The sequence below is a fragment of the Fringilla coelebs genome (genome assembly GCF_963513975.1).
Source record: "Fringilla coelebs genome assembly, chromosome: 6".
Taxonomy (NCBI): domain Eukaryota; kingdom Metazoa; phylum Chordata; class Aves; order Passeriformes; family Fringillidae; genus Fringilla; species Fringilla coelebs.
The window spans coordinates 44,842,880-44,960,435 of NC_140034.1; the positions used below are offsets into that span (position 1 = coordinate 44,842,880).

The 117,556-nt window shown below is 44.1% G+C and overlaps 1 protein-coding gene across 1 annotated transcript; it reads left to right on the forward strand.

Annotated features, from left to right (window-relative positions):
* Positions 1 to 27,710: 27,710 nt before the first annotated feature.
* On the forward strand, positions 27,711 to 74,766 carry LRRC56 (leucine rich repeat containing 56; the record flags this gene model as incomplete). Its single annotated transcript, XM_084208082.1, has 12 exons — positions 27,711 to 27,872; positions 36,439 to 36,526; positions 43,392 to 43,452; positions 60,650 to 60,746; positions 61,136 to 61,333; positions 65,212 to 65,389; positions 67,491 to 67,694; positions 69,011 to 69,075; positions 70,181 to 70,311; positions 71,017 to 71,180; positions 73,493 to 73,853; positions 74,574 to 74,766. The coding sequence occupies exons 1-12, from the start codon at positions 27,717 to 27,719 to the stop codon at positions 74,764 to 74,766; spliced, it is 1,896 nt and encodes a 631-aa protein (XP_084064208.1). The 5' UTR covers positions 27,711 to 27,716.
* Between the last annotated feature and the right edge of the window lie 42,790 nt (positions 74,767 to 117,556).

Sequence of the window (117,556 nt, forward strand, 5' to 3'; positions counted from 1 at the left end):
GTCTTGTTGTAGCCGTTTCTAACGAGCAGGCAGGGTACTGGAGCATGCAGAAATCTTGTTTTTTGAAGCACCCTGAAAACAGGCTTGTATTTTTTGGTACCTAGGTGGCCCAGAAGAACTTGTCAGGAAGCAAGCACCAAATAGGTGGTAAATAGGCGCAGCTATGGGGGAATGTAAGTTTCATGCTCCCTGGCCTTCTCAGTGACCTCCAAGAAACACCAGAAGAGGAGACTGAAACTGCCTCTCTCTTGCTCATTCTTCAGTGCCAGATCACATCAGGCTGTAAGATACCTGAGGACTATTTGTTTGCAGACTGCTGGAAGACAGAGACGGATTCACCTATTGGTGAGTCATAACCACACTATCGCAGAGGGGTGATGGCACAGACTTGCAAAGACACAGAGAGTGATAATAGCTTGAAAGTGTCTTCTTTCCCCTTCTACTTTTTGATAAAAAAGCAAAACACTGGGACTAGATCCACAGCTGTGGCAAAGCAAAGTAACTCCATTGCTTTTGTCAGAGCACACATTTACACTTTCTAAGATCATAGCCCATTCTATTTGTAAAAAAGTTTTGTTCTTCCTGAGCAGATTATTCCTTCCTTTCTCTAAATTTGAGTTTAATTCTTAGAAAATGTCTGGCTTGCAGTGCTCTAACTGTTGTGAGCCTTGCTTGACAGGAAAGAAAGGCTAACCAAATACTGGGTCCACTGGCATGCAGAGCAATGAAAAGGAAAGTGAGAGTATCTTGGGTTCTTACTGCTACAGTAAAACTCCAAAAACAAAACGTGCAGTGGAGTTGAAGTGCCTTCAATTCACATAACTTCAATTTTTCATGATTGTGTTCACCAAACTGTATGCAGCTTGCAGTTGGAAGGCCATAACTCATCAACATCCTTATCCTGTCATGGCTTTTTGTACCAACACTCTAAATTCAGTCTTTAAAGGTACATTACTGGGGTTTTTTTTAGGTGCTGTGACCCAAAATTAACTCCTTGATATTTTCAGCCCCTCTAACTTCTTTACGAGGGGAATTGTAGACAAGACATAAACTTAGCTGTCCACTGTGTTACATACAGACATGCCAAGAGCTTCGTGAGCAACTGAACTTCCTCATCAGCTACAGATCAAGGCTACATTTTTAAAATTAGAGTCTTTTTTGGAGTGATTTTTACTAGAAACACCTAAGTTGAATTATACTTTCTTTCTCCCTAGTAAAAAACTCGAACATAAAAAGGTCTTCTTGTGATCATCAAAATCATCAGCAAAGTAGGTAACAGTAATTTTTTTAGCTTCACAAGGATACATTAAATGCATCCAGATATCCACCATATATTTTTGATATACTGGAGGGTTTATTAGTTCTTGGCAGACACAGAGAGTAGATTAGTGGTGTCAGTTGCTATTGTTGTTCTGGGTCTCCTGTTATCACCATATCTACTAGTTCACCTGACTTTTAATCATGCAGATTGCTTTCTGGTTCTTTCCATGGCTTTTGAGCTCACCCTAGTCTGTTTTCCTGGATGCACACTTTTTCTGTGTAACTGAAACTTTATTGGAAAGTGTTTGCAAGGAAGGCTGTGTCACTGTGCTCCCTCTGACAATGTCTCTGAGAGCATGCTGAGAAAAGCAGAGACCTCTGTGAGTTTTGCTTCCCCATTGCACCATATTCTTCATGATTTTTTAATTTAATCCTCCTGAAGATACACTAGACTCAAGAAACCTGCAAGTCCTTTTCTCATACTGGGATGTTTTCTTGTTCATCTCTCCCTGAGCTTAGAGGATGAATAGTGTCATGGCAGAAAGCAAACTGATAAGTAATAGACTTTTAAAAATTTCTATCTTTCTAGGGATGTAAATTATTTCCTTGTAGTATCTGACAAAATAACACAAGTAACTTGCCATGGCAACCAGCTTATGGAACAGAAAAAAAAAAAATCATTACCAGGTGCTTTGTTACTATAACAGGGAAAGAAGCTGAGACCCTATCAGTTTTGTTCACTTGTGTGTCATGCATCTTCTAGGTAGCAGAACCTGTCAGTAGAAGTTTGTGTTCGATTCAGTGCAAGTCATCTGCCTTGTGGGCCTATCTGATACTTGGATCAAAGCTGAAGTGCAGTCAGAAGGAAAGAAGGAAGTGTTCAGAAGAATTGAAACAAGGCTGGATTCTCAGAAACACAAAGACAAATCCCTTTTCCTCCAAGCTGATGCAACTCTGGAGATGCCAGTAAGGGATGAACCAATTCTGAAATTAATTTGGCTTGCATTCTCTGATGGTCTCCATTATTTTACTGTCCTCCTTTTTTCTTTTTTAAGTGAGGTAAGTCTGCAGATCTGTAAGTATTTTGGATTTACTTGGAACAAAGGATGGAATAGGCTTGCAAGGTCTGTGTTCAAACCCATTCTCTTCAGAGGGATGCTTCCGGGAAGGACAGACTCATTTCCACTCAGCTTGCTTGGGTTAGTGAGTGAATGTAGAAATGGCAAAGGGAATCAGCTGAGGACAGAGAGAGGAAACTGTCATAGTTACCACTTTGGCAGGAAATAAAAGCTGAGTTTATTTGCTCAGAGGAGGACAGTTTTGAAAACTGTTGTTTGTGCACAGAGGCCAGCAGAACTACCCTGGGCTGAGGGCAGGCTCATTTGTAGGTCTGGAGTGGGTCTAGGGTATGCTTTACTCTGGAGCTGGAAAGGATGTCTTCTGTGGGACAGATTTGAAAAGTGAAGGACAAGCTGAAAGTTTCTTAATCCCTTTACTACTGATTTGAGCCACAAGTAATACAGCTCCAACTGTGTGATGGACTGAAATGTATGTTCCCCCTTCTATTTTGGAAACACTCTCTCCCCGTTAAAATTTATGCTGTTCGTGCGCTAGTGCTAATGCTTGAGAAACAGTGGCCAGCTTTCTGAGCTGCCTGGGCCCTAGCTGAATTCACAGGTAAAATTCTCGTGACTCATGGACAATTCTCTTCTAGCTTCCTGGTGAGGTTGTAGAGAAAATGCTGCTAGATAACAAACCCTGACAACAGCATGACTTGGAAAGAAGCCTTTGAAAATGGACTCTTAATGTATCAGATAAATCCATGTGAGATGCAAAGCAAGAGTTCAGTCTTGACAATGAATTCTTGTATTGTGAGTGACTGACTATAAAAAGACTTGGGAAAAATCTGAGTCTCTTACAACACAAAGAAACCTTGAGATAAATGAAAGTCATCTCAAAGGAACCAAGCTAAAACTGTTCAACACTATAATTTAACAGTTTCCTAGAGACTGGGAAAAGTCAGTGGGCTTATCCTTACTGCAGGTTGTACCAAGAGAGAGCCACAAGAGACATCACAAGTGTTAAATGCCACAGGCGTGTACTGTCATCTCAAGGGCCTGGGTATCTTGGAGATACCAAAGATTTGGAAGCAGCAGTCCATTTGCAAAGAGTTTTTAAGACTGACACTGAACTGGAAAGAGCTCCTGGAATAATCAATTAACAAAAGAAAACACTGAATTAATTAATCAATCCTCAATAAATCAATAAAATCTTCCTCTATATAATCTCCAAAGGCATGGCATTGCTTCAGATGACTCAAGCAGTGAATGGGACCACTTTGTTTTTAATCCCCAAAATAATGACATTAATATTGGATTAAATTCTACTAAATAATTGTGCTCAGGCTTCTTTCAACCAAAGAATTTGAAATGCTGCAGAAGGTTCTTCTTGAGCAGAGCAAAGTTGTCACTTCTGGAGCATTATCTGATCCAGGACAAGATCTTTCTTATGATGGATTTCCTTTTTGAAATAAGCAAGGCAGCATCTTGCCAAGTGCCTGGCCCAAGCCCGACCAAAACTAGAGACAGAAGAGATTTCTGTTGACTGAAATAAATTTTGCTAACAGTTGGATTTGGTAAATTTTGAACTGAGAATAGAAGCTTGCAGAGATGATGCTCTGGAATCGCAGAAATGAAAGACTTTGTAATCAGAGCTTGGAAGTGGAAGGAGATTCATGTTCCATAGTTTAAAAATACAGACAGCTGCCGATTTCTTTTTTTGCTATTAAAAACCCCGCAACCCAAACACACACACACAAGACATAATTCAGAGACTGGTCATTTCCCAGTCAGACTCCTCCTAGAGACACTGTGGGAGTGTCTATTGCATCTCCCTAGATGTGGTATGCAATACTTGGTTACATGAGGCCCTCCCCTTAGTGGATAATGGGATGGTTGGACTTCAGATTTTGCTGTGTGGGGTAAGCAGGGGGGAGAGATGAGATAAGGGTTTGATCTCTGGGTATTGGCAAGCAGTGTGGCTTTCTACAGGTGCCCGCTAGTTTCAGGCTGATCTGAAGCGCACTGCCCTCTGCAGTGTCCCATTTGTTCCTGTGGGTGTTTGCTTAAGCCCCCAGCAAATGTCCTTTTTGGCTATTTGTGCTTTTTCCCGGGAGTTGTAGCTGATCATGTGCTGAATCTGGAGCCTGAGATACTTAGAAATGACATTGATTCTTTCAAGAAATACCCCCACCTCATCAAAAGTTGCCAGGGTTGGTGAGGTTCTGTTTCCTTCCACTCTCTGTTGCGCCTGCCAGTGTAGATCAGCAAGGGTCAACTACAGTAGGAGGCCTGGTAATGCAGAAATCTGCAAGTTGGGAGCAACACTGATTTTCCTGGCAGTGGCTTGCTGGCATATGCACAGGATCTTTTGTTAGCTGTCAGCCTGAATGGAATGTCAATCATTCCCTTGGAGCCTGATCTTCAGATCACTGCACTCTGAGAGCAGGCTTTTGCCTTCATCTTCATACAGCAATAACTCAGGTCTGTGGAAGCTGGAAGCCTTTTTTTTTTTTTTTTTTTAAGAAGCCCTTGTGATATTTAGTCCCCATGTGATTTTCTTTTTCAAACTCTGCAGAAAAGTTTGAGCCCTTTGCAACTGATATGCTACCAGGTTTTTTTATAGGACAGTTTGGATCACTTACCATGCTCTGGGTCATCTGTCGCTTTTGCTGGCAGGAGCCAGATTTCCAGAGTGGAAGTGGGATGAGTTGCTCAGGGATGTCTTGTGCTCTATATCATTTCTGCATTCACTGATGTGCAACAGATTTATCTGTGTAGTTCAAGGCCTCTCTGTACCAGATGAGTTTGTACTGAAATCTCAGACCATCCCACATGTTCTCCTGGAGAAGACACTAAGATAACTGGTATTCTTTTTAAAATAGTCTTCTTCTTCATCAGCTAATGCTGATTTTCTTCCCCTCAGCATCAAAGAACAATTGCTAACTACATCTCTTTCTTGCAGAAATTTCAAAGCAGTGTTGCACAGCATGATTCAGGCATGCACACATGGTAGAACTAGATAGAATTAAAGACATTTGTGTTTTTCCAGTTAAACTACTGGTTCCTTTTCCTTTGACTGTTTTTTAATATACTGGCCACACATTGTCTCTAACCCTACCATGCAGCCCTCCTTCTCATCATCATGCTCAGGCTGCTGAGCCTTTTCTTCTCTTCTCTTAATTCCCTCACTAAATTCTGGTTTTCCTTCTACTATAAGGAGATGCCCTGAGCCTTGGTTCTTGTCTATGCAAGCAAGTAAAGCTGATATGAAGCAGAAATACAATACAATACAATACAATACAATACAATACAATACAATACATAAAATAAAAAAACCAAAATCATACTGGAGAGGAGGATAGGATCCAGCCTTCCCAGCATCTCTCTGCTTCTTAGTGCTCTTAACACACCAGTGTATGCTCTATTCCTACCCAACCTTAGTAAAGCTTGTTAATCTGGTCCCTTTCTGGTCCCTGGACAGCTGTTTTCCTCTGTGGCAGCCTCTTCCTGATGCTCTTGTGCAGTGTTTCCAGCTCCCCCTCCATCCCTCTCTGTGATTTCCTCAAATACATGCTGCTGCAGTAACCAAGTCCATAGGTGACCTCAGCCTTGAGGTTATTTATAGCAGAGGTAGACCCTGTCCTGCAGTGCAGCTGCTCATTGTCAGAGCTAAAGATCCTGAGTTATGGAGCTCCCTGGGAGCTTATGGTGGTAGCAGTATTCCCACATAGTGGGATCCAGCTTAAATATTGAAAGGTTTCCTTGGCAGTGAGGCTCTGCTCTTGTGTCACTATCCTGTCTAGGCTATCCTGAGAGATCCCTAGTAAAGGTGAGGGCATAGTTCTCCCACACAAATGCCTTCAAGAGCAGCACAGGGCTAGAAATCATCCCTTCAATCAGAAACATAACATAGTTGACCTCTCCATGGTATTTCTACACCTATTTCACACAGATTCTCTTCTTGCTGGCAGTTATGCCTTTATTTATTACAGAACTTTCCCACACTGAAGCTATAAAGTTGACCACAGCATCTTGGGGTTTTTGTCTGCAGTTTAGTCATCCCCTTTCCTCTGCTGCTTTTCCATCAGGGAAGGTGAAAAGCAGAAGAGGACCTGCAGTCACTTGCATCTTGCAGGACTGGTGCAGGTCCATTGCATGTTTCTAGGTAACTTTTCAGGAAGATGTTCATAAGCTCAGCAGTGGTGTGACTCTGTGTGTGTGTGTGTGTGTGTGTGTGTGTGTGTGTGCATATCACTCAGATACTCTCTGAGGGTTTTCAGGGGGCCAGCGCTAAACACTTCATAAGTCAGACCTGAAAGATTCCTAAGCTGAGATGCCCAAAGCAACGTATTGCAAATTTCTTCTCTGGTTTCAGATTCACGACTTTGTGTTTCCTACTTTCAGTCAGCAGACTACACTTGGGGAAATACTGAGGTTAATGTACGAAAACACTGATCACAAATGTTACATGAATCCAAGTGATTGATGGAATTTCAGCCGTTGACTATCATAGCTTGTGTTAATCTCCAGATGTTGTATTAACACTGAGTGATTTCCCAGTTCTCATTAGCAATATGCTTTGATGGGGGTAGAAGGTGTTAGGTGTACTTTCCCTTCAGTGAGCTGTTTAATCATTGGAGCTTACTAGCAGTGGGATTTGGGGGACTTAGGTGATCACAAAGTGAATTTAGAGTAAAATTCTACAGTACCCTCCCTCTGGCTTCTCTGGGACGGTACACAGGGGAGGGAATGGGTTCAGAGCTGCTCCGTTTCCCCTTTTAAACAGCACTGGTGTGCTCCAGTGAGCACTAAGCAGGAAGCTGCTGCCTTCTTAGCAAGATCTTCCTGGTTTTCAGGAGCACACTCAGACCGGCTCTCCTGCAGATCAGCACATGCCAGTGAACTTGTTGTAGCATGTTTAGCTGCACGTTCTTGTTGGCTTACTGAGGTCTGATCCAAAGCTTACTGCAGATACAGGGAAGGTTCACTTACTTCTTCAGTGGCCTTTGGTCTACTCTGTGGAGGCGAAAATACAGCTGTGATAGATACATGGGTGAGTGAACCCTACATTACCACCACATTTCACTCTGAGGAGATGGCAAAAGGGATTCTGCAGCCCAACCTTGTGCATCCCAGAGCAGTAAAAGCAACATGAATCCTACTTAATAAGTAATTCAAAAGCACTTTCTGGTTTGCAAATCATCTGCATCCCAGACTTTCTGAGGCTCTTGAGTAATGAGAAAAGAACAGTGCAGCTTCTGTAGTCATTTCTACCTGCTCACTAGGCAGCTAGCCTGCTCTGGCCCTAATTTTGAGCTGTTCTTTTAAACTGCTCTCTGTCACTAAGCAATTCTCATCTAGAGATCTCAGACATGAAGTAATCCTCCCAGCTTTTCTATTAAAAAAGCCAACTACCATTAAACCTGTTTTACAGGTGGGTAGGCTGAGCTCCAGTCTGCCTGAGATCACAAGTGTTATTTAGGGCCAAACTGCCTGGTCTGACACATTCCTGCAGCAGGGATGGCCACTTTTCTTGGAGGAAAAGAGTGCCCAGGTGGAGGGAGGGCTGGCCTCTGTTTGTGTACGTGCTTTGCACATGGCTGTGAAGCACATAAACCTCACTGGCGGCATGGCTGGAGTCCAGGTGTCCCTCGGATGAAGATGCACGTGTAGGGTAAACTAAAATGCCGTGCTGGGCTCTGTGTGCTGAGCCATCCGGCAGGTGGGAATGCACAGCTCTGCCTGATTGCTTATGCCTGAGTCACCTCCTTCAGCATTTGCCACTGCCTAGCATGTTAGCATGCTGCCTGCTGGATAATAAATGACTTCATCTGCTGCAGCAGTGAGGATACTATTAAAAATTAACCCTGGGAAATGGTCCTGCATATTTTTTTCATTCAGACCCAGACAAGGGGGAAGAGGAGAGGAATGCTGTTGAAATGGGATTTGCAGAAAAGGCAAGTGGTGAGTTTTTAGTAATGGGGATGGTTCAGGCTTCAGTTTAATCACTGCAGTTGTTGGCAATCGATGATCAAAATTCAGAGGGCTTAAGGCACTTGATAAAGTTAAAAGCAGTGCAGGTAGAAAAGACTCAGTAGGCATATTGCAGAGGAGGTCAAAGAATGGGATAAATGGGGATTACTGTGCGGACATATAATTTATGACCTGTTTGCAGAAATAAATTAATTCATCACGTGGATGATATTACCACTTTTAAGGAATGACGCTATCTGATTTCATCTGTAGATGAAACACTCTCAGTTTTGGTTTATGTATCGCATGTTTTTCTCATAGTAGCACACTTAGAACCACACCTTACCTATTGCAGCATGCAGAGTATATTTACAGAAGTGAAGGATTTGTATTAAATATCTCAGGAAACAGTGCAACTGACAGACAGATATTTCATTTTCTTGGCTTCTCTTGCCTCCAGCACCCACACAGTATCCATCAAATTGTCTGGAGTCAAATCCTCACAGGCTGCATTTGAGGCTTGGGCAAGGAGCCAGCCTCATTTAGAGAGCAAAGTCCTGTCTGTCCGCACGCACTTCCCACTGTCTGTGTGCTGCAGTCTGGAGCAGGGGAGCTCAGCCTTAGGTTCAACAAAATATACCCCCTTAACTCCCTTTGCATTGTTCCAAGAAAGGGATTTGGTCTGAAGCCTGCAGATGCATGTGTTAATGATTCCATTGTTGACACAAAAATTGCACCTTGTTCTGAGATGTCATTCAGCTGGCTTTGGTACAGCAGCAAGCAGCATGTCCCATCCTGAGGGATGTCCCAGCTCCTTGAGCTGTTCCCTTCATAGATGGTTGGTACCTATAGATGGTCTGGATTGCAGCACAGGCTGTAATGCCAGGTACACTGACTGTGCAAGCAGATCTGCCCTCTGGCTAGCATGCTTTTATCCAGAAGCATATTGTGGCTGTAGATTTCGCAAATGTACTGTGATATGACAGCACCCGTCCAAGGACCAGGATGAGGTCTGCATGTTTGTCCTGAGTCACCTGCTCATCTCCACGTGGTAGAGGTATTTTAAAATGTTGAACTTAAGCAACATTTCCTGCTGCAGCAGGAAAAATGATATAAAGTTCCATCACAAGTGTTACAAATTTGCTGGATGAAAAGTACTCAGATATTGCTATGTCCAAATTGGAGACAATTCCTGCTGTAATATCTTTCCTTACCTATGATATTTACAGAACCATGGTTGAAATATTCTCTGGCTAATTCCTTTATTTATTGTCTCTCCTTTCTCTCTCCATTCACACAGAGCGTTGTCATTAGCCCTAGTCCCTGGTACCTACATACAGCTCTTGCTGCAGCCAAGCACACTGCTGGAATAAGGATTTTATTTTAATGATTACTGACCAGGAGTTATCACAATGGTTGTCATCAACACAACACCAATTTATATACTTGGTCTTTGTGGGGTTTTGGAAAGCCCAATAGATTAGGGTTAGTTTGGCGCCTCTTTGCAGAATAGATGGTTCATTTTGAAATCACTTCCTTTAACTTCAATAGATTTGAGATCACAGCCATGGTGGGGTTATTTATTTCCCTTCTCTTCATCCCCACATCCCCCAGGTCTCTGTATTTCACTCTCCAGGTTGCCAAGGGCTCTGTGTGTTACTCATGTGTTGTGAAGTGAGTATCTCAAAGAAGTGACCTGTGCAAACAGCTGTAGGCATATGTCCCACTGCCCAGTTCTCTGGAAAAGGAAACTGTGATCTATGCTGGGAAAATCTGCTTCCACAAGCCAGGAGTTAACTAGTAAACAATGAATATATAGTTGTGTCCTAGACACTTGTGTTTCCACTGGCTTTTAAGGAGAATGAGAAGGAAATGTATTTTTAACAGCAGCTCAACTTGCAACTTGATCTGCTACTGCCGGGAGAAATCATCTGATAACTTAGATTTTAGCCAGCTGCCAGTGTTTGGTACACAAGATTACTTGGAATGGTCTGTGTTAGTACAACCACAGCATGGCATAGGAAGTGGCCATTGTAGGGCAGGACGAGGGAAGCTTGTGTGTATTCCAAGGAAAATAGGTTCTGCCAGTGGTGATGTGTCAGGAGTTGTTGGGGGATACACATTTCACTTTGTCAAAAGTCCATCTGTTTCTAACAGTGGGAAAGTCTAGAAAGATCTTTGCTCAGACTGTGAAGGAAGTGAATGAAGGGGAGTCGCAGTACTGTAGGAGCTTCATGGCTCCTACAAATAACAGTAGTTTTTGGACATGGGAGGATTTCCATTCTGAATTTCTGTCTTCTTCTAAAAGGAAATGCTCAGCCATATGCCCACCACCCAGCTCAGAGACCAGGAGTTTCTGTTCAACCAAAATAAGGGTTAACCCAGGGTCTCTTCTAAGGTGTTTCAAGAAAAGAGGGTGGAGTGCTTAGCCAAAAGGGCAGGCATTCAGGCCAAAGAGCAGTGATAAAGTGCAGGTTTTCATGGCCAAAGAGCTGACTTACAAACACGACTGGAGTCCCCTGTGGAAGACAGCATGCCATGGTCACTGCCATGTACTGTCACCAGACAGTGGGGCTGCTGACAGGTCCAGCCTTGAAAAGGCTGTTAAGCAAGGCTTTTGAGGTAGGTGTGAGATTTCTGTTGACTGGGATGTGTTTTATGGTTTTCAATACTTGGAAACACTACCTGAACATCTGTCTGGGTCTCAGCCAGCATGCTGAGTTAGGTAATGAAGCTGATTTTTTACTGAAACTTTTAGACAGTGCATAAAACATACAGAAGCCTACCAATAATACATCTTTTCTCATCACTAATCTAACTTAGCTGCTGGAATGTAAGTACACAGTCCTTTTTCTAAGCGCACAATATGCAGAATCAGAGCCAAGGCTGTAAAGAGAGTGCCTGGAAATCAGGTCTCTCCTGTCATTTTGGGGACAGGGAAACATTCTTCATTCTCCATGAGTGTGGGATTCCTTCTAGTAGTCTAGAGGAAGTTATACATGGCAATGACCCAAATATAGATGAATCCCAAGGCTTTCCAAAAAGACTATCCATGGAAAAGGCGACCTGAGCTCATTAAATTCTAGGGAAAATGCCAGTATGGTATGGTGGTGTGTTGCATCACTTTTCATTCCTGTGTAGTATTTGCTGAACTTGACTCCAGGCTGCCTGCAGCAGAAGCAGATGTGTAGGGTCAAAGAGGCCTTACACAGACCCTACACAGATCCCTCTGCTTTGACAGAGCAGAGAGGACCATTTTTGCCTTTGCTCAGTTCATTCACTGATGCTGAGCCAGAAGGAAGCACAAATCGTCTCGCAGACTGTGGAGCTGAAACAGCCCTGGGGATGGGCAAGGCACTTGAGGCAAAAGGAGGACTTTGGCTCTTAAAATGTTAGGACAAGGAGCTGTGTCTTCCAGGCTACAGGTGCTGGCCCTAGGATTACATGCGTGAGCACAGGGATGCACAGGGTATACAGTGTTAGTTCCAGTCTGCAGAACTGCCTAGCCCCATTTATCTACCTGCCTCCTCCCTCCACATCTGCAGACTGCCCTCCAGTCACCTTATTTCCTGCCCTGCAGGACAGGGATTTGTTGAGGACTTTTGCCAGAGCTCTTGTCTGTAGCGTGGCTCACAGTGGTGCTGTTGCTGTGATGGCTGAAAGCCCCGGTGTACATGAGTTGCATTCAGAGTAAGCTTTGAACTGTGCAAAGTGCATGCAAACTAGTGGTGTAATGGCATGCAAACTGGTGCTTTGACCTGATTAAATTTTTTTAAAGCCCCAGTTTCTCCACTCCTTCACATGGTATGTTGTCACACTGATGGGAAGTGAAAATAACAACGCCTTTCTGATTCGGTAACATTTTATGGTGGCTTTGCATCGGCACAAAAAGCAAGTACACATTGGAAAGCTGCTGTTTCCCCTGTCTGAAGACAGCTAGATGAATTTCACAGCTAAATCCTGCTTGGAAAAACAAGGCTAAAAAGTGCAGCGAGGCCACAGGCTCCTTTACACTGCAGCAAGTGATGAAAAAGAACAAATGTTGCTCCTGAAAAACTGTGCAGAAAGAGTCGCTGACCATAACTCCTTTCCAACATCAATTCATTTTCCCCTTACTTTAATGTTGAAAACAAAGTTGTAACTCAATCATTGACCATGGAATTCATCCCAGAAGAAATGCAAGGACCACCAACAATGTGGTCCAGGTGTGGATTATAAATACCATCAGGAAGAGACATTCTGTGTCCCAGGGGCATTAATCCTGCAGCCAGTGCTCTTCCTTTTGTATTTTGATTTTAAGTCTGCCATTTTTAAGGCTTCTCAGGAAGACTCTCTTGCAGAGGATTCCTACAGCAACAAACACAGTGATACACCTAAACTGAATGAAGCCCTGTAGTGGTACTACAGTTGTAACAACATTGGGGTTTATACCTACCAATGTTTGATAAAAATTACCATTTGGTAATTGCAGAGAAGCTTTGGACTTGTCCCATACTGTGGAAGAGGATACCATACACTGGAAAAGCACATGTGTGCAGACAGCATCCTTGAGCTTTCCAAAACCATATAATAGTTTGACCCAGAAGAAACTGAGAAAGGTAGAGGGCCTTAAACAGAGGCACAAAATAATAATAATTTATGCACCGGCATTTCAAGTTACCATTTATTCACTTGGAGTCAGGAATTATATAAACAAGGGGGTATAAGCATACTTTTCTGTCTCTCTGTATTTTTTTTTCAGATAAGAAGCTTTTGTTTCCTTTTTCCTGTAAAAATGTAAAGGGAGAAAAATATTATGTTTACTAATTTATTTATTTACGACTTTTCATTATAATTAAGGCAGAAATAGGAAATAAGCCCTTCTGGAATTAGGCAGTCCTGGCTCAGTGGCTCAAACATTAATACATTGCCGTATCTCACTTTTGCTACCCATGTTTTCATCCCAATCAATCATCTTGACTGCACAGTAATGCAACCACTTCTGTGTGGAATCTCTGATCCAGACTGAGTGGAGTCATGATCCAGACTCTGCTCTTCTAAGGCAACAGTACCAAGGAAGGAAAGATCCCTCTGGTGTGGCATCTGCACTGGGTATTGCTTTAAAGTAAGTGGGATTCTGCCAGAGTTCTTCCCTGCCAGCAGAGCTAAGTGAGGATTTTAGCTAAAGAGATGTCCCAACACAATTGAAGCCTGTCTTAAGCTCGCCTTTTCCCTAAGAGACCCTACACCATGACAAGGTACCATTTGGTGTTTGTATTGCCTTCTAATACCCAAAAAATTTACCAAGCCAAGGAGGGTGTTCACTTTCCTTGAGCAAGCATGCAGCAGTGAGAGGAGACAGGTCTGTCACTCAGCACTGGCTCAGGACCTCAGAAGTGTGTGGTCACCTTCAAAGGCCACACACTGTTTCTGTGTGACTTTGGTGACATCAGTGATTTGGTTTACTTGTTTATAGAAGCAAGGACAACATAAAACTATGAATGCCCATCTTTCACTATGAGTTAAAATACTCTATAAAAACTGTTACCAAAAGTTTTTCCAGGTCTAGTTCAGTTTGAAAAGATACAGCTTTGTACAAAATACCAAATGTTTCCTGACGAAGCTTTCCTTTCTGATTGCAGTTTATGAATTCACATAAGCCTGTGAAAAGGAGCAAAAACAAATGCCCAGATTCATTGAATCAGAGAAGATGTTTTATTAACTGGATTCTCTCATTGCCCTTTCTTTTCATGCCAGGTGCAGTAACAGAAAAATAAATTCAATTTGCAGACTCCTGTCATCCTCCGGATTTTTGGATCAGTCTCTCAGCCTCATTCATTGCTTCTGAGGATGAACTTCTAAACACCTGCTGTGGTCGAAACTGTTCTTACATCATCTCCTGAGCACAGTGACTTCAATCACATGAAATCATGAGGTTAATGCCACAGTTGAGACTTCAAAGCTGTTTCTGCTGACCTGAGCTGATTTTTTTTTTAAAATGCTACTCTAGCTGCTAGTTCTTAACCAACAGAAGCATTACCAAAATTGTCAGTGTTCTGCTTATCATGCAATACAAGAAGATGGGATCATTTTCTAGCAGAACTGCAGTCTGGGTGGGGGTGGCAGTACCGTGGGATGAGTTCTACTCTTAATCTCAGATTAGTTTTGATTTTTGTCTTTTTGTATAAAATGGAGATGAATATCCTTGTTCTGTATTACCTACTTGAACCAGATGACCTTTAAAAGATCCCTTCCAACTCAAACTATTCTATGATTCTATTAAATTGTTAGTTGTGCTAGAAAAGGGATTATCACAAGAAAAAAGGTGATTACAGGGCTTACTAATGAGGGTAAGAGATCAGGCTGCAAGGGGAACTATCTTCAGAGAGACATTTTGAGCAATCTTTCAGAAGGGGGGAGACACTGATACATATCTAAATGAGTCTGGTAGGTTATGTGCAAGAGCAGAAAACTTTCCTCTGACCAGAAAGTTCCCTATGGTTCTGTGTTTCTGAGTTGTAGGACAATGAAATTCTTAAATGTTATGCAAGTAGCAACAGCGATTATCTGTTGATCAATAATATTAATTATAGACTGGATTCATTGGATGTTGCTTGTGACTGAATAAAACCAGAAGAACAGACAAATCTCTTCTTGTAAAATAAGACTCCCAAAGGAAAAGCAAGTTTATCTAGGCTTGGCTTTCAGAGGAGGCTTCACCCAATTCCTGTTCATTTGGGTAGCACCAATAGAATTAATCCACACATTTTGTGGAGTTCCTGTGAAGGTGAGATCAGAATCATGTCCACTGTATCCAGGTAGGTCCAAAGTACGCTAATTGTCAATACTAAGATTCTAAAACTTTCTTGGATAAACTGAAACATAACTTTTCTTTCCTATAAAGCTTCATGAATGTACAACATGGTTAGACATCACAGCAGCTCCACAGTTATTAATTTACGGATTTCTCACTGACCTTAGCTCAGCTCTGGGAACAGTGCCAGCACAATTACAGTAACTCTGAATAAAGAGAAATAAAGCTTCTGGATCTACCCTGAAATTGTGCCAGAATTTTCTCTTCCTCAGTGATGGAAAGATGCATTTCTTCGATTGGTTTCAAATAGTTCAGACTGCGTTAGCCATAAGTAGATCATTTCCAGCAAAATAAGGAAAATAAGAAAATTGCCATGCAGATGTGTGCCTACACAATACAATACATGTGATCCACAGATAATCTTTGGGAAGTGTGTCCCAAGAAGGTGTATGTTGGGAAACTGAGTCAAGGTGATTTGAGCTAGTTACCTGGAACAAAAAAGTGGCAGAGTTGGAAATAAAATTCCAGGGGCAGATGCTTGATTCAGTATTGTTTTCACTGAATCACACTGCCTTCCTGGAGCACGTCAAGGCCCATTGCCTTCCTTCCTGGGAAGATGGGCAGCTGGATTGCAATGACAGCAGGTGGAGCTGAGTGTGCTCATCACCTTGGAAAATCAGGCCCCTGGTGATTCTCCCTGGTGTTAATTGACCGTCAGACCCTGCAAGAGGGGAGTCAACACATTTCCTGACCCATGGTCTAAGTGTTTTCCAAACCCTAGAGTAAATTGAATGTAGCTATAGAGGAAATGCTGATGCAATCCACCAGCAGCTGCTGCCCTCCCACATCCTCACAAAGAAGGTGTGAGGGGGTGAGCTGCATGCAAGCAGTGTAGTCAAAACCCCAGCAGCTACTACGTAGCAGGCAGGGCTCTGTGCCTTCCCTCCAGACCTCTTGCCTTCCTGCCTCTGAGAGAAACACTGCTAAGGGCTCTTCCCTAGAAAATGCTAGGTACCATCCTGAAGGTAAACCCCTGAAAAAGCAGGCTTTTTATGTGGGACCACTGGGCACCTAGGAGGATGTGATAGGAGTCACATCTTCCTAGGTGCCTGATTTACAAATCCTATATTGAAATGTGGAAATGTAGATTTCCACATTTCAAGTGTGCGTGAGAGTGGTATGAGCTGCACTCTTGCACTGTTTGATGATGTCACCAACAAAAGTTGAACCACATCTGTTGGATGCAAATTATTACAAACTTCATTCTTATGTGTCTAATTGTTTGACAATTCTGGTCTGGAAATTTATTATTTTAATCTATTTGGTTTTTAGTTGGTTGTTTAGGGGTTTTTCTTTGTTTTTTGGGGGGGGGGGGTTTGGTGTTTTTTTAACACAAAACCATTTGGTGAAACCAGCCTTGTTATCTGCCACAAGCTGCATTTTTTGCACACGCTGCAGGTGTGTGGGATCACTTTTGTGCATGATGATGTGGTTGGTTTTTCATCGGCCGGCAAAGGTTTTGGATGTTGTGTGGAACAGATATGTCCCCAACCCCTCCTTCAGCCGTGTGATCGCCTGTCACCCAAATCCCACACATGTCCTGCTCCTCTCCCGTCCCGTTCCTGCTCTCAATTCCCTGCTCCCCCCATTTTGCTCCAGCTGTTTGCCTTGCCGCTTTTCCCACTGCAAGCACGCTGCTCTGCTACTCCTAGCCCTGAACCCTTTCCGCCTCGGGAGGCTCTCCAGACTCTCCTCCTCCTCCCGGCGCCGGCAGCGGGCGGGGTCGGTGCGATGGGAGGATGGCTGGATGGACGGACGGACGGACGGACGGACGGACGGACGGATGGGCGGGCCCGGGGGCCGCTCCAGGTGCCGGGGCCGCGGCGTTGCCGGGCGACGGGCGGCCGCTGTCGCTCCCTCGCCGCTGCTCTCCCGTTCTCCCCGCGGCCCCGGCACGGCCGGCAGGTAGGAACCGGCCCGTGGGGAGAGAGGGTGAGAGCCCGGAGGTGTCTGCGTGTGTGGGGGGTGGGCGTGGGGCTGGGTCCCCCTCCTTTCCCAGGGCTTGTGCTCCGGGGTTCAGGGGCGTTGGGAAAGGGCCGTTGTGGGGGCCACGGCGTCCGTGTGGGACGCACGGCCCGGGGTGGGACACCTCCAGTGCTTCCCAGAGTTTGAAAACCCCTCCAAAGCATGTGCATCACTGCAGCAATCCGGCCTACGTGCAGGTGGAAAGCACCTGAGGTCTGAGACTGAAAGTCTCTGTTTATGTTCTGGTAGATGTAACTGCGTGTTTAAATTTTATGTTGTGGTGGAGCTCTGAGGAGAATGAAGTTAACGAATCAATAATCCTTGGCAGGTGTGAGTTGTAGAAGTATGCCCAGGTGTTTCACACTGAGAGGACGTGTTCCTCCGCGGTGCCCCTCAGCTTGTCTTGAAGGGCTGAAGAGACTCGCCGGTGCCAAACTTAGGGCTTTAAGGGTCCTTCAGCTTCTTGCAGAAGGGGCTCAGGTGTGGTCCCTGCCCTGCTCATGACCCTCTGTGGGATGGAAAATGGTTTCTGTCAGCAAGAAACTCTCTTTACCCCTCATAGTTTTTAGCAGTCAGTAATTAGTTAATTGGATACCTTCAGCTCTCCCTTTTCATGTCTGTGAGGCCTGTGCTCTTCTGGCTCTGCACCTATCTTCTATAGCTATTGATTCCTCATAGAAATGTTCCTGCTCAACTATTATTTTCCATTTTGACTACTTTTACATGGCGACGTTTTCTGACAACTGGTACAGTGAAAGTATGCTAAATATTGACATTAACCTTTTATCCCACTCTACGCCAATGGCCATGTTTTCTCTAACACAGAATCAACTTACATCTACCAGAGAATCAGTGTTCCTTTTGTTCAGTAATAAGCTTCTTTTTCCTCAACTATGTAGATGCTTCTCTGTCAAGTCCTTCACCTTCTCATGGTCTCTTGGGGAACTCTAATGAGTTACACTTTCATTAAGCTCTTCTAGGCTCTACTGCTTCGTGTCCTGTTCCACTTTTAAGCCCCTCTTGATCATGGACTTCTGCTGCTAGAGTGAATAAAGTACTTTATTAATTGCTAAGTGCTCAGACTCTCTTGGGTTTGTTTTGTTGTTTTGTTTTTTGTTCTCTTGAAGACTGTGTTCTTACTGTTGTTTTAGCAGGACATGGTACAATTAAATAACACTATGAGCACCTGTCAGTCAAGATAAATGAAGATAAACAGCTGTGACTACTAAATTAAAAGCTCTGTAGGAGAGGAATGGGAAATGATGCAGAACAGCAGTGGCATTGGAAGAAAAGGTAAAGTAATTTAAAATGTACAAATTACTGAAAATGTTTCAGAACCTTTTAAAATTACTCTCCCATTTAATGGTATTACTTTTCTTCATGTTATTTTGTCTGGTTTTGACTTGCCTAAAATTGTGGATTAAATGTACAGTGTTCGGGCATGTCAGATCTCAGAGTTGCTGGCATTAACAGGTTTTGTTGTGGAGGCTTTTTTATTGTGGTGATTTTTTTTCTGGACTTTGTGATCTCTCTCTTGGCTTTGACACTGAGAATGACTATGTTTCTGTAGGTCTGACCTCTCAAGTGATTGATAGATGGATACCATCTACCTGTGGGCAGCTCAGTTTGTTAGTTGTACGCTGCTGTCAGTAAAAGAACAGGCTCTGCCCATGGCCTGGGATGCCACCAGCCTGTTCTTCCACAATTCAAGGGACCTGATCCCATATAAAGCAGGATGCAGATTCCATGTGAAACCAGATGTGAGTTTAGCCTTGGACTGGAATGATATTATTGATGATGACGCAGGTGCTTTTCTAACTGAAGTTACTTAGGGGCCACCATTAAAGAAATCACGTTTATCCTCAATGTTTGAAGTAGTATAAAAGTGCTGCAAAATAGTAACATTATGTAACATATCATAAATTTGGGATTGCTACATTTGTCACTAATGGGAATGGATTAATATTTATTTGTGAGGAACTTTAAAGAGGTTGCTTTTCTAAATAGGCAAATTAATGAGCTTTTCACTGAAATTATTTAGAGATATCTGCATGATTTTCGTTTACTATTCTAATGGTTAGTGTTTTTATACCTTCTATGGAGTCACATGTGGGCTTGAAAAAATTGGAAGCAAAACCTATTTTATATCAGTAGGGTCACAAGTACTTGCTATAATACAAATCAGAAGACCAGATTTGTCATGGCAGATGCAATGAATACTAGCATGTCTGTATTAAAAGGAAAAGATTGTGGACTCTGGCTAGTTCACAGAAACATCTGATATTAAAAAAAAAAAAATAGAGAGCACACCTTTCTTTGACTACAGCGTCTCACATCTGGAAGCAATATTCAAAGTCTAGCAAGCTGGCTCTTTATCTTGCATATTTTACATCTTTAGTTTTAAATTCCTTTTTAGAATGAAGGGGCTTAAATAAATTATTGATAATTTGGAAAGAGCATTTAGCTATTGTGTTTGTCATCTGAAGATATAATCTTGCAGCTGGTCAAACAGACAAATAGTGTTAAAAATTCTGAGATTAGGGGTTGAAAACAGTGGAGGTTCATGTACTGTCTCTGTGGCCGTATCTTGAATTTTGTGTGCAAAGCTGATCATCCAGGAAGGTAAATGGCAGAACTGAAATTCTTTCCATGAAATGCTTTGGAGAGAAGAGGAAATGAAATGAGGAGATGCGAAAGAAAGCTATAATTTAATGAATGGCATGGACAGTTGGATATATCCTCCATAGTTCTAACTGCTGTTGACCTAATTTCTAATTTTGCCTCCAAGCAACCTATGCCTGTCTTCCACAATTTAAATAAATACAATGCAAAAATACACTTTCTCAGTTTTAAAAACTGCTTCCTGATGAAATTTCTGTGTCTTCTTTAGTCATTGGATGGCTATTTGTCATGTCCTGAGACATGACAAATAATTGCGTTCCCATACATTTCCCCAGCCATTGAACACAACTCGCCTTTTCGACTGGGAAGATACTGATTGCCAGAGGTTACAGCAGCATGCCAGGGAAAGGACCACTTTGGACTATTTCTGCTTCTGATAGTGTTTTTAAAGGATCTGTTTCTGACTACAGTAGTTGCCTTGGCCCAGCAGGACAGTTATAATGCCACCTCGTCAGTAGCCCAGACTGATTTCTCAAGGTTCCTTTTCACTGTGAGTCTTCTGCTCTTGCTAAAATTTTGGCAATGTCTGTTACTAAATAAGCTCCTGTGGCATCACCCACTGTTCAGTGTTTCTCTACAAGTTCATCTAGAATCTATCCCTTTTTATGCAATCTGTCCCATGTGAGCAACACATTGGAAATCAGAACCTTCCCAGCCACTCTTCATACAGCTTTGCAGGCTGGGAAGGAATCTCTTGCTTTAAATAGTTTAATTACCAAACAAAATTGACTGCAAATTGTTTGAGGACAACCAGAGTATGTTGAAACTTAGAGATGCCATATATGATGCATTTTCATCCTGCACAAAAGTTTTGTGTTTCAAAAGGCTCATAAAAGCAATGCAGTAGTAGCTGGGGGGAAAAAAGGTCTTTTTTATTGTCCTTTTCTCAGCTGGAATCTGGAAATTCTTACAAATGGTGGATACTTAAAACTGCCATGAAGACCAAAATCAAAGAGTTTTTCTTCTCTGCAGCTTTGGACTGTCACTCAGTTCTGAGTCCATGGGTTAGAATATATTTGTTCATCTTGCAAAGGTACAGATTTGCAAAACCTTGCTTTGCTTATGTCCGTTTTTAGTAGGTCTGACAACATGCCTAGCATCTGAATTTTTAAGTAATTGCTGTATTATGCCTTTTAAATGCAAGGAAGGCAAATACATCTTACAGTGACATCTACATTTAGGGCAGGATCTGTGTGTGTGACAAGCACAGATATGTTGACTCCTGTGCACCTTGTCATTAGCTATCCATGATAGGATCCCTTCATAAGGATGAGAAGATTTTAGCTAGACCAGCCTCATTTCTGCCTTATTTAATGTCTGGACACTGTTGGATAAAAGCTTGTGGCCATGAAGGGTCAAATTTGGTTTCCAGATCCCTGGCTACCTTCATAAAATGGTGAGGGACTTACTGTTATCTAGTCCACTGAAACAATTTAAGTGCATTTGGCAACCTTCTGAGAGTGAAGGCGTTGGTACCTTGGAGCTCTGTTTTTCCATAACCCTTGTTGTTTGCCAGCTATCCCCACATCCTGCTGTCTGCTTTGCTTTTCCAGGGCTCATTGTGGGGACAGATAGCAGAAGAGTGTCTTGAGACATTTTCTTACAACAGGAAGTTCACCTATATATGAAGAAAACCCTCAATCTGTAGTATCTTGCAGTATCTAAGATTTAGATAATCCATATTCATCCATAGCCACTGTCTGGAGACTTGCAGTGCAGAGAGAATCAATGAACATATGTAACCAGCCAGAAATTACCACTGACAACCTTCCACTACAGGACCCAAAAAATTAAAACCAATTGATTGGACTTCAGGTTAACTTTTTCTTTGAAATGTAATAGAACATATAATAGAAAGTGATCTGCTTTTATATTCTGCTATGAGGATGCTTTGTTGAGGAATATACTTAGAGCAGGTAGCCAGGTGTGCAGCTGCAGTGGGAGCTGCAGGTTGTGTCCTGGCTGAGGGACACAGTGCTTTGCACAGCAAAAGGCACAGGGACCCGTGGCAGTGGCCAGGTGACCAGACACTAGGACACAGCAGGAGCTCAACAGAAAGACCCCAGACTATCAAAGGCATGGAGGGTACAAAACCTGGGGGTTCCTTTGTTGGGGGTCCCTCCCCAGAGGCACCAGCTCAAGCTGTTTGTGTTACTGCGCCACAATTAAATTGCTTTAGGGCTCCAGACATCTGGGACTCTGCCATGGGAAACCCAGGGCTGAGCCAAACCCTGTCTGACTGGGTGAGTGTGGGGTGTGCAGGGAGCCAAGAGGGACACCCCTGGGGTCACTGGAGCCATCTGCTGTGAAGGGACTTTGGTCCCAGCAGTGAAACTGTGGGCTGGTGGGAACGTGAATGTCAGAGTGGTCTTACAGGGAAGTTTCCTTAAAAATTTGGCAATCTTGCTCCATAATTATGTCATATGGGGGCATTGCCAGCTCATGTGATAAAACATTTCTCATCACCCTGCTCAGCAGGATCTCAGGGGAAAAGTATTATATATGCAATTGTAATTATGAAATTATTATTTTATGTATCTACATGGAATCTGTAGATATATAATGGAAAAATCGGTGACATTTAAAGGCATTGCCTTTTTATTATTACTCACGTTTTTAAAGAATATTAGACATCTTTTATCTCACCTGTGTCTGGGTTGTAGCATGCATTTTCTTCTCTGGGATCACTGCTGCTTTGAGTGACAGCACAGTTTGAACTCAGTTCCATGCATGGGGGTGTTAAAATGTTCACAAAGCTCCTAAGAGCTCTCCCTGAAGAGTCTGTGGGACATAGATCCCAAGGCTTACCTGCCATGGTTGTGGTAGTTGTAGAGCAGGATTTTTATTTAATAGCAAAGAACTGTCAGAACACTCTTATAGCTTTTAAAACCATAAATAAGGAAGGTAAACAAATGAGATAACTCAGTACACTTGCTTTATATGCACGTTTGGATGCTTGAACCAAGGCCTCAAATTGACTGAACAGTTACACAAAAATATCATTGTGAGCATTCAAGTCATTCAGTATCATTAAAGTCAGTGAATTTTTAATTATATTAAATGAGATATTGTTATCTTAATATTTCAGCTTTCCCTTAAAAGCTTTTTTTCTTTAGTGGGACACAGAAGGGGAATATTTATGAATGCTCTTTATAGTGTTTGCATGATCCCTTGGTATTAAAGTAGCATTACTGAAGTAGTTGTTACTGTGTTCTGCTTAACAAAACCAGAAGATTTAAATCAGATTGTTTAGTCATACACACACACACAAAAAAAAAGTCATATTAATAACAGGACTGATGTCTTATTTTTCAGCTTTTTAGAAGCTGGACCTGCTAAAATAGACTGATGTGTTGCAGGATGCTTTATATTACATGAATGTTGCAGGAACTGTTTTTGCCATTATGGGTGGATTATTGTAACAGTAGTTTCCTGATGACATCATAGTAAATTCCAGCTGCCCAAACAGTTATTTTCCAGAAGAGGTTATCTGCAGTGCACTTGTGCAAAATTACACTTAGAAAGGGAACTCATAGTTCTCTTGGGACTTGTAAACCAAACGTTTTGTCAAATCCATAGTAAATACAGAATTCTTTGTTTTCATTCTGTGTCAGTGGTAACAGTATGGGCACTACTGTAATTTGTGGTTCTGAATTAAACAGACAAAAATTATATTATGCAAGACAAGAGAAATGGAAGTCTGTAGTGCAAGCTTCCTGTCATGAAGAGATAGATAGCACAATGGTTCTCAAATTAGTTTTTTTCCTAGAGAATGTTTGGGCTGGTGACCAAAATATATAGGTAAGGGCCCAGAGACTGCAGTGCCCCCACTGAAATGGCACACTTTGTGTCCAGTGAAAGCATGAGTAGCCACAGAGCAGTAGAGGATGCTGGCTGAGAAGCTGGCCCAAGGCAGTAGAGATTCCTTTTTGTATGGCATTTTATATAGAGACATATGCCTTTCCTAGAGTGAAATTCGATTAATTACTGTTGTTTGGGGGTGTTGTTTTGTTTTTAAATGGTAACTTAATTGCTTGGACAAGCTGTTTAGGTGATGTCACGAAGGCTCCATTAGAAATTATCATGCCTAGTCACGCAGTTCAGAGGTTCTTTCCCAGTGTAAAGAAGCTGTAATTAATATTGAGTCAAACATTTCTGGCAATTGCTGAATTTGAAATGAGTATTAATATATATTTAATGAAGAATACACCATCCTGTCGGTGACTCTTCGATAAATCTTGTAGCAGGAAAATAAAATCTTGGAGTCTTACCAGATTGTCAGACCCTAAGAACATCAAATAATTATTCTCTGCCAATTTCTTCCTAGCAAATTACAGTATTCTGAAGGGATTTTAAATAACATGTTGTTCCAAGGATCATTTAATTTTAATAATGGTTTTTATTACTGGTATTTATATATGTTGAAAGTGTCCTGCAGTTTTTAATGAACTGTCACAACATGTCTGTGAATTGAATAACTTACCATGATTACACACACTCACTTGGGTAAGGAGAGTGGCAGCATTGGAGGAGGTTGGCAGATTAACTCTTTGTAGAATTCAAAATCTTCCATCTCACTGCTCTGGTCATTGATTTCTCCTGCACTCAATGACTGTTTGCTTCTAGTTATCCACACAAGTAACAGCCTACCAAGTTAAGACTTTTGCAGGATGCAAATCCTACAAAAACTAATTTATTGTTTTCTTTCCATCTTTTATTCTTCTCAGTGTTCACAAGTGGTATAAAACCCCATTACCTTCCAGCCATTTTCTCATCCCCTGACACACTCATGTGCTTACCAATACTGCTGTGCTGTCCCACTGGATTCACTGCAGGTTTGTGTAGTTGCAGTTAGCTTCCATCCTTGTGTGTCCCACAAAGCACTGTGGGAATGGTTCTGTTCAGCACATGGATCCAACATGCATCCAGTGCAACCACCTTGTTCGTGAAGGAAATCTTCAGGTTCGTGGCTTTTCAGACCTCCTTAGTGACAGCAGAAGGCTTTGCAGTCCCTGTAAGCTGTCCCTCTGAGGCTAACACTCGTTTGGGTCAGTGATGGCTTGTCCTGTGCATTTGGCAGAGCTGTAGTTCATCAGATGGACCTGATGAAAATGAGCAATATGACTCCTGTGTCTCTAGGAGGATAAATGTGCCAGGCCCCCTTCTTGCTCCTACACTGTGCTGGAGATTTCAGAGGTTCATGGATTTTATTAAATGTTGGCACCTCACCACTAGGATTCCTGCACTCTTAATTTTTCTACAATCTCATTTTGAACATGTTATTTTGATCCATGTTCAGGAGATTCTTTAGTCTCTGGAGAAAGCTTTGAAGCGATAGAAACATGTAAAAAAATAGTTTTGCTTGCTGACAATAATTCAACTTGATCCCAAACAATTTGTAATGAAAATGCTTTTCTCCTCACTAATCCAATGTTACAATAATTACAAGAGCAGATCAATAGCAGGAAGTATAAAACAAAGTATTACTTCAGATATTAAGCCACAAATTGATCTCCTTCTTGTCAAGCCTAAAGTAAATGCTGTATCAACATGTTTCAAAGATTTGAGGATGTTCTGAAATGTGATGGTGATGGCCCAACAGGGAGAGAAGAGTAATTTGTTTTATGTGAGTGTGTTAACTCTTTGCAGCCTGCATCTCCAAGATCCTGCTATTATCTCATTTTGCGCTCGCACATTACCTCAGTGTTCTCTGACTACTGCTCCACTTGGCTCTGATCATGTACAAGATTATCTCTGGATAATAACAATCCTCATTTGAATTAGAAAGAACCACCAGTACTTGCACCAGGATTGCACAATCCAACACAAGTCTTGTGCAATTGGCAAGAGTCCAGAATTTATGGGACAGGAATATTCTACTCCAAATCTGTTATTGACCAAAATAATTCCTTCTTAGGAAAATAATGACAACACCAGAAGGTCTTCATGTCACAGAAAAGTGTTTAATTTTCTTGGACAACTGATGAATCTTGCAAATCTATACTGACTAAATCATACTGACCTGTTCTAAACAAAGTAGAGGAAAAAAAGTCTGAGAAATTCTAGAATTCTTTAGAAAAAGAAACAGGTAATAGAAATTTATGTATTGTAACTTTTCTTTTAAAATGCGAGACACAGTATTTTTGCGGACTCTTTTCCCTCCTAATCAGCTGAAGTATGAAAGTTGTCCTTACACTACTGTAGGCATACTGAGGTTTTAGAAGCTGCAAGTATCACTACTCAATTCGCTTTATGGTGGTTATTTTATAAGCCAGTAAGAAAGATGGAAAGGAGTTCTGAGACTCTGAAGAATTTGTTCCTTAACATGTTTTTTAGGCATTGAATATTGCTGTGGCTTAGGTGTAGCACATTTGAGCAGTCAGCTTCTCCTGTAGGAGTGCTTGCCAGGTAGGTGCAGTGTTCTGGAAAAGTAGGGTTTGCTTTCTGTGGGCTTCTTCTGCCCTGATGAGTGTACAGAAGGAGCACTTAGGAATCTGAGGGTTTGGTTCCTCCCGTAGTAGGTGCTGCAGGGTGAGGTTTGGTGTATCATCAGGGGTTTTTTGCTGGTTTTGTTTGGATAACGGCTGCTGGGTTTTTTCCGACAGTACAGAGTCCTCTGAATTTCTTTTTCTTGTGCAAGTGAAGAATTTTGACTGGACTTGAGCAGTCAAAAGAAGAAGTCTTTTTGATCCAAACTTCTTTCACCTTGTACCGAGTCAGTCCTCTTAAGTAGAGATGACCAGCTGAGCAGTCAGAATTCCTATTTGTCCTAACATAAGTTACTCCTGTGTTTAACTGTTTATTAGTCTGAGGAGGAAGGAAAGTGGTAATTCTCAGGCCTTGGCCACCGCTGATGCTTTGTCAGCCAGTTATGATTAGCTTGATCATTTAATTACTTTTCCAGCACTAAGAATAAATATTGCTTCACAGTGGAGAATAGAGCAAAACTGCAGGTGTCCCTTCAGCAGAGCAAGACAGCTTTTCTCTAGTCTAGTCTTTTGTTGTTACAGCAGTGTTTCCAGCTGTGATACTTCCTTGTTGCCAAGTAGTAGTAAATAGCTGTATAAATCACGGTAATGCTTGTACCATTTGGGTACAGCTGATTGCTTTTTTACTCTTACGGGTGTACATATGCTTACTGTCATATTTCAAAGTTAATTGCTAATATTTCTGTGAAAGTGATATCTTTGGGAATTGAAGAATGACCACATCTGAAGTGTTTAATCTTCAAACTTTGTATTTCATTCCTCAATTGAAGGAAACACAATTTTATTTAAATTTTATTTTTAATTTATTTTCTCCAAGACTGTCTTTGGAACTAGAAGTCAGTAGCCATTGCCTGCCTAACCTAGAGACAGTAATGCTGCTGGGATGTTTGATTTAGGACAGCAAACACAGACAGGCAGAGCTCAAAATGCTTGAGAGGTGGTGTTGCACTTGGTACTGGCACTTGCAGTCTGGAGTCCAGCAGAGTCTTGCTGGGTGTTGTTCATGTTTCTCAAGAGGAAATGGATAGGCAGGGAGCCTGTATGGATGGGAAGCTCACTAACACTGGAGAAGGATGAGTGGAGTAGTGAGAAGGCTAGAAAGGTGTCCTGCTTTGTTTGTTCTTAGCTTTCTTCTTTGTACAGAGCTGTAGGCATGCTCAGCTTCTTGTGTACCTGCAAACATAGTTTGCTATGAAAGCTCACACTCAAAGCTGAATGAGGTGTGAGACTTGGGTAACTCTTGAGGGTGAAGAAAAGGGAGAGCTTGTTATGTAATGCATAGCTTTGGGTTTGTGCTGATTAAAGAAACCTGTATCTCCACAGGCATTTTCTGTCTTGCAATAGAAGTCAAAATAGATTTTGCTGACAGGAAAATAATAAATACAGGTAGAAAAATCCGACTGCTTGTTATCCTTTTGTCCAAAGCATGTTGAGATGGACCTGAAGTGGAATCCTGACAGAGTTTCTCATCCAGGCACATCTGAAGACCAGGAAACTGATTTGAATTGGCAAGGCAACCCAAATCCCAGTCTGCTGATTAAAGATGATGGAGAGCTGCTTATGGAGGAACATCTTTCCCCCAGGAAACTGGTGAGTAGACATCCAACTTTTTAATGAAGTGGAAGAGGCAAACTGGCATATACAGAGCTTTATTAACCTTCCAACTGCTATTGTACTGATTGTGGATTGCTGCCTCTCTGACATTTAGATTTCTGTGTAAAGTAGATTCTGTCTTATGAAAGTATATCAAATGTTTGTCCTCCTTTCACCTTGTTTCCTATCAAAAGTATTCTCAGCATGATTGTGGCTGTGTTTATTGCTAGGAATCTTGAAGCAGCATGAAGAAAAGTACAGGTAGCATAATTAAAGTCTACACAGATCTCATTAATGCCATCTGGAGTACCTTGATTCTTAGCATTAGATAAAGAATTTACATTAATCTTGTTCTAAAGATTGGAAATGTTACTTTAAAAGCACAAGTTTTTTTCCTCTGAGTTAGTGAAATCCTCTGTACTGCTAAGAAGCCAATTAAAATATTCTGCAAATGATAGAAGTGCTTTCTATACATGTCAAAGTGGGAGGAATTTCAAAGCATATTTGAAAGCCATGTTCCTTTTAGACTGGGGAAAATTATTTTGCTATGCAGCCTGTTGAAAGAGAGTCACATGCTGAAATCTTCATGAAGGAATTCACTTTGTGAAATATTTGTGAAAGAATACTTGGTTGCACACTGTATTGTACTTGTTTAGGACTAATTAAGGGTGAAATCCTGTGGGATGTGTACAAGCTGACCAAACACTTTTCCACACTAAGGGAAGGGAGAGTTGAGAGCAGAACTTTAGGTGAGAGGCTTTCTGTGTTGCAGACCTACAGAAGAATCTCTCCTGCTGGGGAGCCTTTGTGAAAGACAGATGGGGCTGCCAAGGCTGTTGTTCAGGTGCTCCCAACAGCCAGGGTGGTGACTGCAAGCATCTGTAATCCCCTGTGTATCTACTGCACCAGTGGAGAGACACAAGCTTCCACAGGAGCATATTCCAGCTGCAGGTTTACACCACTCCCTAGCCACTCCCCAGCCACATTCCAGACATCATTTGGACCATGTGCTGTAGGTTAGACAGAACTATTGTTCCCTAATTAGGCAAGCCTTTTAGTGTTTATAAAATGGTTGAAGGTGCAAAAACCCCTTTCTGCAGTGAATATTTTAAGCATTCTGGACAAAAATACTGCATGGTTGTATGGTCTGTGCCATTCACTTTCCTTGGGCTCGTGAGAACTTCTGACCGCTTCTTGGTCTTTTTTTTTAAACCTGGCATAGAATTGGACCAGTCTAATGTGTTTGTGGCCTACAGCAACCTGTATAAATCCGATGGGAATCTCTCAGATTAGTCTGTATTGTTAGGGCACGAACCAAAGCCCATGAGAGTAACCAAAACAGCTGCCCTCTGATTCAATCAACTCTGAATGAAACCCTTAGGAAGTTCTTTCATTGGCATGAAGTTCCCTTTCTGAAGCTCTGCTGCTTTTAGTTCACAGCAAACTGTAAGCAGAAATGTATATGTAAGGCAATATTACCTACATCCCATGAAGTTGCTGTTTATTACTCTGTAACTATTTTAAAAATGCAGGTAAGAAGTTAAATAGTTGAGTTTTGCCTTTTTTGAGATTATGGGTTTTAACACTTGTAAGGAGTCTCATTTCAAAGATTCTTTTAAATGAAGTACACTGTCCTGCTAATTTTGCTGGCCAAACTTATTTCTTGTCCTGGAACCCAGCATTTGTGTTGGCATAGCTGGGATACTTCCTGCTCAGAGGAAAAACTACATGGCATTGTCAAGGAAACATTTGTAGTGTTTATAGCTTGTTTTAATAACATACCCCATCTATCTATTCTCTGACCTTTGTGTTGTTCAAATGGAAACCACTGCTGCCATAAATTTGCTTCCTCTGGATTTGCAAATGTTCAGAATGTTCAAACATTTAATACAAAACAAGTTTTCACATGCATGATTCCTTAAGGACCCACATGCCATTGACAGTCAAATGGTTTGAAAGGTTGTCTTGCTTAAATCAATACAATTGCAGTATCTTTTTGATTGTTTTATTGATGTGAATATTTTAGGAGTTATTGATTGTATCCACTGAAGTGCTCTGAGAAGGAAACTAATAGACTTTTAAAATCAGGCTCATTAAAGTAAAATTGTTTGACATTCAAATAAAGGCATGGGCCACACTTCTGTAGTGTCGTGTAGGCGAATTTTTGGACACCTTATGGATGTTCCTGAGGAAGGGTTTTTTTTTTTCCTGAGACCCATATTCAGCTTTACTCCTTGTCCTCACAATGGTCTGTCTGGCCCCAGTTTGGTTTGAGTTTGGGGAAGCTGCAAAGTCTAATTGTGCAGATTCTGTGTAGATTTGGCACCTTGAACTGCAGCCTGATTTCTGCCTGCACATTTGATTCATTTTGCCCTTCTTCCAGAGGGATGGCTGTCTGTTTTGTAGGGAAACATTATCAGTCTGCATTATTAAGAACTCTCTAAAACTTGTGACACTTTTGTTTCTTCACTTTTTTTCCACTTGATGCATTGTTTTCCTCCAAAGAGAGGAAAGTTTGGCTTAGATTTATTCCCCCCCCCCCCCTTTCCTTTTTTTTGCCTTCTTGGACCATGTAGAACAAAAGACAACTTCTACAAAACCATTGGACTGTTGGCCATTTTCTTCCTCTCCATTGTGGATCCCCTCATTTAGACTTTATGCTCATTCACCACAGAGTTTGTGGTCTTCTGTAGTCTTGTTTCAGCATGATGTTCACTTCAAATCCTGTATTATTCCAACTTCTATTATGTTAACCATATTTTCTAGTTTCTTCTTGCTGCCAGCTCTCTTGCTGCACTGTTGTGTAACATCTTTTTATATTTGAATGTCCTTCATCCAAGATACAGGTCAATAGCTTTTGATGCAAGGGTTGGTATCATTAGATGTCATTTTTATTCTTTCTGCTAGTATCAATATCAATTTTCTGGTGTACTCTTTAATCTTCCTCTATATGAACAGGCATTCTTGCTTTTCCATTTGTACCTGTCCTGTTAATATTTTCACCTCTATATTTTCCTAGTTATTTTCCTATTAATATTTCCCTACTCTGCCCATCCTTATGTGTGGTTGTCAGATATTGTAGAATACCAGGGTGAGCAAATTCTCACTTTGTTCTGAAAACTGGCTAACAATGGGCAATTAATTTTGAACTCTATTAGGGCTGCGACACTGATTTTTCATTAAATGTGGAGAAACTGAAATTGAGGGTGCCACCTGTCTTTAATCACGTTTTTATCTTATTCTATCAACCCCAGTCTTCTCTCTGCTGTTTGCAAAGGATCTTTTCCTGACTTCCACTAAAAGCATTCCACTTCTCAGAAGAAACTCATTTTACAAGGTCAAATGATCTTCCAGACATTGTCACATTATAAAACCCAATCACGTTTGTGTGTGATCTTTAGAGAAGAAAGGAAGTATTCTCTAATTTTGCTTTTTATTGATCCTCCTCCAGCTAATCATGTTTTCCAAACTTAGGAACACATGTTCGGATGTGGTGTTTAGTTTTGTTGCACAGGAGGTTAGGGTGTATTTCATATGGTATGCACTCATCCTCACAGGAAAAAGAAAATGCTGGAGGGTCTTGGAACAACAGATGGGATTCTTGCTGAAGTGGCTCAATTGTTCCCTTTTTTCCTTTTGCAGAAAGTTTTCCTCACAGCTGTAATATAAATGGATTTGAGGAAAATAACTGGACATCAAGAAAGTGCAGAATCTTGATTAAATTAGGTAGAGTAAGGGAATGGAAGGAACTGAATTTTACTGAATTTGGATCTGCTGAATCCTTCATTATGGATGAATCTCTTCATCTGAGCTGAGAGAAGAATATACTTATATGTATATGCCGAAAGTAGTGAAATACAACTAAATATTTTAGTTATGGGCATCTGCAGCATTTATCCCTTTTGAAAGGAAGTTTGCATGTGGGGCCATAGAGAAGTTCTGTTCCCTTTTATTGCATCACTTAAGGCCTATTAATTTTTCAATATTTTTCTTCTTAGAAGAAATATTTTGTCATACTTTTATCAACTTTTTGGGTTGGTTTTTTTTTGTGAAGGAGAAATTAAACTTTGACAGAAAAAAAAGGCAATAAACACATGAATGGACATGAATTTAGAATTTGCATACAGGTGTAGTGCTCAAAGAGAACAAGCTCACCACTCTGGAATTCCTGTCTTAGCCAAATTAACCAGGATCAGCAAAATAAATGCACAGCTGGAAATATTTCTCTGACAGCTGCATGCAACTTGTTCTTCAGCAACATGCCTACTTTTCTTAGAGTATGTGAAAAATCTAGGGAAGAGAGAAGACATCAGTTGTGTGTGCCAGTTTTGACTGAACAGATATTATTTGTCAATTAAGGAATTTACAGATAGCTGCAAGTGGGATTTGAACTGAATTTCCTAGCATCCCCAGGTGACTGCTCTGCCAGTTGGAAAGCCCTGCAAGCACAGAAGTATTTCTCACTTGCAATTTTCTGCAGAATACTTACTGGCTTTTCTTGTCAGTCAGAAAAGAAGCTTTCCAAGCCAGTGCACAGTTCCCAGTTGTCCAGACATTTTGCATGGTGGGAATGGTTTGTGAAACATCATCGACTTGCTTCTTAAAATACTGGCTAAATTATTTACCAGGAGCTTCTTCATGAAAAATAGTTTTACTCTTGTTTTGAAGAAGATGAAAAAATGTAAAGTGAGCTTTATTAGTCTTTGTTTTACTTACCTTGTACTCAAAGTATCTTCAAAGACTTGTGCAGTGTTTACCATGGAAATGTGTCCTTTCAAATAAACCAATTTACAGTGGAGTGTCAAACTGCTGCTCAGGATCAACCTTTCAGGCCACCTTCTTGAACACAATGTGCCAGAAAGATTTTGATGTTTGATTTTTTTCAGAAAACATCTCTCTAACTAATACCTACCTTGCAGGGCTGCAGACGGGTGGCAAGCAGAGTCCTCACTGAATACCAACACTCAGCTTAAAATGATATTGTTTTTTTTTCAAGGAATCTTTTTGGTCTAAAATAGCTGTGAATATATCCCACTCTTTGCCTAAAACAGATCCTTGGTCCCTTTCTGTTTGCTCTACATGGAGGCTGAGCAGCTGAAAACAGCTCAAGAAACAGCTAGATGTACAGCACCTTCATGTCTGTACGCATTCCTGGGGCTCAGGCAGAGACATTCTGTCCCTGGCTGTCAGAACAGCCCATTTAAGCTATGGCCAGGCAGTCATTGCCTGAAACCACCGTGGGACACCTCTGAATTAGGGCAGGAGCCTGTCCTAGACCTGGGATGGCCCTAGGAATGAAGAGAGACAGAGCATTGAGCATCATTTCTATCCACATGACGTCAGACATCTCTCTGTCCAAGCTGATGACCCCTTCAGTGTGTTGGGTTGTAATTTTCTTATTTTCTCTTGCAGCAAAATTCATCCAAAATATCCTTTCTTTTAAGTTTTGATGGAGGTTCCCATGCTTTGACATTAAAGAACAGCATAAATAGAAGATCCTGCTAAATAGGTTTCATCTTTGCTTAAATGTTTCCACTCCCTTCCCTAAATGTGCCCGATTCTTGGTGTCAGAATTTTAGCTGTGACATGAGAAGTATCACACTTGCAGGTACACCGGCATGCCAAGAATGGTGTCTGGAGAGTAGCAATGTCTAACAATCTTCCACAGGAACCATTCCGCATGTATCCTCCTCTTGAACTGCTGCTCTGTCCTTTGCTTGCTGACTCTCTTGCAGTCAACATATGGGGTCTCACTGCCTTAGTGCCTTTAAATGAGCTCATATCCTCCACCCAAGAGCATTTCCCCTTTCCTTCATGTACTACACTATCTTGTGCATCCCACAGCAAATTGGTTTCAAGCTGTCCCAGCATCTCCTCACCATCAGCAGATGGAAGGACAGTGATTGTCATAGAGACTCTTGGACGCACAGAACAGGGAGGTGGGCACTGAGAATATGTGGAGTTTGTCTCATCTGGTTAGCACATGCTTCAAGGCAGCTATCTATAGTTCAAAGAGCTGGTACTGAAAGCCAATAACCCTTTCCAGTACTGGAGTCACAGTTCTGTCTATTGCAGTACAAAATACAGGTGCACTAAGCAGCTTATCTCTCAAACAATGGGAAGGGTACAAATAGTGGATCAGGAAGAGGAAAAGGAGGGCAAGGAATGATACTGGTAATCCCTGGTATGAGAAAAAGGAATAGGGAACCCTAGACAAGGAGAGACTATAACTTCATGCAGGTTTTATACTTGAATTTTGAAAAGAAGATCAGGGAGCAGAACTGTGGAGGGAGGCTGTCTGGAATACAGCAGAGGAAGGACAGCATGCAGGGAGGTTGCAGATAGCAAAGGAGAAAAGGACAAAAAGGGAGCAAAGACTTATTACATGTTCTGAGACTTCTTCCTGTTCTGATGTGGGCTCTTAAAACTATTTTGATGGCAAGCAGGGAGGTATTTTTCAGAAGCTTCTTCCTTTAATGACAGTGAGCTTGCATCCAAATCCAGCAATCTGAGTGCATGGTTCTATGCCAGGACATCAGCTAGCTCTCGTTTCACACATAATCTCGTGCTACATGACAGACAGTGTCATCTGCTGAAAAGGGTTACTGCAAAATGTGTCTTGCCATGAGGGATCTTGTGTTCACTTGGAGGGAGAAAGCTGTCTGTAGCTGTTAAGTTTGCTGCCTTTGCAAAAGCAAAACACATTTTGTGGTGGCTGCATGTGGGGATAGAGTCTTAGAAGCTTTCTTATGTTCTGCCTGTTTAAAATCACAGCTAAAAAAATTAAAAATAAGATTAAAAAATAATTTTAAACATAATGTTTTAAAAATAGTTCAAAAGCAGTTGAAAGTATTGTATAATTCTGTTTCTTAGGATTACAAGTCAAGACCTTATAAAGGGGGACAGCTTTTCAAGAAGGAATGCTCAGCATTTTCTGGAAACCATGTACTTTTGAACTGCCATCTCAGTTACATTCAAACTGGTTTTAGTCCTTTGTAAGATGTGGAACATCAGCGGAAGTTGCAGCCACTTGTGCACAATAAAAATGTTACCTAATGAGCAGGAATGTTGCAACCACCGTTTTTTCCTTGCAAAATTAACTGGATATTCTTGTGGGGTTTTTTTTCTTCCCAAAACTCATAAGCAGATGTCATCCTACACATTCCCTTCTAATGAATAAGTTCTCCCTTATTAAAAAAACCTAAAGAATGTTGTAGCTTTTTAATAATGAGAAAATTTGTCTTCCCTATGTGGTGGTTACTGAATGACTTTCTGCCTTCACCTTAAGTAAAGACCCAAAGGTTGGTTACAATACTTTCAACACCTGCTCTTGGTTGTATCATTGAGGAGGAAACTCTGATGCCAGGATCAGACATTTCTTTGAAGTGGATATGTTCAGCCCCACATCCTAACTCTTCTGACACAGAAAGGTGAAAATTTATAAATTTAATCACTATGTATGGCATCAACAATTTCAGGCAGTTAGTGTGACAAATAAACTTTGCTTCTCATTTCTTAAGAATTGTTCCAGACTCCTCTGTGAACCACTAACGCACAAGGAACAAAGGATATGGTTCTTCTGGTGTGCTTTGTTGAATTGATGCAACTAGGCTGATTCTAAGGAGGTGGTGGGATATGCACTCTGAATGAGGAAAACTGGGGAGAGAGAAGCTGGATCATAGCAGGAAGAAGTAGGGGATGAGAGCAGTGGTAATGTGAGATTGCTTCAGCTCCTTGTGGAGTTGCAGCCTGGCATCTTAGGATTTCACAGTCTTGCTGTGGTTTTCACTGGCAATCTTAGAGCTTCCCTCTCTCCTCTGTGTATAGTTTCTGCTTGTTTTGTCCCTCCTGCTTACCTCTGCCACAGCAAAATGTACATGTATGCACCAACACAGACTTTAGGATGTAGGAAAGATTAGGAAAGAGTCTGCATTCCCACACACATCCTTGCTTCAATGCAATGGTTCATCCAATTACTACAATTTTGTAAAAATAATGAAGGGTTTGGAAGGCCTCTATTTGCATTGCCCAGATACTTTCAAATAAATGAATAATTCTTGGAATTAGTGTAGTCTTCTGTCAGAAAAGTGAGCTGCTTGAGCTAAACTCATGTTTCTTTTTATCGTTTTGGGTTAAAAGGTAAACAGTGTGCTTTGTTGAGTTTTAACTACCATCAGCTGTTGAATTACAGGTGGTGTTTAAAGTTAACACTTTCTGTCTGCTGAGGATCAGTGCAAGACTTGTGCAAATCTTAAAGCATGGACATACTGTTTAAATGAAGCTAGGTGGCATGTATGTCTGTGGTTGTTTTGCAGCTTGAATGTAACCCTGAGCCTTGACTCTTTAGGCAATGTATAAGTTTTGGGAGACAAGAATATTTTGGGGCTACAAGGAAGAAAGGTCTTTGGACACTGCATTCATTTCAATGTGATTGCACAGCTAGCCATGTTGACCGGAAATATTTGTTGACAAAACACTGTTTGAAAACCTTTCTGCACCTTTTTGCTGCTGTGACATCTGATTTATTGCGTGAGAGTACACATATTTCTGCTTGTCTTTACAGAAAATTTTGGCAGGGGTAGATGATCTGCAGCAAGTGAAGGCCCTAGAGATGCGAGTAGACACCAGAGAGATGAGCTTGGGGAACTTTGGTAAGAAAACACTTTATTTTCTGTTCATCATCTTGAATTTTCCTTTATGGTGTCTTGACTGAGGATTCACTAACCAACAGCCAGTGAAAAGTACTGTCCTTCTCAAGTGTTCCTGAAACAGCATTTCCTCATACCTCACACTCTTTGATCTCTGTCTTGTGTGAGGCTCTGAATAGGACTGGAAACTCTGGGAGTGGGATGAGTGACGTACGTGACTGTCGTCTAAAGCAAATTAGTTTGGACAATTTTTTCTTGTACGATATGCTAGGCCCTAAATGAGCACTTGCTCTTGTCTTCAGTGAAACGGGAGCCAAAGGTCAGCTTCTCTCCACTGTGAGATTTCCCTGTGACTGAGGAATTGCCAGTGCTATCAGGTGGCTTATGCTTCCAGCAGCTTGTTTTTGCACCCAGCCTCACTGAGCTGGGCTGAAAAATGAGCTGGAGGCAGGTCCTGTAGATACATCATTTTGATGAGCCCCAAGCAGCCCTAACACTTGTCATTTGTTTTTATGTCATCATCACTGAACCGGGGAAGTGAGAAGTAACAAAGGAATTCCCTCTGTAGCACAGTTAATTTGAGAATATAAAGCCTTACTTCTTTTTTTTTTTCCCAGCACCAGCAGTCATTTTCTGTCATGTGGATTCCTACCACACCCAAGTCCGTCTTCTGCTACATTGAAGCTGAGTAACTAGTGCAGGGTAATATTTCCTGTGCTGAAAAGGAGCCACGTCCCCAAAAGTGTGCACTGGTGCTTTCAGACAAGCAGTTAATTTTTCATATGCAAATGACTAATGTAACAGCTGACCAGCTTTAATGGGTCTTTTGAAGTCTATTTGTCAAGAATGGTTGAGCAAGAACAGTGAAGGGGGCTTTTGTTGTGTATATATAGCCCCTTTGTATTGGTTATTCTGTTTATTTCATGAAGGTCTCTTTCTCATAGGCACTTGATAATTTAAGGTAAGTTGCATCCCTTTCTTTCAGAGATCATAATCTATTCAATCATGTTTCAACTAATCCAGTTGATAAGGAAATCTCATTATGCCATTTCTATTATGCTCAAAAGTGGTGCTCCCATTCCTATGCCATTTTACATTAGCTGTGACGGGCTAGCAAAATATTCCACCTTCATCATTCTTCCTTTTCCTTTTCCTTTTCCTTTTCCTTTTCCTTTTCCTTTTCCTTTTCCTTTTCCTTTTCCTTTTCCTTTTCCTTTTCCTTTTCCTTTTCCTTTTCCTTTTCCTTTTCCTTTTCCTTTTCCTTTTCCTTTTCCTTCATAAAACCTAATGGTTAGGCTTTTGCAACCTTTACAGAATACAAAATACGGAACACTATGTCCATGATGCAAATAATTTCCATCTTATCTCCTACTGTTCACACCAAGAGTTTGCCCTTGAGGGCCATAAAAACCTGCACCTGCAGGTCCCCACTGCTTTTGAGAATAACAGAACATCAAGACCATTCTGAATTTCCTTCTGGTTCCTTTTTTTAAGGTGCATGTCTGAGTTTTCTTCCTGTGAAAATCTCTTTGCAAATGTCAGCAGGTGGCTAGAGCAGAAAGTTTAGTTTCTTTCCTTTTTTTTCACATGGCAGATGATTTTTAGGCATATGGAGCAGGGCCTAAATGTTTAGGGGTTTTGCAGAGCAGTTTGCACCTCCACTGTGAATGCTGCTGTTGAAGATGTTGGGCTCATTGCTTACTCCCTGATGGCTGCCTGCCCCTGGAACTGTGCTGCTGACCTGGTGTGTGGTCACAGGGGTCTGGAGAAATAGCCTGAGGAAAAACAGGAGGGTAAGAAGCAGACCAGCTGGAATGACAAGCATTCTAGTGTAACAGGATGCAAAGTTTTCCCCCTATTAGGACAGTAAAGCAATAAGAGTATCCAGAGAGGTTGGGAGACTTCATCCTGGTAGGTTTTCAAGTGGGTGAAGACCTGAGCACCCTGATCTCACACACAACCTGGCTCTGAGCCGGATGCTAGGTTTGAGACCTCCAACTGTTCCTTCCAGCCTGGACTGCTCTGTAATTTGGTATTTCTTTTGAATTTCAAACCTGACTAAAAAGCTTTCTTTATACACCTATTAAACCACTTCACCTAGTTCTCACTGTGTTCCTTGGTTGTGGAAGGTAGGTAAGAGCATCTTTATCATCAGCAAATTTTTTAGATGATCAGTCCACACTCAATAAACAATATTGTTTTGACTGGTTTTATGATAAAGATAAAATAGGCCAGGCAAGGTCTTAAATGGCCAGGTGAAAGTGTTAAAAGCTACAAGACTGCACATAAGTCTGAGTCACCTGGAACCTTGTAGCACTCAAATCCCAAATTTATACCAGTTTTCACTTGAGAAACATTTCAAGGTTCACAGACTATGTTACAGACTGTAACACAAACACTAGGGGCCTAAAGATTTCCAGAGTGATTTAAAACTTGGTGCTTGATGTTTTTATTGAGACCATTCCACTTTGGGATGGGCTAAATTTTAAAGCACCATCCTGTTAACCTTGTCCAGTTTGTCAGGTCTGCCCCTACAAAATGGCATGCCATGGGGGGGAGGAAGAGTTACTTTTCTTAGGGACAAGGTGTAGACTATAACATGAAAAGACTGATATTAAATATTTTCACACAATCAGTTTTGAAATTAAGGAAAGGCTTCATGCCAGAGCTTAAATCTGAATCGTTGCAGGGCTTGGGGTAATTGCTGAATTCTCTAGCTGTTTTCAGTGCACCTTGCTGACTGACAGATGAAACTCTGAATGCCCTGGCAAGTCTTGTATCCAGCTTTGCATATCTTGGAGTTGATTTCTGTGCTCCTCAGCTGCATGTAGACCTCAGTTTATGTTCAGAGGGACTATTTCCTTTTCATTATCTTATCCCTTCAGTTTTGATTGCTGACAGGTATGGAATTGCATTTATGACCAGCTCATAGAAATTCCTGTTGAAAATAATGGTGGTATAGAGTCATTTAAGACACTGCATAGTCCTCTTATTTCTAAGTAATTTTAATAGCTCCAAATCAAGTTACCCACAGTGCTGTTCGCTGGTCCTTATTGAATTGTTGCCTGCTGGTGGCCAGACTAAGTTGATTATGTGTCTGGAGATTGCCACTTCTCTTGCAGGCATTTTATCAAGGCAAAGCTCTGCCAAGGATTCAGAAGTAGCCATGTGCTATTTCTCATGCAGGGTCATCATGTGTCTTTCCTCTTGCCCTGCCTGTTGGCACTCTGGGCGCAGGAGTGGGACACCTTTGCCAGCAGCCAGCACAACAACAGCAGGTGCTTGCGTGGCCAGGGAGCAACACAGAGGCTGGAGGAGCAAGTCTGTCATGGGTGTTCCTGCCCAGGATGGTCTTGGCTTAGCTGCTGCTGACAAACTCGCTGAGCAAGGCTTGGACAAGCCCCACAGCAGGGCTTGGGCAGGGTCTCCAGGAGTCACAAGCATGCGCTTGGGTCAGTGTGCTTATGTGAAGCCCTGCACTGGATGTGTTTTCTGTGAGATCCCCATCTCAGGGAGCTCGACTGCAGCTGCCTTGGGTTTGCCTGAAAGAGCTGTGGTCTTGCCTCCAGTTGTACTGCCCAGTTCATCCCAGAAATGTGCAAAAAAATGTGTGTGTAGAAATAGCATCAAAGTGATGTATCTTACTGTATCGAACGCAGCTCAAGTGAACTAAACAGACTCTAATTTGCATCGCAGGTTGCTCTTGCTAGAAGAGCACAGCCTGTTTTGATATGCCTGTTTTGTGTTGTAGGATCAACAAACAATGGTTGCTTGATGCCAATACAAGCATTTGTCAGTAATTTCTTTTGTTTGCTTTTCACTAGTCCATATTCCAAAAGACGCAAGTCAAGCCACGATGATTTTTTGTTAACAATAGAAAAACAAAGATATATGATGCTACTTAAAGAATACTTCATAATGTAAACAGCAAGTGTTAGAAGTGTTGTAACTTGTAGAATATCATAAAACCAGCATTTGGGCTGCTTTCTCTGTGCTCCTACTCATTTTTCTAAATGTCACCAGCTGTACCAAGGCACCTTGGAAAGATATCTACACTGCTACCTGCCTGTGAAATGCAGCACTTCAGGCTTTGTTGTTGAGTGTATGTGTCTGTCACTTTTATTCACCTAACTTGCACTTTGATTTCTTTCTGCCCTTTCATTTAGTTTTGTTCCATTGGTAGAGTAGAATAGTTTAACACTAGTACATTGTTGGTGGTTAGTAATTTCAGAGCCATGTAACAAAACCCGTCTTTAGTGAAAGGGAATTGTAGACAGATGAGATAACACTGCTCATCATTCTGAATTCTCAGCCTTGCCCTGCAATCATCAGCATTTCTGTGGCCCACTCTTGTTTTTAAAAATCAAAATTATACAAAGGAAGGAGTTTCAGGATAAGGAATCTAACATTTGTACTTCTAAAATTAATATAAGAAATTAATACTGTTGTATTTTGGAGTATTTTTATATGTTAGTATCATGTGTCCTTGCTCTGAGGAAAGATGCCGTGAGGGTTAAAATTAAGAAAATTAGAAATACACTGTTACATTGGGATAAGTATCTTGTCACCGTCATTTTGCAATTTTCTCTTCTTAATTTAAACTTCTGGCCTCTAATCTATTTTTAAGTATTTTGGACTCTAAAAACCAACAAAATCAATGGAGCAATGAATTCTTAGCATAAAAGAACAATTATATATTAATATTAAACTTAGAGGAGGGAAGAACCTGCAGACTTGCAGGAATACATTGCAGAATATCACTGGCAGAATTTTGCACCACCACACGTTGTATACTTCTATTTCAAGCTCGTAAACCACACATTAAAGTGTAACCCTGTACAACTTCCCAGGGATAGATTGCGCCCAAGTGCAAAATCTATCTGAGATAGAGGATCAAGTTACAATAATGAGCTAACCAGATGTGAAAATTGTATTATCAGCCTGTCACTCGGCCTCTTTGGATCCTTTAATAGTTGCTTCTTTCCTGAGCCAACCCTAAATGCATTCAGTGGAAAGCTTTTTCTTGAGCAAGTCTCTCCATTTGTCTTGATTCCTCATTCAAATTTTTTGCTTAACACTAGTCCATAAAACTCCTTTGCTTTGCAATGCTTTGCATCAGCCTTTACTTGGTAACCTTTTTACATCTCTGACTGAATCCAAGGCACCATTACTCAGTTTTGAGCTGGGACTGAAGGAGGCTACTGCATCCCTCTCATTTTTTCCTTTAACACTTCAGGGGATGAGATTTAATCTCTCCATCCTTGTCAGAAACAGGATAGAATTTTTTTAGAATCTTGATTTTTTTTTGGGGGGGGGGGAATTTCTTAGGCTCTGATTTATATCTGAGGGAGTCTTTGCTGAGTAGCTAGTATGACTGCTGTGAGTAATTAACTGAGATCCTAATATTTCCTCTGCCAGGACTCCGAATTATTTTGTTGCCATATATACATATAAACATATAAAACTTGTTTAACGTGAGAGAAAGCATACCCTGCAGGACGAGGATTGTGTGTTCTAATTTGTTCTTAATTTTTGTGAATTGTGGAAAATGCTTGAAAAACAAGGTTAGAAAATTGCAGTGTGTTTTGAATTTTTTGTATTTTCAAAAGTGCTTTGAAAATACATGAACTTAAATGCTTGCAGTACATCATGAAGATCAATATGTGCATTATGATCACTCCAAAATAACAAGAGATGTAGATAATGCTTCTATTAAAACATGATTTATTAAAATGTTTTTGACATAAATGCTCTTGTTCTCTTTGGGGAATGAACAGCATGACCTCCTTTCTTTACTTTTGAGATCCCACTCCCCTTTCTTTTTTTTTATCCTTTGCAGAGCACTCGACTGGTGTCCTTCTGGACACTGGTAAATCACCCTTGCCAGACAGTGATTACTCAGAGAACTCATAAAAATATTTGCTGAGAACACATTTTAATGTTTAAGCAATGATCCAATTTGTCTAAAATTGATATTACTTCTACATGGTTGTATGTTATACTGGAGGATGCTCACCAGCCTTGAGTAAACTCTGCTGGTGAGAATGGGTAAACATTTGCTACTGTCCATATGAAATGGTTTTTGAGACTTGAGCTTATGTCTAAGTTATTCTGCAGGTCGGAGGGATTTGGTGTATGATTTTGGTTCAGAGATACTGTTAAAATGAATCAAAAAGGCAAATGTCTCTCAGGGATACAAAAAAAAAAAGCACATTAATTAAAGTAATAACAAAAGAATACTGAGGGTTTTATAGGTGTGAAACTTGTACAATTCAATGGTAAACAACTGTATCTAGAAAATTAAAATAAGAAAGCTATGCTTTGCAAAATGTAGCATTTGGGGAACCTGTGAACTATAAAAGATGATGTTGTGACTATGAATCATTATGTGTTTGCTGTTTGATTCAAAGTTTTATTTTGAAGTGTTTCTTGGTTGTGTATCCAGTAAGTCCATCACTACTTGCCATTTAAATAGGTCATGGAATCTATACTCTAAAGTATCCCTTAGCTCTGCAGAGTATTACTCAGTTAAAAGTCAATCAGAATGGGGAATCAGACCAAAGAAAACAGTCACACATCAAGCCAGTTTCTTTTCTTGTCTGTCTGGCAAGGTGCCATATCAGAATTTCCAGTGAGGCAATCAAAAATTGTAATCATGCAGACAATACATATATGTTTCAAAAATGCAAAGGATGAAATAGTTTTTGAGTGAAATAATCTCATTGATTTTTCTCAGAAGTCCAGCACAGGCCTGCCAGAAACAGCTAAGGAATACTTGTAAAATTAGATGCTTCAACTTGTAATTGTCATAATTTTCCTTTACTCTAATCCCAGGTCCACAAAGTGATTCTTTATTTTGTTCCCACAGGTGTGCATCTGCCTAATCTGAGAGAACTGAAGTTGAACAATAGCTTGCTTGTATCTGTGAGGTAAGAAATGAATGATTCGATGAAATAAATATAAAGAATAACAGCCCGCAATTGTATTTAAGTGATAAAATCTTCATTTGTGCTGCTTTCATTCCTTCCATTTCTCCATGCTGTGATAATGGATTAGGTCATGAAGATATGCTCCACTACCACAGAAATTTAAGGACAGGACCTGATCTAGAATCAATCAGTGTAGCTGAAATGGTGCCAATGAATTAGCCCTAGTTTGCCACCAGGGAAGTTCCTGCTATGCTGAAGTCCATGGAAATTTGTTGCACATTTGAAAGGAGCTAAAAGTTCCCCTCTTATCTCTGTTGAGGTGCTTGGATTTCAGTGTTTCAGCCTTTGGGCTTTTACTATGCACAGTAGCCTGTTCTGTACAGGTCAGACCAGTTCCTCAGCTGATGAAAATCACTTTAGCTTTACTGAAGTCAATGCAATCAGGTTTATGAGAGCTGCTGTGAAGCCTGCATGTCCCTAGCTTGCTGAGCTGCATGAAAACATCATGTTTTCTCCCAGACAGCTGGGGGGAGTTGGTTGGTTGGTTGGTAGGTTGGTTGGTTGGAAGGGTAGAAGTGAAAACCCTCACAATGAGGAAGCAGATCTGTCTTCTCTCTCCTGTGCTGGTATCTGTATGACCCTTGCTAATTAATGCAAAGTAGAAAAATACAGTTCATATCAGAAAAGGGCTGTGTAAAAGGCCCTATTTTAAACAGGACTGTTCTCTGGCTTTGTATGGGTATCTACTAAACTCATGGGGTAAAAAGTAGTGGGTTTGCCAATTCTTTTTAAGAGAATACATTCCGTCATAAGAAATGGCAATAAATTCTTCTTGGTCTCTCTAAAGTATCTAATGAACTTCAGTTGCTACACTTTGATTTTATTTACCCTTGTTCTGGTGATGAGATGAAGTATCTGCAGTCTAAATTTTGTTTTTCTTGCCTTCTAATACATAACAAATAAAAGCGGTGATTCTGCATTGCTGCAATTATTTTAATAGCAATGAACAGTTGTCATAAGCTTGAAATTGCTCCATTACTGCAATGGACGAGTAAGTAGTGGGTGAAAAAATTAAATTTTGACAATATTAAGAGATATTATATTAAAAAGAAAAAATGTTTAAAGGTTTTGGTTTGATCAAAACTTCCTATTCTCTTAAAATGTGTCAACAGAAAACCTTTTGATCAGCTCTGTTGGTACTGAATAGAAGAATGCTGTTCAGGAAAACTAAACTGCTTGACTCATGGTTTTAGCAGGATTTTGCACCTCTGTATTCTGAGCCTTTAATTTCCGTCATGAAAAGTTCTGGCAAACCAGTTTCTTTGACCTGATACCCTTGTGGGCCTTGATGCAGGGAATGCTTGGTCTCAAGTTGAGTTTTGATTTGATCTACTCTAATGTAAATATGTTTAGGCTTGGATATCAAGTCTAATACTGTGATGATTCCCAGGCACTCCAGCCCAGGAGAAGCTACCTGCTGCTCCTTCTGTGTGGCAGTTAAATGCAATTGTCAGGTAAAGGAGGAAGAAGATTTTTGTTGTCTCTCCCAGACGTGAGCTCAGTCTGTATAGTTACAGCAGTAGCTTTGCTTTATTAATTCCCATCTTTGACAATCTGTCATTGATAAACACAGATCATTTAAGGGCACATCCCATGCAAGTACAGCCTTGTACTTGAACTTTATTTTTTCAATGTCTGCATCATGTCAATTTAATACCCATTAAAGCAGCATTGCTGCCACAGCAGTATTGATGCCTGCTATATCAATTGTAACATAGCTGCTCCCATTACAGAGGCTGCTGCCATTTACTCCAAAATTCAGAATCTTATTTCTGAATTAATCTTGTTGATATTTGAATTCTGTCCAAAAAGTTATTATTTTGTTTTATTCAACCAAACCCTTGCAAATGGGGCTATTGAGGATGAGAGAAAAAAATGTTCATCCTTCTTACTGAAAGTAATTCCCACAGATTTTGCCTGCCATAAGGTCAGCCATAAGGTGATTGTAATTTGAAAGTGGGCAGCAGATAATAGGAAATGTCTTGTAACGTCCAAATGGAAGATTGGTTTTATTTACTGAAAAGAAGGCAAGGACAGAAAAGCAGGAAAAGAAGTCGAGGGTGTTTTGTCTATACTTTGGATGCTAAAAGCAGACATTATTTGCATTCTATTTTATGTTATAAAAGCATATTCTGGTATCATTATGAAGAAAAGGCCGTCAGTGTGCATGCATGAGTGGGTAATAAGATGGGAGACTTTGTGTTTTCACTTTCTTTTTGTTTCATCTTGTCTTGCAGAGTAGGATTACCTAATTATTTTGGGATGAAATGAAATTAAAACATTTTTTCTTTTTTTTTTTATTTTGAAAATGGAAGGAGAATTGGCTTGGTAGATGTCAAAATGAAGGTTTATCATACTGACTTTAGTTACTGATTTTTTTTTTTTGAGGCATTTATTCCTGTCAATCTCACATAGGAGCTTAAGATGTGAGGATGCTGAGGTGTGCATTGCCATGCATGGTTCAATGGAAATAAAAGGAGTCATGTTCTGGCAGTGAGGAATCGGGGTGTTTTTGTATTACAGTTTTCTATGGGAGTTCAAGGCTTGCTACATCAGTGAGTTTGGATTTTGGCTTCTCTTGGTAGTTCCTCAAGAAGTTGTGATTCCTTTGATGGGGAATGTGTTTGAGCTGCTTTGTAAATTCATGGTCCTTCCCCAATCCTTCTAGAGCTTGCATTACTTTTGAATACTTGAAACTTTGAAATGATACCATTATCAATCAATTATTTAATTTAATCCAAAAGGAAAATATATCCAAGTTTATTTGCAGATAATTGATCTTGGTGGTTGAAAGGGAATTTCTTTCTTGGCTGTTTCTGGGTTTTGGTTTTCTATGTTTTCTACTGGCCCTTTGCTAAAGGGAACATCTCTGGAAAATCCAGTGTACTGTGAAAAGAAAATAGTTCATATTGTTTTAAATTTTCTAAATTGCAATAGCTTCATTATGTCCTTGGTTGGTGACCTTCACACATTTGCTAGCAACTGAGAAATTGTAGATTTATAAGCTCGTAACTGAGGATGAAAAGTCAAGCCTATTCTGAAGAGTGCCTGCTAAAATATGCTGATTTGGGGGGGGTTGTATTTGTTTGATTGATTGTTTTTTGTTTGGCTTTTTGTTTGGTTGGTTTGGGGTTTTTATTTTGGTTCTGGTTTTTGTTTGTTGGTTTGGGTTTGGGGTGTTTTTTTGGTTGGGGTTTCTTTTGGTTTTTTTGTTAGTATGTTTGTTTGTTGGTTTTGTTTGTTTGTTTTTGGTTTTTGTGATGGCTGTGGTCCTCATTTTTGAAATGCTTCCAGTAAAAGAGCTATATTCCAAGGCCAATGAATTACTACTTCTGCTTTGGCATGTAGCTGTGTATTTTTTTTATCAGATTGCTTTTATTCTCAATTCAGGGATGAATGAAAAGATCTGTTTAAAAGTGTTTAGATAGATATCTTTACAAAAGGGCTTTTAAATCAGATAAGGGAATCCTGAGACCTGGTTCCCATAAGTTTCCAGAAGAAGCTGTTTCAGCAGCTGAAGTTCATTTCCTCCCATGCAGCACCACACGTTGTAGCCAACAGGAGAGTGATCTACTCTCAGGACTTCTCAAGCAACTGGTTCTAACAGAGAGAGGCTGTCATATTTTAAGTGAGATGAAATGCAGAGACTGCAAAGTGTGGGGACAAAAGTGAGTATGGAGGATATAGGGAAAGGAAAGCAGATTTTCACATCCAGATTGAGTTAACTTTTCATTGCTGCAGTTCTCTAACTGGGCTTGCACTATTGCAGAAGCATCCCCCAGAATGAGAGGGAAGTAATCCTGGTCTGTTTCAGTCAGTAAAATCCTCAGGAGGTTCAAATGAACAAGGTGTAGAGTACATTCAAAATCAACAATTCTTACGCTTTTATGAGCCTTAGGTTTTTGTTTTCTTTTTTTTTTAACACCAACTCGCATAGACAAAACTAGCAACACAGGAGTCTCTGTATTCACATTTTGAAATGTTTTGAGCCCTCTTGGCTGTGAAAAAAATAACTGTAAATATGAGCCAAGTGATTTGAGTAAAGATTTTGCTGATCATTTTATGACTTTAAGAAACCAGAGCCAAACAAATTCTTTCTTAATTCAGGGTAAGGGCTCTAAAGTAATGTTTAAAAGTATTTTTGAGACTTCAATGAGGATCTTTAGGTATTTTAACTTAGCAATAAACCTCCTTTTTACCTAAGAAAGAGTTTAAGGAAATCAAATATCTTCTGTTTTTAAAGCCACAAGAAGTTTGCCTTCAGTGGCATTGCTCACAAGCTGAAAATTAAACATTGGTCCAATTGCTTTGCTGGATCTGGATCAAGTTACACTATCTTGTATAAGACTGAGCCATGACGCTGATCACCCCAAAACTTGATGTACTGTTGATAGAGTGTCTAGGCACCAACTCTTTTCTGGATAGTTTTCCCTCAAACAAGAGGAACATGGGGGCATCATTCCCCTAAATTTGCTTTTTTTTCCTTGTCATTTTTACTTATTCCTTTCCTGTCTCTTTTTTTTTTTTTTTTTAACCTCAGGTTTTTTTCCTCCTTTTTTTCCTGCTTGTCATTTGTAATCTTTGGCAATTACTAGATAACTATGTTTGTGGTATAGTAACATGTACAGAGGTAGATAGATATCACATGTAAAAGCAACGGGGTCTGTGCAACAAGGATCAGCATTGCTGTTATGATATTTAAAATCTCCATATAGTTTCTAAAATCAGTTCAGTTTGCATTAAAGGTGCAAATGTTTGTCAACAGATGATGTACTTGTGTTATAGCAGTTTCTTACTGTGTCTAGCAAGGAATCGGGGTGCTCTTGCTCTAGGTTGCTCTTACCCATGCAGTCAGAGAACCACTGCTCTGCTGTGGCTGGGGTGAATCCCTTCATATCCTTGTTCCAGCACCCAGAGCATCACTGTTTACTTTCATGTTCATTTCCAGGATGGGGAAAGAATTTAATTTCACATGCAGGCTAGTTTCTTTGGGAAGTGTTCTTGTTAATTCTTTTGTGTAGTTGGACTGAAAGTCCTTCAGCAGTTAAAGTTGCTATGAAATCTGTGTTAAGAATATGTTCTTTGAGGACTTTGAGTGCTTTCCAGGAGCTAGGAAAGCATTCAAATTGAATCTTAATCTCTGTATTAATGAGTCCTCTCTGTATTAGTGCCTGCAGATCCCTGGGAGTATTACACACCTGGGCAAAAGTGCTCAGTGACCTCAAGTTTTATTTAGCATTGATGGTTTTAAGGATATTCATATTATTGATAAAAAGTAATGATTTTGGGACAGAAATACAGCATCTTTTAGTTGAGTGGATTATTTTCAGAAAAGCACAATCAGCCTGTCTGCCTTTGGCCCTAAGGAAATCTGATTGCTTTGACCACTTACCTGTCCTGGGTAGACCTCTGGTTTAATTTCACCAGGAGAGGTCCCCAAAGAAGAAAATATGTCTTTGTGACCTTAGATATTGGGGAATCTGACTGGCTGAATCCCCAGCAAGTGAAGTTGAACTTTATCTGTACAAATGCACAGATGGAGCTCGGGCTCCGTTCTGCAACAAGCACAGAGGACACCAAAGCAAGTTTGTGGCCTTACAGTGTCTTTCCATGGTTCTCAGCATCAGCACCCCATTTCCTGAAGCCTCCTCCAGCTGAAATTCCCCTGCCTTCTGTTTCAGACTGCCAGGCAGAAGCTGTACGTGTAAGGAAGGGCCAAAGGAAGGGGATGATGAGGCAGGGGCTGCCCTTGTAGCTCCAGGTTTGAGTCTCCTGCCTGTGGCAAGGTTCCTCACAGAGCAGAGAGGATCTGCTCTCATTGTCATCTGAGCAGTGCCATGGCAGCAGGTTTCTTCCCCCAGAACACCTCTATCATGTTTCTATTTTGTGACTGCCATACAGTGCAGGGCATAAAAACCATCAGAGGATCACCATAGACCATAGCAAAACCTTGTGCATCGTGAACATGGCTAGTGAAAAAAGCAAAGTAAATAAATAATAGCTAATGTATGCAGGAAGGCTGCCCTGCAAGGTAAGACAAGCCCATTACATAATTGTGCTCCTTCTTTGCCCACTATCTGAATAGGCACTCCACTTAGAGTTTATTTGGTAAAAAGTGACCTTTTCCTTTCAGGATGTTTCCTCATGCCTTGCACCTATCCAGCTGAACCAGGTCTTAAAAAGAAGTACAGCTCAGCTCCTGGGTTAGTTGTTGTTTCTACAGCATCCTAGGTTAGCTGTATAAATATGCTGTATTTTCCATCTCAGTTGGTTATTTTATCCTGGGCAGACATAGTCTTCTGCATGGGTTGTGTATAAGGCTTTGCCTAATGGTATCATGCTCTTGCTTGTATGCTCTGGATGGATATGATAAATAAAACTGTCAGTAATAACTAGCAGATTTCTGCCAGCAAAAAAGTACTTATGTGCCTGGCTGTTAGGCAGTTTGCAGCTGCTCTGTTTCAGCTGTCAGTCTCAGGGTTCACATATGAAAATTTACACCTAAATATTCATTTATTTAGTGATGAGAAAGAAATTGTTATAATCATGGTGTGAGAAACACCAAAGAACAGGGCTGGGAAGCAACAGTAATTAGCCCATTGGAACTTAACAGTGGAACTGTTGAGGAAGCTTTCCTGTCTGACCAGGAGCCACTCTGGCAGAAACACACCACCCAAAATTTTCACTTCTGGCATTGAGGCCCCTTCACAGCAGATGGCTCCAGTGACCCCAGGGGTGCCTCTCTTTGCTCCCTGCACACCCCACACTCACACAGTCAGACAAGGTTTCCTTACTGGCTCAACTCTGGGTTTCCCACAGCAGAGTCCCAGATGTTTGGATCCTTAGAGCAATTTAATTGGGGCACAATAACACAAAAACAGCTTAAGCTGGGTGCCTCCTTCCTGAGCGGTATTCAGCTGTGAAAAGATTGTCTTTGTGGAAATAAGAAAATAATCAGCATTAGTTTAATGGGTTTGTAGGTTGTTTTGATTCTCTCCTACAAGGGAATTGCTTCTCTGCAGCTTGATTTTTTTTTTTTTTTATTGAAAGTAATTGTGTTCAGTGGGAAAATGCTTTCCTGGAATGCAAGGTAAATGCTGATTTTAAAAAAAGGAAGGAACCAGGTTGGAGGGAAAATTATGCTAATGGTTGTATTTGTCAGTCGTAACTGCCAAATGAGAGGAATAAAAATGAATAAATAGAGTTTCAGTGTACAATCAGTTTCATTATTTAATTTCTATAGAAAATAGAGTTGATTTAGTTGTTCTTATTTTCTGCAGACATATTGCTGCACACAAAGGGCCTTGTTGCTATTTTTCCCCTAAAATACATTCACACTTCTTTTTCTCTAGCTATGTTCCTCATTTGCTGTGTGGCAGAATTTTATCCTTCTATGATGAAATCATTAAAGGATGCATCAGATCTCCCAGATGCATCCACAGCTGGATCAATTGCTGCAAGAAATAAATACTGAAATGCCTTTGTGTTTTAGGAAGTGAAGTTGTGATTTCATCAGCTGGTGTAATGTGTGCACATTCTTCACCCTTTGCCATAAGCTGCACTTGTGTGTTCTTCTTGTGGGGGTAAGAACCTGAACGCAAAGGTCTGATAATGAAACCTGCCACCCACACTTTTGGTAACAGAATTTCTATGAAAGATTATGTGTTTGAAAGACCATTTATGGCATCTCCTGGCTTGAACTTCATCAACCTCACAATCTTACCACTCCACTTTCTACTGTTTCATCTCACCATAGGCAAGAATTTAGAGAGGTTTGGTTTACTCTGCTTAGTGTTGCAGCTACAGTTGCCTCAAGAGCGTGGTCAAGACGATCTACATCTGATTAACACCTGCATCAGATTTGGGATGTCTGCTGGTGTGCTGTGAAGGAATTGCTGAGGCTCTGCCTTGTAGTAACATCCTCAGCATGGAAACCTATAAGGTCCTGTCTTTCTCAGTAATCCTGTGATGGGCTTCGAGGTTCCCCAAGCTTCTCTTCTGCATCTTGTTTGCTTGTTGTAAAAGAACATCTGGAGGCCAGTACAAGCAGAGAAAATCTCACTTGAACCTGTTGTTTAAGGAAGAAGTCTTAACTTGGGACATATGGATACTAGTCTGTCAAGATCTGTAGTGAACTCTAGGGGCTTTGTGAGCAAAGAAATTGGGAGGAAATCAATCAACTGCCATTCACAGGTCCAAGTTGTACCTGTATCTGTTTCTTGCAAGCTTCTTTATTTTTTGTTTTCTCATTAGATGTATATACAGATAAAAAAAGAAAGAAAGGAAAAGTTGCAAAGAAGAAAGGGCCATCAGCCTCCGAAGGAAATCGTTAGTGTCATACAAATGTGCCTAATCTAAAGGATCTCAAGAACATGCATTTCCACCATTGTATATTCAGACTGAATCACTTTAAATTACATTTTCTCTCTAGGTTTTCATATCAACCCACTTCTGCAATATTTCAAGTATTTTTTTACAGTGGAAACTCTATAGTCATTACCATTACAAAAATTGAATAGCTACACCAAGCTGATCCAATTCTATAGTTGTGTGGGGTCAATTAATCTAGAACTCCAGTTTTTCTGATACACAGGAAAAGATGCTTCAGGGACTTTTTTTTTTTTTTTTTTTTTTTGTGGTATGTGTCTTAGCACCACTGAATCTGTCAGATAATTTGGATCCTTTACAGAATATTCCTTCTGCTTACCCTGAAGCATTAGAAGTTTTAAGTGTTGATTTTAAAGGATGAGATCTATATTAAAGCAAAGTTGGAATACATCTTCTTACTCTACCAAAGCTCAGACCTGGAACATACTGTGAAACAGGCATACAATATGTGGGAGACTGAAAAGTTATTTATGCAGGAAATTTCAAAGCACTGTGGGATTCAATTGTTCAATGTAAGTAACTCATTCTGTAACCACAGTTTCATTATCCTTTATTTTTTTATATGTAAGCTTTCAACAGTGAGAATGAACAATTGCCAAAGCTATAGGAACTGTCAGTAGCTCTGGGGTTAAACTGAGTTTTATTTACTGTGTGTCTCAACTTATTCCTGTTTGAAAATCCCTTTGGTCTTGTGGAAGATGTAGTGCACCCTTTGGGAGGCAGCCCCGGTGTGTTGGGTTTCTGCAGTTTCTCTGGGGTGCAGCTTTATGCCAAGGGTGGGAGCTGAAGTAGGGTGGAAAAAATGTAGTCAAGGGAAAGTCTTGTTCAACAGGACCATTCTTTGGCAATGTCAATTCCTTTCAGACTGTGGGAGCTGAGTTAAAGCAACTGCCCTTTCATTGTGAGAATGCTACAGCAGTAACTAAGCTGACAAGCAATTTTAATGATCAAAAGAAAATTAACACAAAATTATGTTATCCTTCCCACACACGTTGTATATTCGTGTTAAGGAATTGCTGTGCCTGACTCCATCAGCATTGATCAATCCCATTATTCTGCTCTACGTTTTTTTGACAGCAACTAAAAATGAGAGCACTTGAAATTAAAGCTACATTTCATGTGTATTAACTTGAACAGAAGTAAGCATCTCAGTTACCTTAGGCACAAGTATGATGAGTTACAGGAGTGTCTGTATCAGCACTCCCACTTCGAAATATCTCCCTCCTGTTGGTCTCACTTTTTGTTTAAATGAGATATAATCTGACATTGAAAATAAAGTTCTTGCAAGTAATATAGTGCTTGATGTAATATTGCAGTTGATACAGTGGTTTCAATGAGGCAATGAGAAGCAACAATGAAAAGTGAAAAAGTAATAAATCAGGAATAGCCCAGAGGTGTATCTCATTGGGTTTGGGTTTTTCATCTGTTGTCATCCCCTGTATCCAGATGCCATCCTTGCCTGGCAGCAGTGGAGGGGGAGGCAGGGGGCAGTGGGCACTGGTGTTAGTGCAACAAGGATTTCTATGCAGTGCCTCTGGTAGAAGCATGACCACAGATGTGTCCATGCCAGAGCTCAACTATTCTTATCAGGACCATCAGAGTGGTTGTTTGCTCCTGTCCTGGAAAACAGCCAAACTGCCTGATAATTTGTGGTTTGGGCTGCTGTAGCCAGGTGTCTCTTGTCCTTGTTTTCAGGCTTTTGCTTCTGTGAAAGTGCTGGCCAAAAGCACATGGCTCCTTGATAGTTGTAATTTTTCTTAGTAAGCCCACAAAAGCTGTGGCAGGTGTCTCTCCCTTTGGCATAAGAAAGATGAAAAGGCAGAGTCACAGGCTGGATGAAGTGTGACACCTTGAATGTTCTCCCTGATTTATTTACCCTGATCTGGTGCAGCACCAGGCAGTTGTATTTCCTCCCAGACACCCATTTCGCTGTCAATGAAGTGTTCAGCAGATCCACAGCTAAAAAAAGCAATATACGAGATCTTTGCCTCTTTCCAGACTTGGAACTTAACACACAAGCAAACAACAAACAAAGGAAACCCCCACAACCCTAGGATACAATAGTGAAATTTGTTTGTTGGGAGAAATATTGGCAGGGGCATTAGCACTGCAGTGCATTTTGAAAATAGCTTCTTATTCATAATAAGGTTGCCTCAAAAATTTGGGACAACAGAGACATGCTGCTGCAAAGGCCTTTGGCAACAATAACTTTTTGTTCATTCAGAAATTCTTCATTTGCATGTAAAAGGGAGTTATGAAAACAGAATTTTACGGACACAATTTTTATTTAAGAAGACATTTGGTAAATGCATGCTTTCTGTTCAGCCTAAAACCAGCTACCCTTCCTCTAATGTATTTAAGAATTACCTAGCAAACAGGCTTTTTGCTTAGTTTTTGAAGTCTCCAGCAACATGTCTCAGCAGGATTAGGAACTCTTTCTGTTGAAGATCTGCACAGTTCAGAAGGCAGAATGAGACCAGATTATTAGGTACTACATTTCCATGGCATTTCAGCCTAAAAGTGGCCTTCTGGCTGCAAAAGATGAGACAGGACTCTTGTTATCTTGCAACTTTGGCCATGGTTCACTCTGGCCCAGGGGAGCGTAAGATGCTAAAGGCAACCTGTGTGTCATGGAGGTGTAAGGTGTGGGACAGAGGAGAGCCAAGCCAACAGTTCCCAGCATATTGCTACTTGAATTTTGAAGAGTGAATACAAAGACTGCAATGCTGTAAAGCAGGGCAGGTCATCGCATTCACATGACATTTGTTCGATTGTAAAAGGACACTGCAGGGACAATATGGACATGGCCTCTGCACTGCCTGCAGAGTTGGGGGCTGTGTCATGTATTTGATCAAGTACAAGGAACACATGCATACAATCCCTTTTACAATTTTGAATACAGCTATTTGTGAACACAATGAAACTTTTATGTAAGCTTCCTATTAAAGCATGTGTTACTGATTTAAATAACATTCAGGCTTTAAAAGTTTTTGTTTCAGATGTTAGAATTATCTGTACAACCAAACCATTGTCTGCTGACATTGACCATATAGATGTTATCACAGTACAGCTTGATAAATTCCACTTGATTTCTGTACATCAGAGATGGAATTCTTTTATTCCTTTATTTTGTAAGACTGTAGTTTGGTCACTCTCTTACAATCTAAATTTCTCTATTTACCAGCGCATTCATTTTCAGAGTGATCTTTAAAAGAAATAAAATTTGCATTGATGGCTAGTTTAGATGTATTGCTTCTGAAGATTTATTCAACAGATGCAGGTGTGCTTTTGAGATACTTCTTGCAAGTTCCGTGGACTTAGTGCTTTATTTTTAGGTAGATGATTCAAAACTGACTTTAAGACCAAACAACGGGGTTCAAACTGATGAATGTGTTCAGGGTTTTGCTGTTGTGTTTACTGTGTAGCTTGAGCTCAGTGGAGCAATTCAGGATTTATTGTCATGAAACCAAGAGTAGGATTTGGCTCTCTAGGTCTGATATTCATCCAGTAAAAATTTGGCTGGATCAAATCAGTCCCTGAAGAACAAGGATGTTGGATTAATGGAAGAACACATTATTTCTCAAACTTGTTATTAGGTGCTGTGAGCCAAACTGTTCATTGCCCCTCTGCTCTCTCCCCAGCCTGGGGGAGTGATGACAAGATGGGAGCATCAGATTTCATGGGAAAAAATACTGAATGGTTGTGCACAAGTGGGGAGGGTGTTGCCAAGACCCTCACAGAAGCGCTGGGCTGTTTGATGAGTTCCCATCCCTGCAGCAGTTATTGTGAGATAGTTGGAACCCAGGCTTCAAAACTTTTGGTTTATTAATATTATTTCCTCAAAATCAATTATAAATGCAAATTTTGGGGTTAAAAGTGAAACTAGGAGAGTCTATGTTGATTTCTTGCTACTTTGGGATACTAAAAACATGATGTGATATTCAGTGTGTGTTTTGCAGGCAAGCATGTGTGTAGGAGCACATGTGTGCAATTACTCAGGAGGACTCTGGTTTGGCAGTTTCAGGAGCTATAGTCCTCTGTTTATCACAATCAAAAGTTATGATATATACATCCCCACCCCAAGCTCCTTCTCTCTGCTTCAAACCTGTCTTGAATGAACCATAGCAGGGGTGAACAGGATATATGATGGTTTTGGCTATTAATTCTTTGCCTTTCCTGTTAAGTTCCCAGCTTCCACGTCACTTGGGACAGGACACTTTTCCACTGGATTGGGATTATTCATTGTATTAATGGGGGCTATGTTTCGTCTAGCATCTTCTCTTTCCTTCTATAAGCTCTTTGTTGTTTGCACATCACTGGAGCACTCCTGTGCTGCATCTTATGACCAACTGCCACCAGCCTTGTACAGAGTCTCATCTTTTTCCTTTCAGCCATCAAACTTTTCAATCCTACTTTCTCTTTTTGGAATAGGTGCTGTAATTTTCTGTATGTTTATATCATGCCCAATGCAGGAGAATCCTTGTCTCTGACATGTGTTTCATTAATTTCAGCCTTGGTCAATGATTATTTTGGGGGGAGTGTTTTGTTACACTGCACGTATAATAATAAAAGTGGATTTTCTCTCTTAGTGCCCTGATAAATTGTTATTAAGAGTTTTTTATTACATTAAAATAGTCTACCCTATTAAATCACTATCAGAGTGCAGATTCCCATTATTCCATTTCAATAAAAGTCAATAGTTGTATCTCCCCAGTTTGGGCTGATCTCACCCTCTGCACTGAACACAAATGAAAACATGCCTGGGTGTGCACTTGCACGCCATGGTGGTCATGTTTGCTCAAACAACTCCTCACTTTGCTCTCACCCCCTCCAAGGTGGATGTGCCAGATGCTCTAGAGCTGGTCCCAGAGGAGACACTCCCATCTCTTGCAAGCTCTTAAGTTCTCGTCTCACCAGCCAAAATATTTCAGAAGAATTTTCAGAAATGCAGGTGCGTGCAGTTGTGAGGAGCAGCTTGCTTTGAGCTACATGGCTGTTTCACCTTACAGCAGCCATGCTCTCAAGGGCAATTATCTCTATAGTAATTAACAAGGGAATTTTCTCTGATGCTGCAGCATGAGTCATGCAGCTTCCAAAAGATTAGTTTGTTAGTTACTGAATAAAATGTTTGCAGATGTACTTTGCTATGATAACATCTCTGACTGGGGATGACTCATTACAGATGCAAGAGTAAAGATCTGCAGGGCCAAAATGTGACTGCATGATCCAGAATTTTAGGCTCCTCTAGCAGCTAGCATGACCCCAGTGTCAGCAAGAGGAATTTGATTCTGCAGTAGAGCCCAAAGGGGGAAAAGTCCTTTTGCCTCTTCTCCTCTACATTAGCAGGGAAGGCGAGGTGGCAGTCCTTTGCTCTTCATAAGAGCCGGAGTGCCCTTCTTGAGGGGCAGGAGAAGAGATATCTTGGGCTGCTAAGTCTCTTCCCTTAGAGAAAGCAAAACTGTGCCAAGTCATACCAAACAGTGCAACAAAGTTCATGCTTTCTTAGTATTTTGTTTCTTGAATTAAAGATGAGCTTTGGGACAGCCAACTTCAGCCTTGTAAGAAGCCACTTCCCATTAGCTTCCATATTTTTTTCTATTCTGAACTGTCTGTTTAAGCATTTTTTTAATAACAAGATCCTGCCATCAAACACTGGGTTGCATTGCAAACATGCAGTGGTTCTACCTTCTGCAAGTACCCAAGACATAGGATGTGCAACCTAATTCCTTCATCTGAAATACAAATCCTCATCAACTTTGCTTAGTATTAACCTTGAAAGTGCTACTCCTGACTCATGCCAGTTAGCTGTAGGAGAGTCAGAGCTGCAACCCATGAATGAAACTGGAATGGATTTGAGACTAAACTTAGTAGCACAAATTGTTAAGAGTAAGGTAAGTAGGCTTTAGAAGTCATTTCAGTTAGGGTCTTCTGACGGTGTGCACAGCAGGAGAATGCTTTAAGGACTTGTTAGCTAATGATTCCTAGTGAGCGTGCACCATGCATGAACTAGCACACAGTGTGAGTAGGGATTGACCCTCTCTGTGTGCACTGGGCTTAACCACAGCCAGCTCTGGAACAGAAAACTGTGACAAACAAAGAGAAATAGGATTTAACTCTGGAAGTCCTAGACTTCTGAGTGTGAGCAGGAAACTGCTTCCACAAATGCATGGAGTGATCAAGGACTAAAGGGAAAAACTGTTTGTTCTTGGGGACCTGTGTAAAAATTGCTTGGGAATTAATCCTCTGCTTTGCTTTGGCATTCTTTATATTGACAGAGAGACATTAGGAACAAGCATATTGCTGCAATCTCCTTCTGTGGCAAAAACCCTTCAGTTAGAAATTCAAGACAAATTAAAAATGTAAATAAAGTCCATTCACCATATCTTACTCTACCATATGTAAAGTAATCAGGTTAGGATTGTCTTCAGTTTTGCTGGCCTAATAAACAGGGCATCTGTCAGAAACACTGTTTCGATGACACAAAAATGAGAGTGACTACTTCCCTTTATCTCTGTTCAGTAGTTTACAGAAGAGAAAATTCTGCACTAAAATTAGCCCAAAATTTGAAAATCTAATCAATGCTTGAAGAGGGTCATGAAATGAGCAGTGCAATCCCTTCACATTATTCCTAATGCCATATTTGTGTTTAAGGGTGTGTGGGCCTTGCTTCATGATAGGTTCTGTTTTTGTAATTTAATTTCTTTCTTATTATAGGCATGCAGCTTGCAAATCTAATAATAAATTTTCAATAAATATTACTTTGGGAGGCATCTATTCCTTAAGGAAGCCTTAGAACCAGTTTTTGTTTTATTTAGAAAATATACACAATGTAAATAGACCCTGGAAGTTCTTGTGCAAGGCCAGGGATGTGGTGGTATGAATTTGGCTTTCTTTATCCTTGTGTCACTAGAGGCAAGCTTCCTGGATGCACAAAATTCAGGTGTTGTGGTTCATATCTGTTGAGGATTTTCTCCTCAAGGGAAGAGTAGCCTTAGATGGAAAGAGATGTTCAATGAGACTGAGATTTTTTCTTTTTTGCTAAGTTCTGGCCATTGAGTTAGCTGCACTGTTTGTACCTCAAAAGCTATAAAATATTGTGTGGTGCATCCATTGTGAGCTTATTTAAATGGGCAGCATCCAGGGAAGGGGTAGTTAGAGACACCCGGTGCCTGTGACCCCTGCAGTGGTAGGGGATAGATGAAGTCGGGTAAGTCCGAATGATGTCCATGGACATACCAATCCCTAGGAAGCAGAGGGGTGGAAACCCCCAATTTCACCTAGAAACTCCCATTCAACTCTGTATTTGGCCCCTCACAGAAGAGAGGCACCTGGGGATATTTTTCCTTGCACTTATCCTTTATTTAGGCTTATGCAGGCTCCTTTCTCCTGACAAGGCCCTTTCCAAGTATTCAGATGGTAGAGAAACAACAAAAAATACAGATAAGAATGTGTCTATCCCCACTCATAAAAGCACTCCTTCCTGACCTCTGGGACTGGCTGGATGCCCAGTATCCTGAAGCAGGCAGCTTGACTCAGAGGATTGCTGCAAAGCTGCATCAAAGCTTCGTGAGGCTCTCAGAGGACAATACAAAGCTGGTCTTGTTCCCTGTCATCCACAAAGAGAAAACATGAGTATAACTCTTACCTTGATATTTCAAGATTACAAGGGCCCCCATGACTTCTATCTCCTGCAATTTTCTGTAGAAAACTTACTACTCTCTGTATTATAAGAATGAATATTGTGAGAGATAGGTAATCCAAAATTTTGAGGTCAAATAATCTCTATTAAAGAACTATTTCAGCTTTTTATGTGGTCATGAGAAACTTGCCTGGCTTGAGTATGTGTTTCTGTGAACTCCATGCTAGTCTCTACCTCCTCTGATAAACTGTCTTTGAATTTAGTTACCCTCTGTTTAGTTCTTTATTATTCAGATACCCTGATATCTGGCTACAGTCGAAAATTTCTGAGCTTTGGTTGGTGTGGGATTTGATAAAGTGTTGTATTTTGTTTATGTTAGACTAGTGGCTTTATGCAACTTAATGTTACCAAAGATGGCAGGTGATTCAGGCCCCAGTTTGATTTGCCAGCCTTTTTGTGTTATCTTTGTATTGTGCAGCACTGTAATGTCAGTGGGACATTACATGTGTGTGGACTCAAGCAAGTCAGTGTGTGATTTTCTGGGTTATGACCAGAAAGTTTAAAGTTCATAGAAATGATCCCTTATTGATATTTTGCTACACCCAAAGGGTGGGAAAATAGGATGGAAAGCATAATAATTTTCTGCTGATTCAAAAAATGGTTTTGGCAAAAGTGTTAATCTTTTCAACTGCAAAATCAGGAGAGGTAACTCTGTAAGAGGGACAGAGTGAGACTGACCATGCAGTCAGCTCAGGTATGTTAATTTGGATTATATGAGTACAGCCAATGATGCCAGCATAAGAAAACCCTGCTTCATTTTTAGCAATTGCCTGTGATTTATGGCAGAATTACCATGATGCAGCTCTTGGAATAATCTTAATCAAACAGGACTGGCGTGACATGTTGTCATGCAAGAACAGAGATGACAGTGGGGTAAGTAAAGATGGGTATCATTTTATTCCCCACCTTCAAGGGTGAACATTTTTAATGGAGTATCCTGTAAACAATGTGAGATGTGAAGGAAGTAGCGGTGGCCTAGTCTTAGGAAAAAGAAAGCAAGTCTTGATTTTCTTCACTCATTCAAAGAGAGCTTGAATTGTTTTTTATAAGGGATCTTGGAACATCATTGTCCCATCTCCGTGTCCTGTGGATGGCTCGGTGTGGGCTCTCAGATTTAGATGGGATCTCTTCCTGCGGCTCTCTAAAAGTAAGTATGGATGTGTCCTGTCAAATCACAATCTCAGATCTATCTTCAGTTGATATTCTTTACTTTTAGTCTTCATTCTCCTCATCTCTTGCTTTTCTGGCTGGCTTTGGTTTGATGCCTTGAATACGGTGAGTTAGTTTAAAAGATGCTACAATAGAACTTTATAAAATGAGGTGTAACATTCAGGTCTGATCCTGAGTATGCCTGAAGCTAAATTAGCACTTATTATTTAAGTCTGCAACAGCCACACTTTATAAAGTGTTCATTACCTTGCTAGTTTCATCCTGTGACATTTAGTATTTCAAATGTTAGAAAAGATTTTGCAAAGCTTCAGTGTTACTTGTGCAAGCCTGTGGTTTTACATGTTTTTTCTGTTTGCTTCTGCTGAGGAACTCTACATTGCTTACAACAATATCTCTGACCTGAGCCAGCTGACCTGGCTGGATCACCTGGAGGTTTTGGACCTGGAAGGGAACAATATTGAGGACATCAACCAGGTGCAGTACCTGCGACTTTGTTGCAAGCTAAGCCACCTGACAGTGGAGGGCAATCTTATTTGCCTGAAGCCAAATGCAGAATCTGCAGAGGTGAGGACTTGGTTTGCACATATTGTGTTATTTTTTTGTCAGTACTTTTTAACTCTAAGTTGGAAATGAGAAACGTTTCTGTATATTCCTATTGCATCATTCTCAATGATGGCATAGGATGCATTTCCCACCTTTAATTTCTGTTGACTTTGTGGTCTCATCAGTATGGTCTCCAAGATGACCACAAGTGAAATATAGGACTGCTAGTAAAGACTTGGGCCTGTTTCCCAGCAATATGAGGAAAAACTTCTCTTGGAGTATGAGGTGTCCCAGAGAGGCTGTGGAGTCTCCTCCCCTGGAGATACTCAAAACCCCCCTGGATGTGATCCTATGCAACCTGCTCCAGGTGAACCTGCTTTAGCAGAGGGGCTGGACTGGGTGATCTTAAAAGTCATTTCCAACCCCAACCATTCAGTGATTATATGGTGAGACACCTGTTTTTGAGGGTTTGCATTTCTTTTGGAGGCTCTCCAGTCCAAGAGCAAGTCCTCCAATGCCACTATGCTCAGATGTTAAGCCCTCAGAAAAACAGTGCTTGAAGTAACTAGTAAAAGCTATAATGTTGGAACTGCTTGTTACCCTTTCCCCTGAAAGCTTAAAATCAAATGACCAAAAAGACCTTCAGAAAAAGCTGAAGATACAAAATACAGTGATTCACATCTTACATACTAAAATGATAGAATAGTTTCTGCTGAGGTATTTTGTTGAAGGCATGAAAGAGCCTCTGTGTCACAAAGATGAGAACACAGTAGTACATGATCTGATTTGGGTTTCAGGGCACTCAACAAGCAAAGCAAGGGAGATCTAATTCTACATGAACAGCCTCAGAGCTGTATTACTCTCTTTGACTTTCTCCTGCTTCATAAAAAGCATTGTTGAGATATTAAAACACCAACATATTGCCATCCAGGTCTTTTGGAAGGTCTGTGGATGCACACAGAGTTATGTAAAACACAGGTCTCACTAAAGATCTCCAATTCCCAATAGCACCATAATGCAGGTCCAAAATCAGAGCTGATGCTGTTATCCCGCTGTGACATATTCCATAGCTTCTCTGTGTATTTTAAAGAAGTCATGCTGATGCTGTTAATTTGCCTAAAAGGTTGGGTTTCATATTTTTTCCTGTATTTAGACTTGAAAACAGGTGCTAACACTAAAACTCAATCATGCAATAGACATATATTTTAAATCTTGGCACTTCTTAAATATATGAGTTAATAGCATTTTTCAGATGTAATTGTTGGCTTGATCTTATTGTTCAGTAAAAGGGGCCATGGAAAGTAGCTCTTTAGCTTTCATAGTTTTCCTCTCTGGAATTCGAAAGAAAATGTTATATACTTGCCTTTCTAGTTTGAACTGATGGAATTATCCTCAAGGGACCACATTGTAACCGCTTGTAACCAAAATGATTTCTCCATTTTGGAACATTTCTCCCTTATGGAAGATGCAATCATGAGGGGAAAAACATATTCCTGCAGTAAGGAAGCACTGCCTCCTTTTGATGGACAAGGCATGCCTGCTTACTCTTTCTACTCCCAAGGAAATAAATGCAGCTGCTGACACTTCATATCATAGCTTCCTACTATGGAAATGGTGCAGTGTATCCTAACAGCACAGAAGGTCTGATTCTACTCCCTTGTCATTCCTGCTCAATGAAAGTGGGATTTTTGGTGGATTTGGCATCTTCAGTCCTTAAGTGTACTTGTAATGGAGAAATGTCAGATTTCCCTTGGCCTGTTCAGGTGAAATGAGTCCTTGGGATTTTCTGCATGTTGTCCCATAATGGAAGTACAAAGAGCAGTGGCATGTGGTGGTGTGCTCTCCTGCTCTTCTCCATGCAGAATGGCTGTCTTCTCCTGTGCAAGTAGGTGCTAAGATCTGATCAGTGAGAGATGCTTCTGCCCAAATTACAGTGCAAACCTTATGCCAAAATCAGTGATACAGATTTTATTTAACAATAAATGGGAGGTAGAGACATAAAAAGAAATAGAAAAGAGTGGAGAGAGAAGAATATTGTCACCACCCATGGATCCAGTGGCATCCCTGTTGATCATTCTTCAGCCTGGACTTCTTGGTGGTAGGGTCCCAATGTCATTCAAAACTTTTCATTCTTTACACATTTTAGCAAACAAAGGAATTTAGCATTAATTGGCTATGCAGTTCTGTTATTGGTTAAATGATTATCTCTTGCGTCTAATACTAATTAGTCCACATGCTTAGTCTTTCTTTTCTTTTGACCCGATAATGATGATGTTTCCCTGTCAAAATTACCTTTTACCCAGTGGGAATTGATTTCAGCAGAGTTGCTGATTTGTCTTTCTTTGTGGCCTGTAAATTCCACATTTTTTTGTTTCCATTATCAGTGATACATTCTTCCTAGCTTTGTCAACCTCCCCCTACATGTGAGATAACACCCAGACAATAGTACCACCTTTGTCTTATCCACAGTCCAAGTTCCAGGTATCCACAGAGGAATATTTGGGGAGGTTCAAGTGGTCATTGATGGTTGAAGATGTGAATTTGTCCGGGGAATCAGCACAATGGTGTATTTTACACTGAGTTGTAGCAGATGCAGCCTGTGAGTTCACTGTAGTCTCCCAGCCAGTGTCTGTGTTGGGAAGATGCTTTGCTCTCAGGTGGTTACAAAGTGGGGCCTGCCCTTCACTGCTGAGAGCTTCTCCATGGACTTTGTTGCTTTTTTGATTTCAATGGATGTTTGCATTTTTTAGTGAGTAGAAAAGCCATTTAGAAAAGAGTATATGTGGGCTTACTTTGGTGTGCCCTTGATGGCCAACTCTAATTCCTCAAGCTCCTTCTTGTATTCTGTCCCTTGCTAAAGGTCTGTAAAAGCTCTCCTATTTATTTACTTTTAATCTACCGAATGGTCCAGCTAAATTTACTGCTCTTTCTTCAGATGGCCTGTTTGCTCCCTGTAATTTGATTTTCAGATGAGCTCATCTTCCCCTGTTATCTAAACCAAGAGCAACAACTTGATGATAAATTCTGCAGCCTCTGTAGCTGTAATGTAACATGAGCGTAACATGATTCTTCTCTCCAACAGGACATGGCTGGGAATTGGCTGTAGCTGAGAATGGTTGACTCAATTTCTAAATTAAGATTAAAGACTTAGTTTGCAAAAATTAGTGTCTGGCTCTTAACAACAACTAACACATTTTATTTGATGAGTTCTCTGTGCCAACATCAGTGCTGCATCATGCAGAGAGAGGGAGCATCCAAGCAGCCAAGCCCCACAGAAAGATTTCTGTTTATGACCACTCTGTATTGAATGAGGACTTGGCTTTGAGGGGGTTTCTAATATTTCATGCATTGTCCTGAAAAGCATAAGATTTGCCTGGGTGAAGCAACTGATTGGTGGGTAGCTGTCCATTTGTATTCTGCCACTATCAGTGCACTCTTGCCTTATACTTTTTTTATTGTGTGCCTGAAAACACAGTCTGTGGAAGTGCTCTTTCTTTTTCCATCAGCAGGTGTAGCAACACTCATAACTCATGTTTTCAAGCCTTTCTATCACCTGAGTATTGAGGTAAGCACCAGAGAATCACAAAAGCAGGGAGACAGATTGGCTAAATGCTGAGGGAGCCCAGGCTTTCCATGGGCATCAGTGGCCTTCTATGCTTTTACATATTACACATAATATAGCAAAGACAAATGCCAAAGTCATCAGTGGGTAAACAACAAAGGAGCCTTTGGGTGAAGGCTGTGTCTTTGCAGTCCTCAGGACAGTTTCATGATCACTTCAGGTAGAAATTATGTGAGGAGCATTTCAAATTGTATGGCAGTCATAGAAATGAATCGCGTTGTGTTACTGGAAGTCCACAGACTGTTAAATAAACTGACCACTTTCTCAATTTCTCCAGGACCCAGACTATAATTACAGAGCAGAAGTAAAAAAACTCATTCCCCACTTGAAGTATTTGGACAGGATACCAGCAAGCCAGACTACTCTCCTTCCTTCCAAGAAGGCGCATGAAGATTCTCTAATCATCAAGGAATCCATCAAGGGAGGTGGTTTAGCCAAAGACATTTCATGGTCAGGTATGACAGGTTTCTTGTTGGGGTTCATTTTTCCAGTTATGATGTGTTAAAAAAGAAAGATGAAGAGCAAGGCAACCTCTTTAAAGCCAATCTTTACTTATAGTGAAGGGACAAAGGATGTTGTTCTCTTCACCTGGGAAGTAAGAAAGCTGAAATTCAGCAGAAAACAGTGCAGATTTAAATGGAAGTTATCCTAAACTGGACATCAAGATCAAAAATGCAGACAACTTCTAGAGCATCAAGCAAATACAGCAGTTGCTGGGAGTCTGTACTTAGGGCTTGTTCTGCATGATGGGAAGAAGCAAAGCTTGGAAAGGAATGTTTCAACAAAAGCTGTTCGCAGGTCTTTCCATGGCAACAGTCAATCATGGATGTAGCATGGATGTGGTAGGATTTCCTGTTCCAGTTTAATAATAGGAAAGGCAATCTGGTTACCACCCTGAAGTGGTAGCAACATCCCAGAAAGATTGCATGGTCTTGTAAGAAATCTGTTCCCCTTTCTTTGTTATTAGATTAAGTTCGTTACATTCATTAGCAGAGAATAAATGGTTTGAAAGTAAATCTGTTGTCCCCTTGCCTGCAGCCTTGGTAATAGTTCAGATGTCCATGCTTTTACGTGTCATGCTACATGCACTTTATCACATACTATTAAATATTGCAAAGTATTTCCTATAACTGCTCATGTTGCTTCCCATTAGTGTGGGCAATGCATTTTGCTTCCCAGCCCCCTCCCCAGGTTGTGGTTTGCCTGCCAACTGTAGTCCATTAAAAATTTAGTTTGTTTTGGAATAAGTACATACATTTGTCATTTATTGAATCCCTACGGGTCCAAATCATTAGTTGTAATAGTAGTCATGGTAGGGAAAAAAGCCATTAAAATCTGATCCCTCAGTGATTGTGCTTTGGCAACATCACCTGAGGTTCAGAAAACTAGTTAACAAAGTTTGCTGACAGAAGCAGTAGGGGCCGAGCACAAAATTGTGAATTCATGTAATTCCCTGGTGTAACTAGACTTATATTCTTGCTGGCAGCTCTAAACCAGTAAGTTCATACAGTCAGGTTCAGACATCCCAGTATATTTTTCTTTCCAGTAGCAATGTTGACTTGGGTACTTTTCACATGGAGTGTATTTCATGGGTTCATATTAACAGCTGTGCCCAAGATGTATTAAAGGTCCCTAACACTCAACTCTGAAGGAAATGGCCATATTATCACAGAGCTGATGCCTCATTTTGGAGCTGGTAGATGCTCAACACTTTAAAAGGCACGTTATTCTTCTGGGCACTGGAATGAACTTCTCTCTCCTGTGGGTTCTTGGCTACATATGCTGCTCTTAGAGATGTGCTGGCTCCCAGGACAGGCAGCAGTTGGGCAGGTAAGAGGACAAGGCTCAGTCTGCTTTTGCTAGTTTTTGTATAATCCTTCCTGTCCTGTAGCATTACAAAAACAGTTTTCACCTTTCTTTCTGTGGTAGAGAACTATCTTCTCTGAGGCAGCACTGGAAAAATCTATCACTGCCATTCCCAGATTTCTGTAACTCCTGGTACAGTTTCCCCTGTTTGACTGGTGGCTTTGGTAAGGTGTCCATCACCATTGCATTGTGCCAGGGCATTTAAGCAATGTATTTTAAGACTGGGGCCTAGGCTGTGCCTGCAGCAAGACTGGAATGGCTCCCCTGTGAGCAGGTGGGCAGCAAATGAGAGGCAGCTTACAGTTATCCTGGACATGCAGGCAGGGAAAGTAGCAGAGCTCTGGATGTGTCCAGGCTCCCTGCGGGGCAGCCAGAGGTGGCTGGTGAGCACAGAGCAGTTCCTGACCCATAACCCCAGCAGTCTGTCTCTGGTGCTCAGGAGCAGAAGGGTGGAAAGGCTATCAGTTTAGTTAGGGATCCCCAGATTCTGCCATGACTGTGCAGCACTGGAAGACCTCTTTCCCTAGGCCAGACCTATTCCACCATGTTTCTTGTAGCTGGAGTTACATATTTTTCTGTCCTCTATAGCTTCAAGTGTGCAGCAGCAGTCACCATATTGACAAGGTACAGTGATGGTGTGGTTTGAAGCCTTGCATAACTGTGCTTACACTAATGAAATCTCTCTTCTAGATCCGTATCTTGGGGAAGTAGCAAAGCAGTCTGGAAGCAGCCCAAAACCCCCAACAACTTCCAGACCTGGAACTGCAGAGTGTTCTGCTAATGTAGGGATTTCTAGTAATGCCAGCCTCTTGGGTGGTGGCCATCCTCTTCCAGATCCCACTGTTTTTCCTGATAAGCTGTTCACAAAAGATGACTCCAGTGATTTGACACATGGTAATGTATGTTTTTTTAATCCTCTTCTTTCCCACACCTCCACCTCCTTCTGAATGTTATTACTGATGAAAGCCAGGGTGTTTTGAATACCACCCACCCGTGCCACTGCTAATCAGGTTTAGCATATGTTGTCTTCCACAAGACTCACCTGCTCTAGTGGAGGCTTTCCTTTATTTCCCCCTGCAGCAGAAGGTGCTAGTCACCTGGGCTGTCCATCCTCAGCCCCCCACCCCCATGCACCATGCGCTGCCCTTTCGCAGTCCCATAGTGCAATGCTGCTCCCCTTTCAGAGCTCTTTGCAGCTGTCCTGCTTGAGTAACATCAGGCCACGTCCTGATCAGCCACAGGAGCAGGTCCAAGGCAGTCCTCTGGAGAGGTGTGGTGATGCACGTTCACTCCCCGCTGCATCGTGGGCTCGGACTGTGCATACCGCAGTCTCATACTGCAGCAGCATTGCTGCTGGCAATGAGCACTTGGCTTTGGGTTTCCAGAGGTTGGTCCCTCAGCAAGAGGAGTCAGCTCCTTGACTTCACGTCCTGATCTACAAGCTAGCCCAAAACACAGTCTACTACTGCCCTTCTTGCCCTAGTCACTTGGAAATACCACTCATCCTTCCCTGACTCCTGGAAACACCATGACGGTGTAACTCCACCAGCCCACGGACTGCAGATTAGATGGCATTTGTTTCCAGGCACTGTGGGCTGCTTTTCTCAGATGCCAGTCTCTCCTCAGTTCCCTGCCTATGGGTAGGACTCGGGATGATGGATTAGATGAAGTAATGCAGAGTCAACAGCTGAGTGCACATTTGGAAATGTACATGGAAACCAAGTACAGCTTGTCAGGGAATGAGACTGTAATTTTACACACCCTTTTAGGCAGCTAACACTATTGATAGAGACAGTTTCACACAATGTTCACTGCTTCTTCTGACCCTTTGTTGCCTTATCTCTTTTTAACCTGATTTTAATCAAGATCCAGCTGAAAAATAATCCAACAGAACAAACAAAAAAGACCCCCCAAAATTGTATTTTTTTTAAATCTAAATTTGTTCCCTGATCTGACTGACCATGTACCCACAGAAATATTTGCACCAGCACAACTAAGGAGGCAGGGCAGGGTCAGAAGAAGACAGATTTTGGTGGAAGCAGAGAAGCTGCCTCTTAGCAGCAGTGTCAGGCCATGCCAGCTGATACTGTGAACCTCACCATGAATATTACAACTTCCTGTCTATGGGAAATTATATTAACTGACTTCAATGACAGCACTGTTTGTTAAATGCTGGAGTAAAATGTTTTCTATTTTCCTGTTTTTCTTAGGACTCCGTCAGGTTATTTGTGGGAACCCCGCCAAGGCCCTTCACGTGAGGAGGCAAAAGCTAGGTGTATGTTTTTCTTGTATATTTCATATTCCTGCATGGTGACCCCCATAACTCCTGGGGTAAACTGAACTGAACTCCCAGTGTGGCTTGTAGCAGTTCACTCTCTTCTGTAGCCCAAGAACCCCCAAGATGCAGTTGCTTTGAGGAGGACAGAGGGTCCCCTGCCATGATGTTGCATGTGCCCATGTGTTAGCAGCAGTGGACCGCAGTGGACCATCACGTGAAAATCACATATCAGCTGCTGGGGGCAGACTTCCCGTCCTCCTGCAATGAGCAAAGTACAAGGCAGGCTTGCAAAACTTGATAGTATTTCTACAACAGCTATTCAGAAAAAGACTTTTTTCAGCAGTGTTTCTTTGATGTTGGTGTAAACAGCTTGCTAATGCTGCAAGGTCGTTCCTATTGACTAAACAAACACAAAGTCAAAGTTTGTTCCTCTTGGCAGTGGGGTGGTGCCCCTGCCCTGCGGATCAGCCTGCTCATTTTGGCAGTAATTCAGTGAGAGGATACCCATGTGTGTAAAGGGGAGCAGCCTGGCTTGTCATGGTCAGTTTTTGTTGTCCCTGCGGTTCAACACAGCATAGCTGCACATGAGTAGATTTAAACAGGCTGGAGTAAATCAGGGAGATGCACAAGACACAGACTTAATGTTCACAGCAGATGTTAAAGAACTGCAGGGAAAAGATATGTACTGCCCATGTCTTTCTGCTACCACAGCCTCAGCATAGGAAGCTTTTCTGAAACAAATTTGAACATTTTAGTGAATTATTGTATGCTAAGAACTGGGATGTGGAATTGAACAGTGGTCATGTACTGACTGATGTAGAAGTGGTGTGGTCTTAATATGTTTATTGGTATAGGTGCTGTAGGCTTATATCCAGTGAAATATAAATCAACAATTTGTCACTGCTGCCCTGGGTTCTTCAGGCTGTAATAGTGCATGACTGGGAAGTGAGACTTCTTAAAACTGAGGTGTTAGAAAATGATAAGGGATGATCTAAAAACTCAGAAACAACAGTGGGCTTTGATGTATTCTAAAATCCACATCTAGAAACGGAGCTGGGAAGTGTTCCCATGGATATCTAGATAACTTCTGCAATTTCCACAGCCACCTGCTGTGAGCCCTTTGAAACTGTCTGGACTGACAACAGAAAACCTTTCTGGCTCTGGAGGAGGAAGAGATCTGCACCAGGAAAACGTGTCCTCTGACCTGGGAGCATGGACGGAGCAGCACAAGGGGTGAGACCAATAGGGAAATCTTGCCTTGCCATAAACTGTGCATTCATTTTCTGCTGCAAAAAGAAAATTAGCGCTTTGGCCACCTGGTGGTGGTTTCCAGGGATAGTCTCGGCCCCTGCCTTCCTGTCCCTGCTTTGGGCGGCTGTCTTCCCGCCTGGAGCATCTGCGGGATGGCAAGGAAGAAGAATCCTCTTCCTTCTCTCTGGAGCACATGCAGGATGGGCTCCCTTCCTTAGCAAGAGTAAAGAAATGACTTCTCATAACTGGTGAGCCGTTCTTGGCCCTGACAGTAAAAGAGCTGAAAGGGAATGAGCTTTTCTGCAAGCAGCACATTGGCCTAAGCAAACAAAAGGCTGAAAGACAAATACCACGTTGCTGAGATCTCATAGGTCTCACAGACAGGCAATGGTTAGTTTGGAAGTAAAAATGGTTTTATTTCCCTGGGCTTACTACACTGGGTAGTATTTTAAATCTGCTCCACTTCACCTGATTAGCTTTAAGATGGTTGAGATAATCAGACACAGGCATCTTAGATGGCTGATCCAATTAAAATGATTTTTTTCATATCTCCTGGAAGGTGTGAAGTAACAATGGGTAACTAAATCCACTGCCAGGGTGTTTGCCTGAGTAGCTGCATTTGATCAGCTGCATAAACACAGTCAAAAGCTAATTCTTTAATTAGGTGTGATACTTGATGTTGTCCAGGTGCCTGCGAACAGATCAGCAAGAACAAGCCAGCCAATCACTGAAGGTGAATAAAGGTGAAGACTGGAGCCTGACTGACAGCTTAGAAAATGAGTTGAGGGAGGCCTGTGATGAGGACCTCATTGAAAGGATTTCACTTGATACTTCTTCCCACTCCTCCTCAGGTACTGGACCTGAACCCCTGGGGGAGGGTTGGTATCAGGCCAAACACGTGCTGTTTGTAGATAGGTGCATGGGTAATCCAGTGTTTTATGGGATCTGGCATCTGTGCTCCAGAGCAGCAACTGGAAAATGCCATTGCAGGGCCAGACCCTGAGCAATCCATTCCAGTTTTTAAGCAGGACATTGTGGCCAGCTGTGTTGACCATCACTTGATATATTTCAGCAATGAATGTGTAGAATTAAGAGGAGCAAAGGTGATCTCACAGTAGCTTAGCATCAAGTGTAGTAGGTCTCTTTTACCTTGTGTCATTAATTTATGACAGTGCCAGGTGAATCTAAAATACTGTCATTCCTACGGAGCTGTATTTCAACCCAGTTGGCACTGATGGAAATAATGGCTGAGCTAATGATTAAGGTTTAACTGAACAACTGGGAATTCTGGAAAGATATGCAACCAAAAGGATGCATTCAATAAAAGGTTTAAAAATGGAACATGATCTTCTACTCAGGAATAAAGCCAAAGGCTTCTCTGAAATTGCATTTACGTGAATGAAAGCAAAATTCCCACTCTCCACTACTTGTTGAATGTTGTCTTTAAGAATATTAAAAACATTAATAATGGTTATTCCAAACATATATCAAATAGAGGACCGTATATAATTACAACTTCAATCTTTTTTCTATTGTTAATCAAAACAACTCCTTTTTTCTCAATAAGTAAAAGCATGTGAGTTTTCATTTTTCATTTCTTTCAAGGGTAAAAATGGATCTACTAAAATTTAGAAAAATATAATGTATTTTGAAAAAAAACTGGAAATATCATTAAATTATTCAAAGCCTCTATGTGTATTAACAGTACTATAAACAATATCTCCCTAACAAGAATAAAAGCTGTTTGGAAAAATCTAAAGGAATGGCCTATTGTCCAGTGGCCACAGAAGCCTTAGATTATGATCTCATTATCTCTTTAGATTTAATCTGATCTTTTTCAGATTTTATATAATTTCTTTGCATTGAGTATGATGGTCTCATCGTTCTTCTAGATTGACAAGACAATGTCACAAACCTCTCACAGTGTACCACTGTCATGCCCTATAGCACTGTGAAAGTGAATGGTTGGGCATGGATCTGTCCATCTTCTAACTAAATCTGCTGGATGATGATGGAGTAGTTTGAAATCTAGAATTGTCTGAGGTGGTGGGGAAACTGACCAGGATCCTAATGACATGCAGAAGTGTGTCCAGTCCGTGTAAGTTTCTCACAGAACAACTTGTTGCTGGAAACAATCCTTCTGACCAGAAAAGGACAAGTCATCTGAGCAAAGCAACTCTTACATAAAAATGTTTGCAGCATCAGATCCATATAAACTGCATTTTTTGGAAGGCGTTGAATGTTATTTCAGGCTCTTGAGTCAGACATACCAGTCTCTCAGAGTGGCTCTACTTAAAAACAAATATGAAGTTTAGACATTTTAAAAGCATATCATATGATACAAACTGTTCCATGAAAACTTTTTATCAGCTTTACCTAGGCAGTAAAATACATCCCCATTGACTGGGAGCCACAGAGATTTACTTTCTGTGCCTGAGTTTTGGTGGCACATTCTTTAGATTATGTTCCTGCCCTGGACCCTGCACATCAGGCACTTAGGTACAGTTAGGTTCTTTTCATAGACAAGAGCAATTGGATCCCTGCTATTTATAGAATGGTTGGTTCTTTGAATAGACAAGAGCAATCAGATCCCTGCTATATTTAGAATGGTTCTAAGCATGTGTGCATGCTGGTTATATTTATAAGTCAGCAACAAGTTTTTTCTTCTCTGTGCGTTGCACATATTGCATGGAGAGAATGACATGGCTGAAACACAAACAGCCAGAAAGTAGCCCTGCATGCAGTGCAATATTTTCCCCAGCAGTCAGGCACTTATTATGAGATTCTATGATCTCTGCCTCTGATTTAAAAAGTGGATCCACTCATCTGTGATTATTCCTCTGCCTTGCACTTCAGATCACTGGAAGGAGCCCTAAGGTATTTAGAACAAGTCAGTGCAAACACTGGCAGGGAATGATGCAGGTGATATCCTGCCTGAGAACAGGAGGGCAGGTGACCTCGTGTGTGCCCTGTGAGCTGCTCCACACTTGGCACGTCACCAGCAGTACTGGCAGGGAGGCTGACAGTGAACCAAACCAACTGTCAGAGGAAGGAATTCAACATGGCTCCATGACACAGCATCTCCAAAACCTTTCACTCCCTGGGTTAGTCATGTAGCAGTCTGATGAACTGGTAAATCACTGTGTTTTCCACTCTGTTTCAGGTTCATCACAGGCTCAGGAGGGTGCAGTGTTCTCCAACACAAAACGGTATCTAATTCCATCCCCTCCAAAAAACCCTTCATCTGCCTCTGCAGTGGATGTTGCAGCAAGACCCCGGAAAACAAGAAATCATAGGGGCATAAAAATACCCAGCCAGGAGGAGGACAGGCAGTGTACACAGAAATGCCAGTCAAAGGCTCATCAAGAGCATTCAGCCCAGCCTCTGGACAAAGTGCCTGCTCTCCTGAGCCTGTACAGTACGACGGCTGCCTCTGGATCCCGCAGGCAGTGCCAGCCTGTGTGCTGCACCAGCCAGCCAAGCCTCATCCCAGGACCAGCAGCTGTTGGGTTACCAAGGATCAGGTACGTGCACTGGAATGCATCTAGGGAAGGGACTTCATGGTAGGAAAAGGCAGACTTCTCTATTGCCTCTGGGGTCTCCTGTTTCTTCTGTAAAATTAATTCCTTTTATTTGTGCTGACATTTACCTTTGACTGTCTAAAGCTAATGAAACATTTTCCCATGTTCCTTATAGCTTGAGTATTGTAAATTTTGTATTTTCTTGAATACTAGCCCAGAATTTTGCTGTGTTCTTATTGCTCCATTCTCATGTTCCCCACCCAGAGCCAATGCTGTGTCTGTTGCAAAGATCTTGTGGCACTTGTTCAAAACTCTCCTTCAGTACACCCCAGGAAGGGTTCCTGACATCCCACTTGGGTTTTTTCCCTGACACAAATTCATGTTAGAATGAGCTCTGGAAAATAAAGTAGGCATTAAAGAAGTGTCACATGTAGCAAAACATGTTTATTTCTGAACCTGTTTGCTGTAAATTTAGCATCATGTTGTTGCTTCTTTGAAGAAATACAACAGAGGACTTGTGACATGACAGCTTGGGTTTGAATTAATGTAGTCACTTTGGAGTCAGCATAGGCAGAGAGCATGTGCCTTGTGTGGGAAGCTCCTGTGCTTGGGGCTTCTCCCAGGCTTGGCAGCTTTTGGTTCACTTTTCAGAGCTGGTGAGGAAAATGCAGGTATTCAAAGCCGGAGTGCAGTCTCACCACAGAGTTTTCCTCTTTTCCTCAGGCCCATCATGGATGAGAGCCCTTCTAAAGAGATCAGCCACCAGCATCCTGCTGCCTGCTCATCCACAAAAGCCTCGCAGAGGTTTAGGCCAATGAATTCTGCTTGGCCCCTGACTGCCAGGTCCATTCTGCAGTCATTGCCACACAAATCCACTGCCACAAAAACCTCTCAGAACAGAAGTCCTCAGTCCTAGAAGGTACCCAGTTGCCAGCATGTGTTGGAGCCATGTACACAGTGCAGCCGTGAAGGATCAATGCTATCTTGCAGCTTCTTCTGCAAGCTAAACACAGAGCAGTTCAAACAATTAATGTGATTTGCCTCAATTCAGGATACAGCTGGTCCAGAAATATTTTAAGAGCAACCACTGATCAACCAATGAGCTAATGAACGTCTTATTACAGAAGACTGTGGTTATTTTTGCAATCTATACACACTAAAACAGAACAAATCCTATCATACTTCCTCTCATCCACACCATGCCCAGCTCTGTGAGTCAGGCAGGGACACCAAACAGAGCAGAGCATGGAGCCTGCTGTCTGAGGAAAGGGCTGGAGGAGGTGACCTACCGGCAGCCAGCAGTGTGTCTTTTGCAGTCCTGGATGTTAAACATATGAGGGCCAAAACCAAGGGCTTGAGAGGAAGTGTTGACCAGAGCAGGTTCTAAGGGAGGGGTGTGTTGCCTGAGGAAAAGCCCAGAAAGGCTGGATGGTTCAAGAGTTTATGCCCTTACAGGAGCCCACCCTATTCACAGGCATTGGAGGTTCTTGTAGGATGCATTGCTATGGGAGCAAATGCTGAAAAAGTGGCTTATCCCAATATTAACATGTTTGTTTGCTCCATAGCTACCTGGAAGGATTTGTCTCACTTCCTCTGAATAGACATTGTATTCCAGAATTTCTCTAGCAGAGCTGACTTCTGTCACCAGGTGTCAGAGCATCCTCTGCATGTGTCTTTCACCTCCATCCCATTTCTAGCATTCTCAGATCAAATAGACTTTCCAATTTATTATAATTGGATAATTTTAAGTGATGATGCAGCAAAGCAGGGAAGTAAGAGAATTATCTATTTTTTTTTCAATAGGGCATTTTCTCCATGTTCAGGTAAGATCCAAAACATCTGTTTTAGTGACTGCAGTCTGTGAGATGCTATTCCAAATGACTGTGTCTTTCAGCTTTATTCATGTTGCAGTCTGACACCAAGCATCATCACATTTCTTCCAGTTTAAATTACTATGTTAGATTACATTTTTTAAATCAGTTTATAAAACAGTACTTACTCAATGAGTTAATGAATTGGTTTATGCTTCCTTTCTGCTGACCATCTTAACTTAGAGAAGCAGAATAGACAAAGCCCTAAAACTTCCTTTTTGTCATGGTGCTCCTTGCACCACTTTATCTTACAAAACAGTCTGGAGCTTGAAGCTAGTTTGCCCAGTTTTGGTGTGTCCTAGCAGAAATCATCTATCAAAAATCATTTAAAGCTATGTGGTAAGTGATTTTATGCAGCACTATGGACACAGGCAAGATTTCACCCAGCGACAGTGCCTGTGTCCTTAGATAGGCTCCTAAATCTGACTTTTTGCCAGTGTCACTGACGCTACCATCACACACAGAAAAACCCTGGCCTTGTAAAAGAAAGAAGACACTGACAGCACTGACCCTTCTCTATATCCAGGGTCCTACCAGGGGGTGATGGGTAGAACTGTCTTCTCCAGATATTCAGAGCCTCCTTCTCAATCGACATCTTTCATTTCAAAGGGGTGGAGGGGGAAAAAAATTCAGTGGGTGTGTAAACTGGGTCTGGACATGAGCATCTGCAGAGACAAAATTCTTGGTACAGATCTGGAAAGCCTCTCAAAAGCATCTGTGGTCTCATCTCACAACAAACTCCACGTGGCTCTGTATGTGCACTGAGCAAGAAGCTTCTCTGAGCTGGCAGACAGGATGTGGAGAAATGCTCAGAAAAAACCAGTTCTGCCCTAGTGTGTGGGAAATGAGTGTCTGAGGGCTTCATCAAAACCATTTAACTCAGGGTTTCCTGTTGTACCTTCCCATCAGGCACCCCAGTGGTGACTCTCAGGGCTGCAGGCTGTGTGTGACCTTCAGAACAGCCACCCCACCACTCATTAGACAGCTCTGCCCCACTGGTGGCCTAACCAAGGCAGTCACATGCTGCATGGTGGTGTGGTGTGTTCACAGGGGCAGGAGGAGGTGTCCAGTGTGCCTGTTGATTACTGGATCAGCTGGTGGCCCATCCATCAGCTCCTCAGGTGTATATGGGCGGGGACAGACATGTATGACAGGCTGGGTGCCATCTGCTCTTGCATCTGTGGGGACTCAGTCCAGAACTGAGTGGCCAGCCTGTCATGCATGGAACAGCAGAGGGGCTTGCTAGGAGAGCAAGTTAGTGATCACAGCCCAGTCTGATGGAGAAGAAGGGCTGGTAGCCTCCTCTCTTCTCTCTGCCAATACTTGGTGCACCTCATTTCCCAGGGCTGGCACGCTGTTTTCTGTTGCAGTTTCCAGGACAAGAAAAATAAGCAGGGCCATTGCTGTCTGGACAGCTATAACAGATCCACAGGGAAAATTATTGCCCTGGCTTAGCCTCTGCTTGTTCATCTTCCACCTTTTTCATCTAGAAAATGGAAAAGCCAGCCAGGTCTTTAATAGGCTAATTAGGAAATGTAAAGCATGATGTGCTATTTGTGAATTCAGCTCTTTTGGCCCAAAAGGGAAAAAGGGGAGTTTCATCGTATGGGCTTTTTGTCACCATTTCCTCTGTTAAAATCACACATTGATCCCTTGAATTTAGACAAAGTCCTTTAATGAATGAGCTTATTCCCATCCCTGCCTATGCAGACTTTTAATGTTTGTCTCAGTAGGATCTTTCCTTCCAGTTGGGTGTGACCAGTTTCAGATGTACATTACCAGAGTCCATCCCCTCATTCTTGTAATGGGCCAGAAGCTGCTGATGCCTTTAAGTATCTCACTGCCTTAATGGGATTTGCTGCTGGCTGCCAAATTGATATCTAGTGTGTAAGCTGGAGAGAGGGGCGAGAACTGCTCCCTCACCTATTAATAAATCAGCACTGCAAAGAAGAGTTTTGTGCTGGGAGCCAAGTCTCACCAGTACACGCTGCTGAGGGAGGGGGTGGTTACATGAGAACAGCTGCCCTGCAGGGAGCTGGGCTCAGAACAAAGGGATTTGGCCCAAAGTGACAATGCTGCAGCTTTAGCAGAAGCATGATCCGTCCGGGAGGCCTCTCAGCATCACTTAGCTGGTGTCCCACGAACAGCCCTGCTGGAGTGACTGCTGCTGCCCTGCATACTGAAAGGCTCCCCTCAGCCAGGACTTAAAAAAAAACATGGGAGAAAGAAGTAGGGAGCTGTGTGCCAGCCATTTATTTCAGTGACTAAGAATCATCCCTTCCCCTGAAGGATGGGATGAAGCATCCCACCCAGACAAATGGGTCCTGAAAAGCAAAGGTGGCTCCTGCTCAGCCTTGGATTGGGTTCTGCACTTCCCAGCTCTGCAGAGCCCAGCCCATTGTGGATGCCTTAGTATCCTATTAGGAACAGGCCAGAGGAGATGCTCACCCTGTCCAGTGTCCCCATGGCAGCCGTGTGCACAGCCCCAGGGCTCATGGCTGTTTTGCTTGTTGCCAAGGCCATTACTCTCATTGAAGGCCTGAGATTGCTTTGCACTTGGAACAAATTAATCTTCATTAAAGGATGAATAGAAGATATTTTCTTTGGCTGTCAAGGAGGAGAAAACACAGGAGATGTTCAGGAAGGAAAATGCCATACATGTCCCTTCAAATACATGCCAATGGCAGGCCAACTCAGGATCATTTCCTACATGGTTCCTTGACTTGTTCAGAGCCTGACAGGCTTGTCTCCTTGCCATGGGCAGTATCTGCACCCATAGTAGAACAAAGGTGCTTCTTGGGTATGATGAGTCAGATGGCTCATGCTCCAGTAGTGTCAGTCTCTACACTGATCAAACAGGGTTTGTGATGATGGCTTAGATGTCTGCTTGGTGTACCATCTGTTGCTAGGTGAGATGAATCCTGCCCTGCAATGGCTTTGTCATTACACCAGAGAATCCTGGCCCTGTTTTTATTGTTTTGTTCCTCTAAAATTACCCCAGGAGATCCTGGAAATGTCCTGGCTGAGACAAAGGGTCAGCCTTGGAGAGTGGAGGCAGCGTGTGAGCACTGGGGCAGCATGCCTCAGTGTACGTGGCTCTTTGAGCCAGTCTGGGAAGCTTTTGTATCTTCCAGAGAGGCACAGGTGGAACAGGACACCAAGGAGGGCTTGTCCTGGACTGAATTCAAGGTGCCAGAGCAGACCCTGAGCTGGTGGAGAGCTGGCCTGGTGCAGGTGCATCTGGGAGGTCTGATCTGCTGCCCGGTCCCCAGGAGAGGGGCAGGTCTCTCCTCAAAGAGAAGGATTATGGCTGTACTTTTGGAAACCAGTTCAGCCAGCTGGGAGGTGACCCAAGTGATGGAGATCCTACCCTGGAGGTTTCTTGATGTCACCAGAAATAACACAACCTTCCAGCGACAGCCCTGATCCAGCCCTAGGGGCACTGCAGTAAATTCTAATTCTGCCCTGGTTTCCTACAGCCCAAGAAGAAATTGTGTGATATGAGAGGAGGCGTAGCATGGTTTTACACAGGCAACAAGTGCAGGGGCTCATTCTCACCCATCCCTCAACAAGGGGCTCCTCTCCACACTGCCTTCAGAAACCTTGTGGCTGTGCATCCCCAAGTGGAGTTCAGAGTGATTGTGCTAAAATTAAGGTAGTAATTGAGATAATATTTTAAGCTGCCAGGAGACAACAGCCTTGCAACAGAATCCTCCTGCATGGCACAGTGTAAAGCAGAAAAAGAAAACATCGGATTACTGGCTGGAGAGTTGTACTATCATTTATAGATATAAAACCTGTGCCTGAGGAACCGGGTGAGTGTAAATGCAGGCAGGCAGGTGCCGCTTTTTGCTGGGTTTGGAGAGCCAGAGGAATGCCTCTGAAGGGACGCTAGAGGGAAGAAGAGAGTCTCACAAGCGCAACTTCCAAAAGCAAAAAGACTCGAAAACCAAACCCAAGCAGCTCCAGGCCGTTCAGGAGGCATTTGGCACTCAGTGGGCTCCACATTTTCTTTTTACCTAGCCAGCATCCAGTGTGCTGGCCTCGTGTGGTGCCCCAAATGCTCTATGCTGGTAGTGGCTTGCTGTATCACACACCTCTTCCATGTATTTGGAAATATTTTCTTAGGAAGCCTGCAATGCACACATCCCAGACCCACTTTGGCACTGGAAAGCTGAGGTGCTTTTGGGGTGTTATAGGGCAAGTCCATATGATAATGCTGTGTGCAACCCCAGCATGTCTTAAAGATATGATCTTTGTCCCAGCCTACAGCTGCAAGCTGCAAACAGGCACAGCAGGGATCTTGGCCCTCTTCCTGATGTCAGGATAGCACTGGAAGATCCTGGCAGGTACCAGGGGCTGGTCCCAAGGCCTCAACATCTGCCACCACCCAACCCACGTAATTTCTATCCCAGCCCTTCCCCCATGTGGAATTTGTCAAAAATCAACGCCCACATTCTTACTCCTGCTTTGTGGGCAAGTTCAGACCCTTCTTCCCCAACAGAGAGCACCAGCCCTGTTCCTTCTCCATCCCTGGGCAACTTTGCTGCTGCAGGCTCTTGTCACCTGCATAATCCACACCCCTGGGGACACTTAGAGCCATGACAGGGACCTGAAGGTGAGTACCACAGCAGCTGCTCTCCCCTCTGCAGCCAAACCCATCAGCCCTGGCGGTGCTGCCTGCAGGGACAGTGCTGAGCTTGTGCTGCCTCCTGGTCGTGCCCTGGAGCCATCAAGGCTGCCAGACTGGGGCTGTGCTGGGCTTGTGCTGACCCAGGGGACAGCAAACGTGGCTCTACCATCCGCCACATAAAGGACACACGGAGATGTCAGGTTCAAGGGAGAAAGAAGAGGTGGAACTGCTGTGGGGGGAGGCAATGGAAGCCTTTAGGGGGTCTGTCCAGCAGGAAGGCACTTGTTTAGCAGAGGGGGAAGCACACTGCAGCGGGCAGCACAGGGGAGGTGGACACTCCAGCAGCTGGGGTCAGGCTCGGAACAGCAGCAGTCCTGTCACAGCAGGAGAGGCTTGTTCTGCTGCATCAGAGGTGGGGGCAGTAACCAGGCTGGGCTGATGGATCCCCCTCCAGCCCCCTCAGGAGTGGAGGGATTAGAGCAGATCATGCTGTGCCCAGACCACCCAAATGACTGCTATGTCTTGCCAGGGCAAGCACCTTTCAGCGTCTAGGTATGGACCTCTCAGCCCTTACCAGAAAAATGCTGCACACCAGGAACAACAATCAGGATCAGGACAGGTCATCTTGCCCAGGAGAAGGGGATTTCCTGGGATTAGACACCAAATCTTCCCTGTTCAGAAGCTCAGCCCCTAAAGCTGCTAGGGTCTTCCAAGGAATGTTTCCTGCTACCCAGGTGGGGCTTCACAGTGATAGCAAGGGATTAAAATATTTAGAGGTCGTGTAGGGTCAAAGCAACAAGTACTTTTCCCCCATGGATGATCACTAACAAAATTAGTTTTTAAGTAGGGAAACAAAGCCATCTCAAACCCTATATTTTCCCAGATTTCTCCTATCCCTTTTATCTAGTGTCAATTTTGGTGGTTTTGAAGAAGAAAAAGAGATGTATTACTTTTCCCTTTCAACTGCTGTTGCCAATCCTGACCTTTTTTTTCTTTTTTTTTTTTTTAATTATGAACAGTCCAGGGGAAGCAGGAATCCAAGGCACAAGCCTGTGGCTTAGATTAGTGGCATGTAAAACCAAATGAGAGGCCCTTGCTGCTGTGGAAAAAGCAATTGCCTTAAGATCAAGAAACTTTGCAAGTGATGTACCAAAGAAAGGAAAGAGATGGACAGGGCTGCCATGTTGTGCTGGCATTTGGAAAGGTGGCCAAAAATGCAAGAGGCAAACTGTGTGTGTGCAGCTCTGTGTGTGTGTGTGTGGATAGCTCTGGCATCACTGTCACCCTGCCCTGAGACAAAGGCAGAGGGCTTGGGAGTTCGAATGAGAGCTGCAGGATTAGTTTGGGATGCTGGAGTGTTGCAGGCAGAATGGAAGTTCCAGACAAGGTTTTTCATGGGGACCCTCCCATTGAGCCACAAGGGTCAGAAAGGATACCCTTGATTTCTAAACTTCTCAGAGAGGAATCTGAATCCAATCCTTGGTCAATGGTTTATGCCTAAAGAATTATATAGGTGTAATTGAGCCTTTATACAGCTTTGTGCTGCAGAATTAAGGATGGATAACCACATATATTTATATGAATGAAATAAGCTATTTTTTTCAATTGATGATTATAATGATTACACTAAAATAAAAACTTTAGTCAGCATTGTTTACTACACTAGTTTTAACTACTAGTATAGTGCACCATTTTTTATGAATATTGAAGCAATTAAATTAAAGTTGGCAAAATAATTATGAAGTAGAGATTGATGTTGCGAATTTCAATGACCGTGGGCAAATCTCTTATGCTTAGCATTGAGGGGTGTCTCAACTCAAAGAGGAATCTGTACACAGATCCAAAAAGGAGGGTATTAGAGGACCCTGCCATTAAAAAGCAGGACTGGGTTTTTGTAGTATGATGTGATTGTAGTATGATGTGATTTTGTAATATGATGTCAGCCATATGTTTGTAGGCCACCTGTGTCAGCACTGCAGCCTTTAGCTCAGCACCATTGGATAAGTCATCAGTACTAGCACTTGTTGGTTTCTTTATCAAAAGCTTTGTCTGCCACCTCCTCACCAGTGCCAGTTTCTGTCAGGAAACATTGTTCTTCACATCCTCAGAATGTTTAACTTTGGGCTTGATGAGTCAGCCTCCTCTCAGCATTCTTCTGCACCAAAAAGCAGCCTGACTCCTCCTACTCCATTTACCACTGATAGCCTGATAACTTCTGCAAATAGGGTAAAGTCTGAGCTGTTTTACCCCCACCTAGGCAGAGCATCCTGCTACAAGGAGGGCTTAGCCCCCAAGACCCTGATGGGGTCTGTAGCTCAGCCACTGCCAATTCAGTGTGGAGATAGCAATGAGCTGCAAACACACTCCTCCTCCATTTGCAGCTCTTGGCAGGCTTTTTGTCTCCTCCTGGATGCTTGAGCCAGCACAGTCTCCCAGTGAGTCTCTGGCACAAGGACTCTGAGAATCCTTTCATTCTAGATCACAGAATGGTTTGTGTTGGAAGGGACTTTAAGGATCACCTAATTCCAACACCATGCCGTGGGCAGGGATGCCCCAAGCTGTGTCCTACCCCAAGGCACATTCCCCATCTCCCCTGACACTGCCTTTCCCTGCTTCAGGTCAGAGAGGAGATGAGGCCCAAGCAGCTCTGCAAATCTCAGCATTTCTGTTTCCCTCTGTTCTGGGGTATCGGTGCAGTGGGGAGCACCTCCATGTTCACTTGTGTGGTGGGGTCACCCCAAACACCAGCAGTCACCCCACACATCTCAAGCAGCATTTCAGCCTCATGATGAAGGCAGCAGAAGCCCTTTCCTGCCCCCCATGGAGGTGTCACCCAGGCAAGCATATGAGCAGCAGCAGCACGGGTACATGGGCAGGGTCAGCCCTCCTGGCAGGGCCAGTGGTTTATAAAGCATCAGGGCAGATTTCCAGCTGGTGCAAACAGGCGCTGCCTCCCTGATTTTCACCCAGGCTAGCTTGCTTATATGTGCTAGCTGCAGAGCTGGTCCTTCAATCTGCAAGCACAGTGCCTGTCTTGGCCAGGATGCTGGGGTGCTGGCAGGGTTTGGCTGGTTTATTTAACGGGTGCTGGGGCTGCTGTCTGTCACACACAATTCACTCCTGTTCTGGATCACAGAGTTTGAACCATCTCCTGTTTCCAATGCTTCTGTGACAGCTTTGTTTGCAGTAGCATTGACATTCAGCAGCTGCCTGTGCTGCATGGCCAAGTGGGCTACCAGAGCTTAAGGGCATCTCCCAGGCTCCCATGAGACCAGCAGGTGCTCAGCACCCATCTGTATCTGCATCCCGCTGACCTCTGGGAGGCACTGCTCCAAGCTTGTGGCTTAGGTCTGGGAATGGTGTGCTTTGGTTCTGACACATCAGCCCAGGTGTGTCCAGACTTCCCCATCTCCTGTTTGGACATATACTGGTGCTTTTCACTGGAGCCACAGGCTCTTCACAATGGGATCATTGGTTGGCTTGGGATGAAAGACCCAGGGATGAGCTAGAGTTCGCCAAGGTGAGCGGGCAGGTGCCAATTCACATGCTCTGAGCAAATTAATGATGCTGCCAGGGAGAAGGCAGTAGTAGACAAAAAATATAGCTGAAAAGTAGGAGAGAGGGGAGTAGAAGAGAATATAAAAATATCTCTGTTAGAGTATATTCTAACCCCTTAACCTTTTGTCCCTGGTCCTTCATCATTTCCAATTGTAGCCAGTAGCAGATGCCCAGGGAAAAGCCATTGGAGCGTTGGAACAGGGCAAGTTAACATCTTTTCCTCATCTTGCCTCACCTCTGTGGTTGCACAGGACAAGTAAACATCAAAATGGGCCCAAAATGCTCTCTGGCTTTCAGGAAAATCTGTAGCTCAGTGGCTGTGAATTTCATCAGTGAACTTAAGTCTTTGCATTTAATACACAGCAGATATGGTTAGATTTTTCTCCAGGAAGTCTCCCAAGCTTTTTGCAGGGGTGGCATCCCCTTGACACTCCTTGTCCCCATACTGGGATGCAGCTGGTGCAACTGCCAATGGCTCCACATTTCCAAGGATTTATTTCCATTTTTCTTTCTAATATTGAAAGCCCAGAATAATAACTGCTATGGGGGGATACAATGTTTATTTTGCAAGAGGAGTAGCATTTAACAGAGACCGTCATTGCTACTTATTCACAGGCTGTTACCCGAATTTCTCTACTCTCTTTCATGCTGCTGCATGTCACCTCTTCCTTGCTCCACGTATTTCCAGGAGCAGGCTCTCCCATGCAGGGCTTGTCTCTGAGGTTTCCCCTTTGGTTTACTGGGGCACTTTGTCCTCCAGCATCACTTGCTCTTCATGGCCCTGCATCCTTCAAATTGCAGAGCAAGCAGTAGGATTGTGCATGGAGAAGGGACAGGGGGAGCATGCCAGGCTCCATCCCTCTCTAACACCCCAGCATACCCAACCTCTCCCCAGCATACCCGTGCTCCTGAGTGGGCAGTGGGCAGCCTGGGAGATGGGTGAGCCCTTGGTGCTGCAGGTGCAAGTATTTGCACCCAGGTTCCTGCCAGGGCTATGGAGAGGAAGAGCTGTCCCCCGATGCCCTTGCCCACCCGATGGGGACCTGCCACAGTGCCAAGTGTCACTCTTCCCGTGGCTGAGCCCTGCGGCAGCCCGCCTTTTCCTTATTTGTTTTTCTCCCTTTGAGAGCTATTCTTTCCCTCCCATATGCTGTAATAATTACAAGTGATAACTTAACAGCTGCTCTGCTATTCCGGGCTCAGCAGAGCCACGCGCCTCCACCTTCCCTCCCTCCCACGGCTCTGGGTCAATGTCTTGGCTCCAGCAATCAGGGATTCCTGCAATTTTTGCCACTCAGGAGGATCTGGACTCTTTTCCCCTCCATTGCCATCTGTCTCCCACCCGCCCGCCCCAGCATCATAAAGGGGGATGGGACTGTGACATCCATCTGTTACCATGGAGAAAGCTGAGCCAGCGAAGGGACGTACCCTGCATCCTGGGTGAAGGCCAGCAGAGAGGGGGTGAAAGGGATTTTCTTTTGTATTTGTTTCATTATCATGTGTCTGTTGTCACTCATGGGGTCTGCTGCAGGTGACAACCACCACCCTTGGTCGCAACAGACCTTAGGAACTCCCTAAGCCCTCTTGCTGGAGAAGGTGGTGGCCTTAGGCCTGGTGTGGCATCCCAAATGGCGGACCAAGTCCACATCACTAAAATGAACCATTTGCCTACCTTCCTCATGTGCAAGAGTGGTGGTGGCTCCCAAGGAGATGATAGACCCCCCCAAGAGCAGCCCTGGGGCCCAGGGCAGACCCAGGCTTCCCATTTTGGGTGTGAAAGGGTTTTTCTCCTTTTGCAAGAGAATTTTGCCTCCAGTTTATCTGATTGCTGAAAGCCCAGCATGAAAAAAGTCACGATGATGTGTTTCTTCTTGCTCCCCACAAAGGAAATGCTGCATCTCTGTGCATTCCAGTACTTCCCCAGTCAGCAAGGCTTCTCAGGCCAGAAGTGTCTCTCCAGCACAGATGACAATTCCCAGAAATGTGTAAAGACAGTCCGATGATTGTAGCGAGAGACACACAAGTCTGTGTTGGGCAGTGTCATCTATCCAGCCTACAAAAGGCTGCATTCTGCTTCCCAAGAACTGGAAATCTAACACCTGCTTGCTTGCTCCTGTGCAGTCCCATACTGGTCACTTCCCATATTCCAAAGGCAGCGGTCCCGGTGTCTCTGGTTGCAGCCGGCTCAAAACTGTGGAACTGCCCACACAGCAACCTGAGAAGGTTCTGCAGCATGGCCAGCATCTGAATTCATATTTGGCAATCTGCAGTGCAGGCAGGGTGCCTGTGCTTCCTCCCTTATGTGTGCTGCCCTTTACTGACATAGTAAAATGCTGGGAATTAAGGACAGGATTTTACCTAAGGATGGGATTTGCCAGAGCCATAAGTCCACAGTGGTCTTGGCTCTTCTCACCCTGCACAAACATCATCTGCACATCTGACACATATCACAGCAGCTGACATCTGCCCCTGCTACCTGCCAGTTGTCCTTGTAGGCAGCAGATCCCACAGGATACCTAGGGCAGGTCTTTATAAGGGGCAGTGGTGGATAATCTTCCCTGTGGTCCTCCCAAAGTTGTAAGTGGGAATAAAAATTGGGAGTGTGCAAGAAGGTGGGCCTTCCTAGGAATTTCACTTCCCAGGCTGGGAATTCTGCTGCTGACACCACATCAAAGCAATGGTGGGCAAGGTCAGGGTCCACAGATAGGGGTGTTGTGCATGCAGACACTTTTCACACATCAGGGTGACCACAGAAATTGCAGCCCTTGGCTTTTGGGTCACCAGTTGCAATGCTATGCCTTGAATTGTGCCCCACCCAGAGGGCCTTTGGAAGAGGTGACGTGGTGCTTATCTGAGCTGGCTTTGATGCTTGGCAGCTGTGCAGGACCACCAAGCAAAGGCTTCGATGGTGGCACTGGGACACACTGGAGGAAAGCTCACCAGGGGAAGCAACACGTGCCTCGCTTGCACCTCCCACACAGGAGTAGGCTGCCCCAGGAAGAGGCAGCTTGGAAAGCCTGTGCCATCTCGTAGGGAGAGCTGGCAGCTCCATCTGGCTCTGCTTTGGAGGAGCCTCTGAGGAGCTGCCGAGGGTGGCCAGAGCGGGGCCCGTGGGTGGTGTGCTAGGAGCAGGAGAGGAGGAGCAGAAAGAGGAGGAGGAGGAGTGGGTGGGATACATGTGCCCCACACTGCCAAGTTCCCCTTGCAGGGAGGTAATCCTTCATTAAAGCAACTGCAGGGGCTTGTGTGTGGTGAGATGCTGGTGCTCGGGTGCAAGGGAGGTGCTACTGCACAGTGACCCCACAGCGACCTGGGGACACGTAGGGCTTTGTGTGCCGGAGCTTCAGCCCACAAGTGCTCAAAGCCACCAAGTGCATTTGCTGCACAGCAAAGTCTCTTTGCAGCTCTGCTCATTTTCACGGGTCTCGCACCTTGCTTTTACTCTCCAGAAAGGCAGTAATTTTTTTCTTGAAGATAGCAATGTGCTAACGGAGCTCTCATTGAAACAGGGCAGCCAGGGTATTTGTTAGGATCAAAACACATGGGGTTAGCACTGTGCTCCTCACTTCTCCGAGCCCAGGCTATTGCACAGCAAAATTACAGTCCTTATCTGCACCCAGGTTTTGCAGCAGTGTAACTGCAGCCATTTGGTTTTTAGTTTCTTCATTTCAATCTCTTTGATCATGTGCCACGATTAATCTGATCTCTATGAGTAGGAGTCAGAAGAAAAATTGTAATCGTCTGTGCCTTTGGCATGCGAGAACGGAATAATTTTGTAGTCTCATCTCCACGCTGGTAGCTCTAGGAAAAGTCTCCATCCTTTCATCAGCTAGCAACACCATGCAAGGCTAAGGGATACTGATCTAAATGGAAATATTGAGAGCTAGGTACCATCACTGTTCCTTGTTCCCTAATTTTTCAGGCTGCACCATCTCCATGACACAAACCACATGGTCAGTGACTGAAACGCAGCTGGCAACATTGAGCTCCAAACACAAAGATAAATTCATGATAAGCCCTCTGCTGTTATTTGCTCTCACCTGCCTTGTCATGACACCAGGCAGCTAATTCCCTGTGTGTTTCCTTGCCCGAGTCAAATGAAACGTGAGGTTTTGTTGGGCTGGGAGGAAGGGAGCAGGGGGAAAGGACATGGGGAGGTTGCATCATGCTGCCCAGCCCTGTCCTGGCTCTCCTGACAGTTTTTCCTTGCCATTTGCCACCACCAGTGCAGCACTGGCACTGGTTTTTGCTGTCCTGACAGCTACATAGAGGTGTTTCCCCCACTAGCCCAGAGTGCCCTTGCCCCCACTGCAGAGCATTGCTTTAATTCTGTCTGCACCAACCCTGGTGTCCAACACAGCCCTTTCTGTTTTGAAAGCCCTCCCCTTCCTAGGCAAAATGATCCAAATTCCTTTACCAGCACATCTCTTCACTTTACTCCCCATCTGATTGTATAGTTCTCTTTGAGCATTGCTTACTTTTATTGAAAAGCATTACCAGCACAGAGCAGAGATAACCATGTAAGGGACCTCTTTTAAACTGCCCAACAAGGCATTATTAACCCATATCACAGATTATGATCAAAAGCATCTTTTCAATAGAAATCCTTCTTCTTGTCCAATGGACTATTCCAGCAAAACCAACTCACTTTGTCCTCCCTTTGCCCAAATGTTTATCCCATGTCATGTCACCTGTACTTCTGTTGAATTATGTTTTGCATTGGGTTTTATTCCCTCCCCACACACCCTTAGGAAGTGAGCAATTCCTTTCCTAAGCTCCATCAGAGATCAACAGGTGCCAGGGAGGTGGGAAGAATGCTGAGACTGGAGGATAGAGAGCCCAGAAGAGCCATTTTTCTGCTCAAGTGCATCTGTCCACAGCACCAGGTTTACAGAAAAGGCCTGGATGGATTATCACTGACCCCAAGTCCCCTCACAGACCCTGAGGGCTTCTTGGCTGCCCAGAGAGGAGAGAAACTCTCAGGTGCCTCTGTTCTGGTGTAATAATCATTGGCAATTTAAAATCAGCCAAGAGCTGTATTGACAGTGCCATTTTGAACATAATGGACTAATGGTCCTTTCAATTTAATTAAGGATTTTTTCAAAGAATTACAAACTAACCTGAATTAAGATGAGAGTGTATACAGAAAGACTTAATGTGGTTCCACTAATTTAGATTTGCAGTCCTAATTATTTGGATTAATTTTCCAAAAGGAGGCATGACATTTCTATTGGTGTAAAGACCCATAAGAAGTGTAGCAGGTGTTTTGAAAGTGAAATAGTTTTGCCTTTTCAGGGGTGCAAGTCTTGGTAACACATCTTTTAAGAATGTGTATTAGTACCCCCTTCTCAGGCAAGAATAAGCTACAGAAATATAAAGGATCATGCTTCAATTTTCAGGTGTGTGTGTGTCTGCACATATATATACATATATACATATATATATGTATATATATACACACACATATATCTATATGCATGGGGGTGGGTGGTTGTGTGTCTGCCTGTGTCTATGTGAAAAAACAATGGCTGGGAAAGTTGTTCCACTTTGATTACTCCAACAGCTTTAAATCAATGTAACACCTGAATGGTAGCAAGGTTTGAAGCAGGGGCCAGAAGGTGATGACAGAATCATCTGTGGTGGTTTATGACTTGTTTTTCGTCCTGTTTCTTCCCCTCTTCCTCCTCTCCAAGCTGCTCAGTACTTTCTGGCTGCTCAGGATTGATGTGCCCATAGCAGTGGCAGTTGGAAGCACTGGGAAACTTCTTCTCATCCCCATAGCACACTTGACTGGGTTTAGCTTGGACAGCCATGGTTCTGAAGTTCCCTCACTGCCCAGCTATGAGAGATCCCTTTAGGAAAAAAGGAAATCCAAGTCACTTTTCTTTGCAGAAGAAACTGCCCTGGAGCCCCCCATCCAGTGCATCCAGTGTTTGCTGGAACACTGCTTCGAAAGGTGTGTTGTAATTGAGTCATCCAACTCTGCCTTGCCAAAAGATCCTTAAGGTACCATGTTTTGCTCTGCTGTCCTTAACGCCGTTGATGAGAATGGGTGGTTTTGGGAGCAGGCCAGAGCAGCCTCCGGCCCTCTGCACAGCAGGGTGGGGGGAAAGAAGCCACTTGTGGTGTTTGACTTGTGGTACCACCCAGATGATCAAACAGAAACACTGCTCCTTTGGGAATGTCACTATCTCAGCACACACCAGAGGAGGATCAGGGGTGGGTGAAAACCTTGGCTTTGGAGAAGAGACACCAGAGCCAAGACCTCGGTTACGCTTCTGCAATACAAGGAAATCCAAGGGTGGCTGAGTCAGGCTGTGAGCAACACGCCTGGCATCTCCCAGGAGATCAGCTGCAGAGTCAGGAGCTGAAGCCTGCTTTTCTGCACACAGATCAGGTGCCTGCAGACGCTTGCAGGTGCGTAGGAGTGAGCTCGTCCTGGGAAAGGGAGACCAGTGGACTTCAGATGGGAGAAGAGCCATGGCTTGCCGTTCCTCCCAAATCCTGAAAACGGATGCTCATGGAAAAGCAGTATCCAATCTGTCTTTCAAATCCTGGGCAGTTTCCTTGAAAGAAATGGAAAGAGAAAAAGGGAAGAAAGGAGAATTGCCTTTTTTAAAACGTTTGCTTTAGGTAACCCTCCCACTTTGGGGTCTCAGGACTGAAAGCCAGGAAAAAAGGGCTTGTTGACCTGATGTTAACCTTCAGCTGTCAGCCATTCAGCTCCATGATCCTCACATGCCGCTGCTTAATCCAGGAGGGAAAAAAGCACAAAGCCTGCCCAGAGCCTGTGCCATCTCATTAACATTTGGCTTAGGCAAGATTTCTATCCTGCACAGGATAGAAGCAGCAGCTCCAGTTCAAACAGCTCTCCTCTGCTGTGTTCGGGGACAGAGGTTTGTCACAGCTTCTGCAGTGCTGTGCTTTGGGATCAGGGTCCTTGAGCTGACAAAACATAATTCAGGCAGAGATACTGGCATTTTTTGGCTAATTGAGAACCTGAACAGATATCTCTGTGAGGTCCTCCTGTGTGACAGAATGAGGTGGTTCCCAACGGCACAAGACACAAACCCAGCACAGGTTTGGCTGGTGCCTGGCACCTCTTATTAGCGTTGGGGATCCCACAAGGCCATAAAAGCCAGACTGCAGCTTCTGGTTTGACATCACATCCCACATCCCCATCAGGTGTACTCAGAGGAAGGTCATAGGGATTGTTGAGGAAGAAATAATATGGGAGGGACAAGGAGCACATGGGCCTCTTGACCTACAGCCAGACATCTACTGCCCCCAGGCCCTCGCAGCTTTCACTTGATTAAACATGAAAGCTCTGTGGTTGCCTGAGCTGGCAAACATGGTTCAGCACACCTGAAGTTGGCAGAGAGACCTGCTGCCCTGGGGTTGGCATGGGGCTGGCAAAGGTTTCCTCTTCTCATCTGGGAGCTGGCAAGAGTGTGTTCCCATCTGACAAGCGGGTGGGAGGAGGAAGGTGGGTGGCTTTATGCTGACTGATGAGAGCACTGTGCTTTTGGTGGTGGAGAAACATGGCCATGGCCATGGGCTGAGTGGGATCACATGAGCTTGGAGATGGAGCTTGAACCGTGTGAGAGATAGATGATTCTTTGAAGACATGGTGGGATTCTTCAGTGGGAGGACCTCTGTTCTAAGTATAACAAGTCACACTTTAGAAATAAGTTGGTTGAGGCTGTGGCTGTTTCTTTGATGTAGGCTGAGGACACACACTACAGGGAGAAATCACTCAGTGTTCTGCTTTCCTGTTGATAAACAGCTCTGATCCTGAGACAAGGCTGTGATCCGTGGGGCTGTTTAGTCATGAGGAAGTAGAAACTCCTGCACTAAGCCAGATCAAGGGTCTGAATTGCTGAGCATCCTGAGGCTTCAGGGAGCAGTAGGTTCTCCCAGGGGCATATTGATTAGCACTCCTTGGATTCTCACCCCTTGTCACTGCCTCTGGGAGTGAGGTCTACATGGGCAGAGTGTGGCCCATATGGCCCCTCACCATTTGCTACTAAAACAGGTCAAGAGCACAATCCCACAGGCTTTGTAAACAACATTTGTCTGTGTTTATTAATCCAGATTATGTTTTCTCCATCTACTGGTTTAATCTTCTCCTGAACTCATGCAAATACTCACAGCTGACAGCATCCTTGAGCAAGGAGTTCCCCACGTCTGACCTCCACCACACAAGGACCTACATGCTCTGAATTAGCCCCCATTTTTGCACTGGGAAGAGGCAGCAAGGCCAATCCCTGTCAGCCTTCTTTGGGCCATGCCTGACTTTGTAGCCCTCTGCCATAACCTCTCCAGCCATGTCTTTTCCAGACTGAGAAGTCCTGGTGTGCACAAGTCCTTGCTTGCAGGAAGGCTCCTCCAGACCTTTGATCCTCTTTCATCCCTTTCTCCGTGTTGCCCTGTTACATTTTGGATTCGAGGCTTCAAAGAGGTGCCTTTTGGGGCACAGGTCAGCACAGTGGCTTGGCAGGCATGCCTGCCCCACAGCCCTGGCTCTCTCCAGATGCTGCTGTTTCTTGGCCACAGGCTGTGCCAGCTCCTGTGATCCTGTTTGCGTAAGTAATTGGCAGTGCATACCACTCATAACCAGCTCTGAGTTTGTGTTGGGGTTTTTTTGATCCAGGGCTCTTTCTTTTCTGGAAGGGTAGATGTGTTTTCGGGGTGTTTTTATGAGTGCTGGTCTCCCTCCTGACTGCAAATCCATACTCCCAGCATGAAATCTGCTTGGTTCTCCTGCAAAGACCCATGGTGTGTAAGGGACTGTAGGTGAGAGCCTGGCATTGTCTGAGACCTGAAGGGAACATTTTCAGGGCTGTTCCAGCTCCTTTCCTTTGCTTTTATCCCAGGTAAAATGTATTTACATGATAGTGTAGAAAAGCATAATAGGCAGCCACACCTCACTGTGGTCAATTCACTCCCAGCCTATTTCATGCTGATAAGACTGTGATGGACTCAAATTGGAACTTCAAACTTCTTTGAAGGCATTCAGCCAATTGCAAAGGTGAGAACCAGCTGCACAGTTTGGGTCCTGAGATGAACTTTACTGTAGGTGAAGCTGTAACGATTTTGTCATGTGAATCTGTCTTGAGGAATAATTACTCTTTATATTTTTTTATTGTGGGTTTTTTTTTTTTTTTTTTTTGCTACAGTTTTTCCTTTCTCCTGGTCCCACCACAAATCTGCTCTCACTCTAATCTTTTCTTTGGCAGCTAAAACTATTATCTTTATTGTTTCAGGGCTTGGCTTCTTCCTGTTAGATCTCCTAATTGGATTTTTACTCTCCGATCCATTTAGTCTCTCCTGTGGTTTCACTAAAGCTCTTTAACCCTTTGGCACCAGCTTTGCTAACCAGTTACCCTGGAAGGTGCTCCTCTCCCTGATTTGCATAGGAACAGCTTTCCTAAGCCATGGGTGCCACCTCCAGTGTCACTGTCTGTACACAGTGTCATTGTCATCATCTCCTTCACTCTGAAGATTGCAAAGGCTCACTGGGATTTAACCAAGAATAACCAAAACAACCCACATCACCCTTTAAAAGGAGGTCTGAAGTCACCATAGAGCCAAAATCATCCAAAAATTATAACATTTCAGCTGTGGCTAGGAAAAGTCTGCAGCTTTGTCCAAATTCACCTTCCACCCAGACCAGGTGCCAGTCCTGTGTTCCTGGCTGTGTCTTAAACTGTGTTAGCAGCTACAAGAGCGTGAAACAGCAGTGGGGCTGTGACAAGTTCTGGCATAGGGTCACTTAACCCTTCCACACTTCATCCTCTTTGGAAAATGCTGTTTACTAAACATGCTTTCTTCCACCTCCCATCGATTTTGTTCCTTTGGCCTGGAAGCTCTGCTGGCCAGCACCTTGCCCCTGCAGAGCCTCACATAACAGTGCCAGAGTCTTCACTGAAGGCTTTGAGTGTGCCAGGAGTGGCCTGATTGCATTGCAGGTGCTTTCTGTACAGCTGGAAGCACCCCTGTGCTCCCTACCAGCAATGGTCTCCGTCCTCTCCATGAGTAAATCAGGGCTTTGTTTTCTCCAGCTGGCGGTACAATCCAAGCTGTCCTTGGAGCACAGCAAGATGGTGATGGAATCTGGCATGGAGGGGGCTTGGGTACCCCGTATCCCAAGAAGGGGCTGCTGGTTTGATGGCTTGAGCCATGCAGCTTCTCTGAGAGGAGGAGGGTGGAGCTGAGACAATGGCATCTCACCATGGGTCTGGTTTTTCCATCAGACCATGCTGTAATGCAGCCCTGAGATTTTTCAGGGAGCCAAGATCTTCACTTGTAACATTTCTTTGTAACAACTCAGGGCACTAGGAAGGAACCTCCCCTCCAGGTCAGTCAAGCCCGGTGCAGGCAGAGGTGATGGAATAAGACCTCCACTTAGCAAGATGTTAAGTACAAAAGGAGACGTAAATGCAAAGGGAGGAAAAATAGAGAAGAGGTACCAACCCTGCTAACTGGCTGCTCAACCCAGATCCAGCTGCCTGGCCCTTAACACGCCTCAATGGACCCAGTCCCTCTCCTCCTTTCGTTCTTTTTTCCAGCCTTTTTACAACCTCAGTGCCTTTGTGTTTGTGTTGCTGGAGTGTGTTGCCATGGTTAAAGTTGTTATTTTCGGCAGGGTTTGCATCTTACCTGTGAGACAGATAGATATGGAGATGGAGACGTGCATGAATATGTGTGTTTACCTTCATTTCAGTTCCCACTGGCCATGTGGAAAAACAAATCTGATGGGAAAGAAGAGCCCTTCAGGGGGAATGAGGAGAGAGGGAGAATACCACCTTGGAGGAGTTTTGCCAAGGAATACATAGGCTAAGCCAAAAGCATGGGATAGAAGAGATGATCGCTTGAGAGCTGGGGAGGGCAGAGATGGACAAAGGTTTGTAGAAGGTGCTATTGGACTGTGGAAAACACACAACTTCAAGTCAAGTCTGTTTTAAGGGTGGAAAGGTGGGGATCACAGTTCCCTCCCTGCACACTGTTCCCACACTGGCAGTGCCAACACAAAATTCCTCCTTAGCCCTGTCATTTTCCTTGGCTCTGGTTGCTCCAAGTGCTAAAAGAAGTTTTCAAGTGTTATTTTTAAAATTATTATTATTAATATGCTTATCAGATACATATTTAGTAAATTTTACTTTGTTCCTCTTCTTCTTTTATAATATTATTTATTCAAGGAACTGATTCTTTGGCACATTCCCATAGGTATTCTTGTCCAGAGGAAAATGATAACAAAACCTTTGGCTTTCAGACTTTTAGGATTTTTGGCTTTGGTGTATCAGGCCACAGTAATTGTATTGTTGTTCCTCGGGGAATGATTCAGAATAATAGATCTGCTAGGAAAGATGGACCAAGTTCCTGAGTTTTTTGGCTAATGTTATTATGCCCATCTGAATTGATGGAACAGTTCTGAATTGCCTCACTCAAACATGCATTGAATGAAGAATTGAATCAATATTTGCTAGGCCCTTTTCCAGCCCCTCCAGCTCACTGACACAATCCACCAGTGCTGCCTGTGCCTGGACAAAATGTGTGGGGCTGGTCAGGGGTGGCTCCTAGCCAAGAAGTGAGGCCCAGGCCTCTGGAGTATTTTGGTATCTCACATCCTTTGATTCTGCCTGGAGGCAGGACTCCTTTCCCATCTAACATGAGGCACGTGACTATGCCTGGCTATACCTGGCTCCTGCCGAAGCGGAGGAGGAAGATGGCACCTCCAGGGGCTGAGTCAGTCGCCTGAGAGAGAAATCACTCTCAAGTGGGATTTTTCCATTGACTGAGAATCTCCCCGAGTTACAGATAGGCTGCCTGAGTTAAACCTGAGATAAGAGATAGTGAGCTGGGGGTCTGGAAGTTCACTCCTGTCTCAGGTGAGGACCGAAGGGGTTGGGGATAAAGGGGAGCACTTCTAAATCATGTGCAAGTAAGTGCAGAGATGGCTTTTTCTCCATGGGAGAAATGCTGATAACAGCCCCAGCTCAGTATTTCTGACAGCCTTATCCCCAAGCCCCACTACTGGCCAAGGCTGCTATTTGCCTTTGTCATGGGTGTTGCTGCACCGTGGCAGTGCCCAGACAGCCAGGTCTTACTGCCTTGTTCAGCCCTTGGAACCTGCTGTTAAAAGCACTGACAGCACTGATAGGGATGTCCTTTCATATCCACTGGGCTCCACGCTGACACAACCTGATCTCCGGCCATTTTGTCTGTTCCCTTTGGGAAGGCTGCCAGAAATGTCAATGTTTTCACCCTCCTGATCTGTATGGCAGCAAAGCTGCAGCCATGCCTGACAGCTGACACCCTCCCCAAGCTTTGTAATTGGGGTGATGGAGCTAATGAGGGGGTGAATGCATCCCATCACTTTCTGTGATTGTCATTCACCTTCTCCTGCCGCATCAAGTCAATGGAGAAATCTGGTATCTGAGCCAAACAAGGGACATCTGTAACCATGGTCTAACCAGCACTGCTGGAGGCTTGGTCCTGAGGATGAGCAGAGCAACCTCAGAGCCACACGGACACCTCCCTGTGTGCTTGTCTGCTCTATAGTCACCACAAATTAACTGCAGGTATGTCCTGAAAATTAATTAGTTCAAGACCTTTACAGCCTCACATGGGCCATCTTCTGCAGAAATAGTGTCCTTAATTAAATCATACCTCCTTCACAAGGAGCTCTCTTGAGCCCAAAGGCAGGAAAGGCAGTCAGGCTGCCTGGTGCTGTACTGGCAAGATGTGGGTTCACTGGGAAAAGGCTGCTACTGCTCATCCACATCCACCTGCAGGGCAGAGTGGGGTGAGGAGCCAGCCTGGATTCGTTAATTGCTGGTGTGGGGTGGCAAGGAAACCAGCCCAAGTGCTGGCCACAGGAGTGCATAGCACCTCAGCAGCACGGCTAATTAATGGAGTGAAATGGATGTTTGGGACGTGGTAAAATGGGGAAGTGAGTCAGGCACAGCACCACATGTAGCTGATCCTATGGTTCCACCCTCCAGCATGCTCAGACCCCTCTTCAGGTCACCTTCTCTTGTGAGCTGGCAAAACCTCAATGGTTTTCTTCTGGGGAGAATAAATGACAGGGAGCAGGGTTAGCAGAAGCCAGGTGCACTTATCCCAGAGGCTCACATGTAGTCTGGATGTGAAGGATGTTGTTCTACAACTATTTCCTGAGCAGGAAGGAGATCTACATAGATGCCTGGGTTGGAGGGTCTAGGGAGCTCAAGGGGAGAAGCCCTCCCAGAATACCTGGGTTGCTGTTATCTATCCCTCTACCATCACCACCAAGGTGATGTGGAGATCTCTCTTCAGAATCCACCCAGGCACCTGTACCTTGGGAAGGAGCCTGGCAGGTTGGGAAAAACCCTCTCTTACCATGGGGAGTCGAGATGCACCAGTTCCCACCTCTGGCACCGCAGGAAACAAGGTGATGGCTGCACCTTTCACTCAGGTGTGCACCTTGGCTGTAGCTGCACGTGTTTGAGCAGAGAAGCCAGCACCAAGGTGTTAAGGAAACTTTCCTGTCTGACCATTTGGGAATGTGATGGCCAGAGTGCTTCCTGAATGGTCAGACAGGAAAGTTTCCCTAACAAAGGATGGACCGTTTGCATTGTGCACCTGAGTCCCCTGTGCTCATGAGGGGCTTAAGGCTCCAGTTCTGGGCTCTGTAAAAAACATCTTGCAGGGGCTGGCTGGGAGAAAAAAATGTTCCTGCGACTGCAGCCAGGCCAGAAAGCATCCCTGGAGCCGCGGGTCTGCGGGCCCGCACCCACGCTGCACCGTCTGGGGCAGAGGCAGGCAGGTGGAAGCGGCCGCACTGGGGCACAAGGAGCACACTGCCGGTACCGGCTGGGGAAGCTCCATCGCTCCGGGCAGAGGTGACCTGGGCGCAAGCTCTCCCTGGTAAGCTGACCACAGGGGTAGGGGCTGGAGCCGGGACGTGGAGAAAGAGGACATGCAGAAGAACCCAGGCTTGCAAACGCAGTTCTGGCAGTTGGGGAGAAGTGCTCTTTTCCCTTCCCTTCCCCACGTCTCTTTTGTTTTCCGCAGCCCGACAGAAGAGGCTTCCAGTAAGCGGCAGGGGTGGGGGCAGAGCCCACCCGCACAAAGGCAGCTCCCCACGGGCTCTGTGACCGCTGTCACGCTTTTTCGCTCAAATCAACGCCAGCAGTGGATGACGTGGGGCTGGTGCTCCCCAGCCCCGGGGCTGATTGGTCCCAGCTCAGGTTTGAACGCCAAGGTGTCCTGGCAACGAGAAGCAGAGGAGCCAGACTTTCCCGTCCCCACTCGGCTCCGGGAGCACGGCGGGTGCTGGGAAGCGACCGGCATCGCGGCGAGGAGCAGCGCGCAGGGCCCCCGGCCCTCCCGCAGGTACCCTGAGCGCCCTCGGGCCGTGCCCCAGCCCGGGAGCCGGGAGCAGTTCCGCCCCGTGGGTGTCAGGTGGCCGCCGGCAGGGACACCGCACGGCGGCTCAGGCGGCACCTGTGCGCCCGCACAGACGCGGCAGCGGAGCTGGTTTCAGCTGGGAGAAGGGATGGGGAAATCTCTGCTGTTCGGGGGGCCTTGAAAGTGACCCTTCAGTGGGGTTTGGGGGAGAGATGCCTGGGGAAAAGCTGCGCAGGGACGGGGAGTCCAGGGCCCTTCCAACAGTTGTGTGGTTAGCTCCCCTGCCCCAAGAGGACAGAGCAAGTGATTAGGGCTAGTTTTGGGTTCTCCTGATTAATCAAACTCACAAAAGCCCTGCAGGGCACCCGGGGCTCTGAGATGCGCGAGAAGAAGATGGCTTTACATTGAAATGAAGCAGCTTTTCCTGCTGATAGAGCCGTCTGCTCTTGCCTCAGCATAAGTCTCCTGCAGTCCGTCCCTCTGGAGCTTGGGGGTGAGGAGGGAAGAGCACCTCAGGGCTCAGCAGGAAAGCAAAGGGCATTGCAGAGGCATGCTGTAAAGAAAAGGCTTTTTCCTCCACCTGGAAGATGCGAGCAGAGGTTCGAGGAGCTGGCTGGGGGAAGATGTTTGCCAGCACGGGGAGGCAGCACTCAGCACAGCCCATTTTGCACCTGTCAAAAGTAGCAGAGACATACCAGTGAAAAGATGTGCCAGCCATTAATGATAGGGCACATCCAAGCTGTCCAAGTTGAGAAATCACCTCCACAGGGTAACAGCCATCTCGGAGGAGCTTCCTGGCTCAGTGGCAGGTGGTGAGCTTGTGGAAGGGCTGGTGTCCTGCATGGATTCAGTGGCGCACGTTGAAAAGCAGCGCCACGACTCAGGTCTTGCTGCTGCAAGTGGGGGATGAAGAGGGATAACAAAACCAAGATTATTTGGAGCACAGCTTGTGTTATTTATTAGAGCACAGGACTGAGACCTGCCTGAACAGTTCTTTCTCATAGACCCAAAGGCATGATGAGACTTGGAGATCCCTCCTAGTACCATGCTCATAGTAGAAGAGCAGTTCCTCAGCATCCCACTGGCAGGGAAAGGCAGAGGGACATCATAGGAATGAGCAGGGAGTGTTCTGCTGGCAGCATGTTACTGCTGGCCTGGATTCGCACTGATGACCTGGAGAGGTGAGATTAGCACGGTCAGCTTGTGCCAGGGCTGTGGGGGGATTAGAGAGAGGGAAAGGGTCATGCCTGTTACATACATCATTTTTCTCTGTTTAAATAGGAATATGTAGCACAAGTTGTCAGTTTAAAAAAAAAAAATGTCCTGCATGCTGAAATGTTGCCAAAGTTTACAGTCTTGGAGTGGTGGGCTTACAGCAGTAGAGGCTCTGCCTAGAAAACCCAGTCACTAGATCTGTGAGAATCAGTGATGCTTTTTGTATCTAAATGAAAGTTAAGAAAAAACGTCTGTCTCATGTTGTAAGATGAGGTTTGACCTAGATGAACCTGAAAACAAATAAACATGAAAATCTACTAAAGGTGAATTAAACAAACTGGGGGTTTTTTTGGTGGTGTTTTTTGTTTTTTTTTTTTTTTGACAATCATGCTTTAAAATTGAGCAGCTTGGGACTGGACAATGTTCCTACTTGAACCAACAACTCTCCCTGCTCCAATTAGTTCAAATAAGACTTGTTTCTCTGAAGAGTTAAGGCCAGTACATTCTTCAGGCTTTATTAAACCCATGAACAGTAATGTCAGTCTGAAACCCAAGAGAGGGGAAAACATACCCACACCTTGCAGGCCATAAACAGGAACAAATTCAGCTCACTTTGTATCTCCCCAACAACTGAGCCGAGGCAGTTTATGAACTGGGAACATTAGCTCCAGTGAGGCAGGACTTTCCCAGATTAAATAGCATGTCAGTCATTAAATAACTCATCTTTCCTGGTATTTTATGGAATAAACAGTGCCTGTTGCTTGCTAATAGCGTCTGCTTTTATTTGAGTGGGATTGTATTTTATAACAATCCTTCTGTTCAGTTTGCATGTTTGCAGTGACCCCAGCAAGCAATCACTCCATGGCTGATAGTAAATTCACTCCCAGGGGTTTAATGATGGTATTTACTGTAGGAGCTACCAGTTTTATGGCTGTAGTGATTAGGGTGGGTTGATGGGACACAGGGCAGTTGGATAATTGCTAGTGATGAGCCAGTGAACTCCCAGGTAATTGCACCTTACCTGGAGAGGTGTGCTGGCATGAGCAGTGTGTTAAAGACAAAGCTGTGAGGAGGATAAAGGACTGTCATTGTCTCCACATGACAGTGATGAATCATGAACAGGAAATTATCCCTTCTCTTCACCAAGAAAAATAAAGCTTGGTCTGTTTTCTTTCCTGTTGCTTTCTTAAAGAAAAGACAGGACTTTTGTGCCTGTCAAGTCTGTGCCCCTTCCTTCTCTTCATACTATTTAAACACTGTTGAGAAGCAGAGATGGTCTGCTTGAAGACACCGTCAAGTGTTGTGAAAATAGGTTTTGAGGAAAGGAAAGACAGACATACTGAGTGACCCTGGGAAGGCCTGGCATAGACCAAACCTCAGTTAAACACCAGAGAGGCCTGCTAACAGAGGAACTCTGGCAAAGCTCACTCACGAGAAGGCTTCAGCATAAGTTCAGATTTCCTCCAGAAATGCGAGGTCCAAGCTATCCTGGTTCCTAGGACAGCAGACATCATTAATAATGTTATTAAAGGGAGACAGTAATTTTACTTTTAATGAATGTGGGATCTTCATAAGTTGGTGTGGTCACTCGCTAGAGCCCCATTGGCCCTTGGGCAAGATTTCTCAAGTCCCAGCCATTTCCATGTATGTTTGGGCTCCTCAGGACATTACTCAGCCTCCATGTATGTGGATTTGGTAGTCCTCACCTGGCCCCAGTGTGTGAGGCTGTCTACAGTGCTGCTCCAGTGCTGCTCCAGGCTCCCCAACGCCTGCGGTCTCCAGCCTTGGCACTTTGTGTTTGTTTGCCCTGCATACCCAGCAGTGGAGAAGCCAAAATTGCTTTGCCCTCCCTTCTCATGAAGCAGAGGGCTGGAGACTTGATCACTGTAATTGCCAGCCTCTCCTGCCCCAGAAAGGAGTAATCCCCAAAGCAATGGTGACACTGGAGTCCTCTAATGCTTCTTGAGTCTTCATCAACAGGTCCTGGAGGCTTTGGGAAAGATGCTGTATGCCTCATGTCTATTTTAGATCTGGGAGGGTTGAAGCAAAAGCAAGGGGCAGAGCCTTGACACACAATGACAGGAGTAGAGCAAATGGCAGGTTTAGGCAGGGGCAAAGGGACTGATAGAGCAAAGGGTCTGACAGTGGTGCTCTCACCTCACTCCAGAGAGGTGCTTCTTGGTGGGTCTGGGACCAAGAAAGCTTTAGTTAGGTGGCTCTTTATCTGCTAGAACCTTTTCATATTGCCTCACGATTAAAAGACAAAGATGGGGAGTCTGTCTCTTTTCTCTGTGTTAATGAGCTTTCCTCTCCCTCTGTAGCAAGAGAGAAAGATTGCAGCAAAACCAGCAAAACAAACTCCATTACAAGACTGCACAAGACTGATTGGGAGAAAATAAGTAGTTTGTGGACCCAGAACCTCCCAGGAAAGGGGCTGCCCTTGGTCTAAGGGACTAAGGGACTTAGCGAGTCAGAAGTGCCGACAATAAAGCTGTGGCAGGGTTATCAATATATCAAGAATTTTGGGTAATTGGACCAGATATTTCCAGGTACAGGCTGTAGAAATGATAGTGCTGGTCCAGACTGCTGGAGCTCCATTGACATGCTTGGAGCTACTCTACTGTTATGGCTAGCAATGGGAAAAGGAGTTTAAGCTGTTCTCATTCTGCAGCCCAATCCAAGCACTCGCTGCTCCACCTTCTTCTTTGTTGGCCCATGCATTTCTCCAACTGCTTGATGCAGAGGCATTGGTCTGGCAGAAAAAAAATCAAACATTTTCTCCCTTGGAGATTTTCTAGAGCAGGACAGTCCTTGATCAAGTCCTACTCTCTGCACCAAGAGTAGTGCAGGCACAATGAAGAGGGGAGTGCAGGCTGTCAGTCCACCACTGCCTGCTTTAACCAGTCCAATATACAGCTTGGGTGAATGGAAGAATCATTTCCTTCTCTTACAGATGGCACTCTTAAGGGAAACATGTGCTGCTCATGGGTTTACAAACCACTGCCAGATGTTTGAAATTAAGTAGTTTAATTGTTGGTGCAGGACCACTCAGTCCAGCAGATGTGACCTGAAGGAAATCCCTTGAAACCTGCTCTCTGGTGCCAAGAGGAGCACAAGGCTTCACAATACCAGTTTTGAACCTGAAGGTAGTGAGGTACCAGCAAAGATCAGAGCATGAGATTCAGAGGCAGGAACTGCTGAGTGTTGATCCTGGATCTACTGCCAGCTCTTTTTGCTCTGGGGCAAATTGTTTAGCTTTCCTTTTCCCTGATCCCCTTCCATCCCCTGTCCAAATCCTTTGTCATATGAGAGTTGGGAAGAAGCTTGCAAAACACCTGCTGAAGTGCTTTGAAGACAGAAAGCAGAATGCTTACAAATGGTAAGTTGTATGGGCAATATAAACAAACCCAGCTATATGTTTCCCAGGCTAAATGAGGAAGGAGAAGGGGTTAACTGGTGGGTGGCACCCATGTCCTAATTACAAGGCTTGTCTCTGGATCCCTCGGTGTGAAGCATCCTCTTGGCTGAAAAACAGCTGATAAAGTCACACCTGAGCAGAGGTAGGGGAGGAAAAACTTGTCACACGAGTGAGCCAGGGTGGGTGGACATTTCCTTTGGCCGGAAGGGGGTAAGTGGTGGTACCAGCAGTGGGTTGGAGATGGCCTTCAGGACCATCTCTGGACCTACTGGTCCAGCTGTACCTCCTCTTTCTTGTCTGATGCATTTTTCCAGGTGGTTGATATATGGTCTTGAGGGTCCTATGAGACCCAGGAAAGTCCTTCCTGTAGCTGCCATTATCCTCTCTGACACCTGATTCAGGGGGATAACCTCTGCCATTTTAGTAGTCTCTTTGTCCCACACCAGTTTGCCAACTCAAAAAGCAGCACAGACCCAAGGTCTAAGATTTAATAAGTAAATTGTGAGTGCACTTTGCTTTCTGAACCTTTCAAGCATTTCAGGGTCATATTTCTAACACGTCTTTGCAACAGTGGGAGTTCAAACCTGATGGTGCATGTGTATGTGCTAAGAAAAGTGAGATATCCATGCAAACAGCTACTGTTGAGAAGACAAGAAACACAGCAGATGCCATGAGGGCTGATAGACCTTCCAGGCTTAGCCCCAGACAGGTGTCTTGGGCCTCTTCCACAATACCTGTGGTTCCCTCCTTACTGCTGCTTTTTGCATTTCACTTGTGCTTATGACCTTGCCCTAAATCTAGGTTATTCTTGCAGGTGTAGCACGCTCTGAAGAGCACCTGGAATAGGTTTGCAGATCTGGCCCCTTTTTTTGGCCAAGTGATTTTTTTATGATCAGGGAAGTTCAGATTTAACAGCCTGGACCAGGAAAAGTGATTGCAATTCACACTTTTGATGCTTTGTAGCTTGGGCAAAAATCAATGCAGTCGGGATCAGTTGCATGAGGACATATAAGTGCCTGAAGATGCAGGTTGATATCTGCCTGCTGTTTTTTTTACATTTAAGCTGAATCTGGGAGTTTTGTTTCCTGTTTGGGAAATAGGAAGAAGTATTTTTGTCTCTCCTTCTATGACTGCTCTCCAGCCTGATAGCTGCTGGGGTTGAGATGTCCCCATCCGTGTGCGAGTGCATGCTGCAGGCCCTGATCTCAGCAGGAGACTCGTGTTGAACAGCACTGAGCCAGCCCTGGAGCTGAGCAGCTGAGATGCTCTCTAAGCCCTGCAGAGCTGCATGTAGGGCAGGGTATTGTTTCCCCAAAAAGCATTCGATTCCTGCAGTACTATGGGAAAAGGGACATATCTGCACCACCTGGGTGTTCCTCCATCGCTTGCTGGGGCCCAGCAGCACCTGCTTACAACCAGTGCTTTGCCTTGGAAGCCCCTGAGGGCTGCTGAATGTATCTGCTGCCTGGCTTCTCCCTTAGTCTGCATGTAACAGCCTGGGAGATTATTGCCCCCACCCATGCAGCTTGCCAGACAGATGTTAGAGATGGTGATGGATATATCTGCCCTCAGATTAAAAAGCAGTTTAAAACGCATCCCCTGCCAGCTGTGGCCCCCTGGCCTGTTAGCTTTCAAGTGCTCTCTGGAAGAAATCCTTTCCTTTTTATTTTTCTCTAACTCAGCTCTAGCCTTTCCTGCAGTCTTCTTGTGCTGTTCTGTGCCTGGCAAAGCCCCAGCAGCAGCCCCCGGGCAACGTGGCACGTGTAGTGGAAACGACTTTGGCTGACTGGGATGGTTTTGCAGGGAGTCCAGGTGCTGTACACAGTACAGTGGGGAGGAGAAGACGCCTCCGGATGGAAGTTAGAGATCTCTTCCTCCTCCCTTTTTTCTCCCGAACCCAGCAATTCAGCGGTTGTGTCAGCATAACTTGATAGCATGGGGATGGAGAAAAGCTGGAGCCTCCACAGCACAAAGCAAAACACCAATTTGCTCACAGTTGCCTGTTGCAGGAAACTCTGTCTCGTGGTGATAAAGGGAGAAAAAGAGCTTCATGGGGAGGGCACCACAGGACAACTCCTTCAGGGCCAGAGTGAATGCTTTCTTTTCTGCACTGGACATTTGTATACCAGCTTATCCTGCCCCGATGTCTCTGCATGGGCAATCTTGCCCTTAGCATGGGTTTTCCCAGCTTTTCCCAGGAACCTTGAGAGCTAGTCATCCCCATGCTGCCTTTCCAGGGCTTCTCATCCTGCCAGAGCCTGTAACAGCATGGGCTGTGCTGCAGGTCTCAATCCTTTCCTCAGTTTGTCCTGCAACAGTGATAGGATGTGCTAGTCACTGCGGTCAGATTAAAGGCTTGTTAGCTGCCCTTTTGTCGAGGTAGATGTAAAGGTCTAAGGGCAGCAATGCTCAAAAAAAAATACCTCCTCTCTTGGTAGGAGATATGGGTGAGAAATTCTGTCTTGATGATGATGCTGTTGGGACAGGGATGATGGGATGCCAGCCTTAGTGGGAGATGGCTCTGCCTGCATTAGTCATGGTGGTGGAGGGGAAGCCCATAACGTAAAAATATAAATTATAGGTGTTCAATAGATAAACATCATAAACATTACCTCCACCAGCACTATAAATCAGGCCTATCTCCCCACCTCCTCCCAGATTTTACCAGCCTAATCTGGAATTTTCTGTGCAATATTTATTTTTCATTACTAAGTCGTGAAGGAATTGCATTTTCAAGCAGCCAGTGACTTCTTTTTGTCTAAAAACTTTGTTTTCCCCTGAAGTCAGCTCAGAGCACCTGTCTCTTGAAAAACCAGGCCCCTTTAAGATGTCTCAGGCTGCTTTGAATCACTAATTGCTTCTGAATAGGCAGGCCAAATGTTTTATCACTTCAAACTCCCATAGCAATGCAAATCTATACAGCTGAGAAGCCTCTTTCCATGCATGGGGGTGATGGGTAAAGATAAGGATTAAAAATAGAAACAAATTCAGCCCGGGGGTCCTCTTTGTTCCTCCCTGCCCTCGGTGGGGTTGCCAGGGCTACATTTGTTCCCCTGCATCGTTTTTGGATGAGATCCAGTGCCCCTTGAATGCAAAGCTGAGAGGTGCAGTGGCGGGAGAGGGCTGGATGAGGTCCTAGGTACATACATATTTCATTGCCCATGCCAGCCTCTGTGTTGTTTTCTCTCTCTGGTTTCACAAAGGTGGTGTTTTCTAAAACTCCCTCTTGTTGAGGGCCACACAGTCCAGGCTTCATCCCGTCTAAAGTTTCTGGCTTTTCAGTTGTTTCCCACTTTGAATGGCAGCCAGGCACATTTCCCATGCCTGGGGGGAAAAGGGGGATGCTTGGTAGGAAAACAGGACTTGCCAGAGTACTGTTTGGAGGGAACTACATGTGCTGTGACATGTCCCCCTCGGGGTTGTTGTGTGTGTTTTGGGCTGTGCTGGCTCACACACTGCAGGACATGAGCAGCCCTTTGCAAAGCCTCACTGGTACAGGGCTGGCCTGGCTTCTTTAAGTAACCCACAGCCTGAAGGCAAATATTGACTATTAAGAGGTGCAAGATCTCAGTGAGCAAGGGTAATCTAAATCCTGCTTTTTGCTTAGGTCGCCTGTTATTAGAGCTGCCTGCTGTGTGCTGAGTACGGCTATGCTCAAAAATTGCCAAGAGCTCAGCATTACGGAAGCAAAAGGCAATTTACTGACTTTCCAATAGAAAGGAAGATACACGCTGAATGTGCATCTGTTGGATGATATTTCTGTTTCAGGCATGCCACTAACATACAAATGGAAAAGCGACTTTGCATGATTTATGTAGTTACTAGGAAAACCTGAGTGAAGTGATACTTTGTAGAGTATTGGGCACTATTTATTCTTAGCAGAGTAGGTTATAAAATCTATTTTATATTTATCTCTCCAAATGAATTCCAGTTGACATTGCCTATCCTACTGGAGTACTCTGGACATGGAGAACAGATAAATATCCTGACAAATAACATCTTCATGTAAAATCAATAGCTAATAAGAAATCAGTCCCTTGAAAATGATAGCAATTTATCTTTAAAATTAAAATAAAGACTGCAAAATTTTTTCAAAGAGGAAAACAAAACAAAACAAAAATCTCTGATCTTCCTTGTTAAGGTATTATTTGTATGTTTCTGGGTGCATATAGGACGCAGTTAAGACTTGGTCAACTAAGGATAACTATTGTTATCTCCATTGTACTTTAAAAGAGACAGCTGCCTTACCACCAGACTGGGATTTCCAGGCAGGCACTGAGGAACTGGAACAATTTTAGGCCTTCAATCCTGTTGTCCAAAGACCTTTGACTCAACAGGACTGGAACTCAGGCTTAAATCCTGCAGGGGTTTAAGTATTCAGTGTTGGGTTCCAGCTCAGGGGTAATTATCTTACTGAACTGGGGTCTTCATACATAACCCTGGTCTTCCTGGCAGGGAAAAAAAAAAAAAATTAAAAGAAAGGTTTTGAGTATAAAAAGGACAATTAGAAACTAGAAATATTGTTTGTACTTACAAGCTTATGTGTAGAGGTGGTCTTGGATGCCCAAGTCAGTACCAATCCAGGCTTGGGACTCTCCTTATTTCTGCCCAAGCTCCCCACTTGGGTACCAGCAAGGCACAGAGCTGGTGCAAGGCTGTGCTCTGCTCTGACACCTGGCACCAGCAAAGCGAGGCGTGGGAGAGAACTCCAGTGCTGGGGCTGTGAGAGGGCTGTGAGGCTGAAGATGTGGGGCTGGCTGTGAAATGGGGGGGATTCTGAGAGCACAACCTGGGCAAGAGGCTTCTGAGGCATGGTGCTGGAAAAGCAATTTGGGGCCAATGGGAATGGCACAGGTAGAGAGCAGGAAAAGGTGTCCTAAAGGGTGGAAGCTGTGCCAGGCTCAGGTGCCCTCCCAGCTCGAAACTGGGAGCCCAGGCAGGGAAGGAGGGGGAATAGCTGGAGCAAGAACCAGAAAAACCTGCTCACACCAGCCCGGGATTCACATTACTCACACTGCTTTAAAACAGGTCAGGTTTGCTTTGGTTTCCAGGCAAAGATGGCCAAAGTGCCTAAGGACTGTTTGCAGCTCAGCTAAGAGCAGTTCTGAGCTGCCGTGTGCCTCCCCACCGTGTCACTGCCCCTGAGCCCCTACCCATCACCGGTGCAAGGCCCTTCCTGGGACTGAAGCCTTTCTAAGCAAAGGCTGGGCTAGAGGCATGCACAAGGATGTTTCCCAGCTCACCTGAGGGCTGGTGACTGTGAGTGGTGGGATCACCTCTAGACACCCTCACCTCCTGACCTGCCACAAGCTTTGGAGCTCACACAGCAAGTTTGCTGCTTGAAGCTGGATGGGAGACTGATCTGGGGATGATCCCCATTGCAAAGGAAGAGCGGTCTGCCTCCCCCAGATGCTATCAGAGGTGAGAAGCTCGTGGCAGTGGTGGGAGCTGCTGCACGTCTCATCCACAAGCACCAGGGTCAGCCTCACATGATTTATCAGGTTATTATAGACAACTTCAACTGGGTGTGAGTAGCAAAGATGAAACCACTTTTTTCTTGGGAAGAAGAAGGGGAAAGGAGCGAACAGAGTTAGAAATCAGATTGTCAGAGGCTAATGGCTGTGTCTGCTTATTAGGCAACAATAACAGTAATTTACCTTTGAATCGCAATAATTCATCGTAACGCTTCCCACCTACCTCATGAACCCTTTCTGCTTATCTCACCCCTCTTGTTCAGGGATCTGAAAGCATTTCATAAACATTAATTAATTATTCCTCCACACCCCTGGAAGCAAAGTAAACATTACCCCAATTTTGCAGCTCAAGAAGCTGAGCTCACCTAAAGAGGTAATAACTGAGCACGGGGCCCAGAGCACAGTCCCCTATCCCAGCTTTGAGCAGAAACACCTTTCAGCGGAGTGCTCTGCAACGTGGGCACTGGGGGCATGATCCAGGGTAGTTCAGTCCTTCATCCATGCACGTTCCGTGCTTGCCACCATTTTCAGATGGCAGGAGAGGTGTAAAATGGGTGAGTGTTGCTCTTGCCTTGGAGATGTCTCGCCCTCATCACTATCTCATCACCTTCAAGCCTCCACCACAGGGACCAGGCACCTGCCAGTGTTCAAAGCACCTGCCATTATTCACAGTAGGACTCTCCCTTTTTTTAATGACTGCGTTAATGACCCTAATCTGTCGGTGTGAATGTGGTTAATCCCACAGCTCCAGGGACTAGTAGTTCAGAGACCTTTCTTCTCCTGCCTTCTCTCACCTCACTTTGCATCCTAACCTAATGCTTCAGCACTGAGATGAGTTGGTGAGACCTGTGCTAAAGCAGAAGCCACCCTGTCCTGGCTTGAAAATGGGGCTGCTGTGAGTAAATATCCAGGATACAACAGTTACAAATCAGGCCGTCTCTCTCCAATGTCTCAGCTAAGGGAAGTGAGAGACATCCTAAAACAAGATGCTTGATGTTAAGACTGTGCTCGAGTGCCTTGATGGATCTTGGCCCTTGAGGAGCCTGTCACCCTAGATGTGGTGACAAAGATGTAAATTAAGGGGAGGATGTCCTCTGCAAATAATGAGCCTTGGCAGTGGAGGGAAGGATGAGACACCAAAGGTCCGTGCCGGGCCAGCCTGTTGGGAAGGGGGATTTTTTTCTTCTCCTGAAACCAGCAGTTGACTTTTGGAAGCCAAATGGGTTCCAGCATCAGAGCAGGAGGAGGGTCGTGTTTCATAGACAAGTCATGGTGGATTAAATGTAAATGAATCTGCAGTGTGATGGACAAATGGGATCAGTGCCGGGAACCCCAGCTCCTGGTGGGGGATGGATCAGCAATGGGCACTGGTGCGTTTGCACGCAGGGAGGGAGTGAATGGCAAGGCAGGGAGGTTTCCAGCATTGCCCTGCCTGTAGCACTGAACGAAAGAGACATCTCCTGGCTCAAAGAAGAGAGGTCAAGCCTAGATAAACACCAGCTTGGTCCCCCATCAGAGAATCACTGAGGCATGAAGAAAAACTTTAACAGCTGCAATGCTGCTTTTGAACCTCCTAGTAAAAGGGAGGGTCAGGAGGTCAAAACTTTCAATGCCTCTGGGAAGAAGAGGACTTTTCCTCACAAGCCTTTGAAAAACCGAACTAAATTAGCATGACCACACTGCTAAATGCTTGGGAAACCTGAACTGCTCGGGTCACAGGCTACCCAAGCAGCAGAATGGCAACGAGCAGTTGCATTCCCATACTCAACAGCCATAATTAATGAGGCTATTTCCTAGGTGAAAAGCAGGTCTTCTGCCCAGCACCTGGACGGGAAACAAAACCTTTCGAGATGTGCCCTGGGCATCTTTTCTTCTCCTGATACTGTTGCCTTTTCCCCTTTCTGTTTCTCCCATCCATTTTCTCTCTCTCACTTCCATCCACCATTGTTTCAGCTGTTTTTTTCCTCCCCTGCTCCCAATGTCACACAGCTCAACTTGCTGTTTGAAGTGAGAAATGGCAATGAAGTTGTAATGATCTAGCCGTGCTCTCCCCTGGGATTGCTGAATGGGAATGCAGGAGCTCCAACCTAACTAGATCACTTTTTTTTTCCTACTTTTTATTGCAAAAGGGATATGTAAGAGCCCTCCTCCTCACTGTGAGCTATACGCTTCCACTTTGAAGGTAGATTTTGCATTTTTGGACCTTTTGCAACAGCCATTCTAGCAAAGACCAGGCAATGCAGACTTCTGGAGGATGTAGAGACCTGGAATTTTTGGCTCTGGCTCTGTCATGGGTTTTATATTCATCTTGTACTGTGAGTGTGCTGGGCATCACTTTTCATGAGACCCTTTGCAGGTCTCCCTTCACAGCTCCCAACACCAGAGGCATGGAAAGCGGAGAGGCATGTGCAGACCTTGCAGTGGCTGTCAGTGCTTTTGGGAAAGGGCTGTGTGCCTACACAGGGCAATCCAAAGACATCAGACCAGTGTAGCCAAAAAGTTTACTGATTTAGACTGCAATCCTGCAGGCTGCTCCTGAGCATCCCCATTCCTTGCAGCCACAGGAGACAAGTGCCCAGCAGCTTTTCCAGGCTTGCTGCAGAAGCAGAAGTAATACTGAATAAAGCAGGAGTGCAGGAAATACATCACATTTCAGAGGCCAGAAGGCCTGCCCTTGAAGGACAACAGCTCATCTACCCAGCAGACCAAGGTGTCTCCTTCCTGCAAGCCCGGGCCCGAGCAGGGTTGTGGGTGGAAATGAGGGGATACAGTCTGTAGTACCCTGGCAGTCAGCTGCAGGGCTCTGCAGTGCCAAGCCCCGATTTGGCTTTCCTGTGATGCTGCAGGATCTTTTCTTTCTTATGTCTCTTGTTGTCCTAGAAACAGAGGAAAAAATTCTTCCAGAGAAGCCCTTTTGTTACACTTGAGGCAGCATCTTCTGTCTCTTGCTAAAACAGTGTATGGTCACAAAATAAAACCCTTGCCAGAAAATATATGGTGAGTTCAAAATCTTCCAAAGAAACCTGGAAAAACTTAATACCCTCCAAACATTCCAAAAGCCCTAAAAGTACTGCAAGGGTCAATGGGCACTTTGTAACACTGATACAAATGTATGTTGAGCAACAGAAGGCAGTACTCTTGTGTGTATATATATATATATATAAATATTTTTATAGATGTAATTATATGTATTATTTATACATATTGTTGAGAGAGAAAGAGATTCTCACTTCTAGCCTTGGATTACAGCTTTTGAAGTAGAGGGTGTCTGCTGGAAGAGAAAGTCAACATGCCCTGTGGTATTGGCCACTTTTCTCTCCTGGTGCCAGGGCTTTCCTGTAAATGCTAGGATTTTGGGAGTGATTGTCTTTGTTTGAGAGGGAAGCTCACATTCTGGGAAAAATGTGCCCTTCTGTGTGCTCAGCCAGGCAAGATAGGCACTGGGTAATTTCTCTGAGGCACGTGAAATGTTGTAGCTGTGTCAGGAAAGGATAGTGACTGACAAATTTCCTGAGGCTTGCAGGATCTGGAAGGCTCAGGGAGTCTCAAGGCCTCAGGGAGTCCATGGCAAGGGGAGAAGGAGAGGAAAGCAGGCAGGAAGGTTTGACAGCCATGATGCTGACCACCTCCAGTTCCTGGGGGGAGTAGGAGATGTGGGGCACCTCTGAAAATCTGGCTTCCCACTCTTTCCTTTTAAAAATCAGCCTGAAAAATAAACTTTCCTCTACTTTTCCCTCCCAGCCACAGCTCAGAGGGTTTTGGTTTTGTGCTCTGCAGATTTGGGTGCCCCAAATACCCATTTCCCCGTCATGCCCCACACTGACCATGGACTGTAGCACGGACTAACACTGCTGGGCTTGGGGGGCTGTCGTGGGGAAGATGTGCTCTGCTGAGAGAGGCTATAGCTGGTGACCTGCTGCTCACCCACAGTACGTTTGTACTCAGGAGGGGGCTTTTGTGCAGCATATTCTGTATCTTAAGAAGCCTCAGAACCAGGACACTTGTTGTGCTCCTGAGCACAGCAGTGAGACAGCACCATCTCCTTTGGGGAAACTCAGATAGGATTACTATCTCATCTGCTGCTGGAGAGACCAAAGGTCCTGCTTGGTGATGATTCAACTGCTCAGGATGCTGAGACAGCATTGCTCTCCTCCCTAAAGCAGCCTGGCTGCTCAGTGTACAATGAGGACATGACTTTTCAAAACTCTAAGATACACCTGTAGCAATCCCAGCATGGAACCAGTAGGCACAAACCCAGAAATCAGCTCTGCCACTATTCCTGGTCAGTCCCTGAACATGGCCTCAGCACCACAGGAGCTTTAAGAATAAATCTGAGACAGAGCTAAGGCTGGAGAAGAAGGTCCATGAGCCAGTCTGGCAAACTCAGTGTGAAACTAAATGTTGGACATTCTTATCCATCTTAATTGATGGAAGGTGTGGAGAAGTCTTCATAGGATGAGGAATCAAGGGATCATGCAAACAGCAAGACAGAAGTCAGTTTATTTATTTTTTATGGTAATAATTTTACAAGTGAGAAAAGATGTCCAATCATTTTACAACCTACTTAAGGTAGAAAGATTTAAAACTCAAAATCTTTGCTTAAAAGAAAGGCAACCATCCTTGCTAGTGGCAAGCCTCTGCTCAGCTTGTATCCGATTGGGATCTCAGAAGACTGTCCAACCTATTAAATAAGATATGTATCTCCTGAGAACAGCCTTTGTTGTTTTCTTTTATAGATCTTTGTTCCTCCTGTGCTGTAAGGTCTCCAGGGCATGGCCTGTGTTACGGAGCACCAGATGTACTATCTGATTTTAGGAGATCCTAATTATGAGGAATATGTCAGAACAACAGAAAACTTCATTTAAAAATCCAATTAAAGCTGCCGAGTGACAGCTACGGACTCGCGTGTTGCATCACCTCCTAATCCCAGCAGCTTCCATGTGGAGAAGGGAGTAGTTAAAGATATCATAAATCCTAGATAAAGATATCATAAGGCCAGCATGAGATGGGGATTTAACCATAAGTTAAAATTGGCATACATTTTGTGGTGGAGCAGCAAACCTGAGCTCTGTTTTGGAGCAGTCACCTCGGGATCCAGGGTCTGATGGATGGGTTATCCTTTCTCGTGAGTAGTGGGACATTTCACAAGACATTCTGGATAAAGAAATTTAAAGGTAACCGTGCATCTGGCACTGGGGTTGCACCAGCACAGCCCTTGCTGGAGCACCTGCACCAGTAGAGACCTCGAGGGTGGGATTCTGATGCCATCACAGCCACCCCCATTGCTTGGGGGACCATGGAGGAAGGACACTGGCACGCAGGGTGGGGGAGCTTTCAGGTGGGTTTTTTGAGAGTTAGGATGGGAAAAGCTGACAGAGAGAGGAGGTGAGAAGTTTCCAAAGCTTCCAGCATGGCAACAGACACCTGCTTCTTCCAAAACCGGCTGAACCTGTCTCCCTGCTGTCATCTCTCTGCAGGTTTAGGGCGTTCTAAGCCCCCGGCCGGCTGAAGGGCAGGGGGCTCAAGGGCTGCACCCTCCTCATGCACCAGGGCAAGCTCTTCTCTCTGAAAAGGGCTTGTTTTCTCTGTTCTACCCAGGGACCTGCTGGGGCAGGTAGAGGTCTGGGCCCTGCTGTCCACTTCCAGGAGGGAATGAGCCCACCCATATGGCCCCAGAGCCAGGAGTCAGGGATAGGGAAGTACAGGGTGGTTTTGCTTGGTTTCTTTTTAGGAAAGGAGATTTTATGTCTTCTTTTAAAAAACAGGATAATGTTTTCAGATTTTTTTAAAAGATAAATTAATAACCTTTTTAAATAAAAGGAAAATTCAATACTTTTAAAAAGATTTTTAAAGAGTTTTATTTTTATTGGAGTGTTTAAGACTTCAGGGGGAAAATGTAGAATTTATGAGTTCTTAAAAAAAACAAAAAGGAGAATTTATGGCTTTATTTTAAAAGGAGAATTTTAATCTATTGGTTATTTAGAGAGGTTTTATGACTGTTTTAAAGAGAAGATTTTAAGGTTGTTGGAGGAAGTTTTAAAAGAATTTCAGGTTTTTATTTTTTATAAGGAGAATTTCAGACTTTTTTTTTTTGAACAGCCGAGGTGATGCGGGGGAGTTTCGTGTGTGGGGCGGGGCTCACCTGGCGGGGGCGGCGCTCACCTGGCAGGGCGGGGCCGGCGGGGCGGGGCGCGGAGGGCGGGGCTGAGGCCGGCGCGGCTCCGCGCTGCGGAGCGGAGGGGAGCGGCTGCCGCCGCCGCCGCCCAGCAGAGGAGCCGGAGCCGCGGCCGCGCTGCCGTGGCCGGGCCGGCGGCAGGTGAGTGCGCACGGGCGCGGCGGGGCCGGGCAGGGGCTGCCGCTGCCTTGCAGCACCGGGCGCGGCCCTGCCGTACCGCCGGCGGGCCGGTACCGCCGGGAGCGGCTCCGAGCAGGGGGGCTGCGGTTGAGGCGGGGCCGCGGTCCCCGGGTGTCCCCGGGTGTCCGTGGAGAGAGCCGTCCCCGGGGCGGCCGGCGCCTCGCCCGCCTGGCAGGGCCCGCCGGGGCGGGGGACAGCCCCACGGGGCTGCAAAGTGGGGCAGCGGCGGCGAGCAGCTGCCTTGGGGCAGGGCGCCGCAGTAACCCCGGATCCCGTAAGGAGAGCCCGGGCTGGGGTGACTGAGAGCGGCGTTCAGCACTGGCGAGACCCCGAGCGCCGCTGCCACCTGCCCGGTGCCGCCCCTGTGGTGTCCCGGTCGGTCGAGCAACCGGGTGGCTTTGCCTGCCGCCTGCCCGAGACACTCCCATCAGCTCCGGCCACCAGCCCGGTGCAGCCGGGCCCCGCTGGCAGGCCAGCACCGCGGCCCCGCCGGCGCTGCAAACGCTGCCCAGAGCCCCCAGCGGAGGAGCCGAGGCGGCGTGGGGGTCTCAGACGGCCGTGCCAGGAGCCTCCTCCCCTCGCATCCTTGGGGCAAACCGCCCGTCCTTTCTCCTTTCAGAGACGTCTCCGTCTCCCCGAGGAGAGGGGTTAAATTCCTCGATAAGAGCCAGGCTCCAGCCGCATACTTCTGATGCCTTCCGTGAACTCTGCCGGCAGGTTGGCAGGTTGTTTCGTAACTCCACTTGTGGCCTGCTGCGGGGAGGAGCAGGGGGGGGCGCGGGACACCGAGCTCCTCGCCTGGTTTTTTTTCCCTGCCCTGCAACAGCACTTTGTAATTGCAGGTTAAAAACCCAAATGTGGGTTCGAGGGTACTGGACAAAAGAAAGGGTCACAGCCGTGCGCCTCTCACTCCGAGTGGCTGCCTCAGGCACAGCCCATGGCACTCCGCTTGGAATGGCTGTTTCAGGAGAAATCAGGCGGAAACTAGTGAGAAATGGTCGAAAGCGGCGAGACGGGAGCTTTGGCTGCTCCTCGCCGTGAGCCGGGCCAGCTCCCCGGGATGCCGGTGCTAACGGCCCGGGCCCGCGCTCTGCCGGGACTTGCCAGGCAGGCACCGGGCCCCGGCAGCGTGTGGGAGCACGAATGCCAGAGCTCCGCTGTCAAATGGTGGGGCCCTGGCGCTGCCGGAGTGGGGCAGCGGTGCTGCACACACACCTGTCAGCTCACCTCGAGGGGCAGCTCTGCGGGGAGCTGCGCTCCTCGTGAGGCAGGAATTGCGGCTCTTCTTAGGGAGACGAGAGCAAACCGTGAGCGCAGGCTGGATCTGCAGTGGGTAGGAGTGGGAAGCGTCTTCCAAACGCTGCTTGTTTTCCTTATCAGGCAGTGCCGGTGGTGTCTTCTCAGGAAGGGGCTGTGGGGAAGGGGGGATGTTCTTACCTTCTGTTGATGCCGTTGGAATGCCAGGAATCCTCCCACATCCCAGTTATCTGCTGGGGGAGCCTAAGCACGATGCCTGGACTCCCTCTCCACATATCTCTGCTGGCTTCCCCATGCCCTCTCAAAAGAAATGGCATGGAAATCCGGAAGCTGCCACAAGTGCACACATCTTCCTGAAGCATTTCTTCCACCGTGTGGTACAAAGTTGTGAGGCCAGGGAGTGCTGCTTGCAGGACCTGCATTGAGCACTGCAGTTCCCAGGGTCCTGCACTATTTCCCAACAAGGGCGTGCCAGTTGTTCTAAAATATAAAACTCTTTGCAAATGAGTGTGAGAGGGACATGGAAATTAGTTTTACCCAGACCTTAAAGGGGCAGACTGAGCACTAATCTGATAACATGTGTGTGCTGTCCACCTCCGTAGCAGACATGTGTCCTGTGGTTGCCTTCACTGTTGCCACGTGCTGCATGGAAATATTGCTTGAGTGCATCTGCATGGTCCACACTGGATCGTCCTTTCCATGTTTTTCAGCATCTCTCTGTCCTGTCTTGTTCATGTCATCTTCAATAGGAAAAACCTCCAGTGGTGGCACAGAATTGACCTACGCCCATGTTCTGTTGTTTCTCCATGTGCTGGGGAGGGAGTGCTTTGGGAGCAATTCCAGACAAAGAGTTAATCCTTCCTGGCTGGGAGGCAGTGATATGTGTGCCAAGGTTTCAGAGCAGAGTATTTTCTGGAGTCATGTGAGGTTGGGTGCTGTGGTGAGCTAGGGAGAAATCCAGGTGCTGTTTGACAATGAGTTGCTCTGTGCCCAAGTTTAAATAAAGGTGTGAGGGACACTTTAGGTGTCAGCTCTGTGTGTATGCATTGTTTTCAAGAGCATCTTTTTAAAGGATGTTCTTCCATCTGTTGCAACTTGTCTATGCCCTTGCAAACCTGTGTATTCAAATTAAAGCTTAAGCTTGGCTCCACTGAAGGTTTTTAACAGAATCCTGTTGTTGCAAAGGACTGCTAACATTATGTCCTTCCATTTTTCGGATGCCAAGTTCAGGAGCTCCTAAAAGTGGCTGATTGTCTGGCTTTTTATGGGCTGGAGTCAGCACTTTCTTGAGGGTTGGGGTGCTTCCAGCTGCCCCAGGCTAGTCATCTAGAATAACTTGTTGCTTTAAAAAGAAAAAAAAAAGGAGGGAGGGCATGGGGGAGGGAGGGGGGGGGAATAACCTGAAACACTTCTTAACCAAACACATAGGTGGAAACTTCAGGACAATTGCATGAAGGCTTCTGGAATTGCCATGAAGGCTTCTTCTGTTGCTACTTCCTAACCCTGCTACATCACACAGAACCTGCTGGAG